Below are 144,179 nucleotides of genomic sequence, written 5' to 3'. Positions count from 1 at the left end.
ATAGGTAGATAGATAGATTGATAGATAAATAGATAGATAGATAAATAGATAGATAGATAGAGAGGTAGATAGATAGACAGATAGACAGATGAATAGATAGATAGATAGATAGATAGATAGAAAGAAAGATAGATGGAGATATTAGCGAGGTTGAATAAGGAGATTACTGGCGTAGTCTCTAAAGAAGATTAGTGATCATTAATTACATACCCACGTAAAACACACGAATTTATCAACCATCAACCACACGAAAAGCCCTACTCCACACAAACGGAATCACACACAAACACACACACACACACACACACACACACACACACACACACACACACACACCCTTTCTCTCTCAGTTTCTCTTTTTTTCAATCACCCATGCACATGAAAAAAATATATATACATCAGTTTATGCACGTACACTTGTAAAGAAGATAAAGTAGGTATATTATCTCTCAGAGTTGTGCGACTGCGATGGCGATTTCATTGTTTTGTCATTCAATTTCATATTAAAAGCATTAAAAGCTGTATGATGATAATAAAGATATAGATGCCAAAATAATGAAGATTATATACACACTATGATGATCTTGATGAAAATAAAGTTATGTAAATCAGAGATAAAGACAACCATGAGATGACATGACAAAACTGATTTTATATTGAAGTTTACATAACATGATTAGCAAAAGAAAACAATCTGGCTGTTCAAATAAACAAATGCTGATCATCAGTTCGTAGTGACGAAATGTGTGATAAAAAGTAAAAGTCACGTTCACTGACTATAGCAGAACATAATTATTCTTGCCTATTACACATGCATTACGAAATTGAATGCTCGATTGTGAAAATCTCTTGCTTTAAAACGAAATTGCTAGTAAGTGCTTGTAAGTGCTTAGCAAGCCCGTCTCTCTAATTTGAACGCACAAACTTGGAAATTCATACCCAAACGCGAAATTGAATGCCCACATCCGAATTTGAACATGTGACCAGTAATTTAAGTGCCTAAACAAATTTGAAAAACATTTAACGTGAAATCGTTTGACCAAAGTCACTGCACCGGTTCAAATGTACGAATTTGAGTGCACATAAAATGAAAATAAATCATTTCTTTTTTTTTTCAAAATTGGCAAGAAATAACTATATACGATTAAGATTAGAAAGATGAATGATGGTGATAATTAAGATTCAGATGTCAAACGAAGATCGTAAACGAATTCTGATGATCTTAATGAAAATAAAGATATGTAAATTAGAGATAAAGACAGCCATGAGACGACATGACGAAATTAGGATTTTATATGAACTTTGCATAACATGTTAAGCAAAAAGAAAAATCTGGCTGTTCAATGATCAAATGCTGATCATGATGATTGAATGTAAGATAAAAAGAAAAAAGTCACATTCAGTGACCAGCTGGACATATCACTGTCGCCTATATGGAAGTATACGTTCATTATGAAGTTGAATGCTCAATTGTTAAAATTGCTTGCTTAGATACCAAATTAAAAGAGTTTATGGAGCCTATCACACTTATTTGAATGCACAATTTTGGAAATCCATGCCCAAACACGAAATTGAATGCTTACATTCGAATTTGAACTTGTGATCACTAATTTGGGTGCCACAAACGAATTTGAACTTGTGATCACTAATTTGGGTGCCACAAACGAATTTGAATGCACATAAAGTGATATTGAATGACATCTTTAACGAAATTGGGAGAGAAAACTTATATATTACTCCGTATGTAATCGATGATATAGATATCGATATAAACATTAATGCACTTGTTTATGTGTGTGTGTGTTTGTGCGTGTGTATGTGCATGTGTGTGTGTGTGTGCGCGTCAGTGTTTCATTTCAATTACCAGCCATACTTTTCTTCCTTAAACAATACCCCGCGTGTCCCAGATGAAGCATGCAGGTAATGAAGTATGAATAGGCAGCTTTGAGGATTCAGACAGCCTCATTATCAGTATTAACCAGAGCACATTTGCAAACGGTGGGTGTGTCAGAAGATGTAGGACGCTTTCCTTGGGGTCACATTTATTGTAAGGAGGTAGGGAGAGTAACTGTTATCTTGAAAGCTGAGTACACAAATCTATATTGCTCTGACAACGACCTTCTTTTGTGACTTTAGTAGGAGGTACTATTCTTTTTTTGTGTGTGTGGTAAATGATAAGACTCGTCGACATTTGATCGAAAAAATGCTATTTTTTCCCTAAAAGACGTACAATCGAATGCAAAATCCATAAAGATACAATTGCAGTATATTCAGAGGATCGTATGTCTGCGTGTCCTTGCAAGCAATTATGTGCTATTGTGCAACGTAGCTCCGTTTTTTTTAATTCCATATTGGAAATTTGTGCGATGATATCGAAATCATATTAACTAAAAACAGAAACAATTAAATAGAAAAATAGCGACTATTATCTTACTCAATTATCATTGCTTTATGCTGCTTGCTCACAAACATTCGTACATAGATATAGAAGAGTTTGTTCAGATTCATCAAGAATGAGTAATACGAAGACCCGTTATGTAACAACATATGCACAAAAGTCTTACAGTAAAGTATTCTTCTTTATGATCTTGCTTGGACTCATTAATGGTGTTTGATCTCACAGAATATTACGTGAATACAAAGTAAACGTTTTAATTAGCCTGAAGTAATCTATAATCTAGGACATTCAATTGATCTAGCGAGATCTGTATTTATGGTGAATCTTATAAGTCAATTTGTAATCAATCAAGTCTCTATCAAGTCTTTTTTTCTCTCTTAGGTGGGCTTGCAATGAAAAGCCGAGTTTAGACATCAACCGAATGACACCAAGCTCCTTGGGCCGCTGGCGGACGTCACTGTGCTACAAAGACAAGAATGCTAAGTTCGACCATTCCCTTCCCACCACCCACCCACGCCACGCCCAGCCTCTTCAGTCGAAGAGTCGGTGAAGGAGCTTTTGACATTTTTACCCTCTCCTCGCCTTGTTTTTTTTTATCTGTCTTCTTTGGATTCCGAAACTGATCCGTGACTTGACATTTATGAATCGGTGAGATTTTTCACTCTGTGAAGTTAGGATACTACCGCTCACACTGGGATTCTGTACCCGTAGAAACGCATTTTCCCCAACACCTCAAGGCTCAATCAGCCAAGATTTGTGAAGACAGTAATTAATGCTTCTTTTCTTTTTGCGAATACCGTACTCGCGCACGCCCACAAACGGATATGTCTAGTATATTAAAGTGAGGATTGGGCAATATACGTAAGAGACATACATATTATACAATCATCTAGCCCCACCCAACAAAATATAAATAAGCTGTCAACCTGTTGTGAGATATCCCAAAATTAGGGTGCTTGGATGGGGAGTGAACTTAGGATATAAACAGTATTGGGGAAAATAAAATTATCAGATTTGGAATCCAAATTGCTAGGCAGGTAGGTCAATGACAAGTACCTCCGTTATCTAGTTTAACATATGACATATTGTTCATTAATATCGAGTTCCTGTTATACACATGTATTAAATATCCACATCTGTCCATGTTTTCCATCTGTTCTACATCTGTTCATATTCACATCTTATCTACATCTGTTCATAATTTCTTCTTTTCTATTACTAGTAACATAATTACTTTGAACAATTAGTTCGTTTATATATGCATTTTTTGTTGTAATACATTGTATGTTTCGTTTTCTTTGAATCTGTATCGGCAGCAAACATGCGTTATTGGAAATAGAATTTCATTTGAATTGAATTGAACAGAATATCAAAGACTTTGTTTAATCATCGACGAGAACCAAGCACAGCCGCGAACATTAAGACCAAGGGGGACGAACGCTTGACAAATAAAGTGCGGTGAAACAACATCACTGAATATATCGTGGTCTATTTCATACAATTACTTTTCAAATATAAAATATACTTATATGCATGCTGACTGCATTGTTGTTGCTGTTTTTTTCTCTGAAGCTTGAGAGATGATAAAGAACAATTATAGATTATATTTGCTTAGGAGCATTCAAATTCTCTCCGGCCACGTCCATTTTGTGTTGCCCTTTTACTGCAAATGTCCGATGAACATAATAAATTCTCAAATGAGTCAAAACCTGAAGCTGTCCAGTTCAATACCACATAGGAAAAAAAGCAACACATGCGACCCGCGGGAGTTGCCATTTTCTTGAGCTTCTGATCGTGTTACCACAAAGCGATTTATCCCATGTGCAAAAGGTTAAAAGTTATTTCTTCTTCTAAAGTGAGATGTCTTTTTACGGGGCAGAAGGTATGACACAAATAGATGATTTGGTATACAGAGAGGGCAGAAAAAGGAGGGAAAAATGCGGGGGAGGTTGACCAAATAATCCTTGTTTGGATTTCGTGAGTAACCCAGTGCCTTGATCTCGATTTGATAGCGGGACGACCAGCGACTCCTTTTCTTCATCAAAATGATGAATACAAATACAGCGGGAAAGCCTATAGGTGATGTCTCCACTCTCCACACGAAGCTTTATTATTGGTAATATATATATATATATATATATATATATATATATATATATGTGTGTGTGTGTGTGTGTGTGTGTGTGTATGTTTATATATATGTAAAATTACAGATTTAGAATTACGTATTTACAGTTGTCATGTTTGTTAATAAATATGTATCTTATCTTATGTAAAATGTGCTATGTGTCTGTAATGATCAACTCTTCGTATACTATTATCCGCCATACTTTTCTTCCTTTTACATAATATCTATTACCCCTCGTGTTTTTGATGGAACAGATGGTATCTGCATATATATATACCGTGAGGTACATTTTGTAGGTAACTTTGAGGATTAAGGCTACGACGGCATCAAAATCAGTAACTGGAGCATAATCATTGGCTGGACGTGTCAGAAGATGCCAAACGCTTTCCGTAATAGGGGTCACAACATTTGTTGTTGCACAGCTCAAGGAGACTTTTGATGGCTTGGGCTGATAATGAGGACTCGACAGCTACTGAGATCAAGTGCTGTTTTGAAAAAGGGACATCAGGTAACTGCTCTGAAAACCTCTCACTACCAACGACTTTAGTAAAGGAAAATTACCTCATCCTCAATTTTCAAGTCTTCATTCGCTTCAAAGTTTTGCGCTAACCGCGGTGCATCCAGAGTCAACAATAACATTAACTTGTATTGATGTGCGAGAAGAATTCATATAATTTATGGCATTTTCTAAAATCCCGTTATAAAATTACATTGTATTGAAAAATAAATGCAGAAATCAACTTAACCTAGCCGAACTGAGCTAAACTGGACAACTGTATTTGTACTTCGGCAAGCAAATATTACTTTATTCATTCGAGTCTAACACTAGTGTAAAATGTATACTGTTAGATTAGGCACTGATTAGTTATTGCCTTCATTTCTCGAAATAAGGATTTAATCATTTTCTCGGATTTCTTAAAAAATCCTAATTAAGCCTACACATTTATTTAATTTTCACGCAGGCTGGTGTAAACGTTTGACCAAAAAAAAGAAGAAGAAGATCGGATTGAGGTTCGCATCTGTCACAAGCTTGGCTCGAGACAAAATCTAAACGGAAGGATGCTAATAAATATAGAGTCTGAAGCGTGAAACCATTCATCGACTGACAGGATTGTTGACGGGGAACGTATGCTACGACAATGATTCCAAGAAACACAACACGAAGAAAGAAAGTTGACCTAAATCCGACCTTAATTGAAAACAAAATGAAAGCGCGCGGTTAGCGAGGTAAAGTTGCAGTTTCAGTTTACAGCTACCACGACGTCGTCAACTGTATCTAGTGGCAACTTCAAATAGCAACCGTAAATTCAGAAGTCACCCGTATCGCTTACTCTACTTATTTTTATGCCTCCGCCAACGAAGTGGCAGGAGGCATTATGTTTTCGGGTCGTCCGTCCGTCCGTCCGTCCGTCCGTACGTCCGTCCCGTTTTGTTTTTGTCGATATCTCAAGAACCGTAAGGTGGTTTTACATCAAACTTGGTATGAGGGTATATCCTGGGGGGATAATACTTTATTTGGATTTAGGGTCACGGGGTCAAAGGTCAAAGGTCACAGGTTATTTTGTGAAAAAAAAGGTTGAAAATTCATGTTTTTCTCCATATCTCGCAAATGGTTCAAGGTATCTTTATGGAACTTAGTATATATGCTTGTTCCAATGGGCAGTGATTATGTAGGGAAGTTGGTGGTCATAGTTCAAAGGTCAGGGGTCAAAGGTCAAGGTCAACTCCTCAAAATATCACTACTTTCCTTATATTTATGCAATGCCTGAAGGTTTTTTTTTTAACTTGATGTATACATGTATTACCCAATATATATTCTGTGGGAAGTTTCTTGCCGAAAGGTCAAAGGTCAAAAGGTCAAAGGTCAAGTGAAAGTGCTGAATTGCACTTTTTCCTCCATATCCCAAAAGTAACTCAAGGTATCATCATGAAACTTACATATTTATGCATGTTCAACCTAACAGTGATTCTCTTTGGAACTGTGAGGTCAAAGGTCAAAGGCCAGATTTAGATAATGCTATTTTCCCATTTGATACTGAAATTATACTTTTTCTCAATACCTTGAAAATTACTCAATGCATTAACTTATAAAAGGGTCAAAAGTCAAGTAAAAATCATCAGTTCCCCAAATACCTGCACTCTGACGTTTTAATCATTCATTCAATTGAACCTAGTTCTAGGAAAGTGAACATTTTCAGCACATTTGTGGCGAACCTGTCATTGTTATATTTTGCCAATTGTGTGAAACTGTCATCACACATTGTCAAGACATTGTACTATAGACCTATTAGGAGAACCATGCATTATGGCGGAGGCATACACCAGTCGCCGTAGCGACATTTCTAGTTCATAATAATCTTAATTATCACGCTTGTTTATGCACAAAATTTTAAGCAGCATGTAAAAAGCTTAACATGCTACTAAAAGGAAAATATGTTGTATACAAAAACTTAAAGTGTGTGGTAGGTATATAGCAGCAGCATCATTATCTTATTGTAAGCTAAGATCAGTTAAACGCCAGTATTGTACAGTAGATGACGTGCTCAACTTGTATTATGAGAAAGAGAAAAAGCCACCGTGTGTCAGTGACGTCACAAATCAGAAAACTCATATGCTTTGTCTGTGAGATTGTTAATGATCTAATAATTTGAGCAATGTATAATAATCATAGAGAAGGGTTTAGGCTCCGAACAAGAAGGTACCGCGTTTGAATCCTGCGCAGCCCCAGTGCGTGTACTTCACTGAACAAGATGTCTCGTTCACAGTATCTATCAATGTCGCAACCTCTCAAACAAAGTGAGCAATAGACGAGAGACTCTGGGAAAATCTTGCGCAAATCATGAAGGTCATGAATTACGTTCGCATTGTGAATATGTTTCAATCATTAGATCTCTAGCTGTAAACCAATGAGTCATGCCGAAACAAAGCATGTGTCATTCTTGCTCAGAAACAGCATTTTGAAATTGACATGGAGCCGAATAGAGTACTTGAATTTAACTTTGGATACCTTGTACTCTTCTCAGATCGTAGATGTGATACTTTTTGTTCTTGTCTTCCTGACGATATATATCACGACCTTATTACTATCACGACACCCTTGCTCTAGACGTGGAAGATTTTGATTACCTTACGCTACTTCGAATTGATAGACACTCACGAAGAGCGCTTCTAAAAATACAACTGATTGACCACCAGCTAAAATCCTCGTCGCTTGAAATATTAAAAAGGGCAGAAGGTTTCAATGAAAATATCTTTTTGTTTTCAAAACAAAAAAGTAGGAAAAAAGAACGGATGAGGGCGTAGCATGATTATCTTAGAAATTGGAATTGAAAAGTTGGTACGTGCCATAAGTGGAATCCATCCCGTAAAATTAAGTTCTTATTCATTAGTGTGTCTAGTTAGACTTACACGGAATCGAACAAAGTGAGACGAGAATTAGTTTGAGCTTTTTTAAGGTATTCAGCTTATAGTTCTTGACCTTTTAATTACCACTGCCTCCATTATCTTCAGGTCAGTTGAATAATTCATTCAGAGGATTCAGAGTAATCTTAAAAGAATGACAACGAGAAAGGAATATTGGGGAAGGCCTTCTATACATCATGTAAGCGTACACAGGAATATCTGTTTTAGGTAGTTCTTGAGTGTTGGCGTTTTTGGATGCTGAAGACGGTCTCTCTACTAGTGGGTTATGGATAGATCCCGAGTTCACGCTTTGGTATATTCCATCTAAGGAAACATGAGATAAACCGGTCGTGCATTAATATCTGACCTAACATGGAAAAAAAAAGGGGGAAGGAAAGGAAGAAGACTTTGCGTTTTTATCTGAACCGGTCTGACGATATACCACCGGATGACATTGCACAGACAGACAGACATACAGACATTCAGACAGATAGGCTGACAGACAGGGACACACATAATATCACACACACACACACACACACACACACACACACACACACACACACACAAAAACACACACAAACACACAAACACACACACCCCCATACACATACACAGCGTTTCACAGGAGCATGTGCTATAAGTGAGGAAGTTTGTGCGCGCGCGTCATACTTCCTCAGTGAGAATGTTAGATAATAATAATAAAAAAATCATCTACATATTGTTACAAAAATAATGAATAATTTCCCTTCCATTCAAAGACTATACCCAACACCTATGGTGGTTTCTGACGATGTCTGGAAGCAGATAAGGGTCCTCCATTACCTCAGATAATCTCTCCTTCTCCCTCTCTCTTTCTCTCTCGTAATACATGCAGTATATATATATATATATATATATATATATATATATATATATATGTATATGCGTGTAAAAAGTTATGTAGGCTTACTCATTTACTGGTAGACATATCGACACATCACAAGTACATTCATCTTTACAGCATTAACGTTATTTCCAAATATGCACTTTTTATATCTTTTCAGTTCAGAAATGTATACTGTACTGCATTACAGAAATATAGAAATACTGACTGCATGCAGTAATTACACTTTTTCGTTTTACACTGCATTTAGATACCAACCACAATTGTCTTCGTCCGAGAAGTCCGTGCAGTCGACGTGCCCGTCACACCTCCGAGATGCGTCGTAGCATTTCGTTCCGTCCGCACACCGCACAGAGCCTGGCATACAGTGCAGATGCTCTGGTGGGGAAAAAAAAGGCATAGCAGCATCTTAACCAGATATACTATTTAAAATTATAGTGGGGGTAAGAGTGTGTATATTTGCAAATGTGTTTGCGTACGCTTTCACTAGATATGTTATATGTATTATTTAACGTATGATAATTATATGATGTATATCATTATAATATAATGATATATATATGTATATATCATATTATGAAATACAATATATAATGTGATAAGTAATACATAATATAAAATAATTATTCGTTTCTTTTTTTAAAGTTACGCACTGATTGATAAAATATGAACTTAAGTTTCTCTGTGATTGAATATTATTGTGTTCACCCAAGACCTTTGTCATTGCACGTATATTAGGTGTAGAGGGCACGTAATTGCAGCTTTTCTGGAGGATTATTGGGCTATTTTGTCCTTTCGGGCAGTTGGAATCTCTAAAACAATTTATACATCACTTCATCGAATAGGCGGCCACTCTTTAACAAGAGCTAAAACAATCCTACTTTACTGTAGGGTCTGTGTAATTTGCCCTTCTGTCTAGCGCGTTATGGAGAGGCACTAGGAAATTTTCAAGGTCATTCAAATAAAAAAAAATTAGACAAAAACAACGACGAATCAACATTAAACCCTCAGGGAATGAATATCGCACTGTCGTCATCCTTATATCAAAAGAGAATGTGAATTATTCCACTGTTCGGCTTTATTGTTGGTTTCAGGAGCCTAGTAACACTCTACTGAGAATTACAACTAGCGTAGTTTACCATCATTATGGTTTCTTCTTCTTTTTCAAAGAAATGCAGAAGTGTTTGGTGGCTTTATGTTAAAGATCGTTCTTCATCGCAGGAAGAAAACTTTCTTGCGAAAACAAAACAAAGACGTTATCTACAAATAGAATAAAAACAGTTTCTTCATTGTTTCATCGTAAATCCCCCTCCCTCCCCCGCGAGGGCCCTTTTATTATCATCACCATTGCAATGCACGAGACCATGTTTGTTCCTGATGAAAATCATGACTTTGTGATTTAGAATGCAACCCCGCACCATAATCAAGTGAGCTATATGTATTGAATGTATAATATGTATACGGTAAAATGAAACGTTGGGTAAAGTCACTCTTGGCATTCACGTCAGTAACAGTAAATAATGTCAACCACAGTGAAGTCAACAAATTATGATTGGTCGAAGCAGGAATGATCAGAGCAAAGATGTCCCTTGCGACTTTAAAAAAGGATTGACTCTGGGGTAGGATGATGGAACCTCGCCGATAATCTACTCATTAGATTTTCCAGGTAAGTGAATACTAGTATAGAAGTAGTGTTCAACGACTGCGAGGGTAAACCTGTTGGCAAATAAAGCCCGCAAAATGACCAGAAAAAGCCAATCAAAACAATTGGGTTATGATAAAGCCATTTCCCCTGGTAATCATTCAATTTCAAGAAGGCAGATAATGTTCTGTTTCTCATTGGACAGCAATGAGAAATCCGAATCTTTCCTAGAATATTATAAGGCAGACGCATAACACTCGATGATTACAATACAAATGCTGTCTTAGTTTTGTTTCGTGGTTTGTTAATATTTGTTTGTTTGTTTTTCACTTCAGCCCCTTAGATCTCGATTTTTTGGCTTGGAACATTTTACGAACCATCTGCCTGGTATTTCTGATCATATTTCCATGCAAAGTACATATAGGTGAGAGTAGGCCTACATTCCGCGAGAGTCCAGGTCTACCCACGTGAAAGTGAGTCTGTGGGACGGACAATAAATTCAAAGGAATTAGAATTTTGGCCGACCATGTAGATGATTTGGAATTTGGTCCCATTGCTATCATTGTTTGGGATTTCCTTAATTCATGAGTAAGACATGTTCCTTCACATGATTGTGAAAAAAGCTTGTCTACAGGTGGAATCTTATTCAGGATTCGCAAAGATGGGTTTTTTATCGATGCGTTCGGTTTGATCGAAACGGAGTGCTATCGCCGAATTATTGCAATGGTACAACCTTGTACAAAGAGGGACCTGGCAGTGGCGAATGACGTGGCTCTTGCATGCGCTAGACATTGGGAAATGGTTGTGTGATGATACGAGATGATGATGATTGCTTGCATTTGCGAGTTAAGGCAGTGTCTGCTGGATGTCAATTAATCTAGGACGTAACGGGCAAAATACGGCAAAGTCAAGAAGTCAATGTAACTGGAATTGCAAGTGAAGAAGTCTCTTTAAAACGTCTTTTCCCTATGAACTAGACTTTTTAAGTGAAAAAAGTAAGGAAAATGTGCCCATGACTTTACAAGCATAATAGATCCCGACTTAACAGTCATCAGATTGTTGCGGGTTCTTCTCGGTTTTGTGGAAAGAATTGTTCTCGTCAGCAATGACGTGTTCACACTGGACGCGGGAAGGCATGTGGAGTTTAAAGGTGGAGATATGAACATAGAGGAAATGTGAGACATAGATCTGTATTCGATTAGAAGGTATGGGGGATGAAAATCATAACAGATTAACAGCAATACCAATAGACACTCCTAATAGTGGGGGAGAGGGCAGGGGGATTTGGCGCATTTTCGTTTCGACGAAGCATACAGATTTGATCTAATTTGAAAACGAATCTATTCCTAGACGTTCATAATCTATAAATGACTCCCATAAATAGTGTCTCAAAACCTAATTAGGTAAGTTTTAATATAGTGACAACCATACCGTAAAGTGCAGTATGAATTCATAATGTAGAGATCGTAAAGTAAAGTGAAGTACTAATTTGACAGAAAGACGAATTTTTGTCGTCTGTCATATGCAAAGTTAAGCTTCCACTCTATCGGAAATCTCCTTCGAAATATACAACGAGGGGTAAGCAGTTGGCTGTGCCTAGGCCTAGTATAACTCTAGAGTAAAAGATATTAAACTATCGACAGAAAACGCCCACACATTCATGATAGCCCATATCAAAAATAAAAAGGCTTCTTCATTATTCGCTTAACGATAGGTGTTAAAACTGAACTTTAACATTTTGATATTTGTAATATTCTAAATCAACCAAATCCAGAAAAATCTGCATGCGGTCTCATATTTGATATTTGACGAAAATAGCACTAGGTCTCCATGACAACCAAAAGAATCTTGTGACGTGTTGAAGTATGAAAGACATGATTTGGTAGTATTTTACTATCCTAAATCCTTAATATTCTCCCATTTGATGGAGGTTTTATTTTCTCATAAACGAATCGAATCTAATTTCTAATATACGAAATTAATTGATATTTCTGTTCATCCTTGTATGCAGCTCCATAATTTGACAAGTGGTTGCCCTCATATCTGGGAGCACGAAATCATAAAGAAACCCCAATTTTTCCCCAATTAAAAAAAAATCTTCAGTGTTCTGGCGCACATTCGTCACAAATGAATGTTCTGTTATATGCTGGTTTTCTGCGAAAAAACCCCCCAACAACAGTTAGATTGTGGGTGCGGGTATGGTACTATAATGAGATTTGCCACTAACCTATCAATTGCTCAAGGGAAACTGGGTCCGGTTTGGTGAATGTTAGATTGATTGTGAGTTCTTCTTCTTCTTCTTCTTCTTCTTCTTCTTCTTCTTCTTCTTCTTCTTCTGTTTCTCCTTCTTCTTCTTCTTCTTCCTTTAATGTGAAGGTTTCATGCTTACAGATTAACGTACTTTTTTTTTCGTGAGGTAGGTGCTGGCCACTTTACCAGGTTAGCACCCTACTCTTTGCGATAAATGACTGAAGCGGGATCTTTTACATGTGTGAGTTTTGACTATCTCACACACGAGACCTCCTTTTTATGTCCAATCTTAGGGACAGATTGTATTTGCCTCCTTAAGAGGGGACGTAACGGTATGATTACACACAACATTGCTCAGCTAGACCCGGGAATCGAACCTGGGTCCCTTGGATCTGAAGGCAGACGCGCTACCCACTGAACCATATCACCGCTCTTACTTATTATGATTATCTTGATTATAAGATTTATCATGTAATTACGACCTCAAAAAATGTGCAGTCTGTCCCGATTTCCCGAGGAGACACATCAAGAAGATAAAAATATCGACATTTCCTCATCCTCCTCCTCCAAACAAAAGTCATTTGGCTTTACTTTATAGGACTTTCGGAACGAAGGCATACTCATTATCTAAGCCTTTGCGAAGCATGACACGGTATGAAGTATGTCACAATATGGTGCTACAGTACGCTGGTCGGAGTAAGAATTCAATAGGACTGTCAAACTGTTTGCCATTTGAAAAATTGGAATGACATAGCATTCCATTCGTTTTTATATCCCCACCCCTCTCTTTTACATAAAATAAAAATATAATCGAATACATCAATATAAATACACTAGGCCTACATGTGTGTGTGTGTGTGTGTGTGTGTGTGTGTTTTGATTGTGTGTATGTGTGTTTCTGTGTGTATATAGGCCTACTCGGAAACAAACAAAATGATCACACCGATATCATCGGTAGATATGAACTTAGTATAGAGGGTGTTTGTTTGTTTTACTATTCATATGGTTATTAAATGTAAGATTCAATCTATAGTCAATCAAATCTTCAGTTCTGTTTACGGGTGGCACTGGCATTCCCAATTTGTATATATATATATATATATATATATATATATATATATATATATATATATGTATATATATATGAATATAAACACACAAACAAGCAAACAAACAATTAACCAAAGCAGTGCATTGGATCGCATTGAAGTGATTTGGACTGGGCCCACACTTTTTGTGCACAATACAAAGGAATGTAGGGTGTAACCATCTCCCCCCCCCCACCCTTTTTTTTTTTTTTTGCCCTCGGAAGTGGCGCCAGAGACAGAAGAATTGTTTTCCCTTGCTTGTCAGCTGAAGAAACCCGGAATTTGAATCAGAAATTTGAGCTGAAGGCCTATTGTTGGTTTGTTTTTTCTTGTTAGCAGACGAAACCCGGAAGTGACAGCAGAAGGTACGAGCTGAAGGTCTTTACTTCTTTCTTTTTTTTTTTTTTTTTGGCTTGTTAGCTGATGTAATCCCGAAGTGGCACCAGAAATACAAACTGCCACCCATCCCCCCCCCCAACTTTTAAGTACGTGGCTCATGCCTTGGATTAGAAACAGAATGTTTAATATTGGTTCGCAAAAAAAAACTAGTGGCATCTTGCAAGTCACATAGTATGATGCGTAGTCCTTATACCCCTGCCCTTTTATCCTGAACTTTTTATACATGCTATTTTGAACAGGAATCGTGAAATCTTGCGTAAAAAAAAATAACGTCTCTTTCGTTTTCAGCCATGATTAACTTACGTTAATTTGCACTCGTACTGAGGCATAAGGCGATCATAATCTGAAGGCTAACCGTTTTGTTCTGAGTGACTTTTGTCGATGTTATTTTAATCTATGATATCATCACTTCTAAAGTTTGTGCAATGATTGTTATAATCATGTACTTTTTTTTTTGGTAAAAAGATGTGTCAAAGTGAGTGAATAAGACCGACGGTTTTCAATCTTGATTCCTTGTTCGAGTCACCTGTCAAACAGCGGCAGCGACCTTTGTAAGACACTTTATTCAATGTATTCAGTCCTTTGAAAGGGATTAAAGCCATGTAATTTTACCGGGGATGCCTTTCCGCCACAGAAATTTGTGAATAAGTTGTCTGTTCGTTCACTAATTGCGATCACCCCCCCCCCCCTCCATTACGTCATTACATGCCTGTTGATTGGCCGATCTCGCACAAACATCGCGAGTGGGTCATTCATCCGACTGGACGTGATGAGTGGCGAACGGTCACTCACTTGTAATCTTTTAATGTGGAATGTGATAGTGGAGTGTGATGAGCAATCGGTGCAATAGTCATTGACGACTTCACTGACGAAATTCACCCCCCCCCCACACCCACACACACACATACACACACACAAATAACTTTACTCTATCATACCTCTTGACCACAGGTGAAAGTGTGCATTGGTTTGATGCGTCACATCCACTCGGCGATCATTTTGCTTCCTTTTTTTTTTATTCTCTAAAGGACATTACATGCCAAAACTGCTGACACAAACAGCCCTTCCCCCTGACGTCCAAACTTGTCTGATTCGCCACAGTGGGACCTCTATAATGGCGTCACTTGATACGTAATTTGGTAATATTATGAGTCGAGCAATCTGCAAGATGAAATATTACGCCTCTAAACATGGCGATATAGTATCAACTTGTGTGATGTACCATCAAGCGCGTGTGTTGACTGTCAATTGCCATATTTGAAATTGATATCATGAGAATCGGCTAAAACTTCCGCCAGAGACATGCAACAATAGTGTGTGCAAATATGTGTTGTTGTTGTTTTTGTTGTGTTTTTTTTTTTGTAAATCCGGACATTGACCTTACCTTTTTTGTTATCTTGAATAGTTCTTGATTAGTTTACTTATATGTGTGTTGTTGTTGTTGGGTTTTTTGTACCGGACATGTGTAGTGTTGTTTGTTGTTGTTGTTTTCACTTCTCAAAGTCAATCATCAAGTTTATTCCCATGTGTGTAAACTCTATAAATTTGTTTTATGTAATGGCAAGTTCTAATCAGAGAGCGTTGATGCCTCAAACTGAAGAACTTTTTGTATCTCGAGATTCCAAATATAGAGTTTGACAATTTTATTCCAAACCCATTTTTTTTTTTCATCCTCCAAGTTTCTTAATCAATTTCTGTATCGGGGATGTAATGGGCATAATTCCTTCATCCTCGTTCAACTATGTTAAATCAGCAACATTAAAAAAAATATATAATTCAAATTGAAATTCAAATCCAAATAATTTTTGTTTCCATATAAAGTAATACAAAGTAATATACATAACGCTTACATGAGGACATAATATTTTTATGAATTTTGAATCACACAAGCTTTAACAAAACAGTGTATGCAGTGTTTTCACGACAGACATCAATTTGTGAATTCTACAAGCCGGTAATTGTGGAAGAGTATCACCCTGAATATAAGCAGACAGCCAGTGGCTAATATTCAGCGGGATTGACCTGTCAAAGAAGCGACCCTTACTCGCAAAGCATTATGGGTAGTGAAGGTCAAGTTTGAAAAAACGGAGGACAACCTTCCGTGGTGAACCGTTACAATGATTCCGTAATTGCTGAGGATCGTAACCAGTAGTGGCTATCAAAGTAATGCTGGTGAGTGTCCCGGATAACCATATCATTACTGAATTAGGATCGTATAATCCTGTTCGCAGTTCCACTCTGCGCATGAGCAGAAGAAAATGTCATTCGTACTCACAGGCATGTTGGTTTTTTAAATTCACAGGGATAAGCATCTGCGATGCAATGATTATACATGTAATCGTTATAAATGCCGCTTGCCAGCACATCCACCTGACAGCAAACGTGGTATTCAGCAATATCAGTAGAAATTCAAAGAAATGAAATGGACACTTTCACAATTGCTAATCAGTTAGTTGACGGATCATTCTGGTCATCTGGTTTTTGTCCGACAACTTGTCGGACAAATTTGCTCCCAGCCAATCAGATGCAAGGATTTCAGTAGCTTTTAACATTTGGTCAGACGAAATATCTGACAAAACGCTTCATGAAATGCCCCCCTGGTCTACTCTACGAAAGTTCATTCTTGGTAGGAACAGGATTGATAAATCCCATATATTGTTACGTAAAACTTATGCATTAAGTCGCTCTGGAAACGAGTGAAGTTCCTCTTACTGATTGAGAAAAAAGAAGAAGAAGAAAGACCATTCGTACTTATGTGCCCATGAGCTAACTCCGAACTGGCTTATCACAGGGTACCGGTAGTGCTGATCGTGGTAGATTATTTTAGTTGCCACTGTCGCAATTTCAGTGATGAAGTAAGAATATATGTTTACAGTTTGGAATGTTAATGGTAGTCATGGTGATGGCGAAAAAAAAAGATGAAAGGTCTGCTGATGCAGACGATCATTGTGATAACACTGATGACGATTTAGATGAAGGTTATAGCGAAGCTGTAATAGGTGCTCGTAATAAAGACAGTAGTGATATCGATGATAGCTAGCACAATGGTGATGAATAGTGTGAAGGTGAGTAACAATACTTATTTTTTATTCCCTGGACGTCTGTTGAGAATGAGAAGGGCATTAAGTTGTCTTGAACACTATGAGTTTAGTGGCAACTTAACGCCCTTATCATTCTCAACCGACATGTAATAGTAAAATAATGAAGGTCGTTACAATGGCAGTATTGGTTTTTGCTGAAGAGTTGAATACGTTTCATAAAGGTTGAGCGTAAGTTGCAATCAATCGCAAAGTGCGTTCCATATACATTTTTGCGACTGATCGCACAAAGTTATACGCTCAATCTTCTCTTGAAATCAAGCGTGTCTTTGTGTATCACGACTTACGTTCAATATTGAACTTACGCTCGATTCAACAACTTACTCTCAATAAATTGAGGATAAATTGAGCATAAGATCAGTCGCAGGTCTCTATGACACAGGCCCCAGAAGTGGTAGCCACGCAAATTGCACCATACTTTATAAGCATAAACACTGTGATAACGACAGTGATGGAAGAAATGTTGCCATGTTTAAGTAGGAAAACAAAACACTTCAAACTAATCAGAACCAACAGAGTGGGGTGGGATGGTATCATGTTTATGTCCTTATCATCTTACAGAGTCGGTCCCAAACTAAAATTTTACTCACTACAGGCTAAAGTCTTATCACAGAACGTTGACGAACCAACCTAACAGCTGATTGTCCAAAATTAATTTGTAGACTTTTTGCTATCAGCGGAAAAGTTACCCTGTCCTTTGGCTTACTTTTAGAGCTCTATTAAAGCAGGGAACAGGTTTTGACTCACAGTGCGCAAAGAGCAACATGTCGTCACTGATTTGAACAATTACTTCATTAGTTTCGCCAAGAAGAAACTCATCATGAGCTAGATGGTTCAGATCATTGTCACACCAAAAGAATTGTTGGACCCATGTTGTTTTCATACAGGTTTCTTTATTCTCATTTAACAAATACGTTTAATGTTCCATCCAGGCAAGTAATTACTTATACGAGAAATATCAATGGCATGATAAGAAATCAACGAACGCATTCGATATCTCTCTAACCACATTGAATTTCACTTCAATACTGATCTTTCGCTACTCTTCTAAAGAAACACATGTAAGAACATATAAATTTCAGAAACAGTGCGATTCTGATAAATGTCTTGAATTCGTTTTGGTAAATAAAGCAATCCTACTCACACAGAACGGTATATAATGGGTGTCATCAAAATAGCAATTTACTGCAGTATAGGCCCCTAAAGAGTTTAATAGGCTCTCTTATATCCAAATTAGATGGGGATTTTTTTGGGTGTAATGTCATTGCCATAATGTGCCTTTGAATTAACTACGCAGGAAAATTTTTATGTATTTTTTGTAACATGAGATCTAAAAGCAACATCCCCAAAAACCACTAAAAAACGTGTAAATTTTCCCCAAATGTTTATTAACAACATAGTAGAGGATTCATCTATAATGGAAATACATTGAAAATGAAAACATGTGTTGAACAACATTTACTAAGGCCAATTTTAAATTGGTGTGCATTCGTAGGTTTATGTATTGTTTATTTTCTCAACTACCATTATCCCTGCATGTGAAAAGTAATCAGTGTGGCTCGTAAGTCAAGTCGTAGTTTGTAATGGCCAAGAATCTTTTAGAGTATGATTTTAACACAATAAATAACAGAAACCCCATTGTCATGCTTTTTGTGTGCTGTATCTTTTTAAAAATCTTATTTTTACTTGGTACTTCACGTGTATTATCAATTAGAGTAGATTTTTCATTTGAGTCATTTCAATCAACATTTTTCGAGGATTATTAGGTAAAGTTGTAGATTTATCATGTGGTAACACAAAAAGTGAAAAACCTAAGTAAAGCGCATTAGTTTTGAAATGTTATATTTCGCAAAACAATTTCTTCACATGACTTATGAAAAACCATAGAATAAACTTATATCTCCTACTCACCAAGTAAAGAGGTAATCATGTCACGTATGGGTAAATCGCCGAAATTTAGCTTCTCTAGAAACCCCTGTAACTCAGAGTCGGTGGTGGTGCCCGTGGAAATTGGGTAGACATCACTCGAGGTGTCCATCACTTCTGTGGCTGCATCCGATTCGAACAAGCGATTCAAGCTCGGCCGTTTTCTCAAGGCACCTTCTTGCAAAGTTTGAACTTGCCTGACGAAGGAATTATCGACGCTTGAACACATGATGGAATATCGCAGGAGGATCATGACTGTAATCGCAAACCCGTAGTTGAGTCTGCATAAAGTCCACGTCCGTAGTTGTAGCAGCATTGTCGCGGGAGTAAACGGGCTACACGATCTGCACGCACACGAGGAAAGAGCGCCAACGTAAAGAGACCGCGTCGTCTGCGCAAGATCGCTAACAAGTCAGGAGTGGTGTCAAGACTCGAAACTGCCGAGTCTAACTTGGAATAATTTGTTATACATTTAGTATCAGACACCGCAGAAACGGTGAGTCTGAGGGGACTGAGCCCCCCCCCCCCCCCCCCCTCCACGCAAATGCACACGTACACACACACATTTTTGGCTCTTAAAAAGAGATTACACCACACACACACACACACACACACACACACACACACACACACACACACACACAAAGTTAAAAATGGGATGGGGGGGGGGGGGGGGCGGGCAATAACCCTCGACAAAATCATATATAGACACTACCTCTCCCGTTTGCCGGGTTCCCCCCTTAATGGAATTGTCCCTTAAATATCAAAAACGTTTCGCGTATTACCGTCTCCGCCCCTTATTGACGAATTTCCAGGCCGGGCGGGAAAATATATCACTGATTTCAAGATCACTGATAATAAACGAGTATGTTGATGCAAACTCGTTGATTTTTTTTTTCTTCGTCTTCTTCTCCTTTGCACGAAGTTGTATGAATATTGACTTGTGCTATCGTAACCAGTACCGCCTACGCTCAAACAGATGATTGATTACCGGTATCATGCGCGGCAGTTAGCGTACCGATCGACAAAGGCCAAGAACAGCATCTTGCGTCATTACGGGTTTGCTTCTTCGGAGATCGTCTTTCTTTCCCTCCCAAAGTCTTTAATTGGCATTGGCCATTTGGCGGATATTTTTGACGAGAGATGGGATAGCTGCTAAATCTTACTTACATGAAATGCTTTGAGCAAAATACAGAACGTCAAATGGAAATTTAAACTCCGGCGTTAGCATTGGAAAAGTAAAGAAACACGTCACACCAATTACAAAGTGGTAGAAAACAACGACACGGCTAAAAAGACAGTGCAACAAAATATATTATTTATCCCTTTGCCAACAAATTATATTTCTAGTTGATATGATATACGCATATATATATATATATATATATATATATATATATATATATATGATTATATTCATATATCACGCATATCATGGATACAAGTCTAACACAGCAGTACACACATTTGGAAATGTCAGCCTTTAATGCTATAAAGTCGGTTGATATAAATAGTCCCAACATACTCTCAAGGTTTTAGCTTGTTGCTCCATTACCTGATTTAGTCACAAGTTATATTAAGCAAACATGATATCAATACTCAAAATGAAGGTCTTATTTACGATGATGAACTGTGTAGCACATCAAGGATAATGCATGCTGAAGTTTCATAACCAATGAGAAAAAAAAAAATCTGGTGGGTGTATCTATATACTGTATACAGTCTTATTGAAGTTCAAAATCTCATAGTCGACGTGTGGGAAATTGAAGTGTTACGAATCAACAAATGCATTTGTATTCCTTAACATTCAAAAGAAGAGGGAGTGAAAAAGCTGGAGTATCCCAACTGCGTCCAAAGATTTCAAATATTCATAGACTTTGCATGTTGCAACTCAGCAGGTTTTCGAAGTCAATGTGTATAAGGGCATTCACATAAAATAATGAGTGTTCTATTCACACCTCACACGTAATACAGTGCATGGGACTATCAACCTTCACAGAAGAACGCTAAGCTTTAAAGTGATATGTAACTCAATACAAATGGACTCTCCCAGCCTATCTAAATCGTGGAAGAAGTTAGAGTACACACTCTGGAAAAGTGTGTACGCAGAAAAGAGGCTCTGAAGTAAAGGGTGTATTTAAGCCTTTAATCTTACCAAGCTACACTCTGCGCAATGAATGGGACAAAAAGCAGGATATAAATCTCCATAGTAACAAAAATTTTAGGAATTATCAGATTATGCGAAATTGAAACTGCCCTATTAGCACATACTATCCACGATTATAACTACCAATTTTCAAAGCAGTATTATAGCAAAATCCTTTCAAAGGTTTAAAGAGTTGTAAGCTGGCAAGTAAAGTGTGTAAAGGGTTTTTAAGAAATGAAAAGGGGCTTCTAAGACATAACTAATCCAACCATAAAAAGGTGTTGTAGAAAGACCGCTAAGACAAAATTTCCCATTCGTTTACGATCCCAAACTTTAGAATAATGTACAAGAAAAATTGCTCTTTCAGAAAATATGAAAAGTGAAGACTGACTAGGTTGACTCGATTCACTAATTTTGAGTCGTCATGTAAAATAAGGGTGTGCGACTTTTTGTTGGTTTTGTGAAGCACGGTCACAATTTACACCTGCTCAGATTTTATCATCTCTCTTTAGCTTACCACATAGTTGGAATATTTCTTTGAGTTTTCTTTAGTTTACAAACACTAGTTTTGGTTTGATATTTCTATTTTTCTGCCAACCCCACCGCCCCCCCAACAAAGAGAAGGAATAGTCTAATAAGACGGGCATAAACATTGCACAATTTTCAATGATACCAATTCTTATTTAGACTATAATTTTGTAAGCAAAATATTGCATCTTCTGAACTGTGCACTCTCATTGAAAGTTTTGTTTGGTGAATGAAATTCACGAAATGTTGCTATGGAATACCAAAGCATGTCTTTTTTTCTAAGTTTTCAATTTCGCCATCAGAAGCGGGTGAGGACGCTGAGTGGATTCTGAGAACGTTAATACCGTGATCTTCAAGGCATTTTTGCGGTTTGAATAATTATTCCAGTTATTAAATTAAAAAAAATGAAAAGCTACAAAATCTTTACTGAATGACACCCTCTGGCGCGAAAGGCAAATTACTTACCCTATTGAGGACGCTGGGCGGATTCAAGAACGTTAATAGCTATTCTTCAGAGCATTCGCACAGTTGGAATTGTTGAAATTAAAAGTTTTAAACGTTTGTCTCTGAATGACCCCCTTTTAGCGGCGAAAAGCAAATTGCCTTCCTCACTGCACTTGTAAACCTGTTACGGTCATTTCATCACTACACATACATACACACACACATACACACACACACACACCACACATACACACACGCAACCATCCACACACACATACGTACACACATTATATATACATTTTATCCATATTCATGAAATCTATATAAATCACCTCTCTACTTAGTCAGTATTCATCCATCGGGCCCAAAGTTTGATATAAAGCCACACATCCACAATTCAGGTGAAATCATACGAATGTTACAAATATTGTATAATCGGAGACTCACCACATTATACAATAAGTAGATGTACATTAAACCGCTACAGTATACCGTTAATCGTATGGTTCACCCCACTTCATACAAAATGTACGTTCATCCCTGTGTAGAACTAAGTTACCACCGAGTCGAGGACTGCGTTTACCAACTCATTTCTGACGTAGAATGACGGTTTCCTAACAGCTTTCAGGGAGTTTTGGGCAGTTGATAAAGGCAAAGCTAAAATTTCTGGAACGCCGAAAAAGTGCGATTGCAAACGTGTTGGAGCCAGAAACGCGTTGTCTGTAGAGTTCATGAACGCAAAGTCCACGACGTTTTTGGTAAAATTGTGGTTACTATGGCAACGCTTTGTCCGACAAACACAGAAAAAATTTCTTCCACATCAATACCTCAGTGACATAATGTCCACAAAGTTTGATTTTAATTGCTTCGAAATTAAGCAAGTACATATAATTCACTCCAAAAGATTTCCGAGAAAATATACAGTTGCCATGCCAACGCCTTCTCGGGTACAAACACGAGGACTGCCTTGCATAACTTCACTTATAGATCATTATACGCACCAAATTTGAAATAAATTGCTTAAATACTGTGGAAGTAGTTCGCTCCACAAGGTTTGGTAAAATTTCTCTGACAAACACAAAAAACATGTCTTGCACATCTACACCTTTACGTCATCATGTTCCCTAAGTTTCATCTAAATTGCTTCAAAACTGTAGGAGGAGTTCCCGACGCAGTATTTGCAATGGACCGCCCGACCACACGCTGATTCCTATATATTGTATATAACCCCTTGTACACTTCGTGTATGCGGAGGCATAAAAAGAAAACAGCAAAGACAAAAAGAGGCCATAAGGGCATGTTTTACACCGTTTTCCTTTGTTCGTTTTGTTTTGTTTTATTGTTGCTTATGTGGACTCTTGAAATGAGATTTGAAAGAATAGAAATAAGAACACTTCTTATATGCATGACATTTATTCAGTTGATGGTTGATAGTTGATCATACTGGAGGTTGTTCCTTGTTTTACCACGTTGGTTAAAATACAGTGTATATAATTATAATATATATATATATATATATATATATAGTGTATATATATATATATATATATATATATATATATATATATATATATACACACTCTATCTGTACCCGGGTTCCATGCCTGCTATTTTGATTGTTGGTAAATCAGCTGTAGGGGTTAATGACCACGAGAATGTTCATTGTATCGTAATTGTTAACAATCCTTTATCTGCACTGACACGACTGACACACTTGGAACACTGAACCTAATTCTTTACACTACCCCACTCCTGCCTGACATGCACCACCGCACACAAACCTTCCCCCAATATCACATGATCACTCACATCCCGCCACAAGACAGCCACAAGACATCCAGGCAACGCAAACGTCTGCTTAGCAGGTAATTATATTATTTAGTTTATTTATGATATATGTTTGATAATTTTTATTGTATGATATGTTTGTATGCTATATACAGATTATACTCACTATACACTCATTTACAGTTATACAGTTGTTGAATGTGTTGCAAAGTGCCAAAAAATATTGCCAAGTATGTCATGTAACTATCAACTCATGCTTAACTTATATTTGATATATTGTGTTTATGACTTCAGATTTGTTATGCTCAAAAACATATATTTCGTTTCACAAACAGACATTAAAGCTGAGGAAGACCACGGTCGAAAGCTTCACAACTCTGCCGGTTTCATGCGACATCTTCTGTTATCTACATTGTCTCAACTATATATATATATATATATATATATATATATATATATATATATATATATATATATATATATAGAGAGAGAGAGAGAGAGAGAGAGATAGACAAATATAGATATAGATATAGATAGAGATAGAGTTATTGAGTAGGTTGTCCACGTGTTGGCGTGATAAGATCAAAAACAAAACTGGAACAAAGTTCACGCTGTATTCACCAACAATTTTTTTTCTGCACACAAATTTTCGAGCGATGCGCTCTTTCTCAAGTGTTCATACTCAACATTTGAGAAAGAGTGCATCGCTCGAAAACAATAAAGATAAAGAGAAAAAAACTGTTTTCCAGTTTTGTTTTTGATCTTATATATACAAATGAAGAGTTTGTTCGCAAAAACCGATAAGTCCATTTTTGAAGATTTTGAAGTACGGTCTCTGTCATAAAGTACAGAAAAATAATAATACTTTTTAAACTACATATAAAGGTACATTTTTGAAGTTATGGTGAAAAGAAGCAAAAATTTTCTTAATATTCTCTTCATTTTTCCTGACCTTTAATAGCAAATATCTCCATTTGGCAAATTTGGACTTATCGGTTTTTGAGAACAAACTCTTAAAATATACATACATACATAGGCGTGTGTGTGTGTGTTTAATTTATGTATGTATATATATATATATATATATATATATATATATATTATATATATGTATATATTTATATATATTTACATACGTATGCATTTATACGTATATGTTAGATTATAATTTTGAGGAAAGAGAAAACGACGCGTAGCTTTACATTTTTTCCTCTCACTATTCTACCTTTCTTTTTCGTTTTTAGAAGAAGTGCACGAGATGAAATATTATGCTTTCTCATATGAAAATTTTGATCGCAAAAAAAAAAACGCCGTTAAGCGCCGTGTTTGAACAGTTTAAAGTAGGTCCATCATCAGAACAAAATAAACTCTTTCCAATAATACCTCACTCCCTTGTTAGATAATAATCAAATTAAATGTACCATGCACTGAGCGGTTCCAAGTGAAATTATGGATTTTGAGGTGACTGGCATAGCACTATTTCCATCAGAGCTGCCTCCCTCTGAAAATACACTCAGAAAAAAAAACCCACCCCCACCCCCCCCCCAAAAAAAACACACTTTTTCAAATTTATATTTTTCATAAACATTTGGCTACAAGTTAATGAATTATAGACCATCTATGAAAGGTAATCAAAGGGGCATTCGAGACGATTTTCATAATTTCACATCATGCAGTAAATAAATCAACAGCTTCAAGTATAGATTTGTGGAATTTACTGTGGTTCTTGAGCAGAGAAACAATACTTTGAAAAACCTTTAACAAATGACACTGAACAAGGATGATGACATAGGAGGCTCGTATATTTCAAAAATGTAGCAGTGGAATTCCATAACAATTCCGCTTGCTTGCGAGTTCACTTGTGTATAATATATGCGTACCTTCTTCTTTTGTTCTGCTTCCTTGAGCCCCAACTCATGCATTCTTATGGTGACCCTGCCATGTCATCATCCTTGTTCATTGCAATTTGTTATAAATTTCTTCATCCCGATTGTCATAAATTCTGAAACTCTGTCCTCCGTTTATCTAATTTATAGTTGTTAAAATATAAAAATCTGAAAATCATCCGGAGGTCTCCTTTAAATTAGCTACCAACCTGCTCGGTCAGTAAAAAGGGAAACTTTACGCATGAGTGAACATCTTTATACAATGTATTTCTCTTCCAAGGCAGAAAATTGAAAATTGCAAAAATGAACAAGTTGTCATTCATGCGTAAGTGCATAAATGCTCTTTCATTTAACAGTAATAACCAAAGACAATTTTAACACAATCAAAAGAATTAATGAAGTTGCAAAAATAAACCTCTGGTCTCTATGATATTCCTTGAAGCCCAAAAGATCAATAAAGACTAAAAATATGGAGGGAAAAGAAGAATCTTCTGTCAAATCCAAATTCAAATGAAATGAGAGAAGCAATATTATCAAAAATGGTAGGAATATGAACTGATTTTTCAAATTAGGAGAATTATTTTAAAGGGATTGTATAGTTTTGACTGAGACCTAACTTCAGGTTTATTCTAACATTTTCTGTTGAGATGATGAGAAACCTCTTATGAAATATGAAAGAGCATGTAATTCCAAGAGAGATTCAACGTTCTTTTGATGAAAATTGGTCTTGAAATGGCTGAGATATCTAAACCAGAGCAATCCTGGTAAAGTGGGACCTACCTTTTATTACGATCGCTTTGTTTTACTTTGTTTTTGAATGTCTCAGCCATTCCGAAACCAATTTTCATCAAATTAACTTTGAATTCATCTTAGAATGACATGCCCTGTACTATTTCATCAGTGGTTTCTTGGTATCTTGCAAAAATTTAAAAGCCCGATCCTTGTCTCCTCCAATACTATACCATCTCTTTAAGTAGTATGTTCGTGAATTTGTCTCAGGAATTCTTAAATTTCTAAATCTAAGAATGAAATAAAAGTATTCTGTTTATCTAATCATCTTTGTGCCCTTACTCCCTATTTCATTTGAAGTTTGAGTTGACAGAAAATTCTTATTTTGCCCCTTTAGTTTCCCACTTTGATTTTGTTTGAGGATATAAAGAGAGAGAAAAAAACCCGAAAACTTAAATTTTTGCTCTTTCATTCATGTTTCTCATTGTGTTAAACCGGTATTTTGTTATCATTGTTATGTTGAAGGGAATTTGGAAATGAGAGACATGTCAATTTCTGCCATTTTTACTTTTGTGCCTTGGAGGACAAAAACGAATGTGTTCACTCATGCGTAAAGTTTCTATTTATATTGACTACTAGGCTGATATCCAATTAGATTATCTTTAATATGGTATATGATACATTGATTTTCATCAATCTCTTCTATGAAAAATTTCAACTCGAGATAGTGTTTACTTTCTTTTTTGGCTGAGTGTAGTACCCATGCCTGTCCATAGTTTCAGCCAGTACCTCGAAAAGAGAGCGTGGCATATTTGATATATATCCCACAAGACAAAAATGTACATTTGGATATTAAAAAGATACTGACATAGAAATAACAAACACTAAATTGTAACAACTTACAACATTTGCTCATAATGCCTAGTTTCACAAAAAATATGGTGTGGCGCAGCGCATTACCATCGCATGCTAGGAGCGCAGTAGTGGAGTGGTGTATATGACGCCGGCAGTGCAATTGGAAAAGGCGTCACGCTCGCCCAGGTAGGCCTACCAGAAACCTCATCACGATTGCGATTCACTTTCTCGAGATATCAATTATAGCTTGGTAGGCATCCTATATCGTTACTGTCAAAAAAAGAAGAAGAAAGAAATTGACGTCAGAATCTTGGTATGGCGATAAATATACCGAGGCAGACGTCACGCCAAATCCACTTTCTTTTCATGGTGATATTACTTTTAAGTCCCATAATAGTTTTTTGCCAATCCTAGTTTGACAATGCATGTTTTATGATATGGGATAGAACAAGTAATATTTTTGAAGTTCTAATAAAAAAAAAATATATATATATATCTTTTCCCCCTTTTTAGGTTTAATCGCATATATCTCAAGTTTGCAATAATGGAGTTAACTCATTTTGAGACAAAACTTTATATATTGTACAGTATAGTACATATATGACCGTGCACTTCAAAATGAACATAAAGTCGCACACACTGATTTTGCGTGAGGACTGAAAATAAGTGAAATGGGTCAACCTAGCCGAACTTGTCTTTTTCATATTTTCTGAAAGAGCGGGTCTTCTTTTACATTATGCTAAAATTTGGTATCATAAACCGGGCAGGAAAGTGTTTTTTTTTTTTTTTTTTTTTTTTTTTTTGCAGTTTATCTCGAACATTTTTGGTAGAATAGTGTGATTAGGTGTGTCTTTAGAATCCCTTTTTCATTTCTGAAAAGCCTTGTCCACACTCTTCACTTTCAACTCTAATAACTTTTGAAAGGATAGTACTACTGCTTTGAAAGTTGGCATTAATTATGTACGGAATGTGTTAACGAGGCATGCTTACTTTCAGTTTAATCTGATAATCCCTTCATTGTTGTTACTCTGGTGGTTTACTTCCTGTTTTTTGTCCCATTCATCGCACAGCCAGCACGGTTTGGTAAAGATTAAGCGCTTGAATAGACACTGCACTTCAGAGCCTCTTTTCTCAGTTTACACTTTTCCTGAGTTTGTGTTTTCTTTCCAATATTCAGATAGGTTAGGAGAGTCCATTTGATTTGAGTTATACATCATTTTAAAGCTTAAAGTCTGCTCTTTTGTAATAATAATGGTATTAACTAAGAATTCATGTCTGGCGACTTTTTGTTTGTTTTGAGGTGCAGGGTCACATATATATATATATATATATATATATATGTATATATATATATATATATATGTGTGTGTGTGTGTGTATGTGATATATGTTTGCATAGAAAGACATAAACACACACACACACACACACATACATTACACACACACACACATGCACATGCCACATGTCAATAAAGTGATTTACTCCAAAAACCATCGACATCCATCGTAGAACTGAAGAAGTGTGGGATTTATTCAGTCTAAAAAATAGGAAAACAAAAATACACATATATTTTTTTTTCTCAACATTTGCACATTTTGACGGCAACACGAGCAATACGGTGGAGAGCAGGTTTGCCTGTTTTAAATGACAAGAATTCAAGTCTGTACACATAATCATAACACAATTCTCCTTATCCAGCAATATATACAAACAAGGCACTATAAAACTTGGGTGAGGAGTTTTCCAAATTCAACGAACTTGTACACAACCGTGTTCATAATATCTATATCATATATAGTCATTTCTTCTTCTTTTTTTCAGACTAGCGTATCTAAACTCAAGTTGTCTCACAAAGTGATACATTAAGTATAACATCTTGCACAGATAACAAAGTTTAATATATAATAAGCCTCATACACCTCTTTCGGGGGAATTTAATTTTAATGAGAGAAACTCAGGTGAAAATGACCTGAAATCAATAACTTGATGTTATAATTAACTACATTTAATAACTTATGAGAGTAAAATCTATTCCGTTTCAGCGCAAAAATATAACTGACAACCGCAATTGTTTTTTGTTTTTTTTGTTTTCTTTTTTTCAAATTAAAATCAGATTCATTTTGTAAGACTTCAGGGTCTCCTGTCGGTTGCCCATGTACCAGAGTATCAAAACATATAACACCTATCTACCCAGCAATTCACACAACTTAAATCATCCTGGTTACATTTCCAAACAAAACCATCAAATAAGAGAGGGAGAAAAAAAGATATGCTCATGATATAAATATATATTTTTTTCTTTCTAATCCTTTCATATTCTTACTACTTCGGCATTGGCACTGCATCAGATGTGTATGGTATTTTCAAATAATTGGGTTTTGGTGGGCTAATTTACACGATCAAGTCTAAGTGACTAGATTTTTTTTTCTTCTTCTGAGGTTTGATGCTGTACATGTATCTACAAATGTAATCACTCACTGCGAATGTTTCCTACGTACGGTGTAATGAAACCTTCTCTCTAATCTGAGCTCTATTTGGCCATATATCATATGTACGTACTTAGCTTTACAGAATGATCAAAAGCTTATAAATTGCTAGAATAATCTTTTTATTGGCAACACATTTTTAAGCTAGTTACTCAGTCTTTAACTTGGCATCTTTTTTTTTTTTCATTTTGGGTAAATTAGATTGATACAACCAATAATATCGAATCTTCTTAAATCTATTCACAGAATATTCAGACTTGAACATTTTATGACGGCAAGAACACCAAAGGACAAAATTTCGGCAGCAAGAATTTTCCAGGAATTGATTAATGGCATTTAAGAGTAACAGAGAGTTCCGCAGTGGAAATTTAACATTGAGTCAGAGTAGAATGCATTTTGGGTGATGTAGATTTGGGCTGGCTTGACTGGATCCGAGGTAGAAAATTGTCCAGTCAATATCAATAACTCTTTCCCAAGAGTTTCCCCAATCATAGGACATATCACTCTTAAAGAAAAATAAAAATCTAATCATATGGTGTACAGAAAGAATTTTAAGTGTCTTCAAACGAATCAATATCTCTTCCTTTTTGAAAAAAAAAAAAAACTTTCATTGTTTAGAGATCATTACGGTGATGAGTGGTGTGTGCATGGTTATCATAGCATTATACAACTAGTATTAATAGTCACAAAAACCCAACATAAAGTCCGGTGCATTATTTAACAGTGCAGGAACATAAAAGAACATATGATTTGCTTGTTTGTAGAACCGCAATAAACCGACCAGGTGTACATATTCACGGCTGAAAAAGAAAACCAAAAACAACAACTTCAAATTAAGAGTAAGGAGTCTGCACCATACAATACTTTATATTTTTCATCATTAGATCGCTACAACACAACTACCAACCAACACATTAACACTACAACAATAACACAAGATACGTAACAAGAAAAATGCTCATCTCCAAACAGTGGGGCATGTCAATTATTGCAGGTGCTGTCGCCACATATTGTATTAGGGATTAACAGGGTCTCAGTGCATTGACCTTTCAACCTCATAAGTACTTTTTGCCAAGTTTGTTTTGAAGTCAGAATCAAAGCGTGAAATGGTGACCTGAAGAAAGTGTGATATTACTTGATGATATAGGATGAAATCTCTACTTCTTTAATGCCTTTCAGACTAGTGTAACATGTTCTAGCATTCTTGTCAGTGTTTGTGTGCTACACCAGTGATAAACTCGGCAAACACCAAAAGCCGACTTCTAGCTTTTGATTCATGTATAAGATGCAGAAGGTGTTTTTAACACACTACTGGGTGTAAAGCTCCCGCAATGAAAACATTATCATGATCATTTGGGCAATTCCACGGTTAGTAACGTTACATTTGAACAAATTTAGATATTTGTTTTTACTACTAAATTACCATTTATTCATTTCAAGCCAAAATTATGTCAAAAACATGTTCATCATTCCCAGGTTTATGATACAGAAAAGAATGAATACAATCCAAGAAATAATAGCATTGCTATGGCAACTTAAAGGGCTGGTTAGTAACGTTACGAAAAAAGGACATGACAAAAATATCAATGTCTTGTAACAAAAAGTGTGCAAAAATTCAAGTTACTTCAAACAAAGTGTTGCATTAATTTCAATTATTGCATCATGACAAATGTTCACACAATGTTTTTTTAGCAGTTCGACCAATAATTTCTTAGCTAGACCCCCAAAAGCATGGTTAGTAACGTTACGGTTAGTAACGTTACATTTGTCCGGAGAAATTCCGCAGGTCATTTCACCCTTTTGTAATTGACAAAATGTCACATGACTTCTGGAGTATTTAAATGTATTTATCTTTTACCCTTTAGCAAAACTTTGAGGAAAAAATTTTAAAGGAACCCACTGTAATTTGCATTTAAGTGAATTTCAGCATCCCCAGTCCCACATGTACATTTTAAATGATGGTTTTAGATCTCGCGAAATCGATCAATACGAAAGATAAAATCTACTGAATTTGAAAGACCTTAATAATTGGTGAACATCCATGGCATTAGTTGATACCTAGATTAAAGAGTAAGATAAAGAGGCACATTTCTTTTATCGATGTCATGTCCACCTAACTGCGGAATTGCCCATTTTTTTTCTTTTCTTCGTCAGCCAAAGAAGTTACAAGACATATCATAAATTTACCCATGATTCAGGAAATTAAGGAAATGACCTTACCAGCCAACAACTTATACATACTGTTACTCGCATAATCAAAATAATGGTACTGTTCCCGCACACCCGTACTAAATTTAAAACCATTCTTCGATAGGCAATACATACTGTAATCTTCTGCAAGAGTTTAAGTCCTCTCCCAATTAATGTTAATTCACTCAGAAGACAGTTTACGGACAATCACGATCAATTTCAGATTTCTAATATCCTCTTTATGGCAAAATGAAAGCTACGATTTTAAAAAGAGGTAGGGCAAGAAATCAAAATATCTGTGTGTGTGTGTGTGCAATATACACAATTCAATCGTAAGAAATATAAAGCTTGCACAGATGGTGAAATAATGGAAAAAATGTATAAAAATACCCACTATATCACACATTCTTTGTATCAGACTAAACTAATCAAACCCCCAGAGCACCTGCAATTCTTCTCTAGTGGTCGGACTTACTAACACTTGCTGCAGTGTTGCAAAAAAAAAAATAGTTAAATATCTGACTGATGGTAACGTTAACATGGAGAGCCATGCAGAGAGGAGTAAGCACAGACTACACAAATTTGATGACGGTACACTGGTGTCATCTTCAACCCCTTTTATCAGACATTCTGTTCACACACAATTTTATTACAACACACACATACTGAAGGAGATCCACACCCATGTTACACAAAACACCCAACACTGGCCACAGTGGGTGGTTTCAAGTTCTGTGCCAGCGCTGGTGTTAGAACTATCTCAACACCAGCAGTAATCCCAAAATAGAAATCAGCTGGTGTTTAGTAAGTTGATGTTAAAAATAATGATGTACTGCAGTTCCAGTAGCTACACTTTCGATGTTGGGCTTGGTGTCAAATACCATCGGCTGAACTGAGCTCCACTATTTGTGATGGCAATTTACGGGGTTCATCTTCATTGGCTAACATGAGCCCCTAGGGATTCATATCAGGTTCAGTGTTGCTCTTAGTGTCGCTATTCATTTAAGATGTTGTCAACACATAACAGCAAGGACCATGTGCATAGCTCTGCAGAGTTGGCTGTGGAACATACACGTGTACACAAACACTCTCATGGCAGCATAAATTTGAGTCTGGAAGTGAAATTATTAAAGAATTTTGAAGATGTACTGAACTCCTTGGCATTTTAAACGGTCTTCCCCAGTGTTTATAATGAAGCATTTCCTAGCTTGACTTGAACCAAAATGCAATCACCTTTTTTGTCATGTAAGTCTAGCAAAATCTGGCAAACTTAGCAGTGGTGGAGAGATACAATGTAACATTGATGTTGAGGATTGATATTTATGATTGGTATTGCTTGCATTAATCTGACCATCGGTGTTGGAGCGGAAGTTTAACACAGTTGTTTGGGAGATAACACGAGTGTTAGCACTAGCACAGAACATGAACACAGCCACTGACTGTACACATGTTTATCTCCACGGATGCAAGCTTACACATGGTGGTAGATATGAAACCTTACTCATGAAAAAAAAAATTCAACAAATCTTGGTGTCATTTTTCAATCAAATCAAGGTGCGTTGAAATTATACCAACTCCTGCTGTCATGTATTATAATACACATTTACTCGCTACTGGTTATATTTTATTTTAACGACACTACGGAATAAATACCTCTCAAACATGATCTGGGATTCCATCTCCTAAACATCGAACAAGGTTGGCTACGGGATAAGGAGACACACATCATAAACTATGAAGGAGTACAAGTTAAAAGGAGTACTGATTTTAACCATGATGCCTGCCTGTAACAAACACCAACCAAGAGAGGGCGCCATTGCTGGAGGGGATTTCTCTCATGACTTGTCAGCTCCATGTGTGATTAACCCTTTAGCCACTGAAGATTCTGTACATAATGGCCTATGGTCCACTGGAAGGTACAGCAATGTTACTCTCATTTCAACAACTTTCCAAATTATTTGAAATAGTTCACTGCATGTTTATATACACATGCAGATTGTCTATTGTAAGTTATGTTTACTTGAAAGCCTACGACTCCACTAAGAGAATGGTGTGTCACAGAGGCAATTCTGACATACAGTGTACATTTGTTGACCTTTGACCTTTTTCAATTACATAATTGTATATTCTATATGAAAAAAAAATGGTAAAGCATAAAACTATTAAAAAAAGAAAACTGACGGGCAGTTTCAGGCGTTCCAGGGATTAATAAGACAGTTAGTTTTGGGCCTTTCAGTGACTAGTGGGTTGACAGAATACCATTTCTATTACCTTTACACGTAATTCATCATCACACTCCTTAATATCTACTCTTTGTTATTTATTTTCCTTCTGAGACAAGGACGGCAAGCTGAATGGAATTTGGACAATACTGATTGAATAACAAAACTACAAAAAATTTCTCAACCCTACTAACTCCTGTAGATTCACTCTTTGAAAGAATTCACAAAATTGTAAGTACGAGATACCCCTGAACTAATTGTTGCATAAAGTCACATCACCAGAATTAGAATGATACATAAATAGACTCTTCCTATTCTCTGTACATCGACGTCACAATTCAGCAAACCTCAAAGATATACTTGTATGACCGCGGGAGAATAAGCATTTTTGCTACAGCAATGCAAGTTTTGAAAAACAAACAAACCAAACAACACTACGAAGCTAAATTTGTGAAGAAGCTCACTAGAAACTATGAAAGAGTGTCCAATGTCGCAGCAAGAATACCATAACACTAATGAAAGAAACTGTCTCATCTATAGCCATTGTACAGATGCAATGATTTTTGCCCGCATTTGTTTGTGTCACTGTCTGTTGACAATGTCATTCACACAGTTATGACTGGATAGTAATGAAAATGTTCAGGATAAACCCGTTGCACAATCAGGAACAAGTGCTCATTTTTTTAGCAGCGAGCCAGGTCATGATCCTCATCAAGTGATCATTTTTATTTTTCTTTCTCCAAAGGATGCACGGCCGGTTCTACGGCAAAAAGGACGGTCACCCCTCTCATGGAGGAGAAAGTGCCCAAACTGCCACGACTGCAGCGACTGACCAGTTGCCATGAAAAAAATGTGACTCGGAAGACCAAGATACGGCCTGCGCTCCCATCAAGAAGGTGACTCTAGGGGGGTGTGTCATCAACGTTTGTCATGACAATCACCATAGTAACAGTCAGTGACCAGAGCATCTCATCCAAAAACCAAGGCGAAACTTGTCAGCGCTGACGTTGATGAAACACCCCCCCAGGATAAGTCCATGACATCTCTAAACAAGGGACAACTTGTACGCTCGGAAGTCATGTAGCTGGGACACCTCCCAGACATTCTTCTCAGTACGTCTCTGTGACGTCACTACATCATCGCCCTGTGGAGATTTGCGCTCTGTGAAGGCTTCTAGATCTACCTTTGGCAATTACATGTACATGTACAAATGTATTTTGTCTTGGATCATACAAAACAGCAGAACAACATTTGAAAAGCTATGAACTGTCACTGTATGAAGGCGGAAGAGGAATGCAGTAGCTGTGCTGGTGAATATTGAAAGTATTATACATGGCTGGAAAAAAAAAAAAAGAAGACGACAAGAACATCTGGATATTCACTGAAAGCATGCATTTGTACAGCTAACACACGATTGCACTTGGAGAACAACTCTTGGATACTGGGCTTGTATGCTCCTGAGGAGAACTTGCATGGGGGGGGGGGGGGGGAGCATTACAAAGATCGTATTAAAACTTCTCAAGTCCAACTTTGGGACAGACATACCTCATGTGAATGGGGAGGATTGAAATTCTTATCACCTCCTCCTTCAAAATGCTGATCACCCACTCTGGGTATGAATTGGTCCCTTTCACCTCTTGTAGATTCTTATGGCAAATGGAAATAGAAAAAGTTGGAAAATGATCTAATATTTCATTAAGTACCAGTACCAACAGCTGTACATACGTCACAGGGTAAAAACCAAGCATAAATTGTACTCACAAACCTCTCACTCCCCAACCCCACTCTCATTAAAAAAAAAAAAAAAAAAAAAATGGGAGATAAGGAGGATATAACAAAGAATTTGGAGTATAGTAAAAGGAACAAAACAAAATTCAAGATGATAAATAAACAAAGTACCACACTGACTGTGAATCACTGCTACTTTTCTAATTTGCAACCTGTTTGTCTTGTCATCAGGCAGCTGCCTGTTCAATTAATATTTGCATCTGTTTAATGTGCTGTGTGCAAAAAGAAAGCCTTCACAATCTCAGTGTGTTTCTCTTTCTCCTCCTCCTCCTCCTCCTCCTCCTTCTTCTTCTTCTCCTCTTTTTCTTCCTCTTCTTCTTTTTCATTTTTCTTCATTCTTTATCTATATTCGGAATTTCTGGTATTTTGCTTGCCAGGATGGTTCATATCAGTCATATCATAAAGGGAAAGTATTGAAAGTTAGAAAACATAATGAGGTATCTTTCATTTTCTCTTTTTTTTATACTTTGAACTTGGCATCGTTTTTCACTTGGATTTTTTGATAGTGACTTGATATCTGAGGCATTTGTGTTATTTGCTCCCCTGCCTAATAGCAAGTCAGTGTAGCACATTCAGACGGGACACTTCAACATGTCCCTTTAATACTAGTGTGGTCAGTTGTCTTTGTTCTTATCACTAGGTGGTCACTATAGCCTGACCATTCACGATGCAAAGTGCAGTATTGAAATGACAGTGATGTCCCCTACATCGTAACCTCTTTCCATCCGTACGATAGCCCGGACCTTGCGACGTTGGATCTAGCATATTTCAGACAGCAAAGTGACAGAAACCTTCGGCTTCTCTGCGACCCATATCACGTCACTGACATAAACTAAAAAAAAAAAAAAATTCAGAATTCGATTGCTAATACTGTTCACTGCTAAAGCCTTATACTGAATGTCCAACAAGGTTCTACGCTTGCCTCCTTTACACCGAAGAAGGCTCCAGCTCACAACTAATCAAACCAAAATATAGATTGCAGAAATATACATACACTACGATCACAGTGGTAAAAAAAAAAAGAAAAAAAAAAGTTGAGGTATGGCCATAACGAGACGTGAAGTTCATGCTGACATATACTCATCTGATGGTGTAAGCCAGAAGGAAAGGTCTTGCCCCCGGTGTGTAGAGAAATAGTGGCAACTGCTTCCGACCAGAAGTTTTCTGTCAGCTTTAATAACAGGTGTATGCAGCAGGTTTTGTCGTCTCTTCCACAGACCCTTTCCTGCTCTCCAAGTCAATCACGTATAATGTGATATCATATTTCCTAATAATACTTTCATTCAAACGTCTTACAATGTGCTTCGTCTCGTACACTAAAATTGCAGTCTCTCCCTGTTTTCTCAACCTTGTACTTACATCACTTATGAAAGCCCAGATATGTTTTCCCCTTTTTTGCACTTTATCATCACATAATGCAGCAGAACCCTAGACCTCTGTTCCTGTCTCACATTAGAATCACGTGGCTTCTCTGCCGCGTGGTCCCACACAGCTCTTTCCGCTGTTTGCGTCAGTGACGGGACACAGACAAACTTTTCCATCATTTGCGTTGCCCCTCAGCGCCGAACCTCGCGCTAGGCTGGGCGTGGCCTTCTGCCGGTCTCTCCTCTGCATCTCAGCGGTCTCATCTCTGTATCATCTCCCCGTCTCATTTATCTCCATCTCTTCCCCGTCACATCATCCTGGGCACCTCATAATATTCCTCTCATCTTGTTCTCACTTTGGAAGTCTCCAAAATCGCCCAAACGGCATCACTTAACTTTGTGTCTTCTATTCTTTTTAGTCTCTACAATGTTTGCACAGGGCCACTTGTCCCCGGATGTAATCCCGGCAGGGGCACACCCGCCTGTGGTTGGTCCCGCCCCCTGCACAGCTGTATAGGAGATGGTGCGCTTGAGTGTAGCATCTCGTGGAGAGGAGAGTGGACTCCAGAGCTGGGGGGTAGACGTCTTCCGCCATGGATGAGGAGCCGCACTTTTTGGTGGTAGCACTGGTGGGAGCAGACGGGAGAGAAAAGTGAGACGATGAAATTAACCCTTTGTGTACTTTAAGTGCCAACTGGCAAAAAAAAAACCCACCCCTGCCCATAGCATTGCACACACCATCCACAGTCCCTGTCACATATCGTCGCTGGGGCGACAAGACCTCGTATCTACAAAATGTCAAATGTTCAGGAGAGCCAAAAAACATGGCGGCCAAAGCACTGTAGCGAATGGGATAATATCCTTTCCTTTGACATGCCGTGGTGGCTTCATCTTTGGAGTTAGACAGTTGGGATTTTTACAGGACATCATTTAACCCACTATTTGCCCATTGATCGAAAAAAGTCATTTTCATCAAAATTGCAGATACAAGGTCTTGTCACCCCAGCGACGATATAAGGTTAATGGTTACACCTGCAATAACCTCTTCTTTTGTTTTTATTCAATTCAATCTGGTTTATTCACAATACTGCCATGGCAGCAAAGTGGCTGCATTGCAGAGTGACATACAGCTGTGAATACTATGAAATATAAAAGTCAGCTTTAGAAACAGGTCTCTTACTGTGCCATGATTAGCATTATTTTTGTACCTGTAATACACTACAGTGAGGGCATTACTAAGAATTACCCACACATAATATTACCTTAGAACAGTCTAACATTGATTTGATTTGATTTACTGTTTCCAGTACTATCATTGTACACACACATACACGTACAATATATGAATTGTTGGTGTCATACATATGTGACCCTGCACCTCAAAACAAACAAAAAGTCGCCAGACATGAATTTTTAGTTAAGACCATATTCTGAAAGAGCAGACTTTAAGCTTTAAAATGATGTATAACTCAAATCAAATGGACTCTCCTAACCTATCTAAATATTGGAAAGAAAGCACAAACTCAGGAAAAGTGTGAACTGAGAAAAGAGGCTCTGAAGTACAGTGTCTATTCAAGCGCTTTAAATCTTTACCGAACCGTGCTGGCTGTGCGATGAATGGGACAAAAAACAGAAAGTAAACCATCAGAGTAACAACAATGAAGAGATTATCAGATTAATCTGAAATTAAGCATGCCTCATTAACACATTCTGTTCATAATTAATGCCAACTTTCAAAGCAGTAGCACTATCCTTTCAAAAGTTATTAGAGTTGAAAGTGAAGAGTGTGGACAAGGTTTTTCAGAAATAACAAAGGACTTCTAAAGACACACCTAATCACAGTATTTTACCAAAAATGTTCGAGATAAACTGCTAAAAAAACACAGTTTCCTGCCCGTTTTATGATACCAAATTTTAGCATTATGTAAAAGAAGACCCGCTCTTTCAGAAAATATGAAACAGTCAAGTTCGTCTAGGTTGACCCATTTCACTTATTTTCCGTCCTCACGCAAAATCAGTGTGTGCGACTTTATGTTCGTTTTGAGGTGCACGGTCACATATACATAAACATATAAGTTCTTAACAAATGTTTTTACAATGAAAATACTGAGATTTCTACATCAATAATTTTACACCCATGATAGTACAATGTACGTCATGCAACATCTCAATTTTTGTTGACTACAGTATAAAATCATGAGCACAAGAAATCTTGCTGCACACCATTCATGTATCTACAAGTGTACAATCTATCCCCAATGCAATAAACTGTATAAATGTGACCGCGCATCACAAAACCAACAAAGAGTCACACACCCTGATTTAATGTGAGGACTCAAAATAGGTGAGACCAATCAATCTGGTCAGTTTTTTAGTTTTTCATATTTTCTGAAAGGGCAATTTTTCTCCATTATACTTTAGTTTGGGATCATGAAACAAAAAATTTTGTTTTTAGTAGTTTTTCTACACACTTTTTCGTAAAATAGTGTGATATGGTACATTGTACATAATGTCCTAGAAGCCCTTTTTTCAGTTTCTCAGAAATGCCTTACACAATCTTCAATTTCAACTCTAACAACTTTTGAAATGATAATGCTACTCCTTAGAAAGTTGGTATTAGTAACGGACAGAATATTTGAATAGAGCATGCTCAATTTCAGCTTAATCTGATAATCTCTTCATTGCTGTTGGCATGGAGTTTTACATATATTTATCCCATTCATTGCACAAAGCACAGCTTGCTATTAAAGATTAAGCACTTGAATAGACTTTAATACTTCAGAGCCTCTTTTCTCAGTACACACTTTTCCAGAGTGTGTGCTTTCTTTCCAATATTTAGATAGGTTAGGAGAGTCCATTTGAATTGAGTTATACATCATTTTAAAGCTTACAGTCTGCTCTTTCAGAATCTATCCTTAACTAAAAATCCATGTCTGGTGACATTTTGTGCAGGGTCACAAATGACCTTGACCTTCACATAACACACTTGGATCCACTTACTTTTCTATTCTCTCAACATTATCAATCTGCTTGAAGAAAGCTGGTTCACATATAAGATCTGAAAGGAAAGAGATAAGAGACATTCGATACTAACCACACAATCATCAAGAGTTAGATATCAAATGAGATGAACAAGTGTTTTTACCTCATTCTCTGTACTATGACAGTTACAAATACAGTAGACTCCCATTATAACGAGGTGCCCGGGAACAGCAGTGTTCTTTCGTTATATAAAAAATATTTCATTATAAACAAACATATAATAAATACAGAACATTGAGCTGATAATCGAGCATGAATTTTTACTTCATTGTAACTGGAATTTCATTATAACCATCATGTTCGTTATAACAAGAGTACACTGTAAAAGCAGAGGAAACTGAAGTTGTGTCAGAAATCAGCTTGTAAACTAGTGAAGTACTCTGACAGCACAGACCTCCGCCAAGCAGCTAATTTCCACCAATGATCTTGTTTTTCCATAGAGATCAGTGATTTCTACTCATATGTTTGCATGCTGAAAATCACCCGAATTCCCAATAAGTCTATTGTTACGTCATCAACCCTCAGCTGCGCGGCGCACACCTTGCCCTAGCAAGAACTAAAGCATGCACTTTAAGTGAATGTATGAAACCTCAAAATTGCGCAGCTTGAACTCCCAAGTTCATTGACCCTACCTGCCAAAATATCAAGAATCCTTCATAAAATCAACAAAAATTCATGGATCACTACCGAAATATAAGAATCTGTACCTTGTGTCATTCTCCACCTTTCCTGTAAGTTTCATCTAAATCCGTTCACAACTTTTTGAATTATTTTGCACACGGACAAACAAACAAACGGTAATGAAAACATAACCTCCCTTGACAGAGGTAGTAATGACATCCTAGCTAAGAGATACAGCATCCTCACACATCCTCCAGGAATGAATGGGATCACTTGTGATCATTCTCAACAATGACTGCTCTTTGATTAATCACAGCCAGTTGGAACTCCATCTCTTCACCTTTATTTTCTTGAAGATACTGCAGCAGACGGCCAAAACGGGCCTTTCAACTTACCGTCCTGCATGCATCTCTCCTTGCAAGACTGACCAATGTCCGACACCTTCACCTTCAGCTGAGAGAGAGGTGGCCATTGCCTCGACCCCGAGCAAAACTCCTGTCGAGATAAATCAGAGAATGAGGAACATGTCAAACTCTGTCCAAGAGTGTCTCAGAGCCCATGAGGGGGAACCCTGAGCCAAATTGGTACTGTTTGATTACATTACTGAAAAAAACCCCAAAGAAACAAAGAATAGAAAGAAACACCAACAAATCCCAGTTTCATATCTACAGTCAACTGCTCTACATTGTGTATACAGTGGACTCCCATTATAATGAAGTCCTCGGGACCGGCAGTTTTCTTTCGTTATATCGAGTGCGCGCGTGTGTGTCACACACAAAGCGCACTGCCATAGCTTCTGACCATCCGAGCATTGAGAATTTAGGGTTTCTGGGACGAACACTGAACTAGGGCTTTCTATAGCTCAGTCGCGAGAGCACCGGGCTAGCAATACGGAGGTCTCGGGTTTGAATCCCGATGGAATCCCATTTTTTTTTGCTCAATTTTCCAATATCGAAATTTCGTTATAACCAAACAAATAAACAATAAGAACACATAGAGAGGAAAACATTGCAACCGTAATTTTTACTTCGTTGTAACCAGAATGTCTTTACAACTGTGCTTGTTATAATGGGAGTGTACTGTGTAAGTTTACTAAGCTTCAGAATCAAAAATGTCAGTTGGAAGGGGGTGTGGTCTGATCGCACAGTGCGGGATGTTCAGTCACGTTAATGGTCATGTGACCTGGCTTGCCTCCAGAGTTGTGAAACCGGTTGTATCGTGTAGTGTGTAGTGGCTTTTAGGATTATGGGGGAAAAAAATGGGACCCTGTGTGAGAAAACCCACAAGAATTAATCAGAAAATAATTTGTTCCATCTTGGGTCAAATGGTGAAAGGAGAGATCATCACCTTTAAAACTAATACATATAAGTTGGCAGATTGGATGTTCCCAACTTGAAAAGACCCCCAAAGTTTGATTGTCCCTTTTGCAAGCCTGATATTTGGTTCACTTCATGAGCTGGTATATTGCATATTAAGACCTTTCTTCACACTTATAAAGCTGTAAACTTGGTGATGATGAAGAGGGAATGGATATACATTGTACATGTACTATAGAGTTCGACTAAAGTAATTTGTATCTCCCAAAAAATCCAACTGTTATTCTTGGTACAAAAGGATGTACATGTACATTCTCACGTGACATGGGAGTTAGTTTTTCATTTCTTTCTTTTTTTTTAAAACAAATTTTACTGTGTACTCAACTGTAAGATTATATAAACGATTTTGGGAGACACAATTCTTCAAACATGCAAAATTTTGTGACCTTTGCAAAAGGGGCATACTACCTCCATACTACCTCCATACTACCTCCATACTAGTATATGATTTGTAGTCAATGGTGAAGGATCATGGAGCTGTAAGGGACCCCTCACCTGTTTCTGGATGTACACACTGACTCTTTCCAGCATGCCATGGCAGGTAAACTCAAAGGGAAGGTACGGCGTCACACTGTCCAGGTCAGCTATGGTCTGGAGGGTCTTGTCCAGCTCCGTGCTCTGGACGTCCACCGTCCACACGTGGGGCGTGCCGATGAAGACCTCGGCGTACGGATGCTGGGACGTCAACTGAAGGTGGAACAAAGAGTTCATAAAGCGGAATATAATGACTATCAAGTGTGTGTCACAGCAATTGAAGTCTCTCTATGGGAGAATTGCTTCGTTCAACTATTTTAAAACTACTGACCGCTGATGGACACATATTATGTTGTATCTATTAATACTGACAATCAGACTTACACTATGATTCATCCAGCCAGCCATCATTTCATGTTTGCTGCCTCATGCACTGCTGAGATGCTTTTCTTCAGCCCAGCTTCCAAAACGATCATCTTTATCTTTTTAAATTTGTTTTTGTTTAATATTTGATCTTCATTTTATGGCATTTTATACCGCATGTCCAGATACAATTGATTTTTCTTTCCACAATCCATAATATCACTTTAAATTTTCTTATATCTTCAGGCCTATCATTCAGAAATCAATTTTATAATAGTTTTGAGCAATAACAAACTTGTTGCTCCTGAAAATAATTAAAACACCCTCCTGCTAAATTCATGCAAGTGGCTTTACTTAAACCACATTCAAGAAGCATCTGAAAAAAAATTTAATATCATTAAGTATAGTGAACGTCAACTGTAAGCACTTTCGGTACCCTGGTGAGAAGGACAAACATTACAAGTACAGTCCAACCTATCTATAGTGGTCACCAAAGGGGAAACAAAAAGAGTAGCCATTACAGACAGGCGGCTATTATACACCATAGATGGGTTCTCTGACATGTTATGTGTATCACCTTGTACGTACATGTTATATGCACATACAAATACATGTATACAGCCTGTACGTATGTTGTACATGTACATGGGTATTAGTTAGTATGCACATGTTTCATGCATTGAACAATACCATATTTATCGACCATGTTATGGTACCCTTGCATCCATGCAGCAGACGAGCTTTTCACAATATGCATTTATATTCACTATGCCTGAATGATCATTGAACTGTCGGCCATGCCATGACCAGCACAGCTGCAAAGCAACAGATGGCAACTATATACACAGGGTTTTCTATGGCTTTTCTCTAGGGGGAATTTTCAGTGGCCATAATTATATGGCACATGGCTGCCGAGGTACATATGTAGCTTTGACTGTACTTGGTATTATCACTGACATTATTTACAATCATGAGCACACACACATAAAAAAACAAACTACAGTGTAACAAACATCACATTTTCAGTCACCAGCATCATCGCCATTTTGATTTTGTGAGAACCACGATAATCATGACATACCTTTCTGGCCGTAGGCTTCCCCTGGAAAAATTTGGTGTTCTTGGAGTTCTTGGGAGGATTGAACTTGGGGTTCAGGAAGGCACAGCCATTGGCGACAGCTTCCAGGGGCGCGGGACCCTCATAGGGAAAGCCAAGCCCTATGAACAGCTGTGGATGAACACAGGTGTACATTGTAGTATGTGTACTTAAAAGACAGATAATTTACATTCAGTAACACAGTCATGCTGCTTGCCCACATAGATTCTGTTTGCACAAGCGAATCCTATGAGCAAAAGGCAGGCAGACAAATAGAGACAAATATAAACCAATAAAAATCAGCATACTAAATTGTATTTGTCCCATTAAAATTGGTGTAGTTAAGCCCTCCCATGCGATTCTGAAAAGCCCATAGATTTTATATAGAACTGACTATATTTCCATTGGCACCGACCTATTGTAAAACGAGGAATTTTCGCGTGCATTTTAATTTCGCGAATTTCACGAGCGCCGAAATTCGCGAAATTAAAATGCACGCGAAAGTTTTTGTCTACACTACATGCATTGAACGCCAGTGGCAATTCGCGAAAATTTCATGCCACGAAAAAGGCTGTCGGATCCAATTTGGGAAAATTTCATGCCGCGAATATATCATGTTTTACAGTAACCCTAAAAGTTTGCAGAAATGTATCAGAAGCTTCTTCCTCGTATATCAACCCCTGTACACATATTGTACATATACACATACATGCAAATTTTCATGCAGAGTCAACCATTCAGAGATCCCCCCCAACAATAATAATGAAAAAAAAATCAAGGTCACAAATTAAAAGAAGTGATGTTATGCCCTAACAACTGATTCATTGCTTTTATACTCAAGCATTACACTTGTACATGTACTGTACAGTGTATGATTCTATTTTGGGTCAATAATACACGGTGCAAGTATAACCTCCTCTTCCAATGCAATCAAAGAAACAATTACTGCTGAGATATCATCACACAGCAATGAATGAAATACAAGGAAGCTGCAAAAAAAAAAAAAAGTTCTTTCCTATGACTTCACTTCAAAAGTGAAATTGAGTCAAGATTAGTGTACAGATTCAATGGGATATTTGTGAGTTGTCTTGACCACATCATCACCTTTTCAAGTAATTTGAATAATGCGTCGTTACGTGGTAGTGGCCACTACTATGAAGACACAATAAACTTCAAAATTTGATACTATTTACAAGGGAAACAGGATTTGAATCAAATTCTTATACTGCAACTAGCATCATTCCCTCTGAGTGGTGGAGTGTAAATAAAAACAGTGCAAAAACTGAAACAAACAAACAAACAAACAAACAAACAAACAAACATTCAGCAGCTACAGTATCATACCCGACATGAGTATGGATGGAATGATGATAATGAGGTATGGTGTAAAAAGTTTAAGGGTAAGCAACAATCCTCCAAATGACAGCAGTTGTGACAAAACAAACTTCAGGGTGAAGAAAAGAATAATTGTATGTACTTCAAACCCCTTTTCTTCAGAGTAGCACCTCTATATAAGTTTGATTTTTTTTTTTCATTGCCTATTTCAGTAGGTTAGGAGCAGCCTGCTTTGATGAGTAATGTTTCACTGCAACTGATTGACAAATTTTGACCTTCATCAATGAACAGCACCCATTAGGCAGAGTTTTAGTAATAGCCCTCATCTGATGATTAAAAATCTTGGGCTCATATCAGGGGCGGATCCAGGAATTCTGTATTAAAGGGAAGTTGCCTTTACAAAACTATCAGGGGGCGCACACGCAAACATTTCTTCATCTTCATTACTTTTGTTTTAACACAAAATAAAGGGGGGGGGGGGGGGGGCATGCACCCGGTGCACCCACCTCTGGATCCTCCACTGCATTTACAAGTACTCAAGTTGCACTCAAATCATCAATCTCCTGAACACTAGACAGGCGTCATATCCACTACCAGCGTACCTACACTGTAGGCTACCAAGCTCTTGACTGACAGCCAGTGCTGGTTATAGCAGAACCTGTACCATCAGGTACTGCATATTTAATTTATGGATTCTTGTGTCAGGTTGCTTTTAATTGAAACTGATTGACAGATTGCCTCTCATCACTGGTGTAAATATTGATGCATCATTACAGAGCGATGTAAGCATCTGTCCTCTCAAAACCTGAACTCAAAACATGAACTTACATGTAACTCAAAATCTTTTTGATTATGTGCAATAGTTGTGGGATTCAGGAGGGAATTTATATTGATGATGCAATTTATGAATAATATTATTCACACAGGTGCTTGCATCGGCATTTTTGTGTCACTGCTTAAGGGCTAGTCTGTTTTCTTTTGTTAATGTTGCTGCTTCAGTTTATAGCGGGGTGAGGGGAAGGAGAGGGGACAGGGACTGGGAACGGTTATGTAGGCAACAGGGAAAGATTTCTGGCTTTTAACATTATGTCAATTGATTCAGTTTTACATTATGATTCTATACAATTGTTCTTCCAGTTTGACTTTGTATGTACAGTATGTTTTCAATTATTTATTTATCAAGTGCTTTTTTTGTGATCTCGACATTGTAAACACCATCATTTAAGTATGTAGAAATCCCACAACAAATTTCCTGTAAACGTTTTATTTCTTTTTTGTGTGTGTTTATTGGACGATTAAAATTGAATTGAATTGAAATGATGACTCCTTGGGTTTTCCCTTGTGTGTCACAAGCCACAGTGTTCACCGCACACTTCATAGCAGTGGCTTTGATTCTGTAATAATCGCACTTCCTGCTCTGTACATTGTACTTGATACAATTTGTGTAAGCTGTATGTTTTGTGTGTGGTCAATTTGACCCCCCCCCTTCAGATCTCGGCCGCCGATCGCGCGATCGCTGCAAAATTTTGCCTGAACATAGAGCCGGATGTCAACTACAAGATTACATGGTCATACAAGAGAAAAAATTTTATTTTCTATTTTCAGTAAATTAATTATGCAAATTTACGCATGAAATCATATTTTCACCTATACTTCCATTAAAAAGACTGAATGATTGCTAAATTTTTGTGTAAGAATTCCTCAAGACACATTGAACAATTTTCTTGTAAAAAAAATAGCACTATCAAAATCAGTTTCTTTTGTTTTTAATTGTTTTGTTAATTTCTTATGTATTTCGTTGTTTTTTTGACCTTTTGTTTTCTATTGTTTTATGGCCAAAATTTGTTGAAGGCACTTTATCAAGCTTATCTACATTAAAATTGATTAATTTCAATGGTTAAAAGTTGAAATAATCTAATTTATATCAATTTAACCAAAAAACACAATTTGCGTTGGATTTGCACACGATATCATGAATTTGAGCCATTTTCGGGTTGACATGCATACGCAAAACATTACGTAACTTCAAAACGGTGTACCCGGACATCGCAAATTTGGTCTCAAAATATGCGGGAGACTTCAAAGAAAAAAGTCATGAAACGACGCGGCAAAATCTTTGCGCGTTGCTGTATCGCGGCGCGAAATGTCGAGGGGGGGTCAAATTGACCCCCCCCCCCCCCCCCCCCCCCCCCCCCAGTTAGAATAGGGTTAAAAGACACAATTTCTTCATCTCTGGTGTCTCATAAGACACAATTTCTTCCTGACGCCACTCATGATTTGTCAAGGGTGTTATGATTCCACGCAGCCATCACGGAAGAGGAAGTGGATTTATCGATACATGTTCAAGAGAAACCACACACACAGTCATTTCCGTTCATGTATACAGGAAGTGAATACACTACCCTGAGACATCAGTTACATTGTAGTGTTTCCAAAGCAACTATTTTGAGGCATGGGGCAGGCTGATTGTTTAGAGACACTCCTAGCCTTTTTTCCAGACCCTCTCACTGTTGTTAGCACTGGCAATTGCAAGTTAGTGCAGTGAGCCAAACAGCAGAAGCATAGTGCGACAGTGTAAGGGCTTTTAGAGATTTGCAAATCATTGCTATTCATTTGCAGACACACAGCTGAACTAGCCTATTAAAGTGAATACTCTAATGTTGACTAATTCAGAGAATCACGTTGACCAGCAGAATTGCTTGATTTACCCATCAGTCATTAGTGCTAGGTTTGATATGTGAATTAGCTTCTTCACTCAAGAGATCTGCTGTCTGTTTGTGATTTTCCCTACAAAAGACTGGGAGCAAAATTTGTTTATTCAAAGGCCTAGACGTTTAGCAATTTGGACTCAGTCTGGTTTCCGAAGGCTCTCTTTCCGGAGCTCGGTGGCGTACAACTCTGTCCAGTGCAGTGACTCTCTGCCCTCTTCTCATGCAATTACCATTAAAGTGCATGAGCCTTGAAGAAAGGCTACAATCACTCTAGCTGCATGGAATCCTCATTACTTTAATAGTCTACACATGTCATTGACAAACTGGCTTCATTCTACAGCACTAATTGAAATTGCATTCTACAACTGTATCTATTTTGGAATTAATTAGCTCAGACTCATGAAGGGAACTCCGCTACAAATTAAAATTGACTGTTGATAGAAATTGTAAAAGGACAATGAAAGATATCTATACAGTCAGACCCCCTCTCAAAAACAAACAAATACAAAACAAAGAAAACAAGATTGAGGGTTACACAAGCAATTTTGTAGATTTTCAATTTGTTTTGTTTTGTTTTGTTTTTTACAAAGCTATTAGTAAAATTCTTGCAGTCATTATCCATGCAAATATTAAGGTAAGGTGAAGATGTCATTATTTGTTGAATCTCACAGAGAACATTCATACAGGATCAAAGATAATAATGACTATGACTTCTCCTTAAAAAATACACGAATATTATACTGCCTGATAATTCAATTTTTGGAAAAACTTGATGTTAAGGACATAGATTCTTTTTGTTCAATTCACACTTCAATTAAAACAGAAAAGTACTAAAAAGAAAAAAATAGACAAAGTAAAAAATTTGTGTGCAGGGCTGATAATCTACAATGCATGCTAGATACAACTCTAGTCTACCTTTGCAAACACATTTGCATTCAGAAGAAAACGACAACAACCAAAACAAGACAAGAAAAAGACAATGTACACCTACCTTAGTCTCTTTCAAGAGCTGCTGTATTTCGGCCCCTGAAACAATGCCATGGTTCTGGACGTAATCTGGGATTGCCCGCTTCTCTGCCACGTTACTCTCGTTGAGGAACACCGTCGCGTGGATTTCAAATTTTTTGTGAATCTTGTCCAGGTAACCCTTGATCCAGTTTTCCTGGAACAAAGAAAGAAACAACAAACAAAACATACAAACACTGAATATTTATCATCAGTACACATTATCATAAAAAAACACTTATCATAATCTTCACATACACAGACAAGTTACTCATCTAATATTGGATATTCCTAACCCAACAAAATGCAGTGTTGTACACATAGGACCCACATACAGTGTAGATGACAGAAAATCAAATAAGAGAGGGCACCATTTTTTTGTGAAAAGGAGCTTTGAAGTTAACCTGTTGAGAACGGTTTGATTTTGCTACAACACTAATATTTCCATAGACACCTGCCTGAGCATTCTCGGGACTCGTTCTCAACGGGTTAAGGTTCCATTCAAGTGCACAAAGTTACCATTTTACAATATGTAGAACAATCACATAACTTTTCTTTTGTTTAAAGGGGAAGGCTAGTAACTGATCAGTGGGAATCAGTGGGAATGCTGGAGGATGATTGTTCCAATCCTTGTGGGATTCATTTAAGAGTACATTATATATTTCTTGTTGTGTGAAAATTATTTGCTTCAGAACGGTCTCATATTCAAGTAATGTGCAGATTAATGCTCCGTCACGGACCAGGGACGCTAACCTGGAAGCATTAAACTGCACATAACTACTTGAATATGAGACCATTCTGAAGCAAATCATTTTCACACAACAATAGATATACAATGAACTCTTGAATGAATCCCATAAGGATTGGAACAATCATCTCCCAGCATTTCCACTGATTCCCACTGATCAGTTACTAGCCATCCCCTTTAAGCCTTATACAATGTATTTCACAATCCTATGCTTATACTAAACAGGAATCTTCATGCATGATGTGTTTATGAGGTCTAATTTTTTTTTTTTTTTTTTTCAAGTGATGATGTTTGTTCATCATGCTTGGCATGTAAAACCCTATGACTTAAGCACAGAAATATTGATGTGTTTTTCAGTTTACCGTGGCGGAACGATTAACCGTGCTTTACAAATTGAACCGACCGTGGAATTTACATTCAGCTCTGAAAGCACTGCTGTAGGGGAAATGCAAAGGTTGAAGGTCACACCAGCACAATGAGGGCAAACTGTCTGAGCAGTTCTCTTCACAGAATAACATCCACGGTGTACTGGGCATACTCTACAAGTCCAGCATACACCTCTGTACAACACCTACAACTGTAAATAGATCCTTGTCATTTGACTGGTTGTTTGACATTGATCATTTGTCCCATTTTACTATTACATCATTGTTGAAAAATTGTGGCTCCATTTACCGTGCAATCTGGGATCCATGCGATTTGTTCCATTTGAGAGCCTGGCACACTATGTACCTTAAAGGCATAATTTACCATTTGCAGATGAAACAAAAACCCAGCATTAGTGCTTTAAAATAGTTCTGAAATGTGAGTTAGGGATAGAAACAACCACTGTAAAAATTTGAATCCCTATATTCGATGTTAAGTATTGTTAAATACACAAAACGTGAATAATAGCTATAATGAGGATGCTTCCAGACTAAACCGTATACAGTTATGGTTTATTGAGAAAAATACTGATATCTCCTTATATTTTAGGCTTTATTGCGAAAATTTTATATGGTAGGATGTTTTGTGATACAACCGATCTACAAATATGCATTAAATGTTATATCTTGAACATTTTTTAAATCACTGCTCCCACAGGTAAACTGCACCTTTAAATATTGACTGTAAAATGTTTGTGTTTGCAGAGTGCATACAAGCAAGCATATTGATGGACAGCGTGCTAGCGTATAGCGCTCAGCACTCCCTCGATCTCATATCTCGCACATTCTCTCTTGTTTCTACATTCATCACACATCAAATGACAAGGATCTCTCTTTATGTTGTAGGTGCTATAAAAAAACTAATAATAAATGTTTTTCATTCGTGCAATAGACAAAACATTTCATCCGGTGAAAGATGAAATTATTGATCCATCCAATGAGGCGCAGCCGAATTGAATGGATCATTTCATACATTGTATTTCACCTAATAAAAAATTCTGTCCATTGTACTCATAAATATTCATTATTTGTATATTAATCCTACGTCATCAACGGAGAGGAAAACTCACATTCCAGAAGGACGCCCTCTTGCCGTAGACAAGAGCCTTGTTTTGACGCGGTGCCGGCTTCTCCACCACTTTCTCCACTTCATGATCTACCACAAAGCCCATGAAGGAATTATCGGGTGTGTGGGCTGCAGGTATCCCCCCAAAAACCCAACATAAACAAACACAAATAAAAGAAATCATGTTGAGTTACACACAGAACTACAAGCATGAACCAAAAGGACAACACAAAGAAGAAAGACATCAATAGTTGAGCTATTTTAGGAGTGGACAAATCTCCTGAACAGATATTTAGCAGTAGAATGGAATTTCATACTGTTTAATACATTTCTTTTGATTGAGATAATCTTCTTCTCTGGAATTTAAAGGGGATGGCTAGTAACTGATCAGTGGGAATCAGTGGGAATGCTGGGGGATGATTGTTCCAATCCTTGTGGGATTCATTTAAGAGTACAACTAATGTTGTGTGATAATTATTTGCTTCAGAATGGTCGATCATATTCAAGTAATGGGCAGTTTAATGTTTCCAGGTTAGCATGCCTGTACAGTGACGAGGCATTAAACTGCACATTACTTGAATATGAGACCGTTGTGAAGCAAATCCTTTTCACACAACAGTAGATACGTATATAATGTACTCTCAAATGAAACCCACAAGAATTGGAACAATCATCCCCCAGCATTCCCACTGATTCCAACTGATCAGTTACTAGCCATCCCCTTTAAGATATGTCATGTTAATAGTTACTGCCTCACATATTACGAAGCAAAATCATGAAAGCAACTACAACAAAAGGGAAATTGATGATTTTTTTTTTTTGTGTGTGTGTAACACACAGCATGAAGAACTGAGCACAAGCTGGGATTAATTTTAATCTTGGCTTGCTGTGACTGCTACATGTACTTTGTATTTATTGACTGGAGCTGTTATTTTCTTGTTCTAGTTTTAGTTTTGTCCAAAGTTTCAATGAACCATTTAAAATGCCATAATCATATTTTACCACTGGGACAGTAATGTGAGAATGAGAGCTTTATGGTTTCCTGTTCACCGAGTCTTGCTCAAATATTTAGGTTAATGGGAGCCCTGCTCGTTTGTGAATCACAGCAGGGGATGTTACAGCTCTGACACAATGACCCTAAAATGAAACAACATCAGTATTAAGTGACATTGGAATGTGGTGTTACATTTTCAGAATAGATGAATTTCATCTTTATATGCTACACTATTGTAATTACGCTGACTAAATTTATATCTGAAAGCTTTAATTCATACAAACTCAAAAGAAGGTTAAAAAAAACAAACATGTATATTGGTGAATTAAAAAAAAAAGATGCGTGTACAACTAGATAAGGGAATTCCCCATGACAGATGAAGTGTTTTGACCAGACACATTAAGGATGAATTATCACCACCACCACCACCACCATCATCATCATCATGATAATGATGATCATCATATTGGCATATATTGCTCAGAGTATTCTTAAATAAATACTGGTCTATGTCTCCCTACGGTGGTGGCGGTGGGGGGGGGGGGGGGGGGAGGGGGGAGGATTAGGAGAAACCGCTGGGCTACCAGAAAGATGGGCACACTCACGGAACATGGTGAAAAACTGACGCGGCACGAGGTTCCAGTTGCCCCAGCTAGACTTGGACCCAGACCTTTTGGCGTATGTGTCCAGGTTGAAAGCCGGCTCGGTGCCAAACGAGTCAATCACCCTCAAGATGCAGCTGTATTTCATGTCAAAGGGAGAAATAATATTTGCAGGAATGCTATCACAGAGAAACCAAAGTACTGTACATTCACCCCAATGCTCCCTCCAGTGTTGAACAAATTATTTAATAAAGTTAATCAATCTGTTCCCTGAAAACTGTGCCTTGCATTGACATGTGGAATACTGGGATGTGTTCAGGCAAATATTATTCTCCATGCTTTCTGGAGGAGCTAGGTTCTTTTAACATCTCAAAACAACATAACAAAAAAAAAACATTATCACTTGTTCTGTAGAGAATACTGATCTTAAAATTCCATAAGTGCTGAATTTCACATTAAATTTCACTGAAACTTCTAAATTGCACTGTTATACAATTTCAGGCTACTTTATACCGAATTGAACTTGGACATGACAAAAAAAAAAAAGCACCTCAATCCTTTGGTGTCTGAACTGGTCTCACAGCTGCCCTGCCAGGGCCTAAACTGCCCTTGTGTGTGTGTGTGGAAGGGGGTTCTTGGAGGGCATGGTGTGTGAAATCCTAGTATGCTTTATTGCCTAGTGCATATCATCCCTGCTTTTAATACCCTCCACACTTTGCAATCTGACCTCAACAAATTCTCCAACTATTTTTTTTACACCCATGCAAAACAGAGTATCAAAATTATACAGCTTCCCTCAGTGAGACAAAGGAGGACATTCCAAAGAACCTCAGGGGGTGCAAGGGTTAGCTGTTAGCTCATAATGCTGGAATAAAAAAAAAAGGTAGAAAGTAAAAGGCATTCCTAACTATTTATCAGGAAGTGTAGGTAGGGCACACACACAGTTTCCTGGTGTTTTTTTTCATTGGAAGAGGAAAAAGGACAGTACTCTTGCCTTGACCTAGCCCTAATCCAGACCTAATTCCTACCATCTGTCACATGACCCAGTGTAAATGGCTACGGCTGTAACTTATTATCCCTAAAAGGCAAATCGACCCCCAGTGTTGCTGACTCACTGTCATGGGACCGGCTACCAATCTCCCACTCTGTATGCTTAACCCCCCCCAGTCCTCATCATGCCAAATAAAAGTCATCCAATTTGATGAGTTCTACAAATCCACCGAAACTCCATTAATCCAACACCAGGGTTGGGGAATATAATCACAGCGAACATACTACTTCAGATGAACAACATAGATACTTGAATACTAAGTACATGTATCTTGCTATCTAGCTACATCACTTTATCAGCACATGCTATTTGATGAACCGTCAATGCAAGAACAAAGTCAACCTCATTATGACTATCCTAACTTCTCTGCGATTAGAACTGTAAGGATTCACATGCAATCTTTTAAGTTATGATTTAAAAAAATATGTATTTTTCATGTGATCAACAATATGAAAGTCTTGCTTTACAATTTGCCTGTGGCTTTTTAAAAAAAAATCTACAGAGCTTAGACTCTGTCTTAGAGTAAGTTATCTTTCCTTATCACTACAGAGATTAAAGCAGATGGTGTAAACCATTTTCTTAAATCCTCCTCATATCTTTTCAGATTCATCTCCTCCAATCTCAAAGGGTTCACTCCTCTCTCACCATCATTCATCCAATCCACCCCCAACTCTCTGTGAATACCCCCCAACATCTTGGATCTACACTACTCCTTTTGTTAACCCGTTGAGGGTGAGTTCTGAGTACACTCGGGCAAGTGTCTATGGGAAATGCGTGTTGTAGCAAAATCAGTCCATCCTCCAATGGGTTAATAATGTATTGCACAGTAATCCCATGGTCCCATCTCCTTGCATCCACCCTATCCTACTTCTTTGATTCTACCTCACCCTATCTGTTTGATACCATTTATGAAATAGGCCCTTGGAAAATCATGTCATTACCTCTCATTGAATCCATCCCACCACATTTCGTAGACTCTACCTCACCCTATCACTTTCAAATCATTCATCCTCATTTCTGTGCATCTACTCCACCCCATCTTCTCGACTTTATGTCACCCAAGCTTCTTTCAACCACTCCATCTCATGTCCTCAAATGCATCCCACCCCATTTTCTGTTATCTTCTTGAGATCCCCCCCCCCCCCGATTCTACCTCACCCTAAATATTTGTAGCCATTCAACAAGCTCTTGGAAACATTTTTTAACCCATATCACTGACTCCATCCCAGCTCATCTCCTTGTTTCTACCTCATCCTATCTTCTTGGAACCATTTTATCCCATCTCACTGCATCCATCTCAACCCATCTTCTTGATTCTACCTCATCCTATCACCTTGGAAAAGTTTTATCACATCTTATAGCATCCATCCCATCCCTATTCTTTGATTCTACCTCATCCTACTCTCTATGAAACAATTTCATCCATTCTCCTTGCATTCATCCAACCCCATCTCCATGGTTGTACCTCAGGACCCATCTCCTTGAAGCCATTTCATCCCATCTCCTTGAATCCATCCCACATCATCTCATTGACTCCTCCTCACCCTCTCTTCTTGGAACCACTCAATGTCTTTTCCTTCCCACCACCCCACTTCCATCTTCCTGATTCTATCTCATCCTTTCTTCTTGGAACCACTTCACTACATCTCTTTGAATGCACCTCAACCCATTTCCTTGATATTACGTTGTACCTCACCCTATATACATGTATTTGAAACCATTGATACATGTATGTAGCTGCTCTTGGAACCATTTCACCCTTCTTGCATCCACCCCACTCTATCTCTTCATTCTACCTCACCAAATCTCCTTGGAACAATTTAATCCACCTCCTTGAAGACATCTCATCTAAACTCCTTAAGTCTACCTCATCCTATCTATTTGAAAACATTAACAGCTCTTGGAACCATTTCATCCTTCTCCTTGCATTCAAACCCTATCTCCTTCATTCTACCTCATCCAACCTCACTGGAACAGTTTCACCCAGGTCCTTGCATCCACCCCACCCCATCTGCTTGATTCTCACCCTCTCCATCACCTTGCATCCAACCCTCTCTCATCACCTTGCATCTACCCCTTTCCATCACCCTCAATCTCTCTCCCCCCCCCCCCCCCCCCCCCCGCCCCCTCCGGAGTCCATCCTTCGCCCCATTCCAGCTCTTCAATCTTAATGGCGCTTTCCAGGTGTTCACACCGTCTCACCTGAACTGCTGCCACTGTCCACCGATGGTCTTCTTCAGCTGCTTCATACCCACGATGTCAATGTAGACCAAATCATAGAGATGTTTGCCTTTCACTGGACAGCTCCCTTTGCCAGTCAAGCCCTTCTTTCTCAGTAGACTGTAATGATACAGAGAACACAAGAAAAAAAAAAGAGTTTACAATTATACCTCCTGCATTCACTCGTAACTGGCTTCTGTTTTGCTTTTTTCATTTTTGTCTATGTTTTATATAGATGTTTTGTTTTCTTTTGTTTTCTTTCTTTTTAATGGTGGGATGCATTACATGTATGAATCTGGGCAGAAGCTAGACATAAGCACATATGGTACACACACATTAAAGGGAAAGTATAGCGAGGTGAGGATTCAGCTTTTGTCTTTTTGTGAGATACTCTGTTATAGGAACCACTTTGTGACATGTTAACCTGTTGAGGACGAGTCCCGAGTATACTCGAGCAAGCGTCTATGGGAAATGCGTGTTGTAGCAAAATCAAAATATCCTCGACGGTTTAAAGAGCATGCAATCCAAGAGGAATTCAAAGTTTATTTCATGAAAATCTGTTTTGAAATGGCCGAGATATCCAAGAACAAAGTAAAACAAAGCATTTCTAATGAAAGGGGGGGGGGGATGCCACCTTTTATTAAGATTGCTTCGTTTTTGATATCTCATCCAATTCAAAACCAATTTCCATCAACTAAACTTTAAATTCCTCTTACAAATTATATGCTCTTTCATATTTCATAAGAGATTCATCTAAAAAAGTCATTCAAAAAGAAATCTGAAGCCCCATGTTAACCGAAACTGTACCATCCAAACCTTGTCATCATGATCACTGGTATTGGCAAGCTGCTTTCTCGGGAGAGTTAAAAAAAACCAACACATTCTCTGTTTTAGGTCTCTGTCCATAGCAGTTTTAATACAGGACACATACACTCAAAACTCATAGAATTATATCCCTCCAAGCGTCTCTCAAAACAATCCTACTTGTATCACGACTGTCAAATCCTGGCATCAGTGACATTAACAACCATAATAGACACACACACAAAAAAAAAAAACCACTTGCATGTCTGCAGAAAAATAAGAGCATGGGACTGTGGGTCTGGCAGTGATAGATGATATTAACAAGAGATGAAATTACAAGAGTGAAGAGATGATAAGGACATATATTCCTCTCTCCAATCACTCTATATAAGAAAGCATAAACCTGCCATCAAGTCCACACCATCAGAACCGGTAGCTTATTTGACATCAAATAAAACTCTCACCAGATGGTTAAGTTTTGCACTGAAATAATAAAGAAGGGTTTGTATGCTCTTTTGCTTGTCTCTGTACCCAGCAGTACCGTGTGAAATCTCTCAGGGTGGACAAACTCAAGCTCACTTCAAAAGAAACGCTGGAAATTTCACACATATGCGCGAGAGAAAGATAGAGAGTGAGAGAGAGAGAAAAAAAAAATCTGGAGGAAGATTGAATGAATGGTAGAACTCTATGTTGGAACTAGCCGCTCACTCGAGTTGTCATTATTGGTAAAATCGTGTCAACTTTCATAGCTTGCACATACATCGTAAATGTATTGGGAATGACAGGAAATCACAAATGCAATTAAAGAATTGGGCAGACGATCGATACAAATGCTTGTGTGCACACCTGCTCAAATTCAATCGAGTAATTTCTGGATAGCTGTTAACAGTAAATACACATACAAGCGTGTAGATGTAGGATCTAACAACAGCTGTACAAGTTTGCTTTCAAGTTGGTTTTAATTACTGTTCTTTTCCCTCATGCTTTTAATATTCCTTTATGATATTTCATTTCATTTCATTTGTTCACTACCATTTTCAACAAAAATATTAATGTACAAAACGTATCATGCTAAACAAAAACCCCAACAAAACTGTATATTTCAGATATCAAAATATAGAATAATCTCGATACAGGTATAATAGCTTGTGGGGCAGACACATTAGCATACTTAGGCATATTACTACTGTAAGATTCTGGTAAATGCATTCCCCGTCTTTTCAAATGTGATGTCAGAAAAGACTCTACAAGTTAATATGTTTATCATATTGGCCATAAATGTTTTGCTATTTTGAAAATTATAGGTAACGATGTTTTCAGTCAAATTGAATTTGAACAAACAGTGCATGAGTGCCTAGGTGTACGTGTATGACAGACATTGAAGCTTAAAGGTGGCAGACTTTGTTCACAGTTGCTAACAAAGTATTAACACCCTCAGAACCACTGTCTCACACCTTTATTGCTACAGCTGAATTACCCATGGTTGTCTTGCCTTTGAGCAGGACAGGGTTAAAAGAACTCAGTACAAAGTGGGTAATACGAACAATCAATCCGTTGCCAAACTACGAAGATTTTGATACATTCACTTTTTTTTGTACCTGAGAAGCTCATAGAACTTTGACACATCTTTTAATAATTGTGTCCCTTTTTAAAGAGATATTCCCATCACCTTCACATGGATGAATACATTTGTATCTGGTGTCAATATGCATGACAGCTAAAGTTACGAACAACTTGTATATTTTGCTCGCAACGACAGCCATCAAATAACCTCCCGAGACCTGTAAGTTATCATCTACAATGCGATGTCAAGCAGACAAAATGTAATACATTCCTCTTAGGATGAGGGACAGTTACAGAAAAAAAAAAGGAGAAAGATACGATTTAAGTAGTGCAAAAATTGCACATAATGTATGCATTTGTCATGACGAGATGGCTCCACAGATGGATTCATGCAAGATCATCAAAACCATTAAAGGGGAATTCCACACGATTTTCATAATTTCAAATCATGTAGTACTTAAATCAACAGCTCCATGTATAGATTTGTGGAATTTACACGTATTGTGGTTCCTGAGCAGAGAAACAATACTTTGAAAAATCTTAAACAAATTACACTGAACAAGGATGATGACATAGGAGGCTCACATTCAGAAATGTAGCAGTGTTGTTGTAATTCCGTTACAATACCGCTTGCTTGCGAGTTCATGTGTATATTATGCATGCCTTCTTCTTTTGTTCTGCTTCCTTGAGCCCCAGCCCATGCATTCTTATGGTGATCCTACCATGTCATCATCCTTGTTCATTGCCATTTGTTATACATTTTGAAAACATTCTTATTCCTCATCCCAACCACTATAAATTCTGAAACTCTGTACTCAGTTTAAGTAATCTATTTACCCAAGTGGTTCAAATGTAAAAATCAGAAAATCATCCGGAGGTCTCCTTTAAAGATGAGACGACTTCATGTATAAAGCTATGGGAACTGCTTCACATAGAAACTAGAGAGCTTTTAATGTATACCAAACCTAGGAAATGAATTACTATGAAAACACTTGAGCAGTTCTGTCATGACAGCAATGTTATCATTATGTACAGCATACTGGTAACTGAATGAAGTCTGCAAAAGCATGACACTTACTGTACTAACTTGCAACAGATCAAGGAAAAGAAGAAACATGCACAGGAGAAACAGTGTTTATACTTGTTTGAATGTTATCACAAAATCGAGTTGTTATTGTTGTAATGTCTTGAGGTCATGTTTGTACAATGTCATGTATTTTTTTCCCCATCAATCTTCGGAAAAACCAGTCACCTGCATGAAAATTCTAAGTTTTGCATGTAAGCAGCTACCTGAGAAGCTTGTGAGGAAAGAAACCAGGACTGGTTGAAACTTGAAGCACAAAATTTGGGTTTTGTCTCTATCCACAAGGATGTCTTAACAATTAATTTCTCTCCATTACTCCTGGATGGAATGCAAAGGTCAAGCTCTGGCTCATCTCAAGGAGAGAAACAAGGAGGCTGAAAATCGGCTGCCCAGGGATGGAGGAATGCTGACAACAAAGTGTTAAAGCAATGAATAATGCACAGAGACAAGGTGGTGGATGAGGTGTGGAGGGGAGAGAGAGATGGCATCACTCAAAGGGAGACAGGACCGGATGGCAGGCGAGTGGGGACGGGCGGGGCAAGATGAGGGGGAAGGTTGCTAGGAGGAGGAGGAGGAGAAGAGTCAAAGATTCTGAAAGAAAGGAAGGAGGAAGCAAAATAGGAGGAAGGAGAGGAAAAATAATGAGGGGAAGGACAGGACCAGTTGGTTGTCTAGTGGGGAAGGGCAGGGCAGGATGAAGGGGAAGGTTGCTAGGAGGAGGAGAGTCAAAGATTCAAAGAAAGGAAGGAGGAAGCAAAATAGGAGGAAGGAGAGGAAAAATAATGAGGGGAAGGACAGGACCAGTTGGTTGTCTAGTGGGGAAGAGAGGATGAAAGGGAAGGTTGCTAGGAGGAGGAGAGTCAAAGATTCAGGAAGAAAGGAAGGAGGAAGCAAAATAGGAGGAAGGAGAGGAAAAATAATGAGGGGAAGGACAGGACCAGTTGGTAGTCTAGTGGGGAAGGGCAGGGCAGGATGAAGGGGAAGGTTGCTAGGAGGAGGAGGAGAATCAAAGATTTAGGTAGAAGGGATGTTGGAAGAGAAAATAGGAGGAGGGGGATGAAGCATATCAGGAAGGCATCTATGAGGAGGACAGGACCAGTTGGCAGGTGATGGGAAAGAGCAGGGCAGGAGGATAGGGAACATTGGTAGTAGGAGGAGAGAAGACGATACAGGAAAAGGAGAAGAGGAAGGGAAATATGAGGAGGGGGAGGAAGAACATCGGGAGGGCATCTCTGAGGGGAAGGATAGTACTGGTTGGCAGGTGATGGGGGAGGGCACGACAGGAGAAAGGGAAAGGCTGCTAGGAGGAGGAGAGTCAAAGATTCAGGAAGAAGGGAAGGAGGAAGAGAAAGACATATGTAGGAGGAGGGAAAGGAAGAATATCAGGAAGGCATCCATGAGGGGAAGGATAGGACTGGTTGGCGGGTGATGGGGGAGGGTGGGGCAGGAGGATGGGGAAGGAGGATGGGGAAGGTTGCTCGGAGGAGGAGAGTCAAAAGATTCAGGAAGAAGTGATGATGGAAGAGAAATGGAAGGGGGAAGGAAGAATATCGGGCATTGTCTTGTCAGTGGGTCCCTCCATTTTTCACACATTTCACATCGTTAACTTCACTTTTATCTCTTCATTATTCATTACAACATCTCATTATCAAATTAAAGGGTTCACTATTGTTGTATACTTTGTTCACGTCACAATGTCTTGTTTAATATTCTATTGCAATAAAAAGAAATACATGTATCTATGTTTTTGTCAAAAAAATAAGAATAAATTTGAACTGAATTGAATGGAATTGAATTGAATTGTATGAAATTGGATAAAACACGTACGCGCCCAATGTGCCTGTTGCCGTGGAGATCTCGACGTCGTGACCCAGGATGTAGAGTGTGGAGAGGATGTCGCTCCACTGGACCAACTCTCCTAGAGGACCCCCATTGAAGGCGTTGTCTGCTATCTTGAAGCCAGATTCCTTGGTCAGAGCTCCTATGTGGACCAGGATCTACAAGTGACAAGGTAGAAATCAGATCATAGTTCATTCACAACAGAAGCTCAGATGACAATATCCTGTGAAAAATTTCTGCTACAAGACTGCTGAACTGAAATTCAACATGTTGTGACAGGATTTATGGATATGTGTACATTTATACTTCTCTCTCTCTTTCCCCATCTCTCTCTCGTTCTACAATGTATCTATTTATCTATCTATCTATCTATCTATCTATCTATCTATCTATCTATCTATCTATCTATCTAATTTATATATGAACACAAGTCTGACTGTAAATGGGTTAAGAGCCATTTTTAAACATTATATCAAAAAGTCCACCATCAAATATTGCAATAAACCATTCCAGTGATACCTTTATATTTGTTATATAACAAGAAATATTCTTGAAGATATGGATAAAAATATTCCATCTTTCGTTTTTATTTTCCTTGTTTCTTTACAGTGATTTTTATCACAAATATTCTAAATCTATAAGATTGGAGTTAACTTGTTTTGTCATTGAATCTTTTATATCCATTTGTATGCAAGTATGCATGTATACCTTAACCCGTTCAGGACGTACTGATTTTGCTACAACACGCATTTCCCATAGACACCTGCCCGAGTATACTCGAGACTCATCCTCAACGGGTTAAGTCATTATATCATCAATCTATTGTTACAATGTGGAACACAGCACTGTGAAACACACATACTGCCCAGGAGGTTAAACAGAAAACAGAAGAATGTTGTTCAGTTTTGTTTATTCCATTCCAGGATTATGTCACTTCCAGAAGTCGTTGACATTTTTGACACATCTTGAAGGTGATATTTCTCACCTCTTGCACAACAAGAGGTTGACGTGGGTATGATGGTGTAAAGAAACACTTGCATGGTCATGAATTGAGCATGAGGTCACACATGCTGGGCGCCAGGCAAAGACCTTGTTATCTATGAGCTCCTGGATGACATCTGATCTTATCAGTAGTAAAAATTGTTGATATGTGGCCCTATATCACAAAACCAACAAAAAGTCGCCAGACATGGATTCTTAGTTAAGGGTTGATTCTGAAAGAGGTCAATCCTTGTATGATGCATAACTCAATTCAAATAGACTCTCTAACCTACATATCTAGATATTGGACACACACCCTGTAAAAGTATGAACTGAGAAGAGGCTCTGAGTACAGGCTCTATTCAAGCATTTAATCTTTACCAAACCATGCTAGCTGTATGATGACTAGGACAAAAAACAGGATGCAAACCACTGGAGCTGAAGGGATTAGAAGATCAAGCTGAAATTGAGCATGCTGTACACATTCTGCATATGATGTACGCCAACTTTCAAAGCCCTAGCATTATCCTTTTGAAAGTTATTAGAGTTGAAAGTGAAGAGTGTGCAAAGGGTTTTCAAGAAATGAAAAGGGGCCTCTAAAGATACTACATACCTGATCTCACTACTCTCTAAAAAAAATCGAGTGAAAATATTCACTCTTAAAGGAGTGAATACAAAAAAGAGTGAATTTAGAGTGAAATTGGAGTGAATTTTGAGTGAAAAATGTTCATTTTTAACTCCTTTTAGAGTGACCTCAGGGATCACTCGAAGATTTTGGAGTGATCCCTGAGGGTCCTCATGTAAAATCAAGGGGTGTGACATTTTTTTCATATTGTGATGCACAGTCACATATTATATGGTCCAGCCTTGTCTTGATTTCCAAGGGCTCTAGTCCTCCACACATGTATCTGTGTATCACCAACCCTTTCATAGATGCTAAAACTGCTTATGGTGAAAACTTGCTTGTTACTGTTTAATTTGCTCCCACTTTTCACAGAGAAATCACATGAGGGAATGGAATTGATATCTATAGAGTAAAACATGTGTGAAACAGATCAATACGCACCATACGTTGTAAACTAGTAATCAATGGACAGTATTCTATGTGTTTATACAGTGGTTTTCACAATAGCAATACAGGAAGAACCTATAAAGGCACACATACTGCCCTAACTGGAGAGGGCAGCATCCATCAAACAGCAAAACCGTGTCAGAGGGTGTGAGGGATTTGTTGTTGTTGTTGTTGTTGTTGTTGTTGTTGTTGTTGTTGTTAATACCATTTCCCCTTCACACAAATCACTTGAAATTCTCCTTCAGATCACAAGATTTCATTTTCAAAGACATTTTCTCATTGTTGAAGTAGATATTATCTCCCCAAAAAAAGACATCTTTTTTTTTTATTTTTTTTCAACTGTTAAAGAATTAAAAAAAAAAAAACATGCCATCTCTTCTCTTTCGGGGGGTGGGGTGGGGTGGTAGCTGGAGGAAGAGCGGAAGAAAACGGCTTTGATGGATTCTCAGTGCAAACATTGATGGCACGTATAAATTTGGAAACATACCGCCACATACTACTCCAGTGACAATGTACCACATAGAACCTCAGGCAGGTGAGTTATGATTTATCATAGCTACTGAAGACACATGGGGTGACAGGTGAGATGTGAACTCATGAGAACTATTTTTATAAAGATTCTCTGGGGTTTCACACTTGCAGAGATGGTTTAAGTTTCTCAACTGGCTGGGAGTGAGTAACTGCAAGGAAGTGAAGCAAGGGGGGGGGGGGGTGTGTCCCCTTCGCATGTACAGAGCTTTTTCCAGTTTGGGTTGTGAAATAGTGCAATTGTGTATTTCTTATGGAAGATGGTTATGAAGGACATCATTTTGATCATATTCTGCCCAAATTTAGGTCAAGGGTGTATGAGTCTGAAATTTACAAGTGTATTGCAAATATGACTTATTACACGGCACAATTTTTAAAGACTCCTTTGGATTATTTGTATTCAGAAAAGTAAATAGCTATAATTTGTCAGATACAGCCATTTACAGGTATCCTCAAAGCAAACAAAGAAGAGAGTACTGGTAGGGAAAAAGTTTACATTAGTGGGTGTCCCTTCAGTTGTAATAATCTTTCATGCTGTGGGCTTGTTTGTTTGCTTGTTTGTTTGTTTGTTTGTTTTCCATGAGGTGTGAGAGAATGATGGCTGAGAGGATGAGCGTAAGACTCGATAGGTCTGCACTTGTTGAGAGGACTTATTTGCACAGTTCTGAATGTTTCTAAACTCTCGACAACTTTCCAAAAACGATCTACAGCTAAAGAACGTGAGGGCTCCGATCAGGGAGGTTGAAGTGTAGACTCCACCTCCCTGCCCTGATATGACTCTTACCAGGGAGGTCCACCTCCCTCCTCTCACACTACAAACTGCAAACCGGTGACTACAAACAACCTTCTATTTAACAACTGCATCACAAAATTCAATGAGTCTGGCTGGTCAATGAAACATGTACCCATAACTAAAAAATAAAAAAAACACTTCCATTCGAGAGTACATACAAGGGCGTACACCACACACTGTATCTATAGTGTAACTGCAAGTACCAAAGAAACAGTAAACACAAATTCAAATTCGGCTTGATCTCATCAATTGTGTTTTAGAGGTCAAATTATTCAGATCAAAAACGTGTACACAGAATCGAGTGTATTGCCATTGGCAAACAACTTCAAATGATGACTGGTCAAATTATTTTTGATATGCAGTCACACTCTAGTATATGGAAGGAAAATGATCCATATTTGCTTTCACGCTTACAAATGATTATTGCAACAGCATGATATGGGGCATGTGCCTTTATAGACAAGTCTACAAATGAGTTCTTTGCCAATGTCAAAGGGCTTGAGTTCATTAAGAAACCTTTAATAGGAGGAGGATATTTCTGGGCACCACCAGCAAGTAAAAAACACAATCCTGTTGACACGAATCACATCATCCTCTACCCCTCTATAAGTTTGAATATTTATGATCTTTGCTTTGATACATTATAGCCAAAGAGTCAACACAAGGACATGAATTACCACAAGTAACCATTTCTTCTTCTGCGTGCATTTGTTTTATATTCAACATATTCATAATTGGATAATGACTTTAAATACTAAATGACACAGCGCATATCTTTTCACTCAAAAAAAGAAAAAGAAAATCAGTCCATACATTTCACCTTTAAAGGGATTCTATGATGTCTTTGAAAAACATTCAGATGTGTAATCAGGACATACAGAATACATTGATTTGATACCATAGAGCAGTATTGCATGATGAGGATTCAAACTATTGAAGGGACTGTACAGTACTGGTTGAGGTAAGGGATTCATGTTTTGAAAATTTCTAAGTGAGATAATGAGAAACCTCTTATCAAATTTGAAAGAGCATGTAATTTCAAGAAGGATTCAACGTTCATTTGATGAAAATTGGTTTTGAAATGGCTGAGATATCCAAAAAACTGATAATCATAAAAGGCGACAGGCCACACCTTTTATTAGGATCTATTTGTTTCCCCTTGTTTTTGGATATCTCAGCCATTTCAAAACCGATTTTCATCAAATAAACTTTTGATACCCTTTAGAATTGCATGCTCTTTGACATCTCATAGAGTGGTTTCTGAATATCTCGCAAAACGTTAAAAGCTAAATCCTCACCTCGACCAGAACTGTACACACCCTTTAAGCAAAGAGCATTCTTTTTCAATTGCATAGTGTATGAAGTCAACTGTCTTTGAGTGTTCCATACAAACTGTACAATATGCAGCTTTGAATTTATGAAGGATACTGAGAAAGAAGCAGTATTTGTTCATGGTTGTTAATGGAAGTTTGTGACTTGCATAAACACCCTTCTGGTCTGAACGTGTAAATCATCATGGATTCTGTACACACCACACGATATCCATATTTTGTCAAAATTCCTCAGTCAGTAACACATATTGAACGGTTGTAATTGCTGGCACACTGCCATTGACTATTAAGGAGTCGTTCATCAGTTGGCGTACATCACTCAGAGCTGGAAGCAATTATAAAATTGGAAGCTGAATGGGAGGTTGTGCCATGCATAATGCATTTCTGGTATCGGCCTTCCATTTGCCTGCCAACCTTCACTAGATGACATTTCATCAGGTAGATGTACCATCATTCTTCCAGTTTTAATCAAATGCTTCTCAAATTGTAGTGAAGAATGGGCTTGACTTTTAACGATGGAATGAAACATTTCCGCTATTAACATACCCTTAGTGTCTATTTTTTCATCATTTGTTGTTATATTTATCATTAGCTGTTGCTGTTTTCTCATCTCTTTTCAACTGGTAGGGGCTAAGTGTTTCTATAAGTGGCTAAGTGTTTCTTGCATGAAGAGACCCTTGACATCTTTAGAAAAAATTGCTGCAGAAATTATCTCAATTTAATTTGATGAAAAATTTGATGAAACGTCAAGCTGCTTTTAATAAGTTGCAATAGGAGAAATTAGCTCGTCAACCTGAAATTGGCACAGCAATCTGAAATGTGTGTTATATGTGACGCGCTACAACAAAAGGATCCGAAAGTTGGGGAAGGACGATTTTCTGAAAATGATGTGACATTATTCCCTTTAATACTCTTCTGCTTTAATTTCATGTACAACACCACACATAAAAGTACTCGGTTGTGGAGATATTGGTGATTTTATGAGACCATGTCGAGTGGTCTAGGAAATAAGCGTTTTGAGAAACCACCTTCAAAGTTTTCTTTCAAACACGATTGTAATCAAGGGGAGGTATTATAAAGACATCTTACACCTCCACGAGGATCATTCAAGCTTACCGCCAGCGGTCTATGCACGACCAATCAGTAACAAGGGTGCCACGCACTAACCAATAAGATCACGCCCTCATTGTTAGGGGCAGAGTCTATCTGCGGTGCGAAATCCAAATCTTCGGACATGTTTCTGTTTCGTTGAAAGTCAGAAAATCATGGTCCGGAAAATCACTAATTTCTTGCCTTTCCTTTGATTGTTTAGCTTTGAAATTTTGGCAGATGATAGATGATACATTAGACTACAAAATTATGCCAAAAACAGAAACCCGATTGTTTTGACCAATTTTGATGATCTGACTTCAAATTCAATTTTTCTCGGCTCAGCCGTCAGCGACTTTAGGATCCTTTTGTTGTAGCGGGTCACATACTCTATTGCAGAAAAATATGATTGAACTACATGTACATGTAGAGTCATTCAATCTGCACGTATACATTTAAGAAAACGTGTCAGTTGAGAAAGAAACAGGAACTTCAATCCAAATATGCATTGCCAATTCAAGCATCCGGCTTAGATGTAACAACGGAAACAAAGAATTTTAAAGGACAAGTCCACCTTTATATACATAATGATTGAGGAAATGCAGCAATATTAGTAGAACACATCAGTGAAAGTTTGAGGAAAATTGGACAATCTATTCAAAAGTTACAAATTTTTTAAGTATCTGCCCAATCTCTGCTGGATGAGAAGACTACTACAGTGTATGATGTCACATGCATACAACGATATAAGGAAAATAAAAAGAAAATTTCACAAAACTTTACTTTTTTAATAAAGTGCACATTCCTTCGACTTGTTAGTGACGTATGTTAAAGGTAGTATTATTCCACCTGCCTTCTGAAAGAGAGAAGTCGAGCGTTCTTTTGTTATGCAAGAAAAATGGAAATATGTATGTTGAATTTCCTTTATTCTTTCTTTATTTCATTGTACACATATGACATCACAAGCTATAGTAGTCTTTTCATCCAGCCATGACTGAGCAGAAACTTCAAAAGTTCATAACTTTTGAACGGATTGTCGGATTTTCCCCAAACTTTCGCTGATGTGTTCTACTAATATTGCTGCATTCACTCAACCCACATGTCTATGAAGGTGAACTTGTTCTTTAAATGAACAACAATCTTTAATCTACTCCACACCATGAAACACTGACAATGGATAGTGAAAAAAAAAAGAAGAAAAAAAGAAGAAAAACTTTATACTGGAATAATACAGCACCTAGTTTATGAGACCTGTGGGATTTTAGCAACATATTTGTAAAATCAAAATATGCTATATCGATCAATTCTAGATTTCCGGCATTTCAGCCCTGCCATACTTTACAATGAAAGGTGGAAGAAAACTTGCTACACGGACTTGTTGTTACATGTACAGTACATCTCTGCATTTCCAGTCTACATTCTGCATCATTTGATACTCTGAAAGAACTAACAAGCTACAAATGTACACACCATAACGGGAAAGCATTGCTTGCAATGAAAAGTTCATGGGGGTTGGTCGTCCTGTTTGTGTATGTGTGTGTGTGTGTGTCTGTGTCTGTGTCTGTGCTACAGCTGAGTACCTACATGTACATGTAGTGGAAATGAAGCCATTGCAATACCATTGCCATGACAACCGAGGTTGCCATGGGGCTCTGGGATACAAAACATGCGAGTTGTTTTACATGAAAATGTCATATTCATGGCAACCATCCGTTTTTAGCATAAGAAGAGAAACCGTACAAAATGTCTGTGTGTTGGACCCTTACCAACTCTTAAAACTAATGAGAGGTCTACCACTGATATATATCTCTCCCTTCCATATATATCTCTCTCGTTCTCTCTGCCCATCTATCTACCCATCTTTTTATCTATTCATATACTTGTTCCTCTCCTCTACCATCTGTTTCTATTTCCTTCTATTCACCCTTTAGAGGGATGGTATAGTTTTGGTTGAGATTAAGATTTGGGTATTAACCCGTTGAGGACGAGTCCCGAGTATACTCGGGCAGGTGTCTATGGGAAATGCATGTTGTAGCAAAATCAGCCCGTCCTCAGTGGAAACTGAATGATGTTGTCTGCCTACTCTTGTACCTGTCAGTAGGGCTTAACAAATGTATCCCTTTTTACAGACATTAAGATATTTTGTATTTGTGGTTGAAGAAAAATGTCTACCAACAGCTTGTATGAAATCTACTGTAGTTACACCTGAGTTTAAAAAAAACATGAAACAACAACCCCATGTTAATTGAGAATATGCTTCATCTGTCTACATACATTTTTTTTTTTGTCTGAATAAATTCACCACTGAAAATCTTTGGTAGAAAACAGTTTGTGGGTTGTTCCCCCCTCAATCATAAAGAAGCTTCCAATTTTATAATTCTGAGGAAAGGTCTGTCTTACCTAGCCCATCAGTATGCCAGCTTATGAAAGGAGTTTCATTCTCAGGTTTAAAAAAAAGAAGGGACATACAAACTTTAAAAAGTGCCCCCCCCCCCTATTTCTCAATCATTGTCAATTGATATCTTTACACCACAAATGCCTCCATTTTTTTCTTTACCTCCTTTTTGTCTACAAAACAATATTTTCTCCTTTAAATACCTACAGACAAAGGAAAAATAGAAGTTGGACTACTCACATTCTCTCCTTAAAAGTCACATGAAAAATCTTGATGTAAGTTATTGATATTACACAATTTGTACTGCTGTACAGTTTCCGCAGAGGACAATTCGAAGGCTGCAAGTCAGCATTGAATCATTTTGGATAAAAATAACCATGACTATTGTGCAATATTATATCAACACCTATTAAACTAACATGTGATTACTTTGCATAACTCTACAGACTTGTTGCTGAGGCCCATGCTAATTAAAAGATGAAACCAGATTTTGTGCAAAATCTCCTGAGGATATTTCCACCAAAAATATCCTTGGTTCTCCACCGCTTATTCACCGCACCAAAGTAAAGAGGCCTTTTCAGGGGATAACGATCCTATGGCACTAAATCACGTCCAACCTCGAGATCAACACGCACCTCCCGTTTTGATGTCTTAAAAGACAAGTCCTCCTTCATATACAATGTTATGTACAGTACATGTGTGAAGTGAGTGAATGCAGCAATATTAGAACACATCAGTGAAAGTTTGGGGAAAATCAGACAATCTGTTCAAAAGTTGTGATTTTTTAAAGTATCTGCACAGTTACTGCTGGATGAGAAGACTACTACAGTGTATGATACCACATGTGTAGAACGATAATATGTGACCGTGCACCTCAAAACGAACATAAAGTCGCACACACTGATTTTGCGTGAGGACTGAAAATAAGTGAAATGGGTCAACCTAGCCGAACTTGACTTTTTCATATTTTCTGAAAGAGCGGGTCTTCTATTACATTATGCTAAACTTTGGTATCATAAAACGGGCAGGAAAGTGTGTTTTTAGCAGTTTATCTCGAACATTTTTGGTAGAATAGTGTGATTAGGTGTGTCTTTAGAATCCCTTTTTCATTTCTGAAAAACCTTGTCCACACTCTTCACTTTCAACTCTAATAACTTTTGAAAGGATAGTGCTACTGCTTTGAAAGTTGGCATTAATTATGGACAGAATGTGTTAATGAGGCATGACTAATTTCAGTTTAATCTGATAATCTCTTCATTGTTGTTACTCTGGTGGTTTACTTCCTGTTTTTTGTCCCATTCATCGCACAGCCAGCACGGTTTGGTAAAGATTAAGCGCTTGAATAGACACTGTACTTCAGAGCCTCTTTTCTCAGTTCACACTTTTCCTGAGTTTGTGCTTTCTTTCCAATATTTAGATAGGTTAGGAGAGTCCATTTGATTTGAGTTATACATCATTGTAAAGCTTAAATTCTGCTCTTTCAGAATATGGTCTTAACTAAAAATTCATGTCTGGCGACTTCTTGTTTGTTTTGAGGTGCAGGGTCACATATGAGGTAAATACTTGTAAAGAGAATTTCACAAAATCTTATTTTTTGAAAAAAGTGCACATTTCCTCGACTTATGTTAAGGGTAATATTATTTCCCCCTCCCTGCCTTTTGAAAGAGGCAAGTCAAGTGTTCTTTTATCATGCAAGAAAAGTGAAAATATATTGGATTTTCTTTATACCGTTGCACACACGTGACATCACAAGCTGTAAGTAGTAGTTTTCTCATCCAGCAGTGACTGAGCAGAAAACTTCAAAAATTCATAACTTTTGAACAGATTGTCCTATTTTCCTCAAACTCTCACTGATGTGTTCTACTCAATATTGCTGCATTCATTCAATGCACATGTCTTTGAAGGTGAACTTGTCCTTTAAAATCACGCTTCCACGAGATGGTCTATAAAAACATCAACTCTTGGAAGCAGCATTCCCCAATCTCTGACTTCTCTGGTCCATGGCATGCATAATGATGTCAACATTACATTGTAAATCCAGGCAATCTGGCCTGGATTGCTCATCATGGAACTTCCCTTCTAATGCAGCTGGCTGGTGAAAATTTATATGAGTACTCTTTGGTACCCCAGTCTAGCTACTATCAAAAATGTTGCAATTTTGGTTACTATTCGAAAACAATGTTGTATTTTAATTTAATACTTTTTTTTTGTATTAAGGCACTTAGAAATGTCAGTATTAAGCGCTATATAAGTGGTATCTATTGTAATCATTATTACCAGGTAATATATGCATCTATTTTTTCTAAAATGTATCATTATTATTTTTTCTTCAGTGCTATGCCATGGGCCACAAAAGGATGAGTGAGAGTAATTGTTAGCGCTCTATGCAAAAAGATTTTGTTGTGTCAGTATTCTCAAAACACACACACACACACACACACACACAAATTAATACTAAAACATCAGACACATGGCTGCATAGATCCTATAATTCAATGCTTTTTTTCTCTCTTCTTGTGATGACAGCACCAAATAATATAGCGCTAATGCCCTGCTACCATTTGTGGTTGCGGAGTAGACAGTGCATTCACGATATTGTGCAGCTCTGCAGCAGCACTTAACCCATTCTGTATGGGAACCTGGTGGCCTGCGCATTCAGTCTATGGGCATTTCAGAAGTCCGAATGGAACAAGTTAAACGCAGCAACACCAGTACTATTACAGCCCTGCGCATTCACTTATCAATCTACATACAAACAATTAGTAATTACATGACTGTATGGGCCGAGTTTGTGGATCAAAATGGTTTCCAGTTAATAACTGTCCTATACTGTAATGACATTTTGAGGAAAAAAAATTGGAAAAATTTACCATCATTACCGTAATTACGTTGATCACGTCATGACAAGGATGAATTGGTATTTTGAATGGCTAAAATGTACTGCAATGATACAGAGCTACCAAGTCTCACGCATTCTGCGTGAGACTCAAGCATTTAGGGGTCATCTCACAATCTCACCCATGGCACCCATTTTTCTCACGCATCGGGCGAAGTCTGCAACTTGGGCCTATAATAATGAGCATAGCTCAAAAGATTAAAGTGATAGTTGCAAATGAAGGTACACTGTATATCTCCCTTTTGTCTTTCAAAATAAGTAAAGAATAGTCACTTAAGTATGCACCTGATCGCACCATTAAGAGCTAAAAATATTGAAAAAGCTCCCTACTGTGGGAGGCCACAGTGGGGAAAAACCCCTCCCACACCCTCGCTCGCGCGCACATTATATACCGAGATGCCGAGTCATGAAAATCTCACTCATAAAATTTTTTTGAACTTGGAATCCCTGATGATAGCTGTGTGCTAATGTTCATCCTAGGAAAATGAGGTAGTGAAACATGTCGTATAGCAAGCATGTTAATACAAGGTATCTAACCCCCCCCCCCCCCCCCCCTCACCCTCTTCTGCCTAAGACCTTTGTCTATGGTTTCCTCCTAAAGTACAGTGTGGTACTCTGATGCAAACACCAATAGTGCATTTCTAAACCCATTTATGAATTTCCTCCCTGTGCACACTCTAATCACTTCTCATTAATATACAGAACACTGTTGCCCCATGTGGGGGGGGGGGGGGGGGGAAGGGGGCAAAGCAACCTTCCTCAACTCTCATAATTCTGTAAGAGCCAGTATTGAGGCCTATGTTCAGGGAGCAAAAATCCTCTATATTTTTTCCCCCTCCAGTCTGACTCATAAGGGCTTTTTACACTTGCAAATTTCTGCTTAGTCCCGTACCAACGGTGGGGCTAAGGGGGGCCTTAGCCCCACCGTTGGTACCGGACTTTCCTTAGCCCACTTTCTGTTTACACTCGTTTTTGCCAAAGTGGGCTAGCCCCACCGATAGTCCCGTACTATCTGGCTCTGCAAAATAGCAGGGTTAGCACCGCAACTGCGGTGCCAAGCAAACGAGTGTAAACAGAACCAAAAAATAATCCGGGGCTAAGCGACGGAGACGAAGTCCGACCCCCACTGACCAATCGGAAACGAGATAATCAAGTGCTGCCGGTGCGTGCATGTACGTGTACAGTGCACAGCGTAATCATATAAAATGCATGTGGTTTGGAAAGTACCGGACTAAGAAGTATGAGTGTAAAAAGGTCAATTTTCTCCTTAGCCCCGGACAAGAGCTTAGTACGGCACATTTTGGCGAGTGTAAAAAGCTGAAAAAATTGGTACGGGACTAACGATAGTCCTGGGTCAGAGAAAGTACACAAGGGGTTAAGAAACACAAGTGTAAAAAGGGCTTAAATGAGTCACAAACTCATGCCATATCACATCACCAATCACTACATCCTCAAGATAAACTCTTCATATTTTTGTTCCCCTCTCTCGCTCTCACTTTCTCTCGATTTTCTTTTCTCTTTCCGGCATGAGAACATGGCAGCAGCAAATGTCGGGCAGGTATTGTAAACACAAACTACATCAATGGGGCAGGTCTCTGTGATTGATGAGAGATGGCTGTGTTGGTTCTAATCATGTTTTAATAGATGCAACTGAACAGCATTCATTTCAGCGTCACCATCGATGTGCAGCTGACATGGCAGTGAACTCAATCAGAAACATTCCACTCACAAACCTGTGGTTAACCAGGAAGCTGCGCATTTCAGTGCACTCCCATACAAAGACCTTCTAACGCTTCTACATGCAACTAAAAAATAGGGATGATTTGGTTTAAATATAGGAAAGAAAGAGCAATTTCCAAATTCCCAAGGTTGTGTAGTAAAGATAATATAGAAAAACTAGGTCTATCGACTATGACATGATACATACATGACCTATTAAAGCTTAGAGTTGACAGCGCCAAAGGACGTTTTGAGTTAACCTCTGCACAACATTTGAGGAGAAATAAAGAAGAAATCGTACAGATACAATTACAGGTGATTTGGCAGCAGAAATTGTCATCTTGTCCTTTCTGGTTCAATGTCAGGAACATGCCTAATATTGCTAATGTGTATCATGAATGCCAAGATTTATTTATTTATCTAATCAATTCAGTCTTATTTCAACTGGGTAGCCCCATCAGAAGGCAGGTGATATTCTTCCTGGGGGCCCTTTATGTACAATCATAACAATTAAAAAAAAACAATGACATTGACACAAAGGACAAAGATTGGAATTTTATAGCCTACATTCGTATCATATATTGATATGCTGCAGATTGTGGCAGATTCAAATCTTACTCTGTTTATAGTACTTAATACAACATTTCAAAGCTCATTTGAGAAAAAAAAAGAATCCCAACAAATTAAAACATACAATATTGACAGACAAAATGAAATTACTGGATACATCAAAATACACCACTGTTCACAGAATACTTTGATGCAAAATGACCTAGGAAAAAGTCATATCACTATTATTCCTGGAGGGAAAGTTTTACTTCTGATTTTTCTTCATCTTAAGATTATGAATTTGATTAAAAACAGGAAACGAGAATGAACAAGAAAATGCAAAAATAACAGTAACACTTTATACTGGGAATGAACAGACAAAAAAAAAAAAAAGATTTGAAGACTAAATGCTCAGAGATGGCAAGAATAGCTGCTTGGCATGACTACATGAATTTGTTGCATGTGAGAGCTCAGTTGGATTAAGCTTGCAGGGTGAGGATTCATAATTCCATGGGAGGGGGGGGGGGGGGGAGGTTCACATCCTTGCCATGTATTAAAAATAATTCCCAAAGTTCAGTTCTTCCTCCCCCCCCCCCCCCCCACAAAAAAAAGAGAGAAAAGTTTCAAGATCATAAACGACATTGCATTGACCTTGGCTAAAATCCATTCCATTCCCGGATCTCTTAAACCTTAAATGTAATCACGTTCAGCTGACTCATCACGCATACGACGGATTGATAGAAGCCATCCAACTGTCGCCACGGTGCAGTCGCGCATATGAAATAGCCTCCCCTCCTCCTCCCTCCCTCCCTCCCACGTCTGCGTGTTATTGCTCCTCGACTGTCAATGCTGCTTTCCCTCCCCAATAAGGACCTTCCTCGGAGACAGGCTTGGGTTTCTTGGACCATTTTCACATGGGTCGAGAAATGTAGTTTGCAATGATGAATTACAATTACGATTACAATTACTATCACAATTATCAGCCGCACACATGACCGAGGAAGGCTTTGTGGATTCTGCAGTTTCGAAATTTCATATTGAAAGGAGGTGTGGCTTTTTTCCAGGGTTCCCATCAATCACCCTTTGAGGTACTTGGTATAAGAAATGTGCGATCTGACTGCAGTGCGAGAATTTGATGGGTGTGGTTATTCTGTGGAAGCGGGTGAAAAGTCACCAAAGGCTCCGCCCCTAGAAACATGATTTGCATGTCAACCCATACACATGACTGTTTAATATTATTCTGGAGAAAAGTCACTGGAAAACACCTCTGCCCTGTCACTTGCATTACGACTTGAATTACGATTCAAATCACCCTCTGCGATTCAAGTTTGCATCACACGGCCAAAATGCGTCATCTTAATCATGACTGCAGAATGCATCACTAGAATCGTGATTACAAGTTCCAATACAACTAGATGCACTCTCTGTGCGTGTGAAAACGACCTCGGTTCATCTTCTTAGCTTTCGAGAGGTGCCACTACTCTTTGTCTGCCATTTGAGAGGAGACATTCGGCCGGGCGTGTCTCCTGATGCTATCTCCTCTTCATCATTACCGATGCACAAACTCTCATAATGCACTGAATTAAAGAGCCGGTAGCATGGGGACATACCACCGAGTGGGGAGACTGAACCGGCTCAGATATATTCGAGAATCCTAATAACGAATCATCTATACGGCTTTATAACCGATCTGTACAGAAGTACTCACATAGCCCAAGAATCTCAACTGGTGTAGATAGTGTACAATGTATACTTCGATGCGCATTGATCGCCCACGAATCCTCATGCTACAGGCTTGGTCTTTAGCCCTCACTCAACCAGTATTCCAAATCCTGTTGCACTTAATTACACAAACTCTTTGCCTTGAAGTATGATAGGGAATGTATGTCATACGTACGGTCGCTACAAAGTAAAAGCCATCATGAAGTTTGTCAAGAACAAGAACAAAATGTTTCAATACTTCAAGGAAAACAGACTAGAATATTAACTATATTTACTAGAATATTCAAAGAGGAATTCAAAGTTTATTTAATGAAAATTGGTTATGAATTGGAAATGGCTGAGATATCCCTATCCAAAACAAAGCGATCCCAATAAAAGGTGGGACCCATCTTTTATTAGGACCACATTGGTTTACGCTCCTGTTTCTCAATATCTCAGCCATTTCAAAACCGATTTTCATCAAATAAATTTTCAATTCCTCTTATAACTGTATGCTCTTTGATATTTCATAATTGGTTTCTAATTGTCTCACAAAAAGTTAAAATCTGAATCCCCCATATTTCAACCAAAACTGTACCATACAAAATTATAACTTTAAACATACATAAAAGGAATTATAGAAGAAATTGCACAATAATTTCTGTAGCCATTGTGACAAAAGGGGAAAACAAAAACATTGTGCATGCTCCAACTTTCATGTACAAGCTCAACAAAATTGTATAATGGCAATGCTTTCTTGTAGACTGGGAGTGTAGATGCCAAACTAGAGCAAGGACACACAAATTCCACTCAGTTAATATAGCTACTACAGATAAAAGAATTCCCAACATTCCAAATCAGATTAAACTTTTATTCGAAGGGCACCCTCTCCAGAATAGCACCCATCCATATCTATTCACCATTATTTTCATCTCCTGTTAATCTCTCTAGGTATCATCAGGCATGCACAATTCTGTCATTTGTTGTAAATAATACTTCCTGGTAAACTCATTGGGTGCATTCGAGCGCTCTCCTAAAGCGAACTGTACCGTACTGTACCCACGCCAGAGGAGCGCTCGAACGCTCCTAAAGTGTACCGTACCATACTGTATCAAGCCAAAAGTGGACCACTTCCCGATGTGCTCCAAAAGCGTACCAAAAGCGTACCAAAAGTTCGCTGGAAAGCATGCGTGTATCATGCGCATACGTCACAATGCGAAGACATCATACTCTTTGTTCGGAACAGGTGCAAGTAGTTCAAGCGCCAGGTGGATGACATTCTTGCTACAAAATGTGTGACCTTTTCTAAAAATAACTCGTGAGGTACACTTTCTCAACAGAGCGCTCGAACGCTTCAAATCTGGCACAGTTCGGTACCGTATGCTTTGGTTCGCTTTAGAGCGCTCGAACGCACCCCTGGATCAGTTGTTTTGCTGTTGTTGTTGTTGTTGTTGTTGTTGTTGTCGTTGTTGTTGTTGCTGTTGTTGTTGTTTTAATAGTATGTGCAATTCATGCTCAGGCATAAACGTATATTTATATGCCAAGTACTGAGAAGCTCTATGATTAAGATCATTTATTCTTTGATAGGTGGCTTGAATACCACTATTTTCCGAGGGGCACGAACCTGAAGAAAACAGTGCTCCATGTATTTCTGTCACTCATGAATTCATAATGTCACTATAACAGTCTACCCTGGTTTCCAAAATTAGTGAGTGCTGTAATTCGATCAAAATTATGACACTGGCCAATTGTAACAATATCAGGGGAATTAAGTTTGTCGCTCTTCATGGGATGACAATTCATGACCAGGCAGTACCAATATAACTGTTCAAATTAATTCCATTGCACTGGATATCCAAATTCTTTGAAAACTTCTTTTCAATTTTTTTTTTCTTTCTCTAGACACACACAGACAATTTGTAACTGTGTATGGGTTAAGTGGGCACTATCCATTTGTTTCCATTCAATGACTGTTCTGATCCCATTATGCATGAATCACACAGATATGCTGTTCATTATAAAGACATCACATTCCCGAGAAAGCACTGGGCATGAAATGCCATCATCTCTGCAATAAAGATACATGTGTATTTGATGAGCAAAACAAGTCTGCCTTCGCACTTCTCTCTGCCCGAAATAGCCGGGAAATACCTCAAAACATTCACCAAGTGTCAATTCCCTCACGCTCGTTGAAGACCGAGACGTCTAGATGTTTTATGACATCGAATCAAGTAGACTTTAATTAGCACGGGGGTCTCACATGTTCAGCTAGACAGACACTCTCTTTGTGGACTAAATGCAGCTCTCATTAGCGCCTTCGTCAGAGTGGCTCGTCAACAAACACTTGGTCCTCGAGAGAAAACGAAAATCCTTGGAAGAAATTAATCTGAACTGAATGAAAGGCGTGCAACACAGGGCACAGACAATCAAATATTCACAGTGAAATCAGAGGAACGCCACGAAGGTTTATTCACGATGAGGTGAATGTCAATAAACTGCAGAGCATGGCGTCCTCTGGGAGTCGAAGTGCTGGAAATGAGACTGTGATGGTCTTGGCATGGTCTTTGGAATGAATTACAATTCCCTGAAAAAAAAAAAAACAGTTGCCATTCAGAGTTAAAGTTATTGTGGTGGCTCGGCCTGGAATCTTAAAAATCTATGCCCTTGTTTCAGTCTGTTCAAGTCCACAGGCAGAAGAGTTTAATAGTGCCATTTGGCATTCTCATTGCCTTGTCCTTCTAGGGAAGCTTTGAGATCACCATTCCAATGGTTGCTTGCTTCACTACGAGCAAATTGCTTCCAGCAGCACATTTTTACATGAGAAAATTCACTTTCAATTTGTCATTTGCTAAAAAATCACTAAAAGAACAAAACATGCCTTTAAATCACCTCCAAAGTTCTTCATGAAATTTATTTCAAGTCAAATATATGATACCACAGGTCCTTTTGTATGATGTATGTTTCATATCAGCCACTTCAAAATCAGCATAAACTAGAAATATCACTTAAGGTGATTAATACCCCCGCCCCGTGACGACAGTCTTACCCAAGGAATGATCTTTCCTTGATCTTCTGCCATTTAAATGCCGTTACCATGGCAACGCAGCTTCCGACACGTCCGAAAAATATGTCTTGCACATCTTCCCACCAAGACTATTGTGTGTGCCACATTTCATAAGCTTTTGTCAAAAACTGAGGAAGTAGTTCAATCCACAAGATCTTTCCTTGATCTTCCGCCATTAATATGCTGTTACCATGGCAACGCAGCTTCCGACACGTCCAAAAAATATGTCTTGCACATCTTCCCAGCAAGACCAATGTGTGTGCCACATTTCATGAGCTTCAGTCGAATACAGAGGAAGTAGTTCAATCCGCAAGATCTTTCCTTGATCTTCTGCCATTAATATGCCGTTACCATGGCAACGTACTTTCGGGTACTGTCAAAAAATGCGTCTTGCACATCTACAACCAAAGGCACACATCTGTACCAAGTTTCATGGAAATTGGGCAAAAACTGAGGAAGTAGTTTGCAACACAAAATTTTCCATCATTTTGGCTCATAATATGTGAGCTGTTACCATGGCAACATACTTTTTGTCACTGTCAAGAAATGTGTCATGCTGACCTATATCCTAAGACAAACATTCAATATGAATTCCATGAGAATTGGAAGAACACGGATGAAGCAGTTTTGCCATGAAGCATTTTGCCCTATATTTTACCAATAACATGCCGTTACCATGGCAACGCACTTTTTGCCACTGCGGAAATATGTGTCTTGCACATTTACATATTCAGATGAACATCTGTACCTAATTTCATAAAAATTGATCAAAAACTGTGGGAGGAGTTCGCGACGCAAGATTTGTACCCATTTTTGCCCATAATATGCCGTTACCATGGCAACGTACTTTTGGGTACTGTCAAAAAATATGTCTTGCACATCTACAACCCAAGGCACACATCTGTGCCAAGTTTTATGGGAATCGGTTGAAAACTGAGGAAGTAGTTCGCGACGCAAGATTTGCAACGGACCGACCGCCCGACCGACCGCCCGACCGCCCGACCGCCCGACCGACCGCCCGACCGACCGCCCGCTGATTCCTATATACCCCCTTCAAACTTCGTTTGGCAGGGGTATAATAATCTGGAAATAACGATGTTTGGTGTTCCTCTGACAGCTATGAAGAATAAATCCAAAGCCCAAGGGCACCAAATGACCCCGTCACTTGCATGTTTTTTTATCATACAATGTAGGTCCTAGAAAGTCCCGCATCACTGCATGCAGAGGCCATCCTTTGAAGGCCTACATGTACATTGTAGATCTCACAATAGAAGATGTCCCCACGACTGCTGCGACTGATCAGTTGCTGGCACTACACATGCGACTCGAAAGACAAAAAAAAAAAATAAATAAACAAATAAAAAAATGCCTTGTGCTCTCACCACGAAGGCGACTCCAGGGCAACTTCTGAGATGTCTTCAAACAAGGTGACAACTTTAATATTTGCCCGACTATTGGGGAGATGTTGTTGCAACATCTTTGGTAGGCCGCAAATGGGTCTCTTCAAGGTTCTGGAGAGGTCTCAGAGACCTTGCAGCAAAAAAATAATACTTTGCTGTGACTCATGTATGTCACAGAGATATCAGGTAGTCATCATGGAGACCAGCTGGGGGGGGGGGGGGGGGGGGTAGACAAACGTCTGTCAGCGCTGACAAAATCACCATAGAATGTCAGTGACCAGAGCATCTCAGCCAATCAGAGACCAAGGGTAGATTGTAGAAGACATTGTGGCTGGAGACATTTCTGAGACTAAAAAAAATGAATGTGTTGATTATCCCCGCACTTGAGACCTGCAAAGTCTAGCAACAAATAAAAAGTAGTCTTCAGCCCAATGAGATACCCACTTAACTGGCACCCATCACTGCATACTTTGCATGATATCATGCCATTTATCACGTCTATCTTACTAATAATTCAAGATATTTCTATCACATTGGATGTGCAATGGTGCGCTGTGTGATTCCACACTGATACCAAAGTATACAGGTCCATGCACAAATTGCTATAATGCTGAAAATGTGTATAGCAACTGATTTTTTTTTAAAGAAGTCATCTCGACTCATTCTACAATGGAGAAGTTGCTGAAATAAATGCTCATCACCAATTAGTGCAGTCAACGTGTTGGTAGCCGAGTTTAGCTGATTACAGCAGGTGCTGTAACTGTGAGGATTACAGCTTTTCCCATGGTAACTGTAAATGCTGCACACAGCAATTGCTATAATTACAAAGACCTAAAGAACCAGGAGCACCATATCATATATAATACAGATACCAGCCATCGGTCAGTTCGGTAATTGCTGTCACCATATCAGTCGACCTTAACGCTCAAGGCTAATTGGTTGTGGGGGGGGGGGGGGGCATGGATGAGCTGTCATTGTGATGACTGCTGTCTTAATGACTGCAGTTTTTGTCACTTTAAACATCACAGACATCTTCATGAAATGGGCTCCTACAATGTATTTCAAGTTTCTTCATCTTTCTTCTACTCATGCTGTGACGCATATCAAGGGAAGACCTCATCAGTTTAACACAGTCTTCAATAGGGCAGTTCACACTCTAAAACTATCTTTCTTTGACTGACAAGATCACAAGCTTATGTCTCTATTCACTTTAGACACAAATTCACAGAATTCTGCACGTCTGCATGAACTATGGATTTATAAGCTCTAATGTCACCTGGAGATTTGCCGCTGATTAAAGCATCATTTTTACCTGGGACACTGGAATGATGACGCATTAGATGCAATAGTGAATTGTGATTGGTCCATCACCCTGTAAAAAGATCAGTACCTAGAGTACAAATGTAGCCAGGAATTATCTTTAAAATCCTGTTTTAAAATGTTTAACATCAATTGTTTAAAATACATTGTAGACTGAAGTATTCATGGAGATATATGACCTATATTTTTATTATCTATACCGCAACAATGAGATGGATGGAATGTAGACTACATTTGTAGCTTAACCTTGTAATCACTTCTGCCATGGTGCGTGCTCATCTGTATGCACTCTAGCATGTGATAGTATTGAAATTATGCATTCTTAATTAGATAGGAAAGACACTGCATCAGTGACTAGCTATTACATGGAATATCAGTTGCACTTCAACAGCTACTGTGGAGACTCACTTCCCTGTGTTGACACTCTATTAAACATGATTGGAAACATACAATGCAAAGATGCCAACTTCTTGACATAGAAAAACAGATGGAATATCAAAAAAAAAATAAAATCAGATTTTCATGAAATCTTGACACCATCACTAGTCCGTTGGCTCTGGGCAAGTCAAATTAATGTCAGACAAATTGTTTCCCTGGTACACAGTAAGAACAGGCACGCTTGTAAAAATGTTGCTACTTCATCAACATTGATGAGAAAATTGTAAAGCATCCACGCATTTCCTGCCCATTTACGTACGTTCGTCATTCAATGCTTTTGTAGAGGTTCCAGGTATTTAGTAATCTTTCTATACGATAACGCTGTTTTCTGCAGTTTTCTGTGGATGCTATTGGCTTCATTTTAAATTTTACTTGAAAGATGAAAAGTCGTACTTTAAGGAGGCAATATCGTATCATCATATTTCACACTGTTTATCGTACTAAATACTATAAAATCGTACTGGTTTGCATCTCTGACAATGTACATTTTCGCAGCATGATCATAAATGAGATCTCCATTGGTGTGAATGCCCACCAAGATGGCACTGTATGGCAATTTGATTTGGAGCCAGGAGGGACTCGTCAAGAAAAGTCAGTACCACATTATTTGTCGAGAGGACAATGCTGATGCATGAACTTCTACACAGGAAGGCAGAGAGAGATCACACTTGATATGTGTCTATCAACACACTTTTCTTTCTTTGCCTTCACCCTGTTATTCCCTCGGACACCTTCACATGACAACTTGAACCAGTTTACAATGGAAGAAATCAGCCCCTTTTACTACTACACGATTCAAATAACAGGTCAACCAACCCTTCTGTCACTGTACCTTTCTCCTATATTTCCTGTCTCCTATATTTCCTGGAATAATTAACCCCTTGAGGACGAGTCCCGAGTATACTTGGGCAAGTGTCCATGGGAAATACGCAGAGCTACCAAGTCTCACGCATTCTGCGTGAGACTCAAGCATTTAGGGGCCATCTCACGATCTCACGCATGACACCCATTTTTCTCACGCATCGGGCGAAGTCTGCAACTTGGGCCTATAATAATGAGCATAGCTCAAAAGATTAAAGTGATAGTTGCAATTGAAGGTATATTTCCCTTTTGTCTTTCAAAATAAGTAAAAAATAGTCACTTAAGTATGCACCTGATCGCACCATTAAGAGCTAAAAATTGAAAAAGCTCCCTACCGTGGGAGGCCACAGGGGGGAAAAACCCCTCCCACACCCTCGCTCGCGCACACATTCACATGCCGAGATGCCGATTCATGAAAATCTCACTCATAAATTTTTTTTGAACTTGGCATCCCTGAAAACGTGTTGTAGCAAAATCAAACCGTCCTTTACAGATTAAGATATTATGACAACTTGAACCCATTTACAAACACTGGTAGAAATCAGCCCGTTTGCTACATGATTCCAAGAACATGTCATTCAACCCTCTTTTTTCCTGGATGTTCCCCTCTTTTCCCTTGGGCACGGTACCGTGACAACTTAAACCCATTCACACTGGTAGCAATCAGCCCGTTCACTATGTAATGATTCCAAAAGTACATTACAATCATACACTGTACCAATCCCTGTTTTACTTTGTCTTTCCCCAAGAACAAAGTCCTGTGATCAGTTGAACCCATTTACACTGTAAAAATCAGCCCCATTCACTCCATGATTGCAATATTGCACGGCATCTCCCAGGGTTCCATAGTACTAGTAGTCAATTGGGTTACAATGCAAAACAGCAACCTGGAATATTGATTGGGGCCTGTTCACATTTATACCATGCCTGAAGTTGAAAGGACCATTATTACATTTCTATGGCATATTGTTAGCCCTGGCACAGATGAATGGGCCACACACAAAGGAAACAAATAACTGGAACCATACAATATAGGGCCTACACATTTGTTTTACACGTCTTTTCAAGCGGCTACTCTATTCTGTTCGATTTTTTTTTATACTGCTGAGTAAGAATATTGTAGTACATATTAAAGTACTATCGAACCTGTATGACTGTGGCTCTGCAAAGCCAGTGTTGGTAAGCAACAGATGCAGCATGAAAGGCAGAGCACTGCAAGTTTGTAACAGTTGAATTGCAAGGAAATTCTGGGGGTTACACAGTAAAAGTGGTGTGTTTTTAATTCCTCGGAATCAGGACATCTTTTGGTGGAATACTGTGAGGTGCAAAAATACTTAGTGTGTTTTAATTTTGCACTGCTTTCTGGTCGCGTGAAATGTGTGAAAATTTCAAAATTGCGAAAATTTCCACTTTTACAGTAAATTAACTCTTTATGTGCCACGTTCGCACGTCCGACTCAGTCAACGGCGTGCCAACTTCGCATATTCTGCTCAACAAACAAAGCCGCCAAAACAGATTGATAAATCGCTATTAAATCCCGCAGTACAATCAAAGCGTTTCTCGCGCTTTTGTTCCTCTCACATACGGCTTGCATTCTTTGTGGTGAATGACTATCAAGCGGTGTTCCCAACTAGATTTTGCATGTACACTTTAAGTTTCTGTCACTATTTTATGTGCAAAAGTCATTCCTTTACAGTAATGTAGCAACTGGTAATTCAAAAGAAAAATTGAAAATAGAATTATTATACATAGTATATGGAAGCAAAGTTTGGCATTCCTCTTTAACTTTGCTCACTATTATGTCCAGCTTTACAGAAATTTGTAGAAGTTATACAGATTGGAAAAACATAATTCTTTCTCTAAGCATGACTATCTTCGTGTCTCAGAATAACGTGGCACACAGGGGGTTTCGACCATGGCACATAAAGAGTTAATAGCATCATGGTACATTGTAACTCTGCAATGAAAAACACCCATGAAGAGATGCCTGGTAAATTTTTTTTTAGTTATGGCCACATTCCGAAACAGTAAATTTTCAGCTTTAAAATAAAACCCATCAAGGTTGGATATTTCTGACCCATCAAAATGAGTGAAGAAAACTAAGATGCAAGAATTCTGGTTTTTAAAAGAAGGGCTCTGAATTTCAAGGGGATTTCTGGGCCAATTATAAGTTAGTCTGATAAGAAAGAATGAAAAAAAAAACTGAAAAATTTGATCAAAATTTGAGAAAATTGAGGGGAGTTACGACATTGTGAAGCTTGCTAATTTCTGCAAAACAAACAGTTCATGTGCACTTGATATGAATATGCAAATGAGTGAGCTGATGATATCATCACATAACAATTTTCCATTGATCGTGTAAAAACTTGCACCAAATTTCCTGTTATTTAAAGTATAAAACATATCAATTTGTTATACCTGCCTGGCTACCTTCAAAACAATGATCAGTCACAGATATAGGATTTGAGACTGTGGCATAATTGCCCTTGATCGAAACAATGGAAATTTCATGAATTTTTGTACATAATTATATTGTATACTGTATGTCAAAGTGTGAGGGGATGACATTATCAGTTCAATTTCTGCATATTCATATTGACTGCTCAAGAACTGTTAATGTGAAAATTAGTGAATCCTCCACAATCTCATAACTTCCTTAATTTTTATCTGATTTTAATCAAACTTTCAGTTGTGCCTGTACCATCTACTGTAGTATTTTACTCTTTCTTTTAAGATAAACTTTTATTTGTCTCAGATTTCCCCTTTAAGGGTTTATTTAAGTGGAAGGAGATAATACTGCCGTTTCCACTTTCTGCCGCGATGACTAGAAAATGTACAACTATTTTGATTATCATCATTATTCTTCTTCCACAATTAAGTAACAGGAGGTATTTTGTATTATACACTGTCTCATATGAATGTTGCTGCTGCGGTTTCTTTATAGATGATTGACTTGCACATTTTCATATTCGTAGACATTTGGGGGATATAGTTGAGTTTAATCTCAAAAGTGTCCAACTACATACGTATGTACCTGTAGTCTCATACATTGATATCATTCTTCATGCTTGTTACTTTTTAGCACACACAATGTCTGCAAACCTACAATGTATAACATTGGTTTTTGTTGATGTTGTTGCTTTATAGTTGTGGCTTCACAAGATCAAGAATTACTCAGAAATTTAATAGATTACCCAGAGGCTACATTATACTTTAGACGGAGTGAAAGGCAAATTTGATGGATACACTGGAGATACACAAGGTCAAATGACTGTAAAATATTAACAATAACAGAGCAAACTACACAAACAGTATACAGGGAAGAATGCCATACAAAAATGCATCCATTCCCACACAGAAGAGGTCTCTTTTCTCGACACCGAGGTGGCCTTGAATTACTTCTCGAGTGTGAAATGGGCATTTTCCTCCCCGAGTTTAATGCTATCCAGCACGCACAGCTGGGGGGCGGGGCGACTCTAACGCTGGAGCTGGTAGACAAAATGAGGTTAAATTTGTTGTCCAGTCCTCTGGGGCGGTTGGAGCATTCCTCATTCAAGGTCAAGTTGAGCGGCCAAATTTGTAGAGTCATTAGCTACTGCCAGTGCCTATTCCATTGCTCTGACATCAATGCCACAGATGTGCTGAAAGTAAGACACCTGCTGTCTACATCTCATCAATAAAAGCTGTTGCTTTGTGGCATTGGAAAACACAAAATATATGAAAGAGTGTGTGTGTGTGTGTGTGTGTGTGTGTGTGTGTGTGTGTGTGTGTGTGTGTGTGTGTGTGTGTGTCTCCAGCAGCATTTGAAAGTGGAGGCATTGAAAAAATGCTATCACTAGCAGTTAAAACATACCCAAATTCAGTAAATGTTTATATTTTAGACAGTGGATTCATGGAAGACATATTCACAAAGACTCATCAAAAAATACACTGCAAATACTGTGTTTTAAGAAACAATGTGTTATTTCTACAAGCACATTAATATCACTTTCCGTGTCAGCCATTTACTGTCGGCACAGAATGCAAACATTTCGCCACACCTTTTCCTTGGTAAATGCCAAACAAGATATTTTCATTGTTATAATTCAATATATACATCACAGTAATGTTCATATTCTGATGGTTATAAAAATGAGTAGGAGAATATTCTTACATTTCTATAATTTTGCTTTGAGACAATGTACAGCTTTGTATAAAACAGTCTGAGACTACAGACTCAGACATGTAGACTACATCAATGTTCTCAGAAAATGTACCATAAAATCATTCTTGCCAGAATGTTCCATTTGTGAAAATTCTGACAAATTCTATCTAGATGTACCTTAAATGACTCATTATGGTACCAAAGAACAAATTAATGTATTGTAATTTGGTTTGAAATGCATCACGGAATCCATGCATTGTCAGAATGAAAAATTCATTTATACCATGCAAAGTCCCCGGAGAGGTAGTTGCACAAAAAAAAAAAAAAAAAAAAAAAAAAATCTTCATGTTATTATCATCAAACGAATACCTCTATTAGTATTCAACATAATCATTGGTTGAGAACCAGAAGGTCTTTACGGCAATATGGGGGTATTGAGCTATAGGTATTGTATTGTAGAGTGCAATCTCCTATCATTGCGTCTATTTCAAATTATTTTCATCTTCATTAAAATGTTTAAAATCAAAACCATAAAGGCACTATCTAAACAGATATTCAGAACAAAGCTTATAAATCTTTCCACTGTTGACTTAATAAACTTTTCAATTCTTGAAAATGGATTGTTTTCTTTTCATAAACACTCAAATATTTCCAGAATACGATAGTGTCCTTCTAGTTCTCAGCCGACAATATTTTACGTTGGAAAAAAGATTAGACGGAGCTGGATGAATTCAAGAAATATGTATGTCAGAAAAAAACTATTCAGGGAAAAGTTTACCAGCATGGTGAGATTTGTTCATAGATCACTTGATAGTGACAGTATTATTTTTGAAATGTCTATAACTTAAGCTGGAGTTTTCTCACATTTGATTTTTCTTTTAATAGGAACATTATCAAACAGCTTTACAGTCAGCAAGGTTTGACAATGTCTCAGACAGAATATTATAGGTACTGTTTACCACTGGGAGCATTGATTCAAAAAATATTCAAGTTATCACATTTGATGCATACATGAGTGGGTCAGTTGTTTAACAAAACATCCTACCATATAAATTTTGCAACAAAGCCTAAAATATAAGGAGATATCCCTATTTTTCTCAATAAAACATAACTGTAGACAGTTTATTCTAGAAGGAATCTTATTACAACTATTGTTCACATTCTATATATTTCACAATACTTAACATTGATTATGAATACTGACTAAAATTTTTACATTGGTTGTTTCTATCCCTAACTCATATTTTAGAAGCATTTCGAAGCACTAAAGCTAGATTTTTGCTTCACTGGTCTGCAAATGGTAAATAATGCCTGTAAAGTGAACTAGCTGCTGATTGATAGTTTGTACAATTACAAAAACATTTGCCCAGCCAGTTGTTTTCTCTGTCACTTTGTGTTAACAATTCCCCTCCCACACCCACCTCCTCGAACCCTCCCCCCCCCTTTCCCTACAATGACTTCCTGCCTTGAAAACCTCCACTGTCGGGGTAAGTTTCTTTCTGCCATAGATGTGGACTTTCGCTGCAAATGCCCTTTTCCTCGCATGAAGCTGCTGTCATTAAAGCTACGCCATACTGCGCAAAGAAAGCAAACACTGATTTCCCCCCATACTCCCGTCTACAAGCACAGATGATGAAATCATGGCTCTCTGTATAATAACTCTCTACAATCATTGGGAACCTTGTCATAAGCCCCTTGCTGAAGGCATTGCACATAATTTGGAGTCCTCTTTTAACCCGTATACGACGGTTTGATTTTGCTACAATACGCATTTCCCATAGACACCTGCCGAGTATACTCGGGACTCGTCCTCAACGGGTTAACATGTAATATGGCAAAAAAATGTTTGCACAAAGTGAGAAAATGGCATTGTACTGTGTAAGAATTGAGGTATTGAATGAATTACAAGATAAACAAAAATGAATTACTACTAAAAAAAAAAAAATAACCAAACTTTCATTATGATAATTCAAGGCTGCACACTAACCCATTTTTTCTACTGGTCCCACCTGCCTGGTTGACCAGTAGGTACCCAATTTTTTTCCATTTTTACTGGTAAATTCCTGAAAAAGTTACTGGTCCGATAGTGAATTTTACTGGTCCTGGACCGTCGCGCAGCACTGGATAATTCAAACTAAACAATACTAAAAATAGCAGGAGTTTCCCTTGTTTGAATGTTTGCTAAATAAATAAGAATTTAGTAGTGAAAGTATTCTGATGAAACTTAACGAGGAGGCTATAAAGCAAATTCATTGTGGCCACTCTGGGTAAGAACAATTCAGATGATGCAATACCCAGTCTGTATGATCATGCTTCATTTTGAAGCTTTGAAGCAGATTACCAATGAGATGAAATTTTGAAGGGCAGTGGCCAAGCGACTTTATCCAACATAACATCTCACAAGATAAAAGTCAGATGAATGCTTGCCTTGACTAACAATTACATCAATTCCAAATGAGCAAAGAGACCTTCCAGCTTTGTAATGTCTTCTTTCTCTTTTTCATAAAACAATTAAATCTTAAATTCACTAACAATGCAGAGACCATCAAGTCATGTTTTGAGCAATTCCACCATATTATAGACATTGCATTCAAAGATTTTTTTTTTTTTTTTTTTTTTGGTGGTTACTTTGTGGATGCATTTCAACCAGTCAGCACGATCATTCTGAATGCATTGATGGTTTATCCTACAGTGGTCACCCTGAAGTGTTAACAGTCCAAGTTTTGATTTAATACTAACCATAAACATTTTTTAGATCTTTACAGAAAATGCTTGCCGTTACGGACATTACATTTTTGGGACATGATGATTATAACTCCCTGTGGATGTGTTGAAAAATGTATGAATTGGAGCATTAAAGACTTTACATTTTTAGTGTCACAGCTTTAAATAGTTCACATTTTAAAGTCAATATACAATTGTACATATACTTCTCAGCACAGTTCTAAACAAGTCTATAGACAAGGCTAATATTTGTAGGTTTTTTTGTTTTTTTTTTCATTCTTCAACATAACCTATCTGAAGTGTAACTGTGGAATAATGAGAGTCAAAGATTGTGTGTGTGTGTGTGTTTTTTTTTTACAGTATCAAAATGCAATGTACCAAAATGAGAGAACTGGACAAGTTCTTGTAGTTGATACTTTTGTCCCTGTAGCTCATATATTTCAAATAATTGCAGATGATTTTTTAAGGAAAAAGTTTCATTTTTCATGCCCTGACTATCTTCACCAAGCCTACTCAGAGCAGAGAAAGCTACTACACAAAACATGCATTAATGCTGTAGGAGCGTCTATTGCTGCGAAATGGGGTACACCTTCTGATTCTAGATGTTATGCAGAATTCGGATGAAATTGTGGCTAGTTACGAATAAATAAGCCCTACAAAGCAATTCTCTTGTGCGGTGACATTTTGCAGTGTTTGCCTGGCTGCTATAATTGTACAATAAAGTTTGTATGACGATGGTGAATGGTTACCATGAATTTTTGCAGTATGTCATCTAGTTAACAGAGCATCAATAGAACTATCAATCAAATCTATTGAATCATAGCTCTGATGTACTTCATCACGTTCCTAAAAAATGATTTTCAATACTTGGAATCTAGTTTGCATAGGCCTACATAAGTATAGCTATCGGGCAAACACATTTCAGATTGTCGAGAAGGTCTGAGGCATACATTGTAAACTGGTCTGAAATGTTGATTCACCTGTCTTTGTGCTTGGCACTAAATACAATTCAGAGAAATGGAGCAATGTGAAATACATTGTACTGTAATCTTGAGATATATGATGTAGCATCATCTGATTTTTCAGCTACATGTACGTGTGTACTTTAATACTGTGTACATACAATATAGAATTCTTATCAGAGGCAGATGTTCTGTAAAGAGGGGGCATCTAAAGTGCATGCATTCATACACTGAAGCACTCCCCCCCTGGATCTTAAAGCCATACACAATTCATGACCAGGATTCCCAAATAAATCAGAGAGTGAGGCCAGCCTTCCTATCGCATGGTAAAATGTATAGCGCCACACTACCGGGTCTTTGACTTGAAAGACTATTCCTCCATACACACCCCCATGTTTTGACACAAATTTAATTGCATTAGGACAAATTTTCTTGCATATATGGTGTCTGTCATTTTGGTATCCACGCACCTCATGGTCAATAATCGTCACAGCAAATGTGGGAACCGTTGCCATGGAAACATCGAGCTGTCTCTCACAGAAAAGCAAAGAAAAATGCCCCTGGAGAAAGATAGCAGAGAACATACAGGGCATACTTTCCCATGTAGTGAGCTGCAATCATGAATGATGTTGCATCCATCTACCTTTAATAGGAAGAGATGATTTCCCAAAGGTACAGTGTACACGAAAATCCTTGCATTAAAACAAATACACTAGTCTTCTTTCATTACCATTTCCTTTCCCAAGATGCCAAGTTTTAGCAAATAAAAAAAAAGACTTTGTATTTACATCCAAATATCAGCTTTATCTTATGAGGCAATTGCTGTGGACTTTATATCTTTTTTCATTTTTTTTTTTCTGTCAAGAAAGATGCCATCTGCTGGCAACACGAGCAAGTTTCCGAGCCCAAAATGCAGTCCCTATTAAAAAATGCTCACTGTTTGATAATGGATGATGCAATATGCAGTCTGAAGCAAACAATTAATTTGCCCTTGTACATTGTAATAGTAATAGTAATAATAATAATAATAATAATAATAATAATAATAATAATAATAATAATAATAATAATAATAATAATAATAATGATAATAATAATAGTAATAACAATAATGGTAATAATAAAATAATAAAAAAATAAGAATATTAATAACAATAACAATAATGGTAATAATAATAATAGGGGGTATTTACAATGCCCTGTACCACTCAGTCTGAGTGCTCAAAGGGCATGAAAAATCTCTCACACAGCATAAAAGAGACAAAGAAATAGTACATACTTTATAGAAAAAGAAATTATGTCTTCAAATAGGGAAATATTATAAAACTGACAACAATTCCACTGTGATATACAAGTTTGCATTCACATTTGGACCTACAAAGCATAGAGGGATTGTGAGTACTCCTCAGTACGAGCTTAGTACTGATCTTTATCTTTAACAGAAAGAAAATGGTGTTGTGTTTTTGCCCCTATTAGTTCCTTAGCTTCTGCACATTTCAATCTACACTGCAATCTACTTCACATGTGGCTTCATTCCCTTTGTGCAGTGCACAATGTCCACACTCCTGTAGGTTTATAAACACTCCTGGTGAGTTCCACTGTGCTGTGGCATTTTGTCCCGTATCTGTTCAAACGATCTGCCAAAGTAGGTGAGGCTGTTGCTATGGAAACAGGGCATCTTTCCCCCCCCCCCCACTCTTGCACAGCAGTGCTCACGACCTTTAAACATCTGCCTCCATTCTCTAGTACATCAAATTGTCCTGCACCGTACGCTCTGAGGTTGCAGCGCTTCTTTGCTCCTAGCACGTAGGCTGTCCTCAAGAGGGTGTTTGCTCTCTCACATTATCATCAATCAATCAATCAATCAGAATTGATCAATTCTAGATTGTCTTCAATATGGCCAGGGTCCACTCGTATTTGAGGGCCATGTCTTCAGGCTAATTACTATGTCACACCAAGAGATTGGTGTAGTGCAGTATATTCTGAGCTTGTCCACATGAACAAGTCTTGCCAGCCATCTGCACACAGTGGCCATAACGAAAAGAACGGTCTCACCAAAGCTTATATTTGGTGGAAGACATTTGATAGATATTGGATGGTGAACTGTTAGCAACTTAAGCGCCAGTCAATGCCATGTTAAAGTTGACTTCTGCGAGTGAAGTAAAATCAAATACAGAAGAGGCTTCATCATATTCATACATGCTTGTATGTACACTATTTTTCAAGTATGAAATTTGAAAATTTCCCAACAAAAACATCATAGGATTGGCCATCCTCAAGACTGACCTCCGCAGACAATAAAATGATACTCATGAATAATAAGAAACATACTTGGAAGAAAAAACTTACATTTTGGTTAAATGAAAGGAAAATTGCACACACATGTGTCTACTAAATCACAGAAAAAAAACAACAGATTTTTAACGAAGAATGATATTAATATATTCATTTCTTTTCCTTTTGTAAAAAAACAACAACACACACACACACACACACACACACACACACTGACACATCAAACACTGTCAAAACATGTTGCACTAGTTAGGCAGGTCTGCATCTTGCCTTTACTCACAAGTCAGCATCTACAAGATGTCTGATGATGAGTACTACAACATATCATTTATCATGATTTGGTGAGCTTATAAAGAGTATCACATGAAGTCACAAATAGCAATTCATCTAATGGTCATGGCAATACTAGATGCCGATAGGATTTCTGCATTGATTACGCCAAAGACCACCATCATACAAGATTATTGACACTGTATAATATCATAAACATATCACTTGGCAGATGGGCTAAAAGAGTTCAAAGGTAGATTGTGATCCCTTAATGTTAACTTGGCACAGCTGGAAAACATCACTGAGGAACCTGCGCATCCACAATCAAAGCTATGGATGTTTCTGGTTTTGGAGGTGGAGAGGGAGAGGACGAAAAGGAAAGAGGGGTGGGGCCAGAGGATCAAGAGGAGGCAGAGGAGGTGGAGGAAGGGGGAAGGGGGTGAAGAGGAGGAGGAGAGAACAAGAAGGACAAGAAGAATTATGCTTGTAGGAGGTAAAAGAAGAGCAGGAGGAGGAGGAGGTAGAAGAGGAGGACGAGGAAGAGGAGGAGGAGGAGGTGGACGAGGAGGGGAGGGGAGGGGGAAGGGGAGGAGAAGGAGGAGGAGGGAGAAGAGGAGAAAAGGAGGTGGAAGGGAATAAAGAGGAGCAGGAGAGAACAAGGACAAGAAGAACTACACTTGTAGAAGGAAGTAAAAGACGAGCAGGAAGAAGAGGAGGTAGGAGAGGAGGTAGAAGAGGAGGAGGAGGAGAAGGAGGGGAGGGGAGGGGAGGAGGAGGAGGAGGAGGAAGAGGAGGAGGTGGAGGAGGGGAGGGGAGGGAGAGAAAAAGGAGGAGGAGGAGGAGGAGGCAGAGGAGGGGAGGGGAGGGGGAGGAGGAGGAGGAGGAGGAGGAGGAGGGGAGGGGAGGAGAAGGAGGAGGAGGAGGAGAAGGAGGAGGAGGGGGAAGAGGAGGAGGGGAGGAGAGGAGGAGGAGGAGGAGGAGGAGGAGGAGGAGGAAGAGGAGGAGGAGGAGGGGGAGGAGGAGGAGGGGAGGGGGAGGAGGAGGAGGAGGGGAGGGGAGGAGGAGGAGGAAGAGGAGGGAGGAGGAGGAAGAGGAGGGAGAGGGAGGAGGTTATCTCCTCTCTTCTTCTTACCCTTTTTTTGGCTCTGGTGGCATTCTTCTGGTCTCGCTGGAAAGCCTCAGCCGCAGGCAGCCAGTGAGAATCCCACATCCGGGCGATGCGCATCTTCATCCAGCGGAACTTGCTTGGGTCCTGCATTCGCTCAAAGAGACCTTGCTTGTCGAGCCGAATCACGGCCTATCGGGAGGGGAGACAGCGAGAGGAAAGACACAACCAGAGTTGTGATGTTTGGAGGGAGGGATAGGGGGACAAAAAAGGAGAGACAATCACTGAAAGGTTACATAAATTATCCCCCTGCCAGAAAAACAATCCTATTTGGGCACATTCTGTTAAAAGGGGGAACTTGCTGAGGCCATCTTTTGCCCATCTTGGCATGGTCTACTTCCACAGTTCTTTAAGAAATCAGCATTTAATATGAATAATACAATACTAATAGTAGTATTTGTAATTCATGATTACGACAATTATCACTACCTTTCATCCAACAATGACATATGGTAACAGAGTGATACTAAACTAAAAACAAAATACTATTGAACAGATGTAACTTTGGAATTCACTTCAATCTCTAGTTTTGTTCTACACCCCAGACACATCAATTAAAAAAATAACATACATTTGTACATGTATATCAGTAACATTTGAAAAGTAGCGGTGGAACAGGGCCACTAAAAATTTGTATTGGTCCACACAATTTCTAAGAAGGTTATGTTTCAGTGGCCCGATGGGGTAACTACATAAGTTTCAAAATGAATTACAATGTTTCCTTTTATTTCGGGCCATGAAGATTTCAAATTTAAAGAGTTTTAGATGGTGGCCCAGGGTGGTCCACAACTTGAAATTTTAGCATGTTGCAAGCTCAGAATCTGAGAATATTGCAGAAATTGAATATGCGCGGAGCGCACACAATGAGTACGTAGTACGCAATGTTTTGCTGCTTATCTCTCTTTGTGCTGCTTACATTCAATGTTCTCTCTCATGTTTTGCACACAAATATCTAAAGTACCTGGTAGTTTGATGTTTCTTATGTTATGCAAATGTTTTGCACATTATTGAATACTTTTACTTTGAGCTTGTTGCAAATTCTTAAGGATGTTGCATAGCATGTTGCTGGCTTTTTAGGATGTTGCACAAGAATTTTAGCATGTTGCAGCGACATGCTAAAACCCCTCGTGGACCACCCTGTGGCCCAAACTGAACACCAGAAAGAAAAAATGAAGAAATTTTAACATGCTCTCACTTTTCTAGCGCAATGAAAGAGCACTTGACTAACCGCTTTCAGAAAGCAAGGGGAATAATTACATCCCTTAACCCATTGAGGACGAGTCCCGAGTATACTCGGGCAGGTGTCTATGGGAAATGCGGGTTGTAGCAAAATCAGTCCGTCCTCAACGGGTTAACACATGTCAGTATCAAGTTGATGGAATGTGTAATTTTCATTAAAAAATGAATTTTTGTGGAATGCTCTTTATATTTTCTTTATATTGTTGTCCACACATGATGCCATAAACTCAAGTAGTCTCATCATTCAGTGGTTTCAACACCATAACTTTTAAAATTCATAACTTTCGCATCGATTGTCCAATTTTCCTCAAACTTTCACTGATGTGTTGTACACAATGTATTAATGTTGCTGCTTTCACTCAATCCATATTTCTCTCCAGGTTTGGGTTTCCTTTAAGCAAGACCAAAGCAGGTGGTTTGTATGGACTATATAATCCATTTCCACGTAAACAATATAAAAATTGACGTCAAAGTCATACAGTTCATACAGGGTCGGCAAAGGTCGGCAGAGAATGCCCGACAAAGAAAGCTGCTTTGGGAATTAAATAGGAAATTGGGTCACACATATGGATAAGTGAAGAGCTGGCAGTAACGACACTGTCAGGTTAAGATGTTTCTTGAATCAACTCGGCAACACACAGACTAGCTTCACACAAAGTGGGTCTCACAATTATTTCCTCATCCTTATTTCACCGTTCTCATGTTTGTTTGGTTTTTTATTTTGTTTTTGTTTTTGATTTTGCTAATGGGTGTGGTGAATTTTTCACCGAGATTATGAAATAAAAATAAACTCACAAAGGAGAAATTAAGTAAAAAAAAAGATAATGTGGAGTATGATGGTGGCTGATCATGGCCCCAAACATTCACACAATGAAATCAAGGAGGTTGTCATGAACACTCAGGAGATACTTGTTTGTTGCAAGGAAAAGGCAAAAAGTTACAGCAATTCCCAAACCAGGGAAAAAAGGATTTTGAATTCTGTTGATGGGACAGGAAAGAGATATTTAAGTTTTCGGGTGCCTCTTTAAAAGAATCGTGAAAACTTACCAGCTCTGTCATTGCAACTTATTATCATTACAGTTTGTTTTTGTCATCATGGTCTTCACTGACGAAAATGGCATTTGAATGTTTTGCTTTTTTCTTTTAAGATTAATAGTCTGTGGCTGCATTTTAATACCTAACTCGAGGTTTCAGAATGTGTTTCGAATGGTGTTTACGAACGAGGTTTGAAACACGATTCTTGGGGTGTCGCGCTTATAAAGCTAAAATCGTATAACAGTGATTCGAGTGTTGCCACTGCGGAGCTGCTTTGCGCCATTCAACCCGGGAAGTAGAGGTGAACTGAGGCACGCTTTTTGTGACCGATAGCGTGTACCGTATACTGGAAGTTGACCTTGGCAGCTCGGAGAAATGTGTATCAAAATGGCATTGCATTTATCTACTCGCAGAAAATGATCATGGTCTAAAATGTGTTTCAAATTGCCCTTTGAATGGCATTTCAAATTGGCATTTCTAAACGCATTTGAAAACACGGTTGCATTCACCTAATGCTTGAAAAGGCCTCAAACACATTTGGATCGTGATTCTGCCCCAGAAAACTTTTTAGATAAATGCACCCAGTGAGAATTTTTGTCGGTATTCACATTTCCTGCAAAAGGTTTGTTATTGTGTTTTAGACTTTATACAGATTACCCAAACACAAATATAAATAGTTCTGCAAAAGGTATTTTGTTCAATAAATGTGAATTGCAAACTCCATAGTCTCACAACCAAACACTCAGCTCCCACTCAGCTCATTCTTAAACCCAAAATGCAACTTGCCAGGTCCACAAACTCAAAAGCTCTAGCTCTTGCTTTGGTCGCACACATACAGGTGTAGTCTGGAGAGTCAAGGCACTTCATCTGGTTGCCAAGTGATTCTTTTTTTTTTTTCTTTTTCAGCATATGAACAGTGGCAAGTGAAATCGATATTTGCATCGCGATGCAAAATAAGATAAACCCTAATCGTCAAAGTTCATAAAGGCTGAAATACATTTTTGTTTAAAGTTTGAGCCTGAAAGACAAATATTGATGCATCGGCCTTCCGCCGCTTGCAGCTGGTGAGGAAGTAGACCGTTTGTCCAAGTATGAAAACAAACACAACTTTCTTTCTTTTTTTAAGGCTATACACCGAAGGAAGGATTCACGCCAATCTAACACCTGTATTCCTCTGGAGCCTCTCATTTTAATATGTCAATGGGGTATACACCAGGTGCCATATTTGTTGTCACTGGCCCTTCTTTCTCTTATCCCTCACCCCTCTTCCTTCCTTTAACCTGTCTATATTCCCTACTAACGAACTGGTGTGAAGCGGTCGGTGGGGGTAATTGATTAGGAAGCGCAGCGGGGGTTTCTTCAATATTCAGGAGGCAACCTCGGCACTTGACTTGGGTGACGGACCAAAACCGATGAATATCTCATGCCCCCTATGGGAGACCATAACATGTCACCTACTGGACGGTTCCTCACTGCTGCTGCTAGCATCTCTGATAGAGTTGTAGGCAGTCAGATGCACTCTTGACTTCTATACTATGGCCCAGGGCTTTCAGAAAAGCCTTGCTCCATGGACCTGTAAAGCCTGTCCAAATTCTGCTCTCTAGTATAAAAGCATTTTGAAAAAGTAAAAAAAAAACACCTAACCCCCTCACTGAGTCAAGAAATGAATGACAAAAGGGAAAGAAAACCTTGCAACCTGTCCACAAGCACACATCTTTTGAAGTCCTCTGCAGTGAATCATGATACAAACATCATCACTGCATGACAATTTTGCACTATTCTCATCTGAAAAATGCAGTGGTCATTACTTGTTTTATAAGATGATAAAAAAAAAAAGATTAAAGGTACTGTACAGTATACTGGTTGAGGTAGGGATTCATGTTTTGAACATTCCTAAGTGAGATAATAAAAAGCCTCTTATGAAATATGAAAGAGCATGTAATTTTAAGAAGGATTCAACGGTTATTTGATGAAAATTGGTTTTCAAATGGCTGAGATATCCAAAAAAGGGCTAATAATAAAAGGCGACATGCCACAACTTTATCAGGATATCTTTGTTTCACCTTGTTTTTGGATAGTATCTCAGCCATTTCAAAACCGATTTCCATCGAATAAACTTTTGATACCCCTTAAAACTGCATGGTCTTTGACATCTCATAGCTCGTAGTTTCTGAATATCTCGCAAAACGTTTAAAGCTAAATCTTCACCTCGACCAGAACTGTACACACCCGTTAAAACCCACATCAGTTTGTCAGTGTTATCAAAAAAAGAAATATCGGGAAATTGTAGGGTTGCTGAAGAGAGGATGACTACATTTCTTTGAAAGATGTACACTGTATCTTTGCCTACCACACGTACACGTACCTAGAAAACTAGCATTTAAACTCGGTTTACTTCAGAAAACTTAAAGTAATCTTTTACACGACGCTGAATTCCCATAGAATTTAAAAATTCAGCCCATTCCTGCAAATATTCCATTAGAGAGCAGTAGGTAAACTATAAACCTGCATCACCTGCCTGGTTTAACTCTTTATGTGCCATGTCAGTTGACGGCGTGCCAACTTTGCATATTCGGCTCAAACGCACGAACCCGTTCAAACCAATCGATAAATCGCCAAATACCACAGTATAATGAAAGTGTTTCTTACAATTCCTTTCCTCTCATATATAGCTTGTATTTTATGTGGTGATTGACTAGCAAATGGTGTTCCCTTCTCAATTTGCGTGTAAATTACATGTTTCTGTTACTCTTTTTGTGTGCAAAAGTCATGCCTTTACAGAAATGTAGCTACTGGTCATTTGATAGAAAAAGACTCATAGATTTGTCATACACTTTGATGTCAAAGCAAAGCTTGGCATTTTCTCTACAACTTTGCTCATCTCAACAGAAATCGATAAAATGTAAATAGATTTGAAAAACAGAATGTTTTCTCAAAGCATGACTACGTTGGTTGGTATCTCAATATAATATGGCGCACAGGGGGTTTCCACCATGGCACATAAAGAGTTAAAATCTCATAGTACACACAACCTACGGCGAACCACCAAACGACGGTGTCTGACAAATTACAGGTTTGTGGGTCAGGTCGGGTAATTATTTGTCTCTTCCACTCCAATTCTGTCCAGCCATGCGCATGCTTCCTCAATTTACGGCCTTTTCTTCAGGAATGAGCTTCGGCAAAGGATGCTTTAATTACCCAACTCATGCTCACGTTTTTCCTCTTTCACAATCGTAAACTCTCCTTTAGTTTAAGGTCCACCTGAGACGGCTTACCATTGATGCTGAATTGCTCCCTTTAGCCATAGTAAATGCATTCACACTGATACGGCTAGGATGAGTCATTTTACTGCATTGGCTTTCTCGCTAAAAAACACACAAAACAAAAACCCAAACTCTTCGCTAGGAGGTGCATTACCGATCTTTAAGCCATTACAGCATAATACCCAAAACCCTCTTTTCTCAACAGAAATAAGCAGATTCCATAAGCATGTGCAGAATGGAATACAAAGACAACTTCCAGGCACATCCATCATTTTCTCTCTCTGGCTCAACCTGTTTTCCTTATTCTTTTCTTTTCTTTTGAGAGACAGACAGACAAATAGACAGACAATGTGGTGTGTGGAATTAATACAAAGTCATATGAATTCAAACAAATTCCTGTCCGTATTTTGATTCGCTGATACCCTGATGCTAAAGTATTGTACATGACTCATCACCATCCTCAAACGTTTTACAGGAAACAGCCATTCTTCATTTAATACTGACTTTCAAAGAAAGAAAAATAGGGTAGAGTATTCAAAACAAATAAGAATAGTAGAAATATTGAAAAAGGAACATTAGAAAAAAAAAAGGTAATGGAAGTTTATAATGTTTTCCATGTATTCATAAAAAGTGGTGTCAATGGCAACCACAATTGCCAATGGGATGAGGGAATACTGTTTGAATAGCACTTCAAAATTCTCCCTTATTTTGTGCTTGCAAGAACAATGATTAAACTGAAATGTAAAAGGATTGAATTTGTCATCCCTTTCAAAGCATTTCTTTATATTTTAGTTGAGATAAGATTTAGCATGCTTTCATAATCAAAACACAAAGTTGGAAGGGGTGATTACAGTTAGTTTCAGGACTTCTCTACAATTTAATGACTGGTTAAATGCGTTATTGTAGAGTACAGTATTAAATTTATGGAGAAAATGTATGTTCACCTGTTCATTCATGTCAAGATCAGAGTTAATAATTTTGTGTGTTCATTAAATTAAGAAACAGAACCTGCCTCACAAAAATAAAAAACCTCACAAAAATATGGCACATACAGTACCGTTACACTGCACATCAATCAACTGCAGGGATGGCACTGCCCTTCAGTCATAAATTCTATTCAGAATCTTTAATATACTGTATTTACCATCTTCTCCTTTCCCTTCTTTTGCTGTTTACATCCCTCCTTTTTTTTCTCTGTCCTCTGCTCCTATATCTTGCCAATATATTTGATTCATCAATCTTCCTAAAGCCATGCCATCTGTTACTCATCAATCAATTTCTTTACATGGTATTTTTCATCTCAACATTTTATGTGTCATCATTTATACCAGTATTCAATTTCATATCTCTTGTTACTCCTGCTTTTTTTTGTTGTCCAACATCAGGAAAACTGTGCATTCATGTCTACAAGACCTGCAACATTCAAAGCAGTATTAAATATCCCTAAAACAGAGTACAATTACTACGTTACCACAATCTGTTCTGAAAAACAGTTAAACAGATGCAACTGATCAGTTTATCAAAGATGAAAAACCTTTTCAAGGGTCTTTAAGAACCCATACCTTGGTCCTCTCTTTAAAAAAAAACGAAGTTATGATATTCACCACAGTATGCATATCGGGCGCGTGTCATATGCTTGTCGTGCAGCTACATATTTGATGAGATTGCATGAATGTCATACATAATATTCCTGTTGTGGTGCACTTTATGGGGTTATTCGGATGATCTGTCTGGAGCCGTGCTCGCACTGTACATGTATTTTCTAGCCACAATATAAATCATTCAGGGAAGAATTCAATTGAAATTCCTGCGCAGAATCCCGGGCGTCCCCCGTGCTCGCAGGAGAAGTGATTAGGAGGTCCGAGGCAGCGGCTTTCCAACCCAAGATGGGAGCATTTGGTGCCGCAAAGCATGCCTCCATGTTCACAACATTCCTGTCAATTGTTGCAAGGGGGACAAAAAAGAGTGAGGATCTAGCAGTCCTGGAGACAGATGCTGAGTGAAAACAAAGTGTGCCACGAATCTTCAAACAGCATCTGTGACATACGGATGTTGGCAATGTTGAGAGTAAAAATCCTTGAGATACATTTTTGTACTTCAGAAGGAAGCCAAAAATAAGGATTACTACCTTGTATTTCTTAACAATGATGATGGCAAAGATAAAAATGAGAGGAAAAATTATGTGTGACCGTGCATCACAATACGATCAAAAAGTCGCACACACTGATTTTGTGTGAGGACTGAAAATAGGTGAAATGGGTCAACCCAGCCGATCTTGAATTTTTCATATTTTCTGAAAGAGCAAGTCTTCTTCTACATTATACAACAATCTGGGATCATAAAATGGGGAGGAAAGTGCGTTTTTTAGCATTTCTTAAAAACCTTGTACAATAACTCTTCACTTTCAACTCTAATAACTTTTGAAAGAATGATGCTACTGCTTTAAAAGTTGGCATTAATTATGGACAGAATGTGTTAAAAAGGCATGCTTAATATCAGTTTAATCTGATAATCCCTTAATTGTTGTCACTCCAGCGGTTTACATCCTGTTTTCTGTCCCATTCATCGCACCGCCAGCACGGCTTGGAGAAGATAGCACTTGCATAGACACTATACTTCAGAGCCTCTTTTCTCAGTTCACACTTTTGCTGAGTGTGTGTTTTCTTTCCAATATTCAAATAGGTTAGGAGAGTCCATTTGATTTGAGTTATACATCATCTTAAAGCTTAGAGTCTGTTCTTTCAGAATATGCTCTTAACTAATATTTCATGTCTGGCGACTTTCTGTTTGTTTTGTGGTGCAGGGTCACATATTATGTTATCATCTTTGGTGGTGAGGGTAGATGTAATTGTCACTGTGGCGTCATAATATCGTGCAATAATATTCTCATGACAATGTAATCTCGTTTATATACAATATACTGAGGAGAGGTATAGAGTGGATTGTGGGGACCACTGTTCACTCTTTATGGAGAGCCTTTTTCAAGCTTGAAAATTCAGAAATACAAAGAGATGTTCGTTGTATGAATTCTTTGAAGCATATTCTTCTTTTTTTTTCAGCTGACAGATGCAAAATGATCACATGGGTTCATTTCTACATGTATCCAGAAAGTTGATGGCCTTCACGAAGGAAAGATGAGTGATCCCTATGGAAATTTCATGAGCACAAACAGCAAGGGAAACCATGGTGCTGGAAATGATCCATCAAGTATGCAGATGTCGGGAGCTCGATCGGAGAGGAGTAACTCTCAAGACGAAAAGGGGGGGGGGGGGGGGGAAGCAAACGATCGGCTTCGCCCTTTTCTGTGCTACACCCCGGGCCTCTTTCCATTCAGCTTGCTGCTCACGCATCGCACGAGAGCAATTTGCGGCATGGCTCATGAATTATAGACACTTGCTCCCAGCAGAAACTGATACTGGCAACAACACTGTCAACCTGTGATTACAGCCACCTCAGGAAGAATTTGGGCATTTTCCTCACATCCAAAAGGATTTATGGATTATCTTCCAACTGGATTCAACAACACCATTATTCAGGGAAAATACGAAGGTTGCACAGAGTTCAAAGTCTGGCGGAAACTTTGTGAAACAGCTCTTTCCTTGACATGTTTGGTTGTGGCATCACAGCGCAAACACTTTATCCAAACTTTTGAGTCGTCAATATGCCATCTCCTACAGCTGTCAAAGAAAATTATTTTTCTTATTTCTTTTTAAAGTCTTGAATAAATCACACAGCAGGCAGCCTGAAATGAAACCTACACTGTAGTTTACAATAGGCTTTCAAGATGAGCACTGAAAACATACATGTGGCATTGGTTCAAAGCACTTTGACTGTGTTCTGTGGAACTTTGCTCTCACATTTGAATGGACCTTATTTCTATAAAACAGATAAATGAACTGTGAGAGAGCATGCAGTGCAGTTGAGGGCATTTTAATACAATGCTGTGTTGTTGCATGACAATGCACTATAGGCATTGAATGCCGGTGGCAATTCACAGAAATTTCATGCTGAAAAAAAGGCCGTCAGCTCTAATTCGCGAGAATATCATGCCTTGAATACATTGCATCTTGCTTTACAGTATATTGAAAATACATTTTAACTCATACTACCCATATGAAGAAAATTCCCGGAAATGGCACTACAAAGGTACATTTGTACATACTTAATTGTATAATCAAGTAGGGATATCGTATCAGACCACTGCTCTGCACTGATATATCAAAGAGTTTTTCTCACTACAACGTACCTACACAATTATCCTTATAGTGTCTGTAATCACTAGGAGCCACATTGATTTATTCACTTTATACCAATGACGGACTTCACTTTCTGTGTGTGCTCTACACACTCATGTAACATTTTAACTTACTGTACACAGGGAAATTTTGCTAGCCATGAGGGGTAGCCCAGTGCCTTGCATCTCTCCACACAATTACACTGGGAGTATAGCGAGTATTCAAAGCCCTTCGAAAAATATGCAAACTAGTTTTACTTTGTCAGTCAATTGATTATCCCTCAAATGAAGTCAGAGTATTATACAATGTATTCTTTGACTTCTCTCTGTTCACAGCACTGGCTTCCTCTGAACTTCTTAACCCATTCCATACTGAATTCTGAAACCCCTATACCCTTGATACACAGGCCATCAGGTTCCCGTGTGGAATGGGTTAATACCTTTGGAAGTCTCTAATTGTCTGTACAGCTCGGGGTCGAAGGTCATGATGTATCCACTTACCTTTTAGATAGTTGGCATTTGGAAAGCAAATTAATGGATTCTTGCATTGAGTTGTTTTTATTAAAGGGATAGTACAGTATTGGTTGAGATGAGAATTGGGCTTTTAAATTTTTGCAAGATACCAAGAAAACACTTATAATATACATGTAGTACAAAGGAAACCATTTTAATAGGAATTCAACGTTTATTTGATGAAAATCGGGTTTGGAATAACTGAAACATTAAAAAACAAAGTAAAACAAAGTGATTGTTACAAAGTGTGGGTCCCACACTTTATTAGAATCGCTCTTTTTGGATATCTCAACTATTTCAAAACCAATTTTTATCAAATAAACATTGAATTCCTCATAGACTTGCATGCTCTTTCATATTTTATATGACATTTCTCATTATCTCACCTTAAAATGTTAGAAACCTGAAATTAGGTCTCAACCAGAACTGTACGATCCCTTTAAAACTGATTGACAAATTGCCCTTCATCGATGCAAATAAGCATTGATTATGCACTGTTGACTCCAACCAGAGTAAAGTGTGTGTGATTTATTTTCCCTTTATTTTTTGGTCATGGCTACTTTATGTACTTCATTTACGTCAATGAAGGTTAATTTGTCAATCAGCTGCTGCAACATTTTAGTAATAATGCAATGTTTGAACTGAATGAGTGATGACTATTTTGTCTTGCGTTAGTATACATTGTAGATTGAGTTTGTGTTCTATTAATTTAGAATTCATTCCATGAATGTCCATCTTTATCAATCACATATTTAACATACACACATACATTCACACACACACACACACCAGGTACAAACCAGGGGTGGATCCAGGAATTCTGTAAAGAGGGGGCGCCTTTACAAAATTAAAGGGGGGGGGGGGGGCGCACGCACCCTTCCCCCATTTTTTGTTATTTCTTTTGTTCTTTAACAAAAAAATAAGAGGGTGCATGCCTGGTGCATACCCCCCCCCCCCCCCCCCCCCCCCCATCCTCCACTGCACATACTCACTCCCTCTGACACACAAATGTGACCTTTGACCTGTCAACTGACTTCGTCTTACCTTTTCTGACTCCTGCAGAATGAGTGAAGGAAGGGGCGAATCTCTGCCTTTCACTCTCGGACACCAATTCTCAACCTGTGGGATATCAAGGAAAGAAGGAAGAGATATCAACCCATTCCATACAGGAACCTGGTGGTCTAAATAGTATGTATTAAGTCCATGAGGGTTTCAAACTTCAGTATGGAACAGGTTGAAAGAAAAACCCTGATTCCCAATAGAGTCCAAGCCCTGAAATCCAGCAATCCCTTTTCTGTTCTGAATCTCTCCATCATCAATCTGGACATGGACTGGCACACACTGTCTTTTGCATTTTCAATGCGGAATTTTCCTACAATTTCTTTTGCTAAACAATTTAATCCGTTGAGGACGGTTTGATTGGGCTACAACACGCATTTCCCATAGACGCTTGAACGAGTATACTCGGGACTCGTCCTCAACGGGTTAATGCACTTGAAAATACTAGGAATGGAAGAAGTTAGGATATAAATGCCTATCACAATAATATGATATACTGTATATTTACATAAAAGAGTACTGTTGCTGAAAGGAACAAAGATTTACAGGAAGGTGCATTTCCACAGACATTTCATTTCATTTCCACATTTGAATTATGAAACATGTAAAATGTTATTTATGTGTAAATCATAGGTGAATAGTAAATCAACAATGCTTTTATTAAGAGTGGACCTTCCATACAACCTGCTTTAATAAAAGTGTTGTGTTTGAGCCTATCTCCAGACACAGCTGAATGAAACCTTTCTTCTTTCCATCATTAAAGTTATTATTCTTTGTAATTCTTTCCATTTTCACTTTTCCTCTTTGTCATTGCCAATAAAACAATGGTCTACATGTAGCTATTCATGGCAATATTTGCTTCTCAACTTTTTTCTGTTTGTTTATAGCTGGGTTGGCCCATTTCTCAATCACTCTATTTATCCTCATTTCTTAAACACGACCATTCATACAATGTGTCTTCATGATTTCACATCGCACAGAAACATTTTAAATTTCAAAATGTTACAATTCTGTACATATACTTGTATATAATGCTTGCCTTAGTAATATACATACGTACATTGTACATACTTGTCATTTTCGATGCAAAAATTATTTTATGATTCAGTCTTGTGGGAATAAACAATGCAAAGCTGATTTAGCAATGACGCCAAAGCAAAATCATTTCATCACGAGACCATGATTGATAAACAAAAACTTTAATAAAACAAATAAATAATACAAAGTACCTTTCAGTTCTGACACTTTTTTATACAATGTAGAACCTAACACAATTTCTTGTTTACATTTCACCATACTCTGACCCCAGAGGATACAGCTTCCTCAACACATAGTGTTTAAAGGTCCAAACCAGTAATCAATCATAGGGTACAGTCGTACATTGAATTCAGATATGATGTTAACCCATTCCTTTCGGGGACCTATTATACCAGGTTCCCGTGGCGTCAAATTTATGGGAACCTGGTAGGTTCCCAAAATTTAGACACGCATGCCTGCATTTGTGGCCTAAAGTCATGTTAATTTGTGTTTTGCTGCCCAGCAAATAGCTTTGATAGAAAGATTAGAGTTTCTTCTATTAATATAATTATGCGTGTATCACAGTACTATTTGCCTTTTTTCCAATACAGTGTGTGCTTGTTTTGCTGTAAAACCCGTATAAGGATGTACACAGCGATCAAGGGTCAGCTCAGTAGATATTTGATTTTGCTGACCCCATTCACATGAGTCTTTTGTGTACGACAAAAGAGTTTCTGACCCCATCAGCGCACGCTCTATTCATGTATGGGGTTACCTTGTGCCCGATCGATATTTTCATCGTTCAACGGCACGTAGTTGGCCGTGGAAAGGGGGTCATATGTACCGCTTGACTGCTTTCGCACAGGTGGATTACTCTCTATCGACCTGCAAAGAGAATCTCGTTTCAGAGCATGAAAGGCGCTCGCAGAATTCCGGGAGGAACGGGATAAATGCAAGTTCCATAAATTTTTCATTTTTCTTTACTTTTTAATTTTTTTTGCCGAACTGGTTTCTGTGAATGAGGGTAAAGGAATGGCTGATGCTACAATGCACATACTGGGTTGCAATACAGAGAGTGGTTTACCAATAACGCACTTACAAACTTGATGCAATGCAAGCTTAAGTACTGGGAGCTGAATTGTACAGAATACAATATATCATATACACTGAAGGCATGCTGGCTATACAATGTATGTTCATTGTACAAATTTTATCAAAGACAAACATTATTTCCCATGCAAACTGTCCGGCAGGCATCAATATCTGGTACATTGTACAATGTAGTATTGCAACACGTGTATCCCACAATGCCGTGCCTTTTTCAACAGTGATATCAACGCACTACTCACCTCGCTCAGGTACACACGGAAGGAACACTCTGAACCATCCACCCCGTAGTGAGCGTAGCACGGGTCAGATTTCCACATGTCACGCATCCACTGTCGGGCAAATGAGATATGATGAAGAAATGGCAATTACGACTCAAATATGTAATGGCTTCATGACGTTTCCACGGGTACGACAGAGAGGATAGCGATCAATACATCAAAGCAATTCTACATTCTTTCCTTTAAACAAGGCAAAGTAGAGAGTGTACGTGTACATGTATGTCAATATTGTTGTGTTTTTATTACACGGTGTGTGCGTGTGATACTGTTCTATATGACCCCTGCCGGGAATACATGAGGACAGCAAAAGCCATTTTGGTTTGGATACAAAGCATGAACATGTGATTCTACATGTATTTCAGTTAAAAGTGCAATGTGCTCAAGTTTCTACCAGATTTCATGTGCAGACAGTGTGTATTATTAATACTGATTTTAATGAATTTACAATAAGAATAGCAACATTCACACAACATAAATCTTCAAAGTTTTAAACTTTGATGATTAGCTCACAGTTTTAAACTACTGATGTATGTCCACAAGACATCTAATTTTCAAGACTGTATTTTTGAGTCCCACTGAATGACTAAACCACAAAACTGAAAGAAATACATAACTATACATGTTGTGCTAGCAATAAACCTGATAACGTACATTGTACAAAGATACCATAGTGTACAAGAGGCACTGGAGGTTGATCTGCTGGAACTAGTGGGGCGAATAGGTTTCACAGAGAAGTCACGCTAACTTTTGAGTTTGTTGATTATAATGTCCACAACACACTAAACTACAAGTGAAACCACCCCACCCCCGGCTCATGGATAGAACGTTTAAAACCTTTTGAATGCCTTGTGAAATCATTGACAATTAAATCTTTACGACTGCTTTAAAACTTTTAAATGCATAGACGGGGCTAAACCACAAGCTACTCATCGAAGATTGAAAAGTAGCTAGCTACAGTACATGTAAACCTAAACTTGAGGAACATTGTGTGAAGGAAGCTACTGATACAAGGAAATCTGACACAGTATTATGACATTGTATTCATTGCCTTCGGACCGCTCATTTTCACTGCGGCTGCAGCTTTCTCCTTTTACAATTAAGGAAGTGTAATGAATGCGAACTAGAAACGAGAAGGAAATGACAGTAGCAGTGATGAATGTTTCACATAGCATGAACATGAAATTGAGCTCAAGTACATGTACACTGTAGATCAGAATCACAAGATTTGTGCGGAAAGAAAGAAATAATAACAGATAAATAAAGAAGGATTTTGTACGGAAACAGAAGGTGATCCATGAGCTTTCACAGATCACCTTGAAATAAAGTGTCTTGGATACCACGTAAAATCCACCTCACCCAGCACTGATCCCACACAGATTTGTTCCGTGTGAACAGACAATGTCCAATGTAGCTCAACAGTATGGTGGGCTATATAACACTCTGTCTGTATCATTCAGTTTCATTTTCTACAAGGTACAGGTATGTAGACTGTATCTAGATACGAATGAGGCTACAAAAACAACTGTAGATGGATAAATTACCTGATATTAGTGATCCTTAATGAGCCTTGCTCTTAATCAACTTACACACACTGTACTTTTACCTGAGAGAGAGAGTTAGTTCAGCAGGTATGCAATTGCAATCACATTATGTGGCTAGTCCATAAATCAAATAATGTAGACACCGGTCAGCGCCATGTTTTCAGAAGGGGGGGGGGGCACTTCCAGGTTTCATGAGCTAACAAGCAAAGAAAAAAAAAAAGCCTTCAGCGCAACTGGTGCCACTTCCGGGTTTCTTCAGCTGACAAGTAAAAAAAAAAAAGGTCTTCAGCCTTACCGTGCTCACACTTCAAAGTTTCTATAGATTTTTTTCTTTTTAGTGCCACTTGCGCACTTCCGGGGTACAAAAAGTGGGGGCCCAAAGTAGTGACACCTTACATGTATGTACTGTATGTATTCCTTTGTATTGTGCAAAAAATGTGTGTGTGTGGGGGGGGGGGGGGGGTTTCTGTTTTTTTGTTCTTTGAATAAATAAAAATCACTTACCTTCATTTTAGCTTTGCAGCTTGAGAATCCATCCAGCTCGGCATCGGTAACTGTACAGTCCATGCCATTCACTACCAGTTCTAGAGTATAACACAGACAACGAGACAAAAATCACACTAAATTATCCACCATTGTACAATGAATGTGTGGATTAAGTAATGCACTACAGACACTGTATGATTGAGGGTACCATCTATCGTCACACTAAGGATTTGTAGCTTGTTTATTCCAAAAGTATAAAACAAATTTGCCCAATTCTTATCTCAAACATGCCATAAATACTGCAGTTCTGAATGTCGTGACTGTCTCGTTGATTCTAAATCTCCGTTTTAAAATAACGCAATTTTAGTGCATGCATTCCATTTTCTTCGCGCAGCTTACAATTTTGTAAAAGGGTACCTAACGATCGGCAACCCCTCCCTCCATAGGTAATACACGTTAATTTCACAGCCATGCGTCGTTACTGAGCGGATGTGGAATTGAAACGTGTTTAGTTTGGTTTGTTAGTTTGTTTGTGAGTTTGATTTTTGTTTTTTCGTTTTTATTGTTTTCATAGCTAATGGCACTTAATCCCGCGCGTACCCTTTCGTTGTATACGCAAACAGCCATGATACGCAGGGTGCCGATGTCAAGGTACCCTGCCAATAGGTGGTACCCTTACCATATAGTGTATGTGTATATATTTCAAAGAAGGCTTCCCAGTAACTGCTGCAAGATTCTTCATGACAATCTCAAATAATAATATTTAAATATCTTTGTATGGTTTGACTCAGACAGACTGTACAGAACTATCTAAAATGTTCATCATTGTCTGGTTTACTTTGCAAGATTTTTTTCCCCCATAATGTCTTATAAAAATGCTGGTGTTTCTACAGGACAAACTACTTCTACTTGCTATAACTACAATGACAGCGGGAAGAGTGAAAACACACAACATTTAGATGTTGATAGTAAACTGTTTGTAATGAGAACTTGTAATGATGATAATATAGAACAATGATCATTATGAATAGGGACCTACAGTGTAAATACTGCTGTCATCCTTGTTTCATCTTGCTGTACTACTTTTATCACTACTTCTAAAATTACTAAATGTGTATCTGTACTACAACATTGCAGAATGATATTTTTTTTTTAAGTGCTCAGTAAAATTTGCAATCATTATCACAGTGACTATAAACACTCAAATGTTTGTGACCTCTACACTATATTCTACATGTGAACATACTTGACATGACTAATTCTCTTTAGGTTTTTTTTTTCTTAGCTTTCTGCAATGCCATATTTACCAAAAATAAGCATACAACATTAAAGCAATGAAAAATGGATGCACAACAGTGACTTCACAGATACACACAAGTGAACGCTTCTTGTTGAATGTCTATCAAAGTACATGTACACCATTGCCTTCACAACCAAAGACAGTACATGGGTTAAATGGAGTATTGTATACGCCGAATATTCTGCGAGGTTTTTATTTTCACGAATTTCGCGAGTCAGGTGCTATTCGCGAAATTAAAGACACGCAAAAATATTGACTCTGATCCCGATGTGAATGTGACGTACACGTGTACACTTCTCCGTTCAATACAGGCCTCCACAATCGTGAATCTAACCACTCCCGAAATTGTCGGGAAGTCCCGATTCGCGAAAATTAAGACTCGTGAAATATACGGCGTATACAGTAGTTGCCACCTCTTAATCAGGACAGTTGTAAAAGAGGTCCAAAATTGTGTCATGTCTACGCTCTAAGTTCAATTGTATACATGAGCTTTCAAATTGCACTGTAACCTGTATGCAAGGGATAGCACCTAAAAATTAACACTGTGCATATAATTTGTACTTGTACAATGTACTGCGTATTCATTGATGACAATGTTTACATCACATTCGATGGCACATTTTGTTAAATGAAATACAAAAAAAAAAACTTATAATAGGGATTGATATGTCTATAACCACATTATACAGTTTCTATGCGGCATATATTTTGTAAACGTGTTTATGAATTTCACGAGTCAGGTGCTCTTCACAAATTTAACACACAAAAATACAATCAACTCTGATCACACCATGAACAGTGATGTGTATAGTACACTGCTCTATTCATTACTGTCAAAGTCCACAAGATTACGAATTTAACCACTCATGAAATTGTTGGGAAGTCGCAATTAAAAAAAAAAAAGAAGAAGAAATAGACTCGATAAATACATGGCATTGACAAAGCTAGCTTTAGCCCAGTGTGCCGGGTGGACTAATAGTGATACTTTCTATTCAGCAATATATAAATCTGTTCAGTCAAAACTGTTTCACACTCAGTCACTCACTAATGACTAAGTTCACTAGAGATTATTCTACGTAGTATCCATGGTCACATTCTAGTTGCAAATGTATTATAAAGTTAGTTGCATTTTCCTCATTCCAATGATCCACTCAACCTGTTAAGTTTTGCAGCAGAAATGATTATCCTACTGTTGTTAAAGCAGGCACTTCTAAATTTCAACAAATATACTGGAGAAAGATTAAATTTGATATGGAAACTGATTTTGCCTGAAATCAATTAAGGAAATCAACATAGAATTCCTCAATTTCAGAAAGACACAAACTATAGACTTCTAAGTAATGTATTGTTACTCCAGAATCTCAAAAAATAAATCTATTAAATTTAAAGATATTTTGAAAAGTGGAGTGATTCAAATTGTTTGAAAATTAAGTTTTAAAGCCACCCCCCCAAAAAAAAAGATGTGTTTTGGCGTAATTTGGCAAATCCTAGAAAGTTCAAGGACCCTGAACATTTGAAACAACTATTGACTATCACTAGCACGATCACAAAAAAAATCACATCATTTTATCTTCTTCCCTTTTTTTTTCCACAATAGCTCTTGTGCATGTGCCTGTAGTGTTTGTGTGTGTGTTATGCATTGGGCGCCTTCAATGTGTTGAGGTATTAAATACAAGTATACAGTGTGTACACATCTCATGTACACATTGGTCTACACCCTGATGCGCATTCTGTGATTTTTTACTGCCTTGTATTTGAGGACAAACTCCACTCAGCAGGCCTCATGTATAGAAGTACCAGTACCCATTTCAAAGGAAGAACAATTTAAACAAAATGATGACATTCTTACTCTGTAGTTCAATGATCCGTACCAGGGCAATTGTTTATGGAGTAGCTCAGGCATTTCAAAACTGATTTTCATCAAATAAACTTTGGATTAGCTCAGTCATTTCTAAACTGATTTTCATCAAATAAACTTTGGATTCCTCTTAGAATGGAATGCTCTGTATTATTCATAAGTGGTAAATCTTGGTACATATCTCTCACAAAAAGTTAAAAGCCTAATCCTCATCTCCACTAATACTATACATTCCTTTAAGAATCATCCAAACAATGAGGGTGGAGGAGTTTATAAAGGGATGGTACAGTATTGGCGGAGATGAGAATTTGGGCTTTTAACTTTTTGCGAGATACCAAGAAAACACTTATGATATAGTAGAGAACATACCATTTGAAGAGGAATTCAAAGTTTATTTGATGAAAATCAGGTTTGGAATGACTGAAACATCCGAAAACAAAGTAAAACAAAGCGATCGTAATAAAGTGTGGGTCCCACACCTTATTAGAATTGCTCTGTTTTTGGATGTCTCAGCCATTTCAAAACCAATTTTCATCAAATGAACGTTAAATTCTTCATAGAATTACATGCTCTTTCATATTTCATAAGAGGTTTCTCATTATCTCACCAAAAAATGTTAGAAACCTGAAATTAGGTCTCAACCAAAACAATATGATCCCTTTAAAGAGGTTGGCATTTTCACACAGAGAGGGAAATCCCCTGCTGTGGGCATTTACGGCAGAGCACATCATGGGGTTGTAAAAGGATTGTGGCAAAATTCTGCCTGCCTTGTGCACGTAGCTACAGCACAATGGTTAAATCTATTCATGCTCTTTTACCAATTCTTTCCCCTTCTTTTTCTCTAAGGAAAAACCTCTTTCAGTATGTGTACTGATGCGAGAGAATATTTAAAAGCACAATTGATATTCACAGGACAAGGATTTTAAAGGAAGCAAAACAAAAAATTGAATAGGTTAAATACATTTTTGTGTTGCCTGTTCCTTTATAGTCACACTGCAAGCGCAGCTGATACACAAAGTGAATACATGAGTGAATTCAGATCTCTTCATAAACTGAGGGAAAATTGTCAGCTCGGCAGAATACATGTAATTTTAAGAGCTTTCAAAAAGTCATGGTAAAGTTCACTATGGTTGGCGTATTTATTAGTTTTGATACAAGATATTACATGTAGTTTAGTACACATGGAAACACATCACTCGGGAAGATTGTCAAGGATTGTTGAACATCACATTGCATGTCAGTCCACAAGTACACTGAATATTGTGAAGATAGAATGGATCCGGTGGGATGGAACATTATCAGGAACAGGTCAGGATATTATATAAAGTTATAGATAATAATCACTGTGCTCTTTGAAATTAATCAGATTTTCAGGAGTAACAATACTGACTGAACGAAGCAATAAATAACTGCACACTCATACAGCCTCAGGTAAAACGGCTCTATTGATGGTATACAACATAATTGGGACAAAGAATTTAATGGGAAAAGAAGAAAACAATCTTTGGAAGTATCTCTTTGAATATATCACACATTCTCTTTGCAGTCTTTTCTATCCCTTTTTTTTTCAGCAAACAACAGAACTATTTGATTGAGGGTGGTGAAGCACAAGAAACGTGAACACGCTGAGGATGGACTGATTTTGCTATAACATGCATTTCCCATAGACATCTGCGCACATACAGCATGTACAATTGTCGAATTTGTGAGCTGGCCATTTTCACAATATTTTTTGCCACGATTACATGTCTCATTCGGTCCAACAGTTCGAAACTTCTACCCATCTGCCACCCCCCCCCCCCCACCCCATCCAATGCATCAATATACACATTGGCGGTGAAACAGCTGTACAGTGTATTGCAGTATTTTGCATGATAATGTGAATGCAGACACACTGTGAAATAATGTACAGTACGCTGTGACATCCTCCAATACTGAAAATTTAGGGTCCTGGTAATTGAAACTGCACAAGAAATTGCTGAACGTATGTATGCCGGATTTGAGTGTCCAATTGTAAATTGAGTTGTGAAATACGATCCATCATACAGTGGTGTAAGTTAAAGCTGAAGTGACACGACACACTTCGCACATTGTTTTCCTGCTGAAGATGTATACTGTAAAGTGCACTGGTGTCCAATGTACCACAAATACCACAGTAACGTGTGAATAAGGACAGTACCAAGTGCATTATGTGGTATACATGTATATCATTACCTTGTTATTTCACCAGTGAGATCTGTCCTACAAAATCACTGTGGTATTTGATGCCATGCAATAATTCTGATACTGTGTGTATATGCAGAATGACTTTTGATTTTAGAGTGAGTCACTGTCTATATTGAAAACACTTTCGTATCCTGCAATACTACACCTCTGATTTGTTTCCACATATCACGGAGCCATCAAATCCAGACAATTATTTTTGTTTTCTTTGCCCTCCGGTATGTACAGTTTGTATCCATGCAATAGTACTTTGCAATATAAAACAAAATCTTTTAATAGCAAAAGTGGTGAGGCGAGATACAAAAATCACAAGTCATCATGGTTCTAGGAAAGAAAGGAAATACACTGTATGAAGGACAAATGTACAGTTTTGTATTTTACACACACATTTACTGAAAATGAATGGACGTACATTTGTACATTGTACAATGTATCGTATTTGATCCTTCCAATACCCGGACTTCATGGTCTCGATAATACAATTACGGTGTACAATAGTTTTGTATTTGATCACTGATCAATTTAGTTACAATGTATTAGCTACAGCTGTATGACTGACAAGTTCTCCACAATATTTCAATGGAAACTTCAGAAAAATATGAGATGAGATAAAGAGTCCAGAAATCATACTGGAGAGATGTATACAGTCATCATAGTACACAGCAGAGCAATGACAGCACATCAAAGGTTGTACAGGTCAAGCAGTTACAGATGTATGGTTTGTCAACACAGAATATGTTTCATACACATACTGTACTCTTTGTCTACAGACCATTTCACAATAAAATGCGTGTTGAATGTTGATTTTATTGCCTAAGGCCTGCCAGCACACTGTACCATATTTTATTTCATTAAACTACTAGATCAACAAATCCTAAATAATGCTTGCCAAATAATTCCCAGGATTGCTTTTAGACTTTACATTTCATTGCTTTATTAAGCTACAGTCACAAAGGTTTGTACGAATGTCACTGTTCGTAGGGCCACCTTACAAAGGGAGGGTTTTGTACGAAGTTAAAAAAAAAAATCTTGGACAAGACCATAGAACGGTCTACGCACGGTCTACGAATGCTGGTTTCGTAGGGCCTTCTTAAGAAGAATTAGATCTTACAAAATTGTCTAAAAATCATTCGTACGGCGTTCGTAGCAGTTCTTAATGGTATTTGTGACCGAGCCATTAGCTTTTTTGTTTGCTTTGCATTCTCTATATCATTACAGACTGGATCAATGTAACGTGAAGACTGATCACACTATGGGGCCTACATACACTTGCTTCCTATGTAGAAAATTTTGTGAGTGAAATATTTAATGTTCATATCAATGCTTATTATAATGCTTACCTGAAAACATATAAACTGTATTTACTGGCGTATAATGGGTTACAAAATGATTGATGATGATGAATTATAAACAAATATATGAAATGATGATTCTACAGTTTGTATGATAGATGTACAGAGTATACAGCTTCTGCAATGAGAATGATCAAATGGCAAAAGAACAATTTCAAATCAGGCAAAGTCATGTCATTGCCAAATTCACACTAAGTGTAGCACTGTAGTCTTGCATGAAAGAAAGCAAAAGATCAGTGTTACACATACTTGTAGATGATGATGTCTATAGCATACATGTACATGTACACATGTATCAAGCTGATACAAGTTTAGATGACACATTGTATCTTGACTGAATGTCAGCGGATGAACTTGCAATACTTTGCATGAGTGACTTTGGAAATTTTAGTAGCAGATTGAAGCGGATTCATGATTAGAACTTTGATACATTGCAAATGCCATAACAGAGCAAATCAAAGGATGAAGTCAGCACGACATTACTAGGGGAAAATGCATGAGACTGATCTTGGCTTTTTCCTACCACACACTTGTTTTGATTCACATTACAAAAATCTGTGCCTATATTTTGCAAGTTATGTGAAGATCTTTGATGAAGTCATAGTCACCTAATCATGACATCATAGATTACTCATTCCTATAATTTTTGTGATGTCTAGAATAAAGATTTGGGATTTGCCCTGCCCTCCCACCAACCCAAGTGCTCTAACAAAAACACTAACATGAAGAAGAGACTACATTACCAAAAAGCGATGAAAGCAGCTACAGTGTATAAATGATCTTCTTGTGTTCTCTTTGATGAACACATATTTTATTATTTAAAATACAAGTAATGATCTTTGAACATTTAACATCCCTTCTCCAAAGGAGTGTTTATTTAATACTGCAAAATTTAAGATGTAGGTCAACAAAACTGCAGCAACACCACAGAGATATATCCAGTCATCATGCTCAAAAGGAGTAGCCTACACCAAGGATATTTTGCACAGCTCCGCAAATGGTAACTCTGGGCCTTACCATAACTGCTCAGCACGGCAGCTTTGCGAATGACCTCTAACCTGTCGTCCCAATCCATCAATGTCACGTTGTTGCGTTCACTACCTTTGTCTGCCAACAGAAGCCCCGAGATTCACATAAATTTGTGATAATGATGTACGATGCAAGGCAGACATCTGTGGCAAACACATATTTCTACAATGCATATTTATCTCAGTACCTCTTTTAAATGTAGCAAAGTGTACAAGTGTAGTCACTCAACATTATATTGCAACTCATTTACAGCAGTCCATCAATTTATCAATTTATATTAATAGTCTTTACATACAAGTTTGTATGATAATCAATTTGTCTTTTTTGACCATCACTGATCACACTTGAATAAAGTACTTAAATCATGATAAAAAAGTGAATTCATCAATTGTTTAACTACTCTGTGATCTGATAGTTCTGTCAAGCTTTTGGCATACAGACATATTCAATTACTAACATTATGTACGATTTGCATGTACAACAGATCACATAGATTTGTAGCCTAAGTTACATGTAAAGCTGCACTTTCCATCTCAACAAAAGAGACCTCTGACATAAGAAAAAAAAAAGTTAAGTGAAATAAAAAGCCAATTTTTCTTCAGACATTCTGGAGTACAGGAAGTGACAAGGAAGTCTGCATTTTTTCCTTGTCTCTTGAGATTTTGCTGCATAGAAAAAAAAAACAACAACAACAAAAGTCTGACCTTTGTTCACCATAAAAGCTATTGTTCGCCAAGACTTGACTTTGATCAAGGGTGTACATGTAAATATCAAAGGCCCTATTACCAGGCTTGTGAGAGCCCTGTATGAAACGTTGTTTGATAAACATACAAATGTACATATCTGCAATGCAACTGATTGACAAATTGCCCTACATCGACGTTAATAAGGCAATCAGTTGCAATGAAAACATCTTGACGGAAGAATTTCATGAATTGAATACATCTGCAATGTAGATAAAACTTGGCAGATGAAGAAATTCAGCATCTGATGCAAAAAAAGACAGCAGGTTGATATGAATATATGTATCAGTTTGTCACACAAGTTTAAGGAGTTTAATAATGCCCATGCATTGCCATTGATGTCTCTTTTCGCGGCTGAATTAGTGGGTTACTATGATGATGACAACGCTGCCGTTATCCAAACTGCCTGAAATCACTGAAGGTTAATATTGGCATGAAAGGAAATTTGGGCGCAAGGCAGGAGCCCAAAATGGAAAGCATCTTTTAGAGGGAGAGGAGAGAGTTGTAATATCAACCACGGCTTTAGAACAGCTAGAACGGTTGCTTGTTTTAATATCAGAACACTAATCATACAATTGTAATTGTACTCCCTTCCACACTTGACCTTGAGTACGAACTTTGCTATTTGTCAAGCTACATGGCATCCTTGAAGATGTGGAACAGATGTTAAAGTTACGTGACTTATGTCAACTTAATTCCACCGGCAGGATCAACTCCAGTGACAGTACAGTATCAACTCCGATGATATTGACACTGATAATGAACTCATGTGACATGCCCCCCCCCCCCCCTCCCCCTTCCCTACCACCACCACCACCTCTACCATCACCACCTGCAGTGAACCCCCTGGCAAATAGATCCCATTCACTTCACAGAAACTGAGCGCATTCACTTTATGATGTTCCACCACCGAGAGCAAAACCCGCAGCTTATCAGGGACACAAAAACATTTTTCAATACTCAGTGCTTTTGCTACAGTACAATGCCATAAAAAAAACAAAGACTTGCTTATCTGCATTTTAATGTTTCTAAAAGACGAAACTATAATTATGTGCATGTCTTTGAGCGTAAGCTCTGCAGAAAAAGAAAAAAAAAAATGTGAGGGCCACTCCTGGGGAGAGAGTGAAACCACTGAATTTGATGGTGCGTGAAAGGAGAGGTGCATCTTCCCCTCCTGCCTCTATTTACAGGGTCTTCTAACCCTCACTTCACTTTGTTCACCGATTGGGACACACACACTAGACAGGTTTCTCAGCCTGTGGGCATGGATGTCTGGAAACTACACTATAATCGTGAATGAGGAAAGATTACCTAATCCCACCTAATCCCTTTTGTGTCCCAATGGCCTCCAAGTTGGATGTAGGCCTCCATGTTGGACAAAGGCCCACTGGTGCACCTGCATGAATGGGCTTGCAAATTTTGCAAAGCTACAGCAGTAGGTCCAGTTTTTGAAAGGTTACTGAATGCTGGCAAAAAGTTTTGGCAAATGCAATTAAAGGGACTGTACAGTACTGGTTGAGGTGGAGATTCATGTTTTGAACATTCCTAAGTGAGATAATGAGAAACCTCTTATGAAATATGAAAGAGCATGTAATTTTAAGACGGATTCAACGTTTATTTGATGAAAATTGGTTTTCAAATGGCTGAGATATCCAAAAAAGTGATAATAATAAAAGGCGACAGGCCACGTCTTTTATTAGAATCTCTTTGTTTCACCTTGTTTTTGGATATCTCAGCCATTTCAAAACCGATTTTCATCAAATAAACTTTTGATACCCCTTAGAATTGCATGTTCTTTGACATCTCAGAGTGGTTTCTGAATATCTCGCAAAATGTTGAAAGCTAAATCCTCACCTCAACCAGAACTGTACACACCCTTTAAGCTTTACTACGTTTTCCCTGAGCACTTTAAGGGTTAAAGGTGAGGAACATTCCCCATTATTACAGGCATTTCAACCCCAGAGGTGGAACAACATGTGAATACACTATCAATGGAATGAGCATGTGGTGGATGATCTGCGGTTTTTACGTCCAGCAGTTTAGAGAGGATCCATCTATGATCCTTCCAAAGAGCAAACCCACTGTCTCTTCATTCACACTTGTCTTTGGATCTCTATGGGGAAATCAAAGTGATAGGGGATTTTCTCTTTTTATATTTCTGTCGATGGTGCGAATACTTGAGCAGCAGGCCTTACCTCCCCTTTTGCCCCGTAAACGTGTTGGGTACAGGGAAGAGAACTGAAGGCAGAGTCACAACCTGGGCAACAAACACTACATGTGTGCACGTATACCCACATTGCATATGAGCTACATCCTCAATCAGAAACATGCACTACATTTGCAAACATCGTTAAGACCGAACATCCCCCCCCCCTCCCCGAGTAACCTGTAAACCCATTTAGATATGCTGTATCTGTTAACCTGTTCCCAGCAATTTCTGATGAGTGAACAGTCCGTTATTAAAAGATAAGAACTTTGATGATTGAACAGCCTCCTTGTCCACTTTAAGACTGCTTTAAAAAAAGATGGGGAAAACCCAAGAATTTTAATGTTGTGACCATTTTTCTGTAGCACATTTCTCCTCTTCTCCTCTTAGAGTCCCTGATTGTGCAGATGCTGAAATCAAACTCCGTACTGAGCACAAACAGAGAACGTCATTCCCTACTTTGTACCTCACAGATGTGTCGCAAACTCCCCAGAGGAGTATCATTCAAACATACAGCTCCCTGTACACATATGTATGCAAGAGAATTCATCTGCAGTTTGTTGGAGGAATTGAGTGACAAAAGGTCATATTCTTTGATGTAAAACACAAAAAACAAACAAACAAAAACTGCAGCAAAACTTGATTAAAAGCACCTTTGTCTACAACTACACTTGTAGCCGAAATACTTTTAAAAAAATTATGTTTGGTAAAAATGTGATAATAAGCTATACTAAAAGTTTGCTTTAAAACATACAAAAATAATTCGGTTTGCAGGAAACACGTTTCTAATCATGGATTCACTCACAATTCTTTTGGCAGTCTAAAAGAGTTTCTTTAGAGGCTTCGAGACAAGTGTGAATGTAGGGCACGCTATGAAGGGATATTTGTAGAACTCCTATCCAACCTTCTTGATAATAATGGTCACAGCGGGCACAAAATCAACCATTCCTAAAACTCATGTCCACGTAAAAGTAAATGTATGTACCATGAACAAACAAACAAACAAAAAAGTGGCAGGTGGCATATGTATCTAAACCCATCATTCTTTACTCGTGGCCGAAACAAAATTCATGATGTAATAAGAAAATTCCCTTCTTTGACACCTCTCCATTGGCATCTGAATCAATGAAATACACGTACATGTATCTTACAGGTGGTATACACTGAATCTGACAACTCCCCTACCTGTAAAAGGAAAAGCAGTTGTATTAAAGCTTTGAATGTGAGGTTCAGGAGTGTATTGCATGAAAGAGTGATGCCACGCTCATAAAAGAAATCAAAACACACTTACCATTCAGTATAGCTATTGTTTCCTTTCCTATCAGCAGAAAGATATGAGCGCGTACACATGTATTACGTTATTAACATCAATTTCTCAGCCCTCTTCTTTAATAGCTAGAAAGTACATTAAAGGGCATAATTAAAATGATGAAGCAGATCCAAATCAAATAATTGATTGAGAGTGTACATATGACCAGGCATTTATATTGCCTAACATTTAAAATTGTGTTTAATGAACGGTTAAATCAGCACACTTCAGGTCTCGACGCATGGTTGGTCGACGTGAATGGTAGTGATTTCACTATTTTGTTTTACCCGCAAAGATGGCTGCTGCGGAATTTTGTCAAATGACGAGGATCTACTTCATAATTTACTATACAGATAATACACATCATTTGGTATACGGCATTGGCATAATTACCCTCACTCAGTACATCCGTGTACATTGTATCTTTGAAACAGTCCAAACACCCTCGGCTATCTTGGCTATCGCCTTGGGCAAGTTCTGTTCCAAAGATTACCTTTTGTGGGGTAACTCTTACTAATACCCTTGCTGATGAGTATTATTCGTAAATTGTATACCATCCAGCAAGGATTGTTCTTTTTTGCTATACACAGATACACAGATACACCACTCATAAACACTATTTTCATCCAAAACTTCTCACCAACGTCATAAAAGGACAAGATTTGTGCATTCTTTTACCAGGTTGACAATCAGTATCGATACATCACTTGAAGCAATCATGATATGGGACTTTACACAGCTCTAGAGAGAAAGACTGAGGAGGTGTACCTTGAGTGTAGAGGTATACTGTAGCTCACTGGTAGAAATTTTACCTTGCTATGAAACTGAAACCAATTCCTGGAAAACAACAGCAATCACTCCACAAAAACTGTGAAAAAGAGGAAAAGCATTTGACACTTACACTTTATAATTCTTTTTTTATTTTTATTTTTTTGTATTATTTGCTGGAGTCACATTCTGGGGCAGTTGCGATGTTGCATGTTTGCATTATATTACATAAAGAGTTTAAATGCAAAAATCGATCCATCCACTTTTATCAACTTGAGATATTTGAGATTTAAGCTGTTGAAAAACAAATAAATAATTAATCTATATATGATTATTTTAATGATATCTTCAAAAATATTTTTCATTTTGTATCAAAACAAGTGCAGTACAATTGAAAATAATATATTTTTAAATTAGTGACTGTCCATCAAAAACCAACAAAAAGTTGCATGCCCTGATTTTACATTTAAGGACTAATATGTCATGTACATGTGAAATAGGTCAGCCTACATGTAATCAATCTTGAGTCGTTCATATTTTCTGAAGAAAAAACAAATCCTTCTTCATCAGTTTAAACTTTGGAATCATAAAAAGACTGGGAAATTGTGCTTTTAGAGTATTTTCTACTTTTTTTTAATGCAGACTAGTGTGACTCCGAGGTGATTTTGCTACAACACACATTTCCCATAGACCCCTGAATGAGTATACTTGGGACTCGTCCTCAACAGGTTAAAAAACCCTTTTTAACTCTTCACTTTCCACCCTAATAACTTTTGAAAGGATGGTGCTACTGCTTTGAAAGTTGGTATCTAAGTCATGGATAGAATGCATTATTAAACTCATTGAGGACAGGCTGATTTTGCTACAACAGGCATTTCCTATAGACACAAGGGACTAGTCCTCAGTGGGTTTATCAATAGAGCCTGCTCAATTTCAGCTTAATCTAATAATCCCTTTATTGTTGTTGGATACAGTTTGACATCCTGTTTTTGTCCTATTCACTGCACAGAGTATGGCTTGGTGAGATTAAGCGCTTGAATAAACCCTAATACTTAACCTGTTGAGGACGAGTCCCTGAGTATACTTGGGCAGGTGTCTTCGGAAAAGGCGTGTTGTAGCAAACTCAGTCCGTCCTCAATGGGTTTAATAAGAATCTCTTCTCTCAGTATACAGAGTACACAATTTTCCTGAGTGTGCTTTCTTTCCAGTATCTACATACATGTACATGTAGGTTTAATAGGAGAGTCCATTTGAATTTAGTTTTACATCATTTTAAAGCTTAAGTCTGCTCTTTCAAAATCTGCTCTAAACTAAAAATGCATATCTAGTGAGTTTTTGTTGGTTTTTTCATTTGGTAATGACCTGATGTATATTCTTAAAAAACATTTTTTAGAAATGGCATTAGATATTGGTTTTTGCATTCAAACTCTTCATATGGGTTTTTATAAACCAGACCTATCACAGATGTTCTAGACAAAGCTCAAGGGAATAGGTACTCACTCTTGGCACTGTCCACTCCCTCCTTGGAGTCGCCCCCCTTGTGACCGTCCCCTCCGCCGCCCTCCTGGTTTTCTCCATTCTGCCCCTCCTTGCCGTTGGTAGAATTCCTCAGGAAACCCTGGGTGCCGTTGACTATCACGTTGTCCACTTTCTTCTCCAACTTTCCCAGTCTCTCCAGGATGCTGTCTAGTAACACTGCCATGGTCTTTTTCAGGTCTGTGGGAGATGGACATTCAGACAGAGAAGTGGACAGACAGACAGACAGGGACAAGAAGAGAAATGGAAAGAAGTAGAAAAACAGAGTTAAAGTTCAAATCCAAGATCACTGAATGTTTGTCATATGCTTCCAAAACGTGTCTTTGTTTGGATTAACACAGATATTGAAGTACAGCTGTACATACTAGGTTTCATACGTGTACACTGTATTCTAGTTTCTACTGACAACACAATGGACATAGAGGTAGAGTTTTTGTACTTCAAAAGAAAAAAATACACCTTTAGTATCTTACCATGCCTAGGCAACCTTTTCAACAAAAATTTGTGATCCAAGAATTAAATCAAGTTCTGCTATACTGTATTTGTCCATGGATATTTTCCCCGAACCATATTCAAAGCCTATTCTAAATGTAAAACTAATGAGGTATTAAATCTTTTCTACATCCTGTAGCTGCAGCCCGGGCACCTTCCAGACACTAGTCCATCTGTAGGTCTCATCAACAAGCATTGACCAAACAGCACATAACTGTGTAATTAATGAGATAAATGCTGCAGCTCACCCTGGTAACAACAAGAGGACTAATGTAATGATCATTAAGCTCCTCATAGACCGAAGCCCCAAAACTCCTCATAAACCTATTCACATGCACTGAGATAACAGCAATTCCTTATTTCAATGTAATCACCTTCTGGAATCTTTATAAATACTCACTACTCCTCCTTCACAATGACTCATCAAGGAATAAATTTCCTGGTAAGTAAACATGGCTTTGCAATTTGCTTCAGATGCATTCTACTCCACTACATACAAAGTTTCTTGTATGTAGCAGTTTTTTTGTTTTGTTTTGTTTTGTTTTTGTTTGTTTTTTTACATACAACCTGTAGGACTATACAGAACTTTGATAAAAGTATTTTCCCACTGATCAAAACTGCTAATTAATCAAATTTGAGAAGTAAACTTATTCCCTGCACATACAGTTTAATAAACAACGTTTTGTATTTCAATTCATTGAAAAATATGTTAAAAATGGGAAATATGTTCTACATTTTGATTACCAGTACATAGGCGATACCTGTATACATTCTGAACAAACTTGCATCGTATGTGTTTCACTTTTCCTTCTATAACCTTTGTTCAGATTAGGTGAAACCTACAATGCACAGTGATAGATACATATATGATACAAATATTGCTACAACATGGTAGCCCCCCCCCCCCCCCCCGAAAAAAAAAAAGGTTTTTGTGGAAAGGAAATGTCATGAAGAGTATATAGATGACAAGATTACAGTTGTCTACCTTTTTTTACTTGAGACAAGCAACTTTCCAATCCAATGCATGCAATCCCCTGACATTTTTACCAGCAAAGCAAGCATTTTTTGTATGTGTAGGCCTAATTGTAGCAAATCATATGTTGACTGTACTTTATCAAATGTGATGCGGAAGTCAAAAGTTCAGTTTGATACATTGTAAAGTCACGCAACACTTGTGCAGAAAAACAGGGTACAATCGTACAATCAAACATTTTTTTACATGAATGAATTCTATCCCAGATTCAGAGAGAAACTTGGACAATAGAATCATCAGGTGTATCCCCACATTACAGTTGTATTTATAAACAACTCCTCCTATTACATGTATGAGCAAACCAATGACACACAAAAACTCAATGATGACAGGCTATGGTTTTTGGTTTTCTTTGTTGTCACTGCACATTAAAGGGGAAGGCTAGTAACTGATCAGTGGGAATCAGTGAAAATGCTGGGAGATGATTGTTCCAATCCTTATGGGATTCATTCAAGAGTTCATTGTATATCTATTGTTGTGTGAAAATGATTTGCTTCAGAATGGTCTCATGTTCAAGTAATGTGCAGTTTAATGCTTCCAGGTTAGCGTCCCTGGTCAGTGACGGAGCATTAATGTGCACATTACTTGAATATGATACAGTTCTGAAGCAAATCATTTTCACACAACAATAGATATACAATGAACTCTTGAATGAATCCCATAAGGATTGGAACAATCATCTCCCAGCATTTCCACTGATTCCCACTGATCAGTTACTAGCCTTCCCCTTTAAAGTACGTGATGTCCAAACAACCTGTGCACACCCACAATGTACATTTTTTACTTTGTTGTCGATCTACAACTTGTCACATAGATGCACACATTATGTGCCCACTCCATGATACGAACTATAATGTGCACTTTTCAAACTAAATTGAATGATGCATGAGTACACTATAGGGGAGTATTGAATCATGCCATTTCAATAAAGATGAATGGTGTTCACAATCTTAGAATTAGATTCTTGAAATATTAACAGCCATTCTCTATTTTCCCCATACCCTCCCCTCCCCCACCCCAATTTTGTGGAAATCAAGGTATTGTCACCATGCTAGCAAACCAATGTACAAGATTTTATATATTCATCAATGAGATGCAAAAACTAAGTTTAGTCATGAATCCTGTCTTTGGAATGTGTATTTTTATGCTGACTGAACACACTGTTTAACAGTACTTCTTTTTTTTTTCAGAAAATGAAATCAAACATACAGTGTACATTAATTTATGCACAAGGACAAGGTATTCAGTGTACAGAAAGACGGATCATATACGTGTGAAGAGGGAAATCTAAGAAATCACTTTCCATTGTATTCAAATGAGTGAACAATAAGGGTTCGGGCTGTACATGTAGGTGCCTGTAGCTTTGCATCACACACATTAAAGGCATTATTTACCATTTTGCAGATGAAACAAAAAACGCGATTCAGTGTTTCAAAATAGTTCTAAAATGTGAGTGAGGGATAGAAACGACCAATGTAAAAAACTGAATCAGTATAATCAATATTTAGTATAATACCATACAAAATGTGAACAACAGTCTTAAGAATGTTCCTATATCTAGACTAAACTGTCTGCAGTTACGGTTTGATGAAAAAAATAGTGATATCTCCTTCTTTATTGCAAAATTGTTACATGGTAGGATGTTTTGTGATACAACTGACCTACATTTATAGTGTATGTTTATACAATGTAAATGCATCAAATGTGATCTTGAATATTCTTTAAATCACTGCTCCCAATGGTAAACAGTAACCTTTAAAGACAATGCACATTTATACAACATACAGTACTTCGTAGTGCAGCTACTGTGCAACTAGACATCCATGTCACATTGTCAGAAGAACTTTGTCAGTTTTACAGTATTTGTATGACAATGTCTACACTGCCTTGTCAAGTTGGCATTTTCCACTATTGTTTTGTGTCCATTGTACAACATACAGTTAAAGGGATAGTACAGTATTGGTGGAGATGAGAATTGGGCTTTTACCTTTTTGTGAGATAACAAGAAAATACTTATGATATAGTACAGAGTATATCATTTTAAGAGGAATTCAAAGTTTATTTGATGAAAATCGGGTTTGGAATGACTGAAACATCCAAAAACAAAGTAAAACAAAGCATTCGTAATAAAGTGTGGGTCCCACACTTTATTAGAATTGCTTTTTTTGGATATCTCAGCCATTTCAAAACCAATTTTCATCAAATAAATATTGAATTCCTCATAGAGGTTTCTCATTATTTCACCAAAAAAATGTTTAGATAGAAACCCAAAATTGGGTCTCAACCAAAACTGTATGATCCCTTTAAGTGTACAGTATACTGAATTAATACAGGGTTGTGTGGAGCCGAGGAGTGGGGGTATACCACTGGCATCCAATTCATTAGAACGTACACAAACTTTTGTGTGCATCTTACTGTAAAACTGGATATTTTCGCGCAACTAATTTTTCGCACTTGGCCGGGTAAGAAGAATTTCGCATGTTTTTAATTCCGCGGAATCAAGACATCACGCACAGGAACATATGGCTAGCAAAAATATTCGCCTGCTTTTATTTTCGCGGTAGTTTCTGGTTGCGCGAAATGCGCAAAAATTTCAAAACCGCAAAAATTTCCACTTTTACAATACATCGTAATTTCCCAAATCTTGGCTTTTGCGAAATGTGCGGAAATTAATATGCATATTATTTAATGAAAATTTTTGGTTTTACGGGAGGATGCTCTTAGAGGCAGCAAGTGTCAAGCCCTCCCCCTGCCCTTTTCACATTCCCAAAATGATAGCATGAAAAGCAATAACCCTCACCATCCCATTCCCCCCCCCCCCCACCCCGAAAAAAAAAAAAAAAAAAACCCGAATGTAACGATAATGTAGAGAGATGCGTAGCAGGCAAGTGTCAGACCCTAAACTACTCTCTTGGTAATAAAACCTTTCTCCTCCATGTTTCTGTATTGCAGGTACTCAATTACACTGTGTATACGCTAATCTCTCAGGGTATCACGGGAAGATTCAACAAGTAATCAAACTTGTTACACTGGTCAGCTAAAAATTTTCTTTCACTTCAGTGAATGAGCCTCGCTTGCATAATTTCTCCCCTCCACTCTTCTGCGGTGAAAGTACATACAGTGTATGTTGTACACTACACTGTAGTAGGCCTGTTATGGCGCATGCAAGAATGGCAGCAAGACACTGTTGGCATGCTGACCTTCGCTTTTCACCTAGGAGTTTACCCACAATGCCTTTCATGCTGCAGCATCACATGGGAGTTCCCAGACCTAGTGACATTCTAGGAGTTTACGAGGGACAGTTCGAGGGTAATATATCTGAAAAGTCATCCAGCATTTTGCCTGTATTTCCCTTGTGAGATCTTTTGTACTACAAGATCTCCTAGGTTCACCTGAGTGCACTTGTGAAATTTGCTATCATGAAAGGGGTAGGGCCTAGTCAGTAGTACCGGTATTGTTACTGTGACAGAGTGCTAGTCTATTAAATTCAAACCTTTCACTCGCTATGAGATGGACACTATCCATAGTACAGCATCAGGCTTGGGGAAAGCAGCTCACAATATGTGATTCTGCAGCGAAAAAAAGTGTGTTTGGAGTTGTACAGCTCTGGTACATCTTTGTATTTCAAAAAAAAAAAAAAGATAGATAAGCAGTGAAATTAGTTACCATAATTAGCATGCTGTACAAGTGGTACAATGTATCTAAATAGGCTTTAAAGTCAGACTAGTGCTCTGGCCATTCCCCTTTGAAGGAGATTAGAGGAGTCAAACAAAAAGGGTTTGGTTAGGCAATGCATCTTTTAATAATGTTGGGTCTTGGGGTATCTAAAATAGGTCTTAAAATCAAAATTCCTCCAGCTCAGCTTTTGAATAATTCAGTGCTTGCGGTGGACAGTAGAAAGTATGCCTGTACAATTGCATCTTTACAAGTACGCAGCACTTACAGTCTTCTGTTGTTGTTGTTGTTTGAGTTTATTTGTTTGACTGATTGTCTGATTATCATTGCCACATAAGAATATAATTCTGTTATACACTTGTATGTACACTTGCCAATAGTCTAGCTTCAAGATCATTGGAGTTTTCTGTTGATACCTGTTTCAAACATTTTTCTATTTCGACAATTAAAATCTATGGAAGTGGCAAGATTTCACGACAGACAGGTGTAGTACTCTCTAAAATCAATCCAAACACACACATAATATCAATAGTGTTGGTTGGCCACTTCACTGGGTTAGCACCCTGTTCTTTAGTTGGGGTATGAATATTACAGAAAGTTGGGATTTTTCAGATTTGTGGGTTGTAATTCTCTCAGTCAAGGGACCTCCATTCAATGAATTTCAACCCAATAAAACTGTTATGTTATTGTCCTTTCTATTAACCCGTTGAGGACAGACTGATTCTGCTGCAACACGCATTTCTCATAGACACCTGCCCGACTATTCTTGGGACTCGTTTTCAACGGGTTAAGGACAAATGTGAAGCTTTTGATATTATGAGCACACTATTACTACACTCACCATAACTTGAGTAGGACTCCGGTAAATTCTTTCCTCCGCCCTGCTCTTCCGCCAGTGCCTTGACATAGCGCTTGCTCAGGTCCAAAATCTGTTCTTTGAGTTTCTCGCTCTCGGGGACGTCCGGCTCGGCGCGGAAGAGAGTGAAGGTGAAGAGCGTGTACGTCCAGAGGAGCATCGTGAGGAACACGAAGACGCCGAAGCGGCGCGACAAGATGGGGGCAGGTACAAGACATGATCTTTTATTTCTCCCTTGACTTCTCATACTTCTCAGTCTGAAGAGCACACCGAAAGAGGGGTGCTGGACTACCTTCTAAGCGCCAATGGGAATCTCTGACCTGCTGGCTGCACTTTCTGGCACATGCTTACATCCCAAGTATCACCTGTGGTAACACATTTTGGTTGCATGGAAACCTACAAGTACTATCCCAGATCAAGGCACAGAAAACTTAAAGATCTTTCTTTCGCTAGTAGCTTTTATATCCTCAAGGTGTGAGAGAAAAAGGGTATTGTGACCTTTTCAATCTATCATAATAATGATAAAATGAAGGAAAATAAAGAAAAATGAGTGTCATGGCACCCTGCCTTAAATCATTGCTTAATACCCTTGTAGTAGTGCTGCATGGATTTACAATGATCTTTAAGTAATGCAGTGGACTAGATGAGGAAAAGGAAAGTGTGACTTGTCACTTTCTCTGAAATCCACAATGATTGGTGACTGATGATTTTAGGGAGCTACGTATCTTGACTGCAACCAAATTCAGCACGAGGTTTACAGAGAAGTAACTGATGTGGCGGTGAGCTGGTTTCAGCCGCAGGCCTTGCTCAACACCTCGGCATGTTGGGTTTCTTGGGCCAGATAAGATCCTTGGCTGTGTTATCCGTACTCCAGGGACAATTCGTATGACGTGTTGCGCTACTCCATGCGTTTGCCCCGATTTCAAACCTCAGCTAGATCAGATGGTTAGTATCTCCCCTTCTCCATTCTGGGTAAATCTGTTAAAAAACAAAAACAAAAACAAAAACAAATTAAACTAGAGAAGCACTCTTGAGAGCGCAGACCTCCGCCAAGCATGCAGCCCATTTCCACCCGCACTGATCTTGTTCTTCCACAGAGATCAGTGATTTCCACCCATACGTACTTCATTGTGTGCTGAAAGCCGCCCGATTTCCCAGTATAGAAGCCTTTGTTGCGTCATAAACCCTCAGCTGCACCGCGCGCCTCACCCTAGCAGAAACTAGAGCACGTACTTTAGTGTGCGCATGCAGACCTCAAATACGCGCAGCCTGAACTACCAAGTTCATTGACCCTACCTGCCAAAATATCAAAAATCCTTCATAAATTCCCCAAAAATTCTCGGATCACTACCAAAAAATCGTTAACTTGTGCAATTCTAAAACCTTTCCTGCAAGTTTCATCTCAATCCATTGACTACTTTTTGAGTTATTTTGCAAACAGACAAACGAACAAACGAACGAACGAACGAACAAACGAACGAACTACACTGTAACTAACTAACAAACAAACCAACGGTAATGAAAACATAACCTCCCCCCTTGGCGGAGGTAACAAAACACACACAGGCATTAATAACGAATAAAGCCAACCACAAAAGAAAAAACTAAAAATCTACGAAATAAATACAAATGATGGGAAAGTCAAAAGCATCACACATTTTGTATCTTGTCAAGAGAACAAGAACATCGCTTGGAAAAGCAAGGAAAATGGGCACATACAATGTACGATATGATTTTCTTGCTCACAAGATACTTTTCTTGAGAAGAATGGCTTTTATAAATTACCAGTACTTGATCTTGCTGTATAGAATCATTCCAGCCTATGTGCCTTATCACTTGATAGAGGTTGATCAGGTACAGTTGTACAGTGGCTTCTTCATCCTTCAATTAGTGAACATGTCATGATCTTAAAACACTCATCCGCGCCTCCCATAACACATGCACACGAAACATCGCATTCACTGACATTGCTACAATTTGTATACTGTATGCATGCACTTTTATACAGTATGTACAACTGTAGGCTACTGTTAAAGTGGGCATTTTCGTGGTTCGTGGTGAGGAAATTTTTGCACATTTCGAGCAACCAGAAGCTAGCGTGTGAATTAAAAGCATGTGAATATTTTTGCATGCCATATGTTCCAGTAGTTACACGTATTTATTCTAATTCCGCAGAATGAAAAACATGCGAAATTCATCTTACCCGGTCAAGCGCCTAAAAAATTTTTAAAATTACTCGCGCAAAAATATCCACTTTTACAGAACTTCTTCTTACGGGTAATCTGCATCCTAAAATGCTGAAGACTACCACAGTCTGTCCTTAGTGATATTATAAGTGCTCACTATACATTCTAGCCATTTTGTGTGCATGTGTGCGTGTGCGTGTGTATTATGACTACTTCACCAGGATATCACCCGGCTCTCTATGATGATGAGAAAAGTGAGGCAGGTTCTTTTATACATGCATTAGGATATGAATAGCTCTCTCTCTTACAATTTATGGAACTGATGGCTTTAAAGTCTCTTCTAAAAGACTTGACAGTGAGGATATAGGCCTACTGTATAGGCTACGCCGAATATTTCGCAAGGTTTTTATTTTCGCGAATTTCGCAAGTCAGGTGCTATTCGCGAAGTTACAGACACGGGAAAATAATGACCCTGATCCCGATAGATGTGAATGTCACGCATATGTAGGCATTTCTCTGTTCAGTACAGTACTCCACAATTGCGAATTCATCCACTGGCGAAATCGTCAAGAAGTCCCAATTTGCAAAAATTTACACTCGCTAAATACATGGCGTATACAGTATTGTAATGTAGTGCCTTGCCAAAGGGCATTACTGACAGGGCTGGGGCTTGAACTCAGAGACACATGGATAGAAGCCCAGTCATGATCTCATTTATGTGGCCTTAAAAATAAAAAGTAAAAAAAAAAAAAAAAACGCTCGGTCATCGATCATGACAGCTCTTCCCCAGCCAAGAGTCAAATGACAAGACATTTAATACCATTCAATCCAGAAGCATGGCATGCAGTACTGGTAGAATTAAACAGACTGACCTAAAAGACGATGCACATTCTGACTTTAATACAAAGGTGACAAATCCTAAATGCCCAGATACACTGCTCTGCTGTGTATGTAAATACCATACCAACTGCTCGTGTGTGCATGCACCATCCACCGTGAAAGCAATGTATTGTAACGTTAGACCAATAAATCTTCCTCTTGTTCAATGGCCTCTTGTGTATGGATTGGTAATTGGTGATTAATACAGTCTGCGCCTGCGCCTGCTGACTGTATTTATTGGTACAGATCCATACAGTTAACAAGAGGCCATGCATAAGATAAAGAGACACATTTATCAGTCTAGAGACAGTGGAGCGCCCCTGGCCCTGGGCTGGGTATAAAACCTTAGCACATATTGTCATCGATAGTATTTAATTAACTGCTTCGGTGCTTGTGTGTGCATATATGCCACCCACTGCAGGTTTCAATTCACAACTTGTGAATGAGTCTCCCCAAAATGTACACTACTACAAGTGTTAAAAAAAGCAAGTTTAGTCACTTCTGCCAGACAGTGACAATTCAGATGCAAGTACTGAAGTAGCTGTACTGCCTGTAGTAGAGTGAAAAAAAAAAAAATGCATACCGGTACCGGTAGATAAATGTATGTTCAGGCTTAACGTTACGGGTAGACAATCGGTAAACACTGCTTTCTTCGAGAAACCATTGTAACAGTTGTTAGACACCCTCCTCGAATGGCTCTCGTCTAGAATAAACAAAAAACAAATAAATGTAAGAGTGAATACGTACTGTACCTAGAAGTGTTTCTCCGCCCTGTGGTGACAGTATCTCGAAGTGTTTTTCTCCGGAGAGTAATTTTAGATATCAACACGGCAATAAGAAAATTGTACTGATCCACTCATCGTCGTTCCCTGCCCTATTCCCCCTGCTTCGCTAGTCGTTGTCCTTTATGAAGGTTGATGTGCATCACCAATCCCCACTCGACTCGTACTGCACTGCACTGAAGCCATAGCGCTGGCCAGCAGACTTCCGTGCTCGCTCGTCCGTACCTGCGTCGTCGTCCGTATAACGTACAGCACACAGATTGTACCCCTCTAAAATCTTTTTTGAACGTTGTCCCCATTCTTCTCTCGAACAGCCGGATTCAGCGACTCTGCTCACGTACACTGGGTATGCCGATCTATGTGCACACACATTGCACACACATTGCACTTTTGTGGAGGGGGGGGGGGGGGGGGGGGGGGGGAGGGGGAGGGGGAGGGGAGGGGTAGAAAGAAAAATGTTTAAATACAGTGTACATTTTTTTTCCCTAGGAAATTCATAACACAAGTACAGTGTATTATGAGATTTACAATAATCATTTAGAATTCATGTTTCATGCCCAAGTAGACCAACTTCACTTCAGTCCTTCTGTAGGAACCTGTTTGATGTTTGTTTTATTTTTATTTTTTTGGTATATTGTCGTTCTGCTTTCTAACGTAACCATTCATTTTAGTTTGAATTGATCCTCGCCCTATGGGCAGACTGTAATTTTCAGCGTATCCATGACTGCAACATATTGCAGATACTATCCAGAAATGAAATATAGAGGAAAAAATAATAAATGAGAAATAGGCAAAGTCGCCCTTAAAGGGATCGTATATATAGTTTTGGTTGAGACTTAACTTCAGGTTTTTATCATTTTTTGGTGAGATAGTGAGAAACCTTTTATGAAATATGAAAGAGCATGTAATTCCATAAGGATTTCAACGTTTATTTGATGAAAATTGATTTTGAAATGGCTGAGATATCCAAAACAGAGTGATCCTACTACAGAGTGTGGGACCCACATTTTATTACGATCGTTTTGTTTTACTTTGTTTTTGGATGTTTCAGCTATTCCAAACCCAATTTTCATCAAATAAACGTTGAATTCCTCTCCGAAATGGTATGCTCTGTACTAGTTCATGAGTGTTCTCTTGGTATCTCGCAAAAAAGTTAAAGCCCAATTTTCATCTCCACCAACTTACTGTACCGGTACCATCCCTTTAATTGAAAAAAAATAACAATGAATTAATGATAAATTGCAACTAGATAGGCTGCATTTTCATTTCATTATAGGATTTTCATTCACAATGTATTTATTATCATTTTCAACAAGGAATTATAATTGTTAAAACATATCATGCAAAAACATTGAAATCCGTGCGTAGCCTTACATTTTCGAAATGACATGCCCCATTTCAAAATAATATAATACTCTCTAAAAAAAAATCGAGTGAAAATTTTCGCTCTAAAAAGAGTGAATACAAAAAAGAGTGAATTTCGAGTGAAATTGGAGTGAATTTTGAGTGAAAATGCTCATTTTCACTCATTTTGGAGTGACGTCAGGGATCACTCGAAGATTTTGGAGTGATCACTGACGTCACTCCAAAATGAGTGAAAATGAGCATTTTCACTCAAAATTCTCTCCAATTTCACTCGAAATTCACTCTTTTTTGTATTCACTTTTTTTAGAGTGAAAATTTTCACTCGATTTTTTTTAGAGAGTACAAACACAGTCATATTGTGAAGCTTGATGCATGATATTTTTTTGTTGTTGTAAATGTTGAAAATGGGGGGGGGGGTGGGGGGAGCAAAAAAGCAGTGCTCGTCAAACTAGGGCCCTGATTTATCCGCTTTATTCTAGCATCAATTTCAAGTGTAACACAGGCAGTGGAAATATCAACTCTTTAGAATGTATAGCTTTTTTTTTTTTTTTTTTGGTCTGGCTTACGGTGTGGAACCTTTTTATTAAATAAAAGAGATTTATACATCATTTTACATCCGGCAATTTACTTTGCGACGTTAATGCCGTCATGCTATACTGGCAGTCGGATAATCTATACTCCCTGCCCGAGTGCAAAACTCCCAAGACTTTACAATTCAATGGGAGAAAAAACAAATCTATTCTTTCAGATAAGTTGGTTTCCAGGGCTAAAAGAGCGAAAGGCTCATTTCATATTTATTTCATACTAATGCTGCATGATAACTAGACCTAAGCAGTGTTTAAGGCTTTAGCCCATCTTGCACCATTATCTGAATAAGGATCGTTTGTTCTATCAAGGAATATTATTGTTCAGCGGACGGATATAAAGCCGGCGTGTATACCCAAACGAGTACCATGGTAACTGTAATAGTAGCTCCAGGCCCAAACCAAACGCTTTGCAAAAGACATGTAGCCTACATTAGGCCTAATTATTAGACATGGTATTTAAGCGTTCTCGACACGACAAATTTGAGAGTGCGCAAATGGTGACGTAAATAATAGCTCGCGTCGTCTGAGTTTTCACTACGCGTTCTGGGCTATTTTTACGTCCGCTCAATTCACGACGTAGAGAGCTACAACTTCATGCACCAATCATAATGCTATGGGCGCCATCTCAGTTTTTGTAGGTTACGTCTCGGCGCAAAAGCTGCTTTTCAGCACGACGTAGGGAAGAGGAGAACGTCCAGCTCAAGCGTCGTCTCAAACCGTTTACGTCCGCGCCGCAAATCTAAAGCTCCCTATTTTGCGAGCTGCTCGCACCACTGATCTTCGGACTTTGAAGTGGTTCGGTGCACTGAAGAATGGACAGAAGTGCGGAAAGTACTGAGTAACCCCATGTTGGATGCGTGATTGCCAAAAGGGGGCGTCATGTCATAATTGGTTTGACAAACATCGCCCAACACGCAGCATTTTTGGTTCAGTCTGATTTCAAGTCAGTCTTGATTCGACTTGAGTGTTGTTGTTGTTGTTGTTGTTGTTGTTGTTGTTGTTGTTGTTGTTGTTGTTGTTGTTGTTGTTGTTGTTGTTGTTGATGATGTTGATGTTGTTGTTGTTGCTGTTGTTGCTGTTGCTGTAAACTTTGTTGTAAACACGAAGACACGTGAACAATAATTATGTAAGGCCCATTGCGTGTAAAAATTCTTGTAATAGGCCTACCATTGGCCGTGTTCTCTTACCGACGATAAAATAAAAAAAAAATATTGTAAATCACACACTATTGTCTTTCATCACGTACAAATTGGTAAACAAAAGAGACTGCCACCTTATACGATGAATTCACATTGGATGACAACAACAAGGATAAAAAAATGCACAGGTCAGAAACTCTGTTGTGACATATTCCATGTTAAGCAGAAAACCAGTCCGACATGTTTTTCTCGGGACATGGTGCTCTCCAAAAAAGAATCGAGTGAAAATATTCACTCTTAAAAGAGTGAATACAAAAAAGAGTGAATTTAGAGTGAAATTGGAGTGAGTTTTAAGTAAAATTTTGGAGTGACCTCAAGGATCACTCGAAGATTTTGGAGTGATCCCTGAGGTCACTCTAAAACGAGTGAAAATGAACATTTTTACTCAAAATTCACTCCAATTTCACTCTAAATTCACTCTTTTTTGTATTCACTCTTTTAAGAGTGAATATTTTCACTCGATTCTTTTTAGAGAGTGTGATCATTTATCATATTTCACACTTTTATTCGTAACGGACCTAAGCTTTGGTCACGTCATTTACTCGCAGATAGCCCTGTATTGTCGATTTGTTCTAACATCATTGCACTTAGTTTATCAACAGAGATTTCTTTTAATGTTTTGAATATTATCGTAACCGAAGGATTTTGATATTCTTGTCCATTGAAATATATTGTATTTGGTTTTTCGTGAAGTAGAATGAAACAATGATTAAAAAATTAAATTGAATTAAATTCAATTCAATTCAATTCAATTCAATTCAATTCAATTCAATTCAATTCAATTCAATTCAATTCAATTCTAAGGGTAAAATCCTTCTCAACGAGCTTGTTTTGATTGGTCTAAAAAACTACGCGGGTCTTGCTATACATCCTGGAACCATCATTCATTGTTGTGACATTAGTAACGAAAATATTTGCAATGAGTATGTTGCCCAGGCCCGGCATAAACCTCTGAAATACGCAATTATAAAGTGAGTATATCAATATAATTATCATCACTGACTAATGAGGGCCGGCGCAACCGGGGTGGGGGAGAGGCGATGATAGAACGCGAAAGTCCGGAAGTGGAACCAGAAAAAGGCGCTGAAATCTTTTTCGTTTTCTTTTTTTTTTCCCTTGTCAGCCGATGAAACCCGGAAGTGGCACCCTGAAACATATAAAGGTACATTTTTGAAGTTATGGTCAAAAGAAGCAAATATTTTCTTATTATACTCGTTATTTTTCTTGACCTTTAATCGCAAATATCTCCGTTTGGCAAATATGGACTTATCGGTTTTTGCAAACAATCTCTTCACTTGTAATACCATTGGTCGTGTTCTCTTACCGACGATAAAATAAATAAAATATTGTAAATCACACAACATTGTCTTTCATCACGTACAAATTGGTAAACAAAAGAGACTGCCACCTTATACGATGAATTCACATTGGATGACAACAACAAGGATAAAAAAAAATGCACAGGTCAGAAACTATATGTTGTGACATATTCCATGCTAAGCAGAATACCAGTCCGACATGTCATTCTCGGGACATGGTGTGATCATTTATCATATTTCACACTTTTATTCGTAACGGACCTAAGCTTTGGTTATGTCATTCACTCGCAGATAGCCTTGTGTTGTCGATTTGTTCTGAAATCATTGCACTTAGTTTTGTAGCAACTGCGATTTCTTTTAATGTTTTGAATATAATTGTAACCCAATGATTTTGATATTCTTGTCCATTGAAATATATTGTATTTGATTTTTCGTGAGGTAGAATGAGAAAATGATTTAAAAATTCAATTCAATTCAGTTCAATTCAATTCAATTCAATCCAATTCAATTCAATTCAATTCAATTCAATTCAAGTCAAGTCAAGTCAATTCAATTCCAGTCAAGTCAATTCAATTCAACCATATACAATGAATTCACATTGGATGACAACAACAAGGATTAAAAAAAAAAATGCACAGGTCAGAAACTCTGTTGTGGCATATTCCATGTTAAGCAGAAAACCAGTCCGACATGTTATTCTCGGGACATGGTGCTCTCCAAAATAGAATCGAGTGGAAAATATTCACTCTTAAAAGAGTGAATACAAAAAAGAGTGAATTTAGAGTGAAATTGGAGTGAGTTTTAAGTGAAATTTTGGAGTGACCTCAGGGATCACTCGAAGATTTTGGAGTGATCCCTGAGGTCACTCTAAAACGAGTGAAAATGAACATTTTTACTCAAAATTCACTCCAATTTCACTCTAAATTCACTCTTTTTTGTATTCACTCTTTTAAGAGTGAATATTTTCACTCGATTCTTTTTAGAGAGTGTGATCATTTATCATATTTCACACTTTTATTCGTAACGGACCTAAGCTTTGGTCACGTCATTTACTCGCAGATAGCCCTGTATTGTCGATTTGTTCTAACATCGTTGCACTTAGTTTATCAACAGAGATTTCTTTTAATGTTTTGAATATTATCGTAACCGAAGGATTTTGATATTCTTGTCCATTGAAATATATTGTATTTGGTTTTTCGTGAAGTAGAATGAAACAATGATTAAAAAATTAAATTGAATTAAATTAAATTCAATTCAATTCAATTCAATTCAATTCAATTCAATTCAATTCAATTCAATTCAATTCAATTCAATTCAATTCTAAGGGTAAAATCCTTCTCAACGAGCTTGTTTTGATTGGTCTAAAAAACTACGCGGGTCTTGCTATACATCCTGGAACCATCATTCATTGTTGTGACATTAGTAACGAAAATATTTGCAATGAGTATGTTGCCCAGGCCCGGCATAAACCTCTGAAATACGCAATTATAAAGTGAGTATATCAATATAATTATCATCACTGACTAATGAGGGCCGGCGCAACCGGGGTGGGGGAGAGGCGATGATAGAACGCGAAAGTCCGGAAGTGGAACCAGAAAAAGGCGCTGAAATCTTTTTCGTTTTCTTTTTTTTTTCCCTTGTCAGCCGATGAAACCCGGAAGTGGCACCCTGAAACATATAAAGGTACATTTTTGAAGTTATGGTCAAAAGAAGCAAATATTTTCTTATTATACTCGTTATTTTTCTTGACCTTTAATCGCAAATATCTCCGTTTGGCAAATATGGACTTATCGGTTTTTGCAAACAATCTCTTCACTTGTAATACCATTGGTCGTGTTCTCTTACCGACGATAAAATAAATAAAATATTGTAAATCACACAACATTGTCTTTCATCACGTACAAATTGGTAAACAAAAGAGACTGCCACCTTATACGATGAATTCACATTGGATGACAACAACAAGGATAAAAAAAATGCACAGGTCAGAAACTATATGTTGTGACATATTCCATGCTAAGCAGAATACCAGTCCGACATGTCATTCTCGGGACATGGTGTGATCATTTATCATATTTCACACTTTTATTCGTAACGGACCTAAGCTTTGGTTATGTCATTCACTCGCAGATAGCCTTGTGTTGTCGATTTGTTCTGAAATCATTGCACTTAGTTTTGTAGCAACTGCGATTTCTTTTAATGTTTTGAATATAATTGTAACCCAATGATTTTGATATTCTTGTCCATTGAAATATATTGTATTTGATTTTTCGTGAGGTAGAATGAGAAAATGATTTAAAAATTCAATTCAATTCAATTCAGTTCAATTCAATTCAATTCAATCCAATTCAATTCAATTCAATTCAATTCAATTCAAGTCAAGTCAAGTCAATTCAATTCCAGTCAAGTCAATTCAATTCAACCATATACAATGAATTCACATTGGATGACAACAACAAGGATTAAAAAAAAAATGCACAGGTCAGAAACTCTGTTGTGGCATATTCCATGTTAAGCAGAAAACCAGTCCGACATGTTATTCTCGGGACATGGTGCTCTCCAAAATAGAATCGAGTGGAAAATATTCACTCTTAAAAGAGTGAAAATATTCACTCTTAAAAGAGTGAATACAAAAAAGAGTGAATTTAGAGTGAAATTGGAGTGAGTTTTAAGTGAAATTTTGGAGTGACCTCAGGGATCACTCGAAGATTTTGGAGTGATCCCTGAGGTCACTCTAAAACGAGTGAAAATGAACATTTTTACTCAAAATTCACTCCAATTTCACTCTAAATTCACTCTTTTTTGAAATGATTTAAAATTCAATTCAATTCAATTCAATTCAATTCAATTCAATTCAATTCAATTCAATTCAAGTCAAGTCAAGTCAATTCAATTCAATTCTGAGGGTAAAAGCCTTCTCAACGAGCTTGTTTTGATTGGTCTAACGCGGGTTTTGCTATACATCCTGGAAAAATCATTCATTGTTGTGACATTAGTAACGAAGATATCTGCAATGAGTGTGATGCCCAGGCCTGGCATAGACCTCTAATACGCAATGATAAAGTGCGTATATCAAAATTATCATCACTGACTAATGATTGCCGGCGCAACCGGGGTGGGGGAGAGGCGATGATGAAACGCGAAAGTCGCGAAGTGGTACAAGAAAAAGGCGCTGAAATCTTTTTTGTTTTCTTTTTTTTCCCTTGTCAGCCGATGAAACCCGGAAGTGGCACCAGAAGCACTATTTGGCCCCCACTTAACAAACGCGGCGCCGGCCCTGCTCAATGCAATGAACCTGTCATTATCAAAGAGGTTATACTCACGTCCTGCTCACTATAATGAAGAGTTTGATAGCAGAACGGGTTAACAATTTCTTTGTTAAATTGAGATCTTTGCGGTTACAGCTGCTAAACAACTCAGAGAAAATAAGAAAACATAGCATAGTTTCATCATAACTTCAAGTATATTCCCTGTTGTGTTTACAACAAGTGAGGTATCACTGGAAAGATTTTATTTTTTACTATATCTGATGGCAGGCTTCACTTAGGGCCTACTTGAAAAGGTTTAAAATGTGGCTAAACCCGTTTTGCGACCAAACTTGTCAAAGGACTAATAATGCGTTGTAACCTTAAGGATCATACTCATTTTGAGAGGACAGTGATCCTCGTTCAAGACGTTTAATACTTTTTGTGACTTTATTTTGAAACAAGATAAGCGTTTTCAACCAACAGAATCAATTGTTTTTTATTCTCGCTGGCTCGCTGTAGCTCATTAGCTCATAAAGAATCCGTATCGTGCATACACGTATGCACACACACTCTCACACACACATACACAGAATTATGCAGTATTACTCAAGTTCAAGTTTAAGTTCATTTTTTGTTAACGTTTACCACAGTTCCACAGTGGTAGCCTCGTGATGAGAGGGCACTGCGCAAGCTGCCCTG

The 144,179-nt window shown here is 38.0% G+C and overlaps 1 protein-coding gene across 5 annotated transcripts; it reads right to left on the bottom strand.

Annotated features, from left to right (window-relative positions):
* Positions 1–35,578: 35,578 nt before the first annotated feature.
* On the bottom strand, positions 35,579–135,878 carry LOC139732583 (alpha-1,6-mannosylglycoprotein 6-beta-N-acetylglucosaminyltransferase A-like). 5 transcript variants are annotated; one of them, XM_071643437.1, is made up of 19 exons: positions 135,728–135,878; positions 131,901–132,893; positions 125,824–126,039; positions 123,538–123,564; positions 119,286–119,375; positions 111,554–111,633; positions 109,470–109,559; positions 107,089–107,163; positions 95,728–95,892; positions 62,052–62,221; positions 56,756–56,893; positions 53,506–53,639; positions 51,911–52,035; positions 49,654–49,824; positions 44,602–44,748; positions 43,179–43,370; positions 41,703–41,802; positions 40,645–40,702; positions 35,579–38,270 (listed from the first exon to the last, which is right to left on the bottom strand). In XM_071643437.1, the coding sequence occupies exons 2-19, from the start codon at positions 132,160–132,162 to the stop codon at positions 38,060–38,062; spliced, it is 2,451 nt and encodes an 816-aa protein (XP_071499538.1). In that variant the 5' UTR covers positions 132,163–132,893; positions 135,728–135,878; the 3' UTR covers positions 35,579–38,059. The 5 variants fall into 5 exon arrangements, with proteins under 5 accessions (XP_071499538.1, XP_071499537.1, XP_071499540.1 ...); XM_071643436.1 differs by having other exon boundaries at positions 135,733–135,878; XM_071643439.1 differs by lacking the exon at positions 119,286–119,375 and having other exon boundaries at positions 135,733–135,878.
* Between the last annotated feature and the right edge of the window lie 8,301 nt (positions 135,879–144,179).

This window comes from Diadema antillarum, unplaced genomic scaffold, assembly GCF_040938485.1.
Source record: "Diadema antillarum isolate AM-2024a unplaced genomic scaffold, OU_Dant_1.0 seq00000437_RagTag, whole genome shotgun sequence".
Taxonomy (NCBI): Eukaryota; Metazoa; Echinodermata; class Echinoidea; order Diadematoida; family Diadematidae; genus Diadema; species Diadema antillarum.
Note: the sequence above shows the minus strand (reverse complement) of the source record. Positions and strands in the feature narration are given on the sequence as shown.

Coding starts and splice junctions, on each gene's coding strand:
- LOC139732583 (XM_071643437.1), bottom strand. CDS start 132,162: ATGAGAAGTCAAGGGAGAAATAAAAGATCATGTCTTGTACCTGCCCCC. Junction 126,040..131,900: donor GGAGTCCTACTCAAGTTATG/GTGAGTGTAGTA, acceptor CATCTCCCACAG/ACCTGAAAAAGACCATGGCA. Junction 44,749..49,653: donor AGCTCTTGAAAGAGACTAAG/GTAGGTGTACAT, acceptor GTTCATCCACAG/CTGTTCATAGGGCTTGGCTT.